At 39.6% G+C, this 144,179-nt stretch overlaps 2 protein-coding genes across 3 annotated transcripts; one reads left to right on the forward strand and one right to left on the reverse strand.

The window, feature by feature from the left end:
- Positions 1-15,196: 15,196 nt before the first annotated feature.
- B3GLCT (beta 3-glucosyltransferase) lies at positions 15,197-78,720 on the reverse strand. Its single transcript, XM_088051297.1, has 16 exons — positions 78,241-78,720; positions 61,584-61,701; positions 54,579-54,640; positions 52,327-52,366; positions 49,417-49,526; positions 38,372-38,448; positions 34,824-34,935; positions 32,232-32,368; positions 31,327-31,390; positions 28,661-28,792; positions 27,697-27,766; positions 23,610-23,723; positions 21,836-21,935; positions 20,673-20,792; positions 19,999-20,143; positions 15,197-16,840 (listed from the first exon to the last, which is right to left on the reverse strand). Exons 1-16 carry the CDS (start codon positions 78,718-78,720, stop codon positions 16,673-16,675), a joined length of 2,049 nt encoding a protein of 682 aa, XP_087907423.1. The 3' UTR covers positions 15,197-16,672.
- On the forward strand, positions 78,596-101,954 carry HSPH1 (heat shock protein family H (Hsp110) member 1). Of its 2 annotated transcripts, XM_005516301.2 has the most exons (18): positions 78,596-78,825; positions 79,745-79,802; positions 85,411-85,551; positions 87,214-87,336; positions 88,586-88,685; positions 89,449-89,582; positions 90,064-90,308; positions 91,204-91,432; positions 92,329-92,435; positions 93,665-93,798; positions 95,808-96,013; positions 96,806-96,937; positions 97,675-97,812; positions 98,229-98,354; positions 98,894-99,001; positions 99,109-99,228; positions 100,425-100,586; positions 101,095-101,954. In XM_005516301.2, the coding sequence occupies exons 1-18, from the start codon at positions 78,719-78,721 to the stop codon at positions 101,293-101,295; spliced, it is 2,571 nt and encodes an 856-aa protein (XP_005516358.1). In that variant the 5' UTR covers positions 78,596-78,718; the 3' UTR covers positions 101,296-101,954. The 2 variants fall into 2 exon arrangements, with proteins under 2 accessions (XP_005516358.1, XP_014106831.1); XM_014251356.2 differs by lacking the exon at positions 96,806-96,937.
- Positions 101,955-144,179: the final 42,225 nt, after the last annotated feature.

The following is a 144,179-nucleotide window of genomic DNA, read 5'->3' on the forward strand; positions in this document are numbered from 1 at the left end:
GAGGAGCCACTGCGCATCTTGTTGCAGGCATGGGCATTTGAGTGTATAGCCATTTGGTTCCCTGGCTGTGGAAGCTGCTTGAGTTGATTTACAGCCCTTAATGGGGACTTTTTGGGTAATACCACAGCTTCTCACTAATGAAATTCCTGCACATGAGCTCCCGTGGGACTCTTGCAAGTAATTTTACTGCACGTATTTTACTGCTCCTCTGGCAAAGGGGCACAGTGCACACAGGCAGAGAGGTGCAGCAGCTGAATGCCAAAGCTGGTTGATGGATGGAGTCCAGGTAGGGTCCTTTCCAACCTGCCTTCAGTTTCTTTGGGACTGTGTGATGGTGATCTCCTTCTTCTCAAATGAGACCTTTGCACCTAGCCTTTGTTCTGACCACTTCCATCCTGGTGTACAGCTTGTCCTGGGTTTGCTGTGCCCCGCTGGCCCACAGTGTCTGCGTGCACCAGCAAGCACCAGCCCATACTGAGGCTGCTCTGCACTGTTTGAAGGCCTCACATGTGGCAAGAAACCCTTGTGCACTTCCCAAGGGAGGGTGCACACAGCAGTCAGTGCCCACCTTGCACATCAGTCTGTGCTCCTCTGAAGGTTTCTCTTCTTTCTTGAAACATTTCCCTGTCAGATCCATCTGCTTTGCTGATGGCTTGGGAGGGACAGGGCTTCCCCAGGCTCTGGCCTGGTTGTTGCTGCTGTTTGAGTGCCCAGGGCATAAGGCAAAACTGCTCTCTGTCTCAAGAGCAACTGGAACTAAAGACACGCTTTTACCCTTCTGACTGTCTCCTGAATCTGATCTCTGCCCTGAAAACCACCTCCTGCCCCATGGGGATCCTTCTTGAGGCACCAGGAATGGGGTGGGTCTGTGTGGGCTGCCCTGAAGCTTTGCCAAGCCTTCAGGCAGAAACAAGACTGGCATCATCTCCACTTAATCAATTCTTTTATGCATGTGCCAAGAATTACTCAAAGAATCAAACAAAACAACATTAGTTAATTAACATTAGTTAATTTGAAAGATCCTATAGCAAGTAAGTAAGAATTTAGTGAGTCCTATCCATTGATTCCTTTATAATGTGAAGGTGTAATATTATCATAAGATGAAGCCAACAAATTAAAACAATCCTGTTTTTGGTGATGTTTCCAAGCAGGGATTTTTTCAACAATTTCTACCCATCCGGGCCCTGATGAAAACCCACAAGTGCCACCGGTGCTGGTACCAGAACAGTGGGGATATAAGCAGGCTGAGAAGAGTGTTCAGCATTGCTCTGATTTGGATGAAGGACAGCACACCTTCATCAGGACTGCCTCTGCCTGGTGTTCCCTTGCTGACTCACTTTGCCTTGAGGATATAAACACTGGCTTTGCAGATCTTGGAGAGCTTTTAGAGTCTTTTCCTTGATTTTCCTCAGAGGGCAACAGAGTCAAAATCTGTTGTGCATACCTCTATTAACTGCTTTAAGAGAGATCCACATCATCAAAAGAAGTCCATAAAACATGCAGATAGACATGCATTATTTAGAGACAGCTGCTGCGGTAATGACCACTTGCAAAGAATAACAGAGCCACAAACCCTAAGCACCACATCCTCGTAGAAGTCTCTGTGGATGTAACCCTAAGAGCCTGTTAACCTAATGGCACTAAGTACATCCAATGGTTTTATTACTTTGCAGCTTGAAACTCAGGTCCCCCCCCCTTACTTCCCTGCTTGGGTCAACCCTCAGAATTTTTTCACTGAGAGACAGACTGGCTCATATTTGGATCAACAAATTTTTCTGAGTGCTTGATAAAACTCTTACCACATGGACTGAGTCCAGGCAATGGACAATGACAATTTTGGACAGCTTTGGCCTAACAATGGAAAAACATGTTATCAGTGATGACTTGTACTAATTAATTCTACCTCCCTAGAGTCAGGCCATATGTGATATCGATTCATTCAGTCACAGGGTTTCCACTGCAGATATAATGATAATGCAGAGGCAGCAAGCTGAGTGGCTCTCAGCAGCATATCAGAGCAAAATACACAGCAGACACACACCACCAAGAGGCAGAAGATTGAAAAAAAAGCACTAGGCAAAGCTCTAGAAGTGCCACTTTTGTGATCCCAATGTGAGCTCCAAAGGGGAGCTCTTCTTGTGCTGTTTTAGAAGAGCAGAAATCTTTTCAGCTTTCCATGCCTAAGGCACTGCTATTTGGGTAATTGCTCACTGAAAAGCAGTGACTATTTCGGTTGCATTTTCTGAGGGAAATTGAAGACTGAGCTGTCACTCAAGTGAGCAGGAGAAGGGCTGATCCCTGTAGGGGTCTTGAGAGAGACTATTTCTAGCATGACCATGTACAAGCTGAAGTACAGAGCCAGTGGCCCCAGGCGCAGGAGTTTATCACCCTGCCAGACACAAGGCATCGCTTCTCACCATGAAACCACAGAAGTTCCATGTTCTTCAATAAGTGAGCACTGAGAAAAGCTCAGTGACCTTTAGAGGTTTGGATTCACTCCAGTCTGCATTGCAAAGGTGAGAGAGGACGCTGCATGGACACTCTGCCATAGGCTGTTCTGCTGAACCAAACTGAGCTGAGTCCAGAAGATCCGGACTGCAGCAAATGCTGCCTTTAATCCCATGTTTCTCATCCCATTGCAGGGCAAACCTTGGGATGTATAATTTTGAGCAATATCAGAATGAACCACTTCAGCATTTGCAGAATCAGAGTAGCTGGTTTTGGCACAATGAATTGATCTTGTTGCTAACTTCATTTGATAATTTTCAGCTGAGAGTTGATGATTGCCTTATTGATCTTTGTGAGCAAAAGGATGGAACAAATTCAGGGTGCTGTGACCTCCAAACACACTCAATGGGACAAATTGTTTTCTATGAACCCTGTCCCACTGAAAGGGAAAAAAAAGGGAAAAGAAATCAGGACTCCCTGAACCCTGCAAACTCAACACAATTCACTGCAGTTCACAGAACATTGTGACTTACTCAAAATCTATAGAAAAAAAGAAAAAAAAAATTTTCCCCAGGAGAACACTGGGGGTTTCGTAATAATTATTTTTCTTTAAAATGCCTTTTCTAATCAAAGTTTACTGGTCAACTCTAATTCTGAATTAAAAAGAAGTATAATAAGAAATTTAGTTTTTCAAAATCTTCATAATGAGGCAGGAAAACTTTTTCTACAGAAACATAAGTAAATGTACGCTTATTTTCAAATTATTAATTTTATATTTAAATACAAACAGCAACTCCATTACTTCCTTTGATGAAACATCATTTACCCCCTTAGGACAAGATGAATGGACAGAAATGAGCGGGAGCTGTGAGCTGCTAATGCATCACTTAGTTTCCAGCAGGGCCTTAAACAATAATTTAACTTTGCAGGACTCTGTAGAGCTGTGCAAAGTTTTTCAGTGAAAATCACCAAAAATCCCTTGCTTTTCTTGAAACTTGCAGGAAACTCGAGGAACTGTTGTGAGATCCACTTTCTTCCCATAAAGCATAACATAAGAGGGACTGCATGACATTGCGCTTGAACAACATTCAGAGGAAAAAAAACTCCAAAGCTACCAGGCCATAGGTACACTGTGCTCTGTTACTTGATAAAAGGGTTGTTTCAAAATAATTCCAAGGTTTTCACTAATCCACTTGCAAAGACACCCATGGGCACAAAGGAGGTTTTTAGAGGGCTTCATCAAGGGGTTCTGACCCTGTGCCCATTCCCATTATCCCAGTGAGGGCAGAAGGTGGCTATACAAATACAGCATTTGCAGAAATGTCCATTTAGGCAAAAGCTTAACTTGCACGGCCTCTAAAAGATGAACTCAACAGACAGTACCTCTCCCTTTGAACCCAGATCTGAGCCCCAGGGATGGATTTGGGCTTGTTACATTTGTGGTGCATCCTCTCCCAGCATCTCCTCAAAGGAAATCATCCTGTGAGCCTGATTTTAGTTTGCCATAGGCCATGAGGCAATCAGAGCACTGGCCATGGCAAACAGCCTTAAATGAATTGTGTGAGATGGGACCATGGGCAGTTCTGCCTCACACACAGCTGAGCATGCAGCTCCCATTCATCTTCCTTTTTTCCTTGGCTTTGGAGGCAAACAATTCACCTCAGCTTTGAACCTTGAGTGTAAATTTGACTTTCCTTAGCCTTCTAAATTATTCTAGTCTAGTCCTTTCCAGCTGTGCCAGATACAGCCAGAATTGCCACTAATGGGTTGCAATACATTAAGCTTTATGACTTGGTGACTGACACTGTTTATATCACAGAGGTTTTCATTTGTGTATGTTGTTTGTCTCGATTCCCAAACCTCAAATTAACTAGATAAGAAGGGCTGCCAGAGCTGATATAGGGAGCAGTATTTAGGATACATTTGTCAGCCAAAATAAATGTGTGTTAGAAAGTGTCTCTCTGGGGGTTTCATAGAAGAAGAGTTGCCCAAAGCTTTTTTTGCAGGAGTTGTGCAATAACCCACCTCATGTATATGCATACAAATATATAGGTGTACCAAACAAGTCCAGAGGACTCATCTATCATACAGTAATAAAAAATTAATTCAACCAAATGTATAGTTTTCTGAAGGTAGAGATTATTCCAGTGCCCAGAAAAATAAGGCTAAATAAAGCGGAGACCCACATTTCACTAAAGATTATTCTGTTTCATCTGTCTAGCTCTAGGTGTTTGTGGCTTTATTTTCAGAGGTACTGCAATCCAGGACTTTCCATTGACTTATAGACATGAAACTGTGGTACCACTTGACATCTACAGCTATTCCACCTCACCAGGCACAAAGTAATTTGCCTGAGATCATGCAGGGTTTTGCAAAAAGCCCCCAGAATTTACCTGATTCAAATTCTCTCAGTCTCTGTCTTTGCCAGGAGTGCAGCACAGAGCAGTACTCTGGAAGAAGGAGATGAAATACCCCTGAGCAATAGGCAGGTGCAGGAAAATCTGCCCAGGCCTTGAAAATCAGCTGAGAAGGCATTTTATGGGATGAGCCAAAACAACAAGGATATAGACACTGTCTGGAAATCTGAAAGTGGAGAGAATAAATTTTTATGGGTGAACACACTTAGAAACCTTGACCAAAGATAAACCATTACTGTGGCCTGGTTTTGAAAGAAATTTTGCTGAGAGTCAAAATAAAATCATCACAAAATAGGGATTTCAGTGGATATGATGAAATACAGCTGAGATGCCATCAGTGTTTGAATACTTGAGCTTGTGCAAAATTTTTAAAATATTCAAGCATGATTTGGAGTAAAGATACATATTTATCTATACAGTAACATTTTGGTTTATAAATGTCAAGGAAAGCCATGCACTCCAAGACATGAAGAAAACTGGTTTTACTTTTTAAAAATTTAACAAATCGGTCCCTAGGATGTTGCATTTTTTTTTTTTTTCTAGTTAGCCCTTAAGAGGTCTTACTACAGCAACAGAGAAGCTGGTCTCACACAATATGCCTGGGTCTCCTTCCCTCTTCACTGCAAAAAGACCTCCTCCTGCCCCTAACGCAGATATTCTTTCTGTTCCCTGCTTTCCATGACCATGCAGCCCCACAAAGTCCAAGTGTGCTATTCACCCCTTCCCAAGGACACTGCCATGTCTCCTTCCAGTGAGGTCCCATCTCAACCACCTCACCCTTCCCCAGATTGTGCAGCCAAGCCTCCAGCTGGCCACAGGGCTCTCACTCTGCAGCACATTGCACCAGACAGTAACTAGGTCCTTTCAGCCTTAAAGTCTATGGCCAAATACAGTGATATCCACAGGGAGAAGACAATTGAAGACAGGAATTTCATGTGCCTTTGAGTACCCAAAGCTGCTGCTGTGGTACCAGGATAAACCAGGCTGATGCAGGCTCAAGCCTGAGCAGAATGGCCAGGGGGCTGTATAGTCCTTTTGGCACTCATGAATGAAGACAGGCACTCGGTGCACTGAGCTGAAGACAGTCATAGCAGAAAGAAAAACAGCCTCATTTCCTGGGAAAATTATGTTAAAAGGGATCATACTGGCTATGGAGAATTTTTCTTCCAGTTCTGAAGAGAAATTATACCACTTCAGTGTTCACACTTACTGGGTGCAGAGGAATTAATTAAAGACAAAATAACAACCGTGTATTGGTCTTTAACAGCCTGCAAAACTCCTCTTTTTTCTGGGTTTGTATAGCACTGAGTTCTGCCTCTTCCTGTAACGCTCTTCAGCTTTGAGTGTGCTCACCATGGGTCGATAATTCTTCCTTCACAGTATCACTTGGATGAAATCTCCTAACTGCATTCAGCATTACCTTAACCTCAGGTAAGGGACGGGTTATTCTAAACACAGGAGGCAGATTTGCCAAGGTGCTGCCAAGAGCCCAAGGTGGCTGAGCACTGGCAAGCAGGAAGATACCACATTTTGTTCTTTCAGAATATTCCTTGCAGCAGGCATCGATGGGAGCACTGACACAAGAGACCTGGGGTGTTTCTCTGCATTGACCCTGTCAACCAATGGCACCTCTGTCTTCTCTGTGGGAACAAAATGTAGTAAAATTCCCTCATATGTGAGGGCATAGACTGGCAAAAATGGCAAACAGGAGAATAAATCTGAGGTGCTCTGGGCATTTTCTACTTCACGGGTAGCCTTGGTTTAAACAAAATGGCTGTGTCCGTGTCAAGGGCACACCAGATGAGCTGGGCTGGGTGACTGAAGTCCCTTCAGTCTCCCTGCTAAATCTGTTTGAATGGTAGGTTCACTACACAAAAAGGAAAAAAAACAAACAAGCTGGGGACCAGAGATAGATAGATAGATAGATAGATAGATAGATAGATAGATAGATAGATAGATAGATAGATAGACAGATAGAAAGAGAGAGAGAAAGAGAGAAAGAGAGAAAGAGAGAAAGAGAGAAAGAGAGAAAGAGAGAAAGAGAGAAAGAGAGAAAGAGAGAAAGAGAGAAAGAGAGAAAGAGAGAAAGAGAGAAAGAGAGAAAGAGAGAAAGAGAGAAAGAGAGAAAGAGAGAAAGAGAGAAAGAGAGAAAGAGAGAAAGAGAGAAAGGAAGGAAGGAAGGAAGGAAGGAAGGAAGGAAGGAAGGAAGGAAGGAAGGAAGGAAGGAAGGAAGGAAGGAAGGAAGGAAGGAAGGAAGGAAGGAAGGAAGGAAGGAAGGAAGGAAGGAAGGAAGGAAGGAAGGAAGGAAGGAAGGAAGGAAGGAAGGAAGGAAGGAAGGAAGGAAGTAAGGAAGTGGCGGAAGGAAGGAAGGAAGGAAGGAAGGAAGGAAGGAAGGAAGGAAAGAAGGAAAGAAGAAAGGAAGGAAGGAAGGAAGGAAGGAAGAAAGAAAGAATGAAAGAAAGAGAGAAAGAAGAAAGAAAGAAAGAAAGAAAGAAAGAAGAAGAAAGAAAGAAAGAAAGAAAGAAAGAAAGAAAGAAAGAAAGAAAGAAAGAAAGAAAGAAAGAAAGAAAGAAAGAAAGAAAGAAAGAAAGAAAGAAAGAAAGAAAGAAAGAAAGAAAGAACAGAAGGGAAGTAAAATTTAAGACTGCATGAAGTTTCTAAGAGCCTTACAGGCCTTGGGATTTGTTAAGCAATAGTGGTTCTGAGAGCTGAGTGATGTGAAAGTTTAAAGTGTTTCAGGAGGAACTGACAGACTTGTAATTATCCCTGCAGGACTGATGAAATGTGTGGAGCTTTGCAGCACACCTGTGAAGAAGCCCCACCAGGTTAATCTGCCTCTGTTGCGTTTACAAAGAATTTCCCTTTGCCTGTCCTACAGGACTGATCCAAAATCCCTGACAAATAACTAGATAGCTAGTTTTGTTATGCTTTTCAACTTGTGAGTGAATCTTTTTTTATCTCACTTATTCATAAATAAAATTGAGATGCTTGCCCAGCAAAGATGATAATTTTTATTCAGTAGCTTATTGTTGAAAATTCCTTGTTCCTGCTGCTAGGAAAAACAAATTCTCATTATTTGCTATTCAATAATCTCTTCCAGCAAGTGATTTAAATGTAAGGCTTTTCCCTGGATTTGTGTGTAATCAGACCAGGGTTTTAGATGAGCTGTGGACTGGTGCTGCCTGGGCAGGATGCTGGCAGACAGACATCAGAGGCAAGAGGCTGGCTCTCAAGAGGGGTGTGGGCACCAGGACCTCAAGGTGTCAGTGGCCATTGGTGATCTCAGAGGCAGTTCTGCTCACAGAAAAGTCAACATGAGGTCATGTCTTGTTAAATAGTAAGGGATTTGGGACTAATTTTGTCCAGGGAGCTGTACATGTCTGTGAGAATAGCTTTTAGCAGTATTCAGGTTAGACATGGAAGTCTTATACTGGCTTTGAACCTATTTTGAAAATAATTAGAAGTTCACAAAGTTATTTGAAGCTACTTGTCTCTTATTTTATACATTTTTAATTTTATTTGGTAATTTCAGATGGAAGAGAACTCTTACATAACATTTGGATGTACACTTCTTGAATAATTAATTGCAACCTGAAAGGGATAATTTGGTCAACTCAAACACGATTTGTTATTTGTCTAATGTGGGATATTTCCATCTGTACAATAGTCATTGCATGAGATAAATTAGAAAGAGAGCATTTTAAAATAAATTCTAAAAATACAGAATTAAATGAAACGTCTTCAACAACAACCTGTCCACCACTGCTGCTCCAGAAGTCCAGTGGCTCAAGAGAGCATGGAGTGTTTCTGCCTAAAAGGTAGGGATGGGCACTCCAGCTCCCTCTCAGCACAGGTGGAAAGGGCACTTCAGAAAGGATTTGTCCAACCCAAACATGAGAAGCACCTGAGAAAATTACACAGGACAGTATAAATCATTACCTGTATGCTCCTCTGCATTGTACCATTATTTCCCAGCCCAGGGATAATGAGATGTAAACACAGGATTTTAATGGTGCTGACTGTGTAAAATCAGTTCCTTGGAGCTATTAACACTGAGGTTTGACAGAACCATAGGTCTTTGAAAGAGGTCTTATAAATATATATATGTATTGTAGAACACATACCTATAAATTCTCTTCAGGCATACACTCCAAAGAGATTGCTGCTGATATTTTTTTTACTATTATTTTTTATTTTTTATTAGTGGATGGGAGAAGACTATATCACGATTATCTGGAAATCTGCAATAATAACTATTTTTTCACTGATCAGGAGGACTTAATGGGGGAAATAAAACATTTTAGAGACCCAGGGATATTGCAGAAAACAGTATTTGTATCTTACCAATTTAAATAGCTTATATTTCCAAGATACTAGCCATAGGTCAGAGCCCCAAGAGCTGACTAAAAGCAGTTCTATTGCTCTGCACTCCGTGGTGGGGCTGCTGTGGAGCTAAGTGTCTGCTCCTGAAGATATAAACCTGCCTTGAAGGTATAAGCTGGCTCTTCAGTCCTACTGGGGCCTTTCTGGAGAAATGTGCTAATTTTTTCTCACCATGGAAGCAATTCCATGTGAACATTTAGGGAGACATATGCCTGCACCAATCCCTCAAATGTTTTAAACCCTCTGCTCAGCCTCAGCAGCAAACATTTTTCCTCCATTCTTTGCACTGGGAGAGAAGCTCTGGCAGGAGAAGCCTCCATCTGACCCCCAAAATACTGACACAACAAAGTATGCATTTTTAAGAGCAGACTGCATTTGTGCTGGAAAGATGAGGGCACTTCCACACTGGAGTGTCAGGGAAGGCACTGAGTACGTGGGTTTTGGAGGAAATCTCTTCCCCAGCACTTTCAGTTGTAGCAGTACAAATCCCTAGGGATTTGACACTTTATGCCAGACACTGGTAATGAACCTTGCAAGGGGGTGAAGGGTTAATGGAAAACTGACTCTCCTTCACATGCAATGATTTAAAACCTGCAGATTACAGTAACTGCTCATTGATTTTTAGTGGGATGAGGGCAGCAGGAGGAGCATGTCACATAACTCATGGCTGGTGCTGGGGGATTGGTGTGCAGAACTGGATAGCTTGGCACAGTGATGGGGTGGCTGGAGGAAAAACCAAGCAAGGAAAGGGAGGCAACAGGAGAGACGGCCTGAGCAGTGATGTAAGTGATGCAGACAGACCGGGCAGCTTCCTACAGGGCCGTGATCCGTGGACAACAAGGCTGGCAGGAAGGTGCCATGTGGGACACTGAGGACTTCACACGTCTCTCCAGCTCCCAGCGCTGCTGGCACCATGCCTGCAGGGAAGGGAATTGGGGAACTTGCTTTGAATAGCTGTGTGGGTGGGATGAACCTTGGAGTACAGGGAATCACAGAGGTTTTGTGCTGTGGCTGACCAGAATTTTAAAAAGCAGTAGCATTTTGTATAAATGTTACATTTGAATCTCTTTGACATTTTCCCCTTGGTGCTAATTATTCCCAGCAGCTTCTCACCATGCAGCAAAGGGCTGGCACCGTGACAGTTATTAAAAACCTGTAAACAGCTTCTGGTGGAAAGTGCCTGGAGTCACCTTGCCATGCTAAAGAGAAACCATCAAATAAACAAAATCAAACTGAATCTGACCCCCACTTAGGCAGCTTCAGAGAATTCTGAGAGACAGAGGCTCAGGTGGGATCCTATCAGTAAGTTCATGATGGGAAGGTGTGGATTAGATTGAACTGAAGTCTTCCAAGTGGAGCCCAGGGACAGAACAAAGAGGCAGTGGGAAAAAATGCAAATACAGAGAATTCCAACTGAACATAATAAAATCCTTCTATACTGTGAGGATGGCCAAACACTGTCACAGGTTGCCTAGAGAAGTGGTGGGGTCTGCATCCTTGGTGGTACTCAAAAGCCACCTGGACATGGTCCTGAGCAGTCAGCTATAGGCGTCCCTGTGTGAGCAGGGGGGCTGGACCAGGTGACCTCCAGAGGAGCCTGGGCTGTTCTGCAGTTCTTAGTTTCTCTGTGCAAATGTGCTGCTCCTGTTGAGAAGCAGCTCGGAGAGGCATTGCCTGAGGGGCATGAAGTATGGGGCATCTGCTCACCCAGAAGCTGGTGCAGCACTGACTCCAGTCCTCTCAGGGTCCAAGTGTGATTAATGCTGATGGGAGTCGATTAAATACTCACCTGGAGTAGGTATTTCAGCCTAGCTAGAGCTGGGCTCCATCTTCCTTTTCTCAAGCCAGGAACAATGGCATGGCTCAGTTCACAGGTCCAGCGTTAGACAGATTTTGCAGGATGTACGGAGTACAAGAGAAAATTGTAGACAAGAAACTTCGCTGCTCGGAGCTTCAGCTTTCAAGCACCAAGTCTCTAGGGGCAGGGTTTGGACAATGGTGGTAGGACAATTATGAGCTTCTAAAGCAAGGATTTTTTACATGTTAATCATAGCACTTAATTAGGGGCAAGCCATGGTAGAGGTTAGTCAGCTCTTACGAAACAAAGTAATATCTTTTTCAGACATTCCAACTGCACTTGACAGAGTTTCTCACAAGAATATAATAACCTGGTGACTACAGTATGATTATCCACATTTTATTTTGTTAAAAATGTATTTAATTGTTTATTAAGTGTAAAGTCATTTCAGAACTTGCATTTGTAGGATCAGATGTTTTAGTTAACATAAAATCCACCAACTGGAAAATTCTAGCCTGAAGAAACAGCAACAGAAAGAGGAACAACCAGTTAGTAACTTGGTTTGTCAGGACAAGAGATAGACTGAGAACTTTCCAGCAGAGATTCATGACAGGGCAGAATGAGGCCATGGGACCACAACATAGGCTGCATCAAAGCACTGCACCTGGAGCACAGCTCCCACTCTGCTCTGTGTAAAGGGCTCCTTCAAGGAGCTTGCAAACGGAATCTAAAGCAACACAAGAAGTCTGAAGAAGTCTCTGGAAAAAAAGGTGAATTAGCCAACATCACCCATCAGCACATGTGACTGACTGTCCTTTGAGCTACCAGTGCCTCTGGAGCTACAGCTGAGCTTGACCTGCTCCAGGCTATTACTTCATATTTGTGTTTACTAAAGGTTACACCCCACATCATTTCTGCTGCCTTGCTAGCCAGGGAGTAGCTACTTTGAAGGAGGACCAGTGAGAGCTCTCCATAAGACAACTGAGGAACTCACAGGTCTTCAGTCCTACAGTTTCTCTCCTTCCTGAGGAATATGTGCTGTATTTCTTGCCATTCCCCCAGGCTTTTGGGGAGCAGGTACCAGACAGTGTCACACAGCACCCCTGTGAAGATGGGGTGCAGTGCCTGTAGAACTAGGGCAACACGTGAGCTCCTGCTATGAGGATCTCGATGGGGTACATCATAAACTGTCTGATTAGACCTTCATCTGGAGGATGTCCCAGCTGGAAATACATAAATGAGAAGTGGGCAAAAATCAGTTGATGATGCAGAATAATCTTCACAGCAGATAATTTTCTTTATTGGCTTTTTATTAATTAACAATCTGCTTACACTATTTTTTTTTAAAGTTGATTCTGTAAAATATTAACAGCCTAGTGCTTTCAACTTTTTTGGAGTTGTTCTGTTTAACAGTCAGGCTCTTAAGCCTTCAGACTTACAAAAGCATTGCTTTAAAATTTTATTTCTCACAGGAATAGCTCAGCATTGTTTTTTAGCTTATAAAAGCAGCATGCCTATAGATTTTCCATAAAGAATGTTTTATTAAACTCCATTGATGCAATTTCCTATCACTCCTCTCCATAGCTTGTTTTCCAAACCAGTTCTCCCTTTCTTTGACAGTGAGTCCTTTAGGCCTCTGTATGCATTTGCATAATGCCTACTTACCTTTTCATCTTTAAATAAATGATTTCTACTGTGTCTCTCCCCTTTGTGTTCAGAACTAACCAGTGCACACACACTCCACCAAAGCTGTTTCATTCTTGCCATGCAAATGCAGGTCCTAGCAGAAGAAATCTCATGAAATTATTTCAGTGGAGGTATTTCTGCCTCCTGGTTGACAAAGGCACAAATAAACAAGTCAAGGGAATCTGTAAAAGCAGGTACATATAAACAGATTGTCCACCTCTCTCTGCTTCCTCTAGTCCACAGGTCTCTTCCTGTAAACCATGGGCTGAGATCTGAAAAGCATGAGGACTTTTTTTCTCAGGACAGAATTTAAATCAAGTAGTTACACAATAGCTACTGCTATCAGACTGTGTATTAAAAAAGCTATTTTTTTAAACATGCACACTGTGCATCACAAACTGAAACAGATAAATTAGTTACCTACGAATCAATATTGAATCAATTTCTTTGCTGAATAAAACGATTACTTAAAGATAAAACCCTCAGTGTGACTGGGGAGGTGAATTTGTTCTATACTGACACAGTAGATGCGTGTACAGGGGTAGTACAGAGGGTGAAGCCATGAAGTTGATGCGAGCTGGGACCTCACAGCCAGAGCTACAACAGAGCAGAGTCAAGTGCTCTAGATTCCAAAGAATGTATGATGAGGTGTCACCCGCAGGGAGCATCCTGCTCAGAATTCTAAATTTCTCCTTTAGTTTCATATCAACAAGAAGAAGATACAATTGCTTTGGAGCAAATTCAAATATATTTATTATCATGGTGTCCAAGGCACAAAAGCATTCAGAGTCTTACGGTGTTGCAAAAAGAAAATCTCTTACTACTTCTCCATGTTTCTTGGCAATGCACCAGCACTGTTGGCTTTGGAAGTGTTCACAGTAGGTAATTCTTACAGTGTTGATCTCACCTTCCTGGAATCTCACTGAATGGTGTCTCAGGCCTCTGGCTGAGACATTCTAGTTCCAGCCATGATAATAAAATCCATGAGAAATTAAAGAATTGAAAATAAGGTAATTTGGACTCCTCCCTCCAGTTAGCAGCCATCAGAGCTGGTGTCAGGGCAGAGTGTTCCTGCATGAAAAGGAAGTTACCCAGCTTATAAACTGCCTCAAGACTCTTGCCCATTTTCCTAATCACAGAGGACGAGACAAAGGTCAGATCCTTTTAGGTCTCTCCATGCCTGGGCCATCTGCAGATGTAGGGAAATAAAAATAGATTCACAACCTAAATTCTTGCTCATGATCAAATGTGGGCCTCAAATACTTCATCACTCTTTGTTTACTTATCTGCTCTATTGAAGGCACAAGGGGTTTTTTGGCTTCTGGCAGATGAACCAGCCAAACCAAATTATCAAAATAAGTTTGTGAAAAAAGGATCTTAATACATGGAATTTTTTAATGCTATAAACATTAAAAACAAATAGTCAGTAATGATTCCCAGATTTTCTTTTCCATGCCACAACCCTGCAATGCCCCAGAAAAGGAAACTTCAAGCTTTGTTGATCAGCTTTGCAGCCCTGGCTTAATCTGCCTGTTACCAAGTGAGTTGTGAATGCCTCTTCTATTGATTTGCTTTAACATTACACCATTTATAACCCACTTGATTTTCATTAGAAACATTAGTACTGTTCAGGCTCATTAACACACAGTTTTGTCCTTAGGTTTCAGCTAGTAACAGTCATCCTCAGTCTTTTAAAACTAAAGTTCACATAGAAGGCTTCACATCTTGTTTATAGAAACTCTTTGTGATCCTTTGCTTGAAAAGATCTTATTTAGGTGGTGGGCTAAAAGATAATTTGTGTCATGCTCCTACAGTGTCTCAAAAGTCAGAGGTTTGGGGGCAAAATACTTGAGCAAATTATGGCTTTGTTGCCTTCAAAACTATGGAGACTAAAATCAGAATTCTGATGGTTACTAATACCAGAAATCTTGCAGTAGAACCCAGAGCTAACAGCAAGGGAAAAGAAGGACTTTAGGACAGCTACTGCTGCTACATTTGCCAAACCAGAAATAAAAGTCAAGCAAGCAATCAACCAATGAGTCAATGATTTCCCCCTAAATAAGCAGTTTAGAGGTACAACACAGCCTGTACTCAAATCTAATCATCTTTTGTTGATCTAGTCTACCTCCACAGGGCCCAAGGCAAGATTAAGTATCACCAGCTGGAAGTTGGACCTGACTGGACTGCACTGCAAGACCTTTGGAGAATCTGACAGAGAAATATCTTTTGTGATAGCATCAAGACTTCCAATCACAAAATGTCCATTGAAACAGCATTTTCCATTTGCACAAAACCAGAGGCTGAAAACTGACCTAATATGGAGGTCAGGACCAAACATGAAAAAAAACCCAAAGATTAAGCTGCCTTTTAATAAAACTGACAGTAAATACAATTAAGGTGATAAACTTATTTCACTGGTGCTTAAAGAATCCTGTACTTGGTATGCAAAGAGGAAGACGGCACAAAAGGTTAAAGAATGCTTTTATTCAGCTTTCACAGTTCTAAACAGTAAACATAATTAACAATACACCAATGGTATCAGAGAACATAGTCCTGGTATCAGTAAAACATCTACTGTTTAAGGCACTGGTAGTGGGAAGAAAGAAAGACATAACATGGATTGTTCTTTCTTAATCAGAATTTGAATCTATTATGAATATGTGCTTGCTATTCAATGCTTAGAAACCCACAAGCTACATTCAGAAACAAATGTTTATACAACTTCCATAATTAGAGAGACAGGAATCAATGGCTCCCCTACTTTGACTCTAGAGCAAGTATTGCTTTTCTTTGGAGTGGAATAAATTTTAAGCCTACTAAAAGAAACCAAAACACAAATTACTTCAGCAGCATGGCTTTAAGACCCTGTGTTTGGTTACAATATAGCAAGTCAAGTTAAATAACAGCATACAAGTGCCATATACTGTCATTTTAAAAGAAGCAGTTTTGTAATATAAAAATTAGTTTAGAACATACTAAACCCAGTTTTTGTACAAACATTTTTACAAAACTGAATTGCTAAAAAAACATTCAAGAACATTTTAAATATGAATCACACTTTACATGTATGCATAAAATTACTTATCTTGATGATATAAATTAGGGATACTACAAAATTTTTAAAGCTGGCATTCATAGGCTATTGAAATGTACGCATCAGAAATACTGAAATGTTCTGCAGAAATCTTTAAGAGAAAGAGTCACTTTTATATTTGCCAAATTGACGTACGGTGACATCGGTTTCTAAAGGAGCCACAGTGACCTCCCGTGGCCACCTAAGAAATCCCCATCCTTAAGCTGCTTTTCCATTTTGTACGTGACATTCCACATAAATGCCAATAAACTCAAAAGGTACAACAGTGATTTCATGCCTGGTCCAGCTACTCCAGAAAACTACAGTATTTCTATCTGAAAGGAGCAAAAAGGAGCACAGCCTTCACACAATCTAGCTCCTGGTCACAGAAAAAAAGTCAAGTGTCCTCTATGATTTATCAAGAAACTGTTCCAGAACCTTTTAGAGAACTGTTTTCTGTAAGTCATTGAGAGGTGATGTTAAACAGATGTTCAACACTTACTATATATCAGGCTCCCAAATACATAAATTCAGCTTTTGGGAGAGCAAAGGAAGGGAATGTAAACTGATGCTGTCTGAACCAAGAGCAAAGCAGAACACAGGTAAAGTTGTACAAGACTCTTAAATGTGAGCCAAGTTCATTGGTATACAAAGCCCAAAAACATTCTAAAAAGAAACCAAGTGGAGGAAAATAATCCAAAAGTCATTTAAGTGCCTTCTTCCATTGTTCTGAAGGGATGCAACCAACAGGAACAAAACACTTTCTTCTTATGTCATGAACAGATGAACCATATGAAAACAAAACAAAAATCACAGTAGTGACTGTCTCTCAGCTGCAGAATAGTAATTAACACATTCTTCTACTGCTTATAAATCCTCTCTGTTATATCCAACTTTTTTTCCATTACGTGACTCTTCAGTGTTTGGTGCCAGCCATGTGAAATACACCTTCACTGGATCAATATTCCAATGCTTGTGAAATGATACTGGAATTTGGTGAGAAAGGTAGTCTTTTGGGTAGTCCATTGGCCTTGCCTAAGATGGAAAAATAAAGCAAAAGGACCAGTACTTAATGATCAATAATAATTTTTAAAAAGTATCACTGCTCAATGGCCCTTGTAAGACAACAATGTGGCACTAACAAAATATACAAGATGGAAACAAAGGGGTTTTTACATCATTCTATTAAATGAATTTACAAGGCATTAGTTTAAATCTTCAACTCACACTGCAGTCATCATGCTAGGAATGAAGTACACTGATACTAAATATGCCCTGTTTCTCAGGATGAAATGGCCACCATCTCAGAAGCCAAGCAATAAACAGTGTGGTTGTATGAAATATTTTTAAATATGCAGTTTTGGCTCAATAATGACAAAATTATTTTAAACTATACTCTCTTCCTCCACCAATAAGACTTGTCAGCACTGCCACTGTGATTGCTGGATTCTAATAAGGCCATTTACAGCCAAAATGTATAGAGTTTATGATAGGTAAAGGTGATACATTGCTGTCCCAGGAAGCTGCATTGTTATCCTTTATCAGACTACATCAAACCTGACAAAATTACAACACAGCTACAAGATACAGCTTCTATCTTAATGCTTCACATGTATTTAATTTTCTCTGGCAGTTCAATGGCACTAAGCGCATCACTACGTAAAAAGTTCCCACCTGTAGTGGTCCCTGATAAAACAACTATATTTTGCCATTATGATTTTTGTAAGAAAAATGTACCAAAGGCAAACATTTGTGTTTTGCATCCAGGGGAGAAAAGCCCCAAACAAGGAGAAAATGAAATTATTTGGATAACAAATAATTGATTTGATGCCTAGGCTGGTAACTGATTCAATACTGCACGCTTCACCTACTTATGGTGGTATTTATGAATTCTTCATGCAGTTCTGTATACATTACAGCCATAAAATTAGGCAACAGAATTTGACATTATGAAATCTGAGTATGTGTTTTTGGTGCTTTGGGTTTTTTTATTCTGATATTTAAGACATACAGTGCTTATTTTTAAAAATTCCACTGGAGAGATCAAGAGGGAAACTGTATCCCTCATGACTTTGAAAAGCACATTTAGGTTTCAAGAACCTGAAGAATTTATTTTGGATAGAGACAGTTTTTACACACCTGAGACCAAAGATTTTTGCTGTGTGAAAATCAATCAGCTTTTTATTAAGCTGCAGACAAAATTCTGGTGTTTTGATAATTCTAAAATAATGATACCTACTCTAGTAACTGTGATTGTTGGAATTTTTTGCTAAAATTTGTATTTGATGTTCTAGAAAAGCCAAATATATTGCTTTAGCCCAGATTTTATATTTAAGATCACAATTCTGGCTGCTAATCAATATGGGAAGGTTCCTGTTCTCTTTAAGAGTCCCATCATGTCAAAAACCTCTGGAACAGGTTACAGAATATGTACATATCTACCTCAGCAAGTAGGCAGCAGGAAACCAGTAAGAGTGAGCAAACACATTACAGACACTCCAAGAATGAAGATATCTTTGCTTCTGTTTCATAATCTATATCTCAGTACAATTTTAGATTCAAATAGTTCAAGGAACATCATGCATCATAATATTTCAGTCAAGTCCTTAAGAAGTTATTTTCTGGTTGACAGAAAATCCAAAATTGCTTTTCTCATTTTTAAAATATTTTTTGCACAATAGTGGATTTTGTAGAATAAGCACATTCAATTTTTATCCAGTGGCTTTCCCCCATGGGTTAATTTTTGTTTGAGGGATGTTAAATTAGAATTTGTTATAAGCAACAGTGAAGATGAATTTGAAGTCAAGTGCAATTTTCTATGTGGAAAATCAAACTGCTTGGATTTCACTTTCAAAGTGATTCAGTATCAAATATACACTATTAAGGATTACAAGGAGGTCCTTTTTTATTTAATAAGGATCATTCTTACAAATTTGGAAAATTAGCTCTGCTCCGACTCTCCTTTAATTAGGCTGGTTTGTTGCTATGGTTTAACACCTGTGCAAGCAAAATTATTCAGTAACTATTGATTTTATAACATGCATGACTTGTTTTGCTTCTTTATTGAAAGGAGTAAGCAATGACAAACAAAACATTTTAGTAAACAGATATGATTTTTTTATATGGACAAGAAATTAAAATATTGAAAAGTATGTTCTCAGTCTTCCCATTTCTCTATATAGTAAATGTAATCAGAAATGGATTCTTAACGTAGGAAAAGCTGATAATTTAAATAAGAAACTCCCCCTCTCCACTGACAGCTCCTTTGAACTACAGGGTAATTTACTAATTCTCAAATAGCTTATTATCTTATCTTAGCTCATATTCAGATATGATTCAGATTCAGGTCTTCCCAGATTTTCAACTAGATTGACACCTGAAAAACATCAAATGCTACACTGATTTAAATGTGGACTTTTTAAAAAGTTAGGTGCTGTTTGGGAAAAAAAACAAACCTCTAGTGCTTCTTGTTCATACCATGGAATGATTTGATACTTGGCTTACAAGGAAGAAAATCTCTGTAGGCCTCAATGCATCATGTTTTCCATTGTGACAATAGTTGGCTTATTAAATACTGTGGAAGACAGAAGCAAGATTCAAATCTACTCCAGTCCTTTTCTCCCAAATTCACATGAAAATTATGTTTTGTAAGCCCTCTTTCCCATGTGCTAGCACAGAGCAATTTATCGCACTTATACCATTCTTCAGAATCCACCATAAAAGCAATGATTTCATATTTTGTATCTTCACTAATGAGGCATTTCAGAATAGTAAATACTGAATAAATAGAAAAATCAGGTAAGCAGAGCAGGCAGATTTATTGAAAAATTTTACAGCCAGTTCTCCATTACCTGAAGGAAAAAGTATTGTGTTGTAGGTTTTTTCCCTTAGAGGACACATGGCTATTATTCAAAGCACGTGGCTCCTAATTCTATTTTTTTTCAAAATCCTAACCTCTGACTGCATTTCTAAGAAAATGTAGTTATAGGTTAGCTAAAATATCAAATAAACTAGCAAAGCATTTTAGTAATCCATGGTATGAAAATGTTCTTATTTGATCAGTCTTGTTCTGTTGAGAATCAAGGTAAAGAAGCAGCAGCATCTTGGTTAGTGTTATTACATATTTGTGACTGTTTTATGTGTATATTTAAAAAGTGAAATACATTTTTAATACTCAAAAATAGCTCTCTGACCTGATGAAAAAGCGGACTGTGTGTTATAGGGATTCCTAAGCCACTGAAACACATCCCAAGGACCATATCATCAGGTGCATCCATGCTGTAACACCGGCATTTGCTAGCAAGTAGTTTCTGAACAGCTGTTCTGCTGAAAACCATCCTGAATTTAAAAAAAAAAAAAAAGCATGAATATATACATGAAACATATAAAAACTTCTAAAGACACCAAATAACTATAATTAATATATATTGCTGAATTATTTAAATCTGCAAGATCAAATATAGCCCTCTGATACAACACATTTGAAATTCAAAATTTAAGGGGTCAGAACTGACAAATAGTGCAAGAGCCATTTTCTGAAAGATAATTACTTTTTATACTGAAAACTAATTACAACAATTATACCCATTGTTGTTATTCCAACAATAAGTTAGGTACCAACCATTTTTACTACAGCTGATAAATCCTCCTAAATTTGACCTGGACTCCCCTCAGTCTTACTCAAATGTAAGGGAGAAGAGCTGGTGACTTGAGACCAGCATGTGTCACTACGCAGGTGTGAGGTAAATTGCACACATTTGGGGAAAACATCACTGCTTCTGTTGAAACTGATTTGTGTTGTAATTCAAAACATTTACATTCAGAACAGGAACTAATGTAGATCTCAGTAGGAACTCAAAAATCTTACCCTCCTCCACCAGTGATATAACTGTATCCTCCTGTTCCCAAGCCGTAGCCATAACGCTCTCCAAGGAATACTGGTTCGTTTGGGTCATAGCAGCTGAGCAATTTTCGGAGTCTGAATATACTATAATATGAAAAGCCATTAAAAAAAAAACAAACCTTGTAAAGATTCGTTTTGGAACAGACATTGCTACCCTCAACAGCATTCTATTAAATAGCACAAAGATGACAGGAGAAATTCAGAAATTCTACCCAGAAAAACTCCCCCCAGAGATACAAACTGCTAAACAGAGTTTTATGATGGATTTTTTACTGTGAGATATGACTGCACAATTTGGTTAAATGATGAACAAATTAACTTAAATTATTTTCTGAAGTAGGCAGTTTGTCAGCAAAACTGCATCTCACCTCAGAAAACATGAAATGACACTCTCCAAGCAACGGTAAGATCTTTGCAAATGATCTGTGAGCATTTACAGATTGAAAACTAAGAAGGTAGATTTAGTTATATGAATGCTGAATTTTCCACAGTTACATCCTCTCACTATTTCTTGTCTGTCACATGATTTAAGGTATTGTTCATAACCATGTGGTCCTGCACATTGCTCTCTGTGCCTTTTTTTGCTTATATTGCAGTGTCAGATTTTATGAGAATGGGATCTAATTTTCCAACAAACACAAGTTCCAATACACCATTCTGGGTAGCTCAGACAACTGACCCAAAATTATGGAACTTTTCTCCTGACACATTTGTCTGAGGAACACTTCTTAGAAAGGTTATTAGCAAATGACTAAACAGCTCAAACATACCTACACTGAGGAATCACAAAATGTGGTGTATTCAGACAACGTGACTACATGCACTGATATGCACAGTTTTAACCAACGTTAATAAATGTCAGTTAAAATTAAATTCAATTATTAAATTTAATTAAAAATTAAATTTCTTAAATTAATAAATAAGCAAATAATTGTTTAACCAACAAATAAACATTGTTTATAATAGCTGTCAAAAGAATACTGATGGGAAGTGATATTCTTCAAGTAATATAAAGCCACAGGACCAATAAAATAGCTCTATCTCTTAAATAAAGGAAGGTGGGTGAATATTGTTAAATCTCTTATTGACATAAACAGTGGTAGCTCCTGAAGTAATGCAATATATACCTTATCAGTGTGTCATCATCCACTACAACTAACCAAGGGGTCTTGGGAGAAGTACGATTTAAAAACCTTTCCAAAATGGCAAAAGTTTTCCCACAGTGACCTAAAAAGAAAAGAAATTAACAGAATACACACTTAAATAAAATAGGAATTAAATTAAAAGCAAGCTTTATTCCAGTCATCTGTCAAGCTGTTGAACAATACTAGACAAATTGCTACTCTTACTTTAAAGAGCTGTAAAAATGAGGAGTCTATGATAGAAGCATGTTCAGCAAAATACTCCAAGATACTGTCATAGCATTTCATGATGCATCAGGCAGATCCATTGCCTTTATAGAAATATTTAAATCTATTTTAATCTATTGTACTCCTCACTGGCAACCCAGGTCCTGATCACTGCCTCCACAGAGAGGTCTGAACATTTACCACAAAATTATAATGAGGTTCAGAGGTAAGACACCCTTTGCTAGGTGTGAGAAGTGAAACACCCTTGTTCAGAATAAGCAGGACATGAGAAACAAAAAGTTTCAGAGTTCTACTGAGTCTTTTTCAGATCTTGGTCAAACCTCATTTCAGTCAGTCTATTTGTTACAGTTGATTGTCTAAAGTAATTACCGCTATCAATATTACATTTAGTAAACTACCACTCAAAACAACAATATTAGATTTGAAGCCACTTTCAGTTAAAATATTCTTTGAGAAAATGCAGTAATTCTATGCTAAAGGAATGAAGGGAGGCCTCACTGGTGATTTTGTGAGACTGTTCACTTAATGTAGACCGATATATGAACATTTAAAATTAAACCAAAGATTTCTATATTATATTCTATCACGAAATGTGGAAGCTCCCTGGCATGACTACAACTACTGGGCATGGCTTGTACCATTGATCCACGTGTGCCCAGCAGGTTTGCTGCCTCCTGAAAACACTCACTGCTTGCTCACGTCCTCCTCCACCTGTGCACACAGAAATCCCTGCCTATTCTCTCTCTGCCTCTAACAGACAACAAAAAAAAAAGGGGCAGAAATAAACCAAAATAAACCAGAGGTCAGAACAATTGACCTAGTGGGCCAGATAAGGCTAACAAGCCACTGCCTGGACACCTCTAATTCAGAAGGTAATAGATAAAAAATATCAGCCTAAGAACAATATATCACATGAAAGAAAAAATCAAAATTGATAAACTCAAGAAAGCCATCATACCCATGGCCTTTTTTCCTATTCAAACACAAAGTAAGTTAATTTAAATGCCTGCTGTTTGCTATAAAAAGATGTTTCAATCTTAACATTTAGTTTTTATGCTTAAATCAAGACATGCAAGGCACATAGATATAATATCTGAATACCATATGGCAAGCACTTTATGCTTCGTAACCAGTTGGCACCGCCTGAGGTCTTCTGAAATAAATTTATGACTTCTTCACTGCTGATGATCCTACTGAAAGTCACAAATAACTGCAGAGTTATTACTCTTACCCCAAGTAATAATGCCATTTATTTTTTTTCACTTGGAGTATATCAGTACACCATGCTTTCATAATCTCAGGATTCAGGCTTCTGCTAAAAAGAACGTGTTATCTACACAGGGGGACTCTGAATGTACTCTCCATCCATTTCCTGTGTGAAGAGCATCCTTTTAGTTTAGGCTGCACATATGTGCTAGAGAAAAACAGAATTTCTAGATGACATGCTTGACATGAAAGACAAATATCATCCATAAAGCTTCACTTCGTCAGTCAGACATTTGTATAAAACTGACAACAGTCAATAGCTCACCTCTGTCAGTGTTAGGTATGCCTAAATCTATAGTAGGAATGGAGATGTCTGCATAATCACTGTAGTATTCAATAAGGGCAGCTTCTCTTTCCCAAGTCTGCTTTACAACTGGTACTGCAAAACAATGATTGGCATTCAAACACAAGGAACTTGATTAAAATAGATACTTGATCCAAATATTCATGTTAACTATGTTTTGTTAGCCAAATTTCTTCACATGGTAATAAAAATGATGCTTCAAATACAGAATCATGATTCTAAATGTTCACACTTTCTTTCCTATAATATTTAGAGAGAAAAAATGTTAGAATTTTATGAAAGCCAGTCAGGACACTTTTATTTAAATGATAAAAAAAGATTCTATTAAAATATGACTATAGTTTCATGATACTATTATTTATAATAATAATTGAAAAATATGATATTTACATTTTGGCTAACCAAAGCATGCAATTCCACTTTTACACTTGCTATTGTACAATTCATAGGACACATCAGCACAAACACTATCAAAGATTAGTCCTTCCTCCAGTATTGAAATGGCACATTTTAATCCAACTGTACAGTCTGTAACATATTCTGAATCAGAAACAGCCAAAATGTACCTTTTGAAATACTATACTGGTATTATATACAATCTATCTGACAGCAATACCATATTAATGCTCCAAAGCACCTGTCTCTGGAGACACAGGACATTTTATAACCACTCCTGTTATAAACATATAAATATTTATTGGTTCATTTCTAAATAAGAAGCATTTGTATAGTATATAGTTTATAAATATCATACAATCAATTTTGATCCCATGGAGGTTCTATTCAAAGGAGGATTGCTTAATGCTTCTCTAGAAAAACAACCTTTTCCTTACTAGTTTGCCAGTTCACATCAGCACTTAAAATCAATCTCACATAATTCTAACAACGATGCCATAAGTGTTTACATAACATCCAGAAGTGAATAAATTATGGGTAACACAACAAAAAAATCCAACCATCTGCAGGGTGTTCAGAAGAAAACCATCAGACTAAAATAATGATCTCTCTTCCATCTTAAAAATGAGGAGGTCAGGCCTGAGATGAGCAAGTACTCTGCATTCTGCTGCTACTGCTTCTCTGCTTTATGCTCCCTGACACCACCCAGGAGCTCTCATGGGTAGCAGACAGTGCTTTAAATGGAGGAAGTCTTTATAATATTATAATATTTATTTATAACTTCCCTTTGCTGCTAAACAACCCTGATGCTTGTGAACAACTCACTTTAGACCCTTGCTAGAATCATCCATCACTTAATCTGATGTTTGTTGCCTGCCTAGTTGCTCACTTCCCTCTACTCTGAACACACAGGATTTATTACTCTTGACTGATCATCAATCAGCTTGACAACAGTTATCCTTCAGTTCATTTTAGTGTTAAGACAGAGTAATAAGAACTCAATGCACTAATGGTAAGGATTTAATATTTTGAAAAGAAAAAAATCACTTTTGTAGCATTCTGCAATGGTCCATATTACTTTTTAAAGTTCTTAAAGAAATGTAGAAGTGTTCTCATTTTTTCATAAAAAATCCAAAAGGAATTATTTACAAAAAAAATGTACAGGCAGGAAAATACTTTCTTATTTTGTTGAAATGTTTTACTTAGAAATGTTTCTCAGCAGAATAAAACCAGAAAGGTTTCAGAAAATAAGGCTGCAGAACAGAAGAATCGCAGATACACAAGAGCATCCAAACTTCCCCTGGCAGAAGAGATGCACCTGTGAAGGTTGTTTCACCTTTCTCCAGATAAGGGCCTGAAACTCAGCAGGGTCCTTTAACACACAGAAGTATTTGCAATTACAGACTAAGCCTCTCAATTCCCTTGGTGTAGCCCCCCTTCTTTCTATAAATGAAGAAAAGTTTACTGAAGCAAGGACTTGAGTCTCGTCTCAGTTAGAAGGTCTAGCAAGGGGGCTGTTAGCTAAAGTGTCTTTCTCTTTCCCTGCTTGTCTTGATGGAAGTGTCACCATGCAGACTAATGTCAGTTGTAAATTGAATTCCACAATACTTTGTAATTGCTGGCAAATTGTGTCTTCCAAAGAAAACTACTGGGAATTTTGGATTAGATGACGATGCAAATATTCATCAATATGTATTAACACTTGTGATCACGCTGAAGTTTTAATACCACTAGAGATATTTAAAGGTCAGCTATAAGCTCTTAAAGACATTTTATTTCTGCTGTTTCTAGAACCCTGATGCATGTTTGCAGTCTTGAAAACTTCTTTTATAACTACAGATGGTATGTGTAAGAAGGAGAGTTGCATTAAAGTAAATTCTGAGGTAAAATTTAGCTGCTTTAAAAAGCACAGCAATTTCCAAGCCTTATGCTGCATTAATGTAGTTTTTGGCATACAATAAAGAATGACTTACCAGGTAAAAAGAGCTCTCTGAAGCTGGCATCCACTAATCTTTCAAAATCTGGAGTAAGATTATCCTCTATTGCATAAAACTGGAAGCTGTGAGGAAAGTTCAAGAATTTTCCTCAGTCTTCAACAGGTGTTTCTTGAAGAATGTTTAAGCTATCTTTTTGAGGCCTTATGTTTTTTTCTGGCTTCCTAGGTTATTTTTTTTCCTTTTTCTTCTTTTTTTTAAAATTTTGATGTTAAAAAATTAACATGGATCCAGGAAGGAGAACTCTTCAGTGAACTCCAATTACAGGACAGTCATTTTTGTTTTGTCAAAAGCTACTTTAAAAATAACCTAATAATTATATAATCAAAATACTACAGATGTGCCTTCATCAGGTGCAGTAACATTAAGAAAAAAATTCCATAAGTCTTATTATGAAAAAAAACCTGCCTGTTTCTAACCAGACTTAGTTAAGAAATGAGCTCTTACTTTCATCCTGTCCTCTGACAACAGGTGTGGCAAAACCCTCTCAAAATCTGGTACAACTACTAACCAATTACTTAATTTTCAATTTTTTTGCCAATTATAATTAAATTATGCTTATAAACAAACTAAGCCTAACGGAGAGAGTTTTATGTACCTGGAGTATTAAAGAGCACACAAAATTCAAGCAAATTCCTGGAAACAAATCTCTTCCTTATTAACAAAATGTCTAGAAGCAAACTAGAACAGACCAGTGGGTGGCATCAAGTAGGTAAAGCATCTTCCGTTAAATTGGTGGATTTAGAATTTTTCCTTCCAAGCTTTGTTGAGACTTGATCTCCCTCAACTTAGCCAGGCATTACTATCTGTTAGTGGAAGCTGAGAGTCTCTCTGTGTGTATTTTCGGTGCCCCTGAGGAGGATGTTAATGCTTGCTGTGTGTATCTTTCTGGGCTGTCCTAAGGTCTTTTTGTTTGCTGTTTTTAGCATGGTGACTGTCACTGCTTGTGTAACTCTACAATTTTCAGATGAACTTTCAGATGAAACAGGCTATAGTGTTTCACAAACTCTTGATCTGGGGCACTGGCTGGACAAAGTACTACATATGCCCAGATTTCCAGAAGGGACAAATTTTCCTATTCCAAGCATTACAAAATTCACACGCACATCGAACGGCTAGAAGCAACATGACAACATAAACTGCTCAATCTTTTACTGGAGAGGAGGGCATGACAAAAGGAAGGAGGAGATGAGGGACCTCAGTTTGTTCAAATTTCTAAGTCAGTCACCAAAAAGCTGCACAATTGTCACTGCTGGTACAAAGAAAAGTAGTGAAGCAATTATCTAGGGGAAACTCACCGAAGGACATTAACAGCTGCTGTATTAATTCATATTGCAACAACTTACAACAATATCAGCTGACCCTATGCAGGTTTTAATTTATGTATTCAATTACAAGTTTTTTGCCAACAGTGACTAATAATGAAACAATTTTTTATCTTAAACATTTCACAGCACTCCTGAGGACTCTGAACAGCAAAAAGATTCCACCTGAAGGATAAGCTGTTTATAATTCCAAAACTTTCCTGTTTCCCAGTCAGTTTCGCAAACATTTAGTCCCAAGAGCTACAGAGAGCGCATGTATCAGCTTGCTTTTTAAATATTCATTTTGTGAAGTATATTGCATAGAACTACTACCTTGACCAGCCAACAACTTACTTCTGTCACCATGAAATTTTCGACACGTTTTTACAGCAACAAAAACATCTTCCTTATTCACTGGCTCTCCCTATATGAACAAAACAAAAATTAATCTTTTAAGTCCAGGCTGTGCCTGTAGTATTTTATAGGATATGTATGCCCATACATATAATAAAACAAAAAATATCTTTTCATTGTATAGCCTACCAAGCAGAAGAGTGTTCCTCATGATACACCAGGAAGTAAATTTTTATCTCTTGAAAAAAAAGGCATTGGTTGTATAAAATTCCTGAAATAACATTATTGGAAAGTTTTTTTCCATTGATATGGTACTCTAACAAGAACTAAAACTCCTATCACTGGGGAAAGACCATGAGTAGAAAAACTTGTTGAACTAACAATGATTCATCCAAAAAAGAATGTTTTCATAATTTCTTTGAAATCAGTCAGTATGAGAACACAAATTGTATCACACTTGGAAGAAACAGCTGAAATGCTACACACTAGAAATCTTTCAATCTCCTCAACTGTAATAAACCATTTGACCACTTTGATTTGTTATCCTTTTCCGCACCTAGAATTTTGCTCTCCTGGAAGCATGGAACACTTTTTGACCTCTAACTACACTTAACTCATAATATCATAAATGTATTCTCCTAGAGGTAGAAGAGATGGGTTGTACTTTAAGGCACCAAATACTATATTACATTTTGCCTTTAGCCTCAACAAGTTTGATATTCCCATCTGTAGGGAAAGAAAAAGATCATCTATACTTCAGTATCTCCCTGTGTAAGGAGTGTAAGGATAAATAATTTATAGATCATACACCAACCAGACATTGTGGTAGAAAGACTCATTAAAGCATAAGCAATATTAGTTGCCAGGAAATATTCTGTGCCACAGAAGCACGAAAGCATATCCAAAATGCATCCTAGATAAATGCCAGAACAAACTATTTATTTATTTAAAATATTGTACTTACACAAAGTGGCAGAAAATTACTGAATGTTGTTGCACAGTGATCAGCCTTATATGAATTCACATCATCTGTGCAGAACTCAGGCACTGGAGTAAGATGTGGTCCTTCCCCTTTCTGCCAAATGTACAGGGCGATCTATCAAAATTGGAAACATTTATATCAGTAATTAAACTAGATAAAAATTTTCAGGGCATATAAAGAAATCATATTAACAAGAAAAGTGAAAGATATGGGATGGCGTAGCAGATTTGTCCCCGAGTTATTAACTGAATTAACTAATTTCTCCATATTCTGCCAGTGGCACCATGCTCAGAGCCAAGAATTGGTTGCTGGTTCTTCCTGTTTCCTCTCTCATCACTCCCTGCAACTGCAAGGATAGAGAACAGTACTTGTGCTCCTGGGTGCTTTAACCAATTGACCCTGTGTTAATTCAGAATTCAGCTATTCAGAATTAATGTCTATCACATGAACCAACAAAGAGGCAATGCTCCTAGACAACAAAGAATTTGACAATTGTAACTTATCATTAATTATTTATGAAAATTCACAATGTGCTACAATTTTGCAATGAAAAATGAAATTTCAATAGAAAGCCTTAGAATGGTGTGAAGCTATTTTATTTCAGAAGTGAGGTTAGAGTGCCATTTTGGGTTGTAGCACAGGATGACACAAGGTTACTAAGACAGTTACTGGAAACAGATTTACAATTAAAAGATAAAAATAGTCTTAATCCTAGTTCAGATCTAATGTTAGATGTACAAAAAATTCTGTTATTCAATTCCAGCTGTGAATAGGCATCAGGGAATATGCCATATATTGTGCAGCTACAAAAAGCCTAAGCAACAACCTACAAGTGAGCAGCAGCACGACAAAAACATTTTACCACATCTGCAAGATATGAAAGTGATATAAATGTTACGGATATAAGAAATAGGGACTTGGAAAGTAATAAGGTAACACAAACAAAAAAGAAATAATAAAAAGGATGCAGAGCACAATAATATACCAAAGACTAGAGGCATATGTTATTAGGAGTCTGTCAAACTAAAACATTTCTTATAAACTTAAACATTATACACAATCATTAAAAACGACAGATTATATCCTTTGATTTGTTGTCAATCTTGATTCACACAAGAAGAGCGTAGACATAAAAATGATTTAAGACAGGGAAGATGGTGATTTATTAAATAAATGAGAGGGAATGAAACTGTCTCTAGGGAGACATGAGACTGTGCAGAAAGAATAACTACAGGCCTGAAGTAGGTTATCGATGGCAATAAATTTGAAATGAAACATGTGCAAAGACCTGCTAACAGAATAATAAGTGGATGGAAGTCATTTTGTTGGTCGAGTGATCAATTGTTTTTTACTAAGCAATCTGTGGCACATAAAAGGAGTGGCTCTTAATGATCTTTTTTTATGACAATATGTTTAGAGACTTTGTTAGTGCTGAGGTAGAGTGGAATACTGGGAACGATTTTGTCTTAAAATAAAGTTAAAATAAAATGACATTGTGAAGCTCAAGGTCTTGCATTGAGAAAAATTAATGAGAGGAGAAAAACAGCTTCTTGTCTTGTTTCTCACAGCAAAATGAAAGCTGAGAGGGATTCAATTGTTTTTGAGAAATTCATCAGTCAATGCGGGGAAACTATGTAAAAGAATGGTTTTGCATAAAACTAAATTTATTTAAATATGCTACATATTTATATGCTACTCTATAAATACAGCATAGATTTATGTTGTAAATGAGGAGGTTTATAACAAGATCATTACAAGATCTGAAAAAGCAGAGTAGTTTTATGTAAATGGTTTTTTTTTCTGGACAAGAACAACAATTTATAGATGCTTTTCAGGAGTGTTAAAATAATTAAAACTGCTTCACTATCACTCATAATTTCAGACCAAAATATTAATCCTTCTTCCTTCTTCTTCCTTCCTTCTTCTTCCTTCCTTCTTCTTCACATTCCTTATTCCTAATCTTAATCATATTCTTATTTCAGGTCAGAAGCTTATTCCAGATTCATGCCCCTCTTCCAACCCTGATTCAGAAGTTCACTTTGGTGACTACAAAACCCTGGATGGCACAAATATTTTAAATACAGAAAAAATAAAAAAGCCTCCAAAAAAGTAACACAGATACTCTTTCAGAGCCTCCTTCTCATGCCCCTTTCAGTCAGTTCACTCACTGTCTGAAATACCTTCTGCCAACCTTTTGAAAGTGTTGCATACCAGAGACAAAGTAAAAGTCTTCCACGCTGCAAGTTGCAGCGCTCCTTGTTCACACAAAGGTAGATTCTGCAGAGTATTTAATGCAAACCCCATCATATTTAGCTCAGAGAGTCTGATTCAGAAAGTGACTGAGGCTGGCTAGAATTGAGATACTACCCACTTCAGTTTATGGTTCATGAATTGGAAGTCTCTCTCCTTCCCTACAGAGCAATCCTTAGAAGATTTATATATGAATGCAAGCTCATTTAATGAATTTTTCTATGCTTAAAATATAGTTCTAAAGTATTACAATATTCTAAAGGAAGGAAAAGAAACCTAACATTCCATTGCAATCAACCTTTTTAGTAACGTTTAAGAATAATCTCTTATTTCCATTATGATTTAACACCATTCAAATACATAACTTTGAGGCAATTTTTCTTTCATCATCTGCTTACCTCATGCTTTAAATCTATCGTAAAGTCTGATTTGAGTGGTTCGCTCTTCAACTTCTTTGCAAGCCTATGTAATTAGAGATGAAGAAATTTAATGAAACATGTTAAAAAAACCAATCACTAGTGCATGCAGGAAAGTGAGGCCGGTACTACTGACCATCTTACAAGGGGAAAAATAATGATAAATCACATTTCTATACTTACTGCCTCAAGAAGCAACTTATATTTATCATATAAACCCTTTTTTAAAAAAAATCTGAAAAGTGCCATGATGTTAATATTAATATTCAGCATACACACTTTGATAAATTCTTCCTGCACAAGAAGAAAGTTCTCATCTGGAGAAGGCAGAGAGTCTGGCATAAAACTTTGAGCAGATTAAAAGCAGCAGTGCATTTGAAGCTCAGGATTGATCAGCATCTCAAACTACAGAAAATATTCTCTCTCTGTGTATTTCAAAGCACAGAATTTAGGAACTTTCAATTCAGGAGAACTTCGATACTTGCTATGGTAAGATACATTCAACTTCTGAAATCTATGAACTTTACAAATCTCATTTGAAAGCACCTAAGTATCTAAGCTGAAATAAATACATAATTTGTCTGCACAGCATAAGAAATGTTTCTAGAGGGCAATGCAGCCACTCTACAACCCAAGAATAAAACCAATGTCTGGGGGAGAATACATTCTTAAAATTACAATATGGGATTGAACTAGTTAATTAGTACTGGACAACTATTAGCTAGGTGACGTAGGCACAGTGAAGCAAAATAAACCACATGCACAGCAATGAAAGAGAAATCTATTTCTGCACTCTTGTTTCATTTTGAAGTGTTTATAATAATTATACTTGGAATGTGGAGAATAATGGAGAATAAACAGGAAGTGACTTAAAATTCAATTCTTACTTGTTAACAAGTGGAATGCTAAGTGCCCAACCAGCAGCAAAATCTGGAAATTTAAAGACTGTAGGATTTTCAGCAAAGGCATAATGGTGAATTATTGTAGATTCTTCATCATATAATGCTTTACCTAAAAACCACTCCTGTAAAGGAATATAGGAAACAATTTTGTTCATCTACAGCATCCTTTTAGTGAAGATGACGACTGCATTCATGCTGAATAAAGCAAACCTGAAAACAAAAACAAGGGAAGCATATTGTTCACAATAAATAATCTGGACAAAAAACTGTACTTGGTAAGAAATCAAACTAAAGATTGTTCTCTGAAATCAAATACAGTCTGCATTTTCAAACTCCAGGATATGCCTTGGCTTCTACCTGTTCAAAGAACACTGAATCCCAGAGTCATAGAATGGCTGAGGTTGGAACAGGCCTCTTGAGATCATCTAGACCAATTGCTCTGCTCAAGGAGGATCACCCAATGCAGGCTGCCCAGGACTCTGTCCAGTCATGTTTTCAACACATTCCACAACCTCTTCGGACAACCTGCTCCAGTATTTGAATTCCCAAACTGACTGCTCTCTAGACAAGACACTCAAAAGCACTGTGTTCAGGATCTTCACACATATCAGTTTTGAATTTCTGGCCTCTTCTACACTAGGGAACTTAGAAAGATATTTCAACTGTCATTCCCTCACTGTCTTGCTACAACATTTTATGAGTTCTTAGGATTCTCAAAGACAAACTGTTCTTAAGACATTTTATACACTTTACAGGTATCAACAGCTACTAAGTCATTGCTGCCCATCCACTTGGGTTATCCATTCCAGCCATCTCTGGGGCTGCAGTCTGTCACCCTGTTAGGAGGACTGGAAGAGGAGTGGCACATACAATTTAGTTTAACCTTGCTGCCATCTTCCACTGTGAATCAATCTACTGTTGAAACACAGAATCACAGAGGGGCTGAGATTGGAAGGGACCTCTGGGGATCACCTGGCCTAACTTCCCCTGCTCAGACAGGTCCAGCTGCAAACCAGGATGCCCAAGACCATGTCCTAATGGCCCGTGAGTTATATCCAAGGACTGAGACTTCACAACATCTTTGGGCCAGTGCTCATTCATCTGTACAATAAAAAAGTGTTGCCTGATGGTCAGTTATAATCCAGCATCTGAGTGCTTTCCTTGAGGTCTCTATCTAAAGCTATTCCTCACTGATTTTCACTTTTACTGCAGTCAGTAATGCCCTTGGTTATCAATGCAGGACATTCTCTTAACATTTCTCCACAGTCTCCTTCAATGCTTTGAAACATCTGTTTTCACTCATCATTACATTCAATTCTACACTTGTATCAGTCTCAATATTTCTGTTACTAATTTCTACATATCCACATTGAAAAGCTGCAGATTCATCAACAATTCACAGGCCCATTGCAGACCTCTTAATGAGACAAGCGTATACCAACCTTTTATTATGCAGACTGCTGAGACTTTAAAATGAATATTTAATGAGCTCTGATATAAATCACCTTAAATTTTGTATCTGATGGACTACTACCATATATAAGGAATCAGGGATGGACTGCTACACTAGGATGACAATTTCTATGTACAAAAGCAATGTTTTTAATTTTCCTTTTATTGCAGGTTGGAATGTAATTTGTTATTTTATTAGAACCCATATGTAATGCAAAGCAGAGAGTAAAACTGGCAGAAGGGCAGCAGCTAGAACAAAAATGTTCATGTTTCTATTCTGAGAATATCAATTATAAGTAGGTGTTTCTGAAACAGAAAAAAAAAAAAGATAAAGGTCTGAATATATTCAGTCCTCCATTTTGAAGACCAAGTGTTTTAAAAGGTAAGACCTCTGAATTTTTATTATTATTACCATTTTAGAAAAGAACTGTGAGAAAACACCACAAGGCCATGTGCCTGAAAAAGAAGTAAAAGTGAGTCCTGAAACAGAACTATGATAAAGAAGCAAAATATATTTCACACAGTAGATTTTTGGCTTCTTTTATTACAGGCTGACACCACAGTGGGGTTTTTTTTCTGAACATTGAAACTTCTAAATATTGACACCTTTCATGTCAGTTGCATTGCCAAATTTGCTTTGCTCCTTGGTGATTGTACTTCTAATTTGTTTTTTCCCAAGTCTTTGGTGTTGTTTTTTTTTTCCAACAGGTACAGAAGACTTATCACCAAGACAGATCAGAAACAGAATGCAAGTTAAACACCCTACTATTTTATATCAGAGACAAACTAGCATCAGTCATTCAGTCTGATGATAATCAGAGTTGATAGCAGACAGGAAAATGGGGATAAGGGACCACAAAACAGACTATATTCATATTTTTGTTTATGGTACATAATTTTCAGACTATTCACAGAAGAAAATGGTTTTTCTGCTTCACTTTAACAGTTCTTCAACAGCTATACAGGTGCTTGTACTGTTTCATGTTAAATACCTTGTTCTCAGCCTCAGCAACAGAAATCTGTGCCCCTCTTTCAAGGTGTGTGAACACATCTTTTCCAACATTTGGCAAAACACACTCAATCACACTCAAAAAAAAATGTCAAATCTCTAAATGTTTATTTCACCTTAGACTTGTCAAATCTTCTGAGTGTTTCTAGTAGTTTTAAGACTTGTATTCGTGTATCTTCTTCACAGAAGAAAATCCATGAGGTGTTCCAACCATAGGTAACAGAGAAGCTAAAAAAAAGAAATAAACATTTTACTAAAAAGGTGGCTTATGAATAAAATTGGCAAATTCAAGGCACATTCCCCAAATATAAATAATTTACCATCAATTCTTCATTTATACAGAAGCGGAAAATTTTACTACCGATTTAGAATTACACATCAAAGGACTACTGTGAATGGATAAAGATACTGCCTCTGCTGCTATCTATTTATAAAGCACCAGTTATTACAGAGAAAAAGGGAACAGAGATACATAAAGGATTTCCGTTCAGAAATGTATCTAATAGCCACCTAAGAATTCAGATGTCCACAGATAGCAGTTTAAGTTACCTTCCCCTTCTTCCAAGGGGCCCCACCATTGGCTGTCTAAAATCTAACAGCACTGCAACCATCATCAAAATGCCTAATGGCAGGTTTTGTCACTGCTGTTGGACACTGAACATTCCCAATCTAAAAACTTCATTAGCTTTTCCAGTACAGTGAAACTACACACTGAAGGGGTTCCTCAAAGATAACAATAATCTCAACGCAGGATCCCTGAATCCTTCAGAAAAATGTCATTCCTTGTTTCTCTGTTCCTCTAGCCTTAATTCTTCCACTACTCATCAAAAATGAGCTGTATTAATTAATATCATCCTAATGGAAAAAACCTGCACTCTTTATTTTCCCAGTTTCCTTTGCATGACTTTTACATTGATTCAATTTAACAAATCATCTGAGGAGAGGGAAAAGTAAACCAGTATCTGTGAACATCACAGTCTGCTTTTTCCGAAGCACTTTCTACTGATAAAATCAGCAATGAAAACAAACAGCAGAAACATAAGTCAGCAGAAGTAAGCTAAAAAGGTTGATTGGATCATTTATGTTTTAGGGAATCATGTTTGCCTAAAAAAAACCCCCAAAACCAAATACCACATGAAAACCCAAACCCATCATCTGAGAAATACTTAAGCTAGAAAATGTTACCTGCCTCTGCAGGTATTGCAGTAACATGCTAGAAGCACCAGATGGTTGCCAGGTGTTAGATTAGTTCAGTCTTTTTTCACCTGGGACCAAGTATTGTGCTGGTTTGGGCTGGGGTAGAAATAATTTTCTCTACAGTATCATGAGAGTCATCTTCCTGTTAAGCTACCTTTCCTCTGTGTCTTGCAACAGTATTTGACCATTCACTGCTTTCTTCTTAACACACTTAAGCAGAAATCTTATCTGCTAAACTCCAGTAGCCAGAAGAACTCATCACTCATCCTTTCATAATGTCATATAATTGGTGCATAGTCAACACTGAAATCCAGGCAACCCTCTGCCATTCAGCCAAGCAAGCAAGACAAAGTTAAGTGGGAAAAACACTTCCTACTGCCCCTCTAAAACCTAACAAACAAGTACAGAAAGGGTATCAGACACATCTCATGTTTTTTAATATGTACAGTAATTAACACCCTGTGAAGACTGCAGGCTTTTCTCTCACACCTTAGTGCTCAGCTAGAACTTCAAGACAGAAATGTCTGGATTTACATAAAAGCAGGTGGGTGAAGGGCAAGGGGAAAACACAAGAATGACCCCTACAAAAAGAATTTCTGCATCTTGCGAATATAGCGCACATAAGTTCACAAAAATAATGAGCAGCTCCCCTAGCTATTGATAGACAGACAGAATGATTCTCAAGGCTAAGTACTTAAGGTCTTCAAGAGAGTCTTATGGAGACCTCAGAGCACAAAAGTTTAGAGTTGAGACTGCAAGGAGACACTGGAGATACCCAGATAAGATCCTGTTTTGGATAATTTTTTAAAAATGGATTTCTTCTCTGCTGAATGAGCATGGTTACTGAGAAGAAACATAGCAGCCTTCTGGGCACCGCAAGGATATTGTATCATAAGCCATCCACTAATTGTATCTTCTGAAATTAATTATCTTGTCCAATTTAACCTGTGCCCAAGAACTAAAAATTAAGAATTTTCACAACTGCTTAGAGACCTCCTTAAAAATGCTGATAACTACAGGACTGAGAAATCTATTATTTTCACAGCAGTTTTCAGATACAGACGCATCTTACATCACAATTAAAAGCATCATCAGCTGCAGCAGGATGGGCTGAACTCCCTTCCTTCTCTTTTGTCCATTGAGAAAACAAAACAATAAAAGCTTCAAAACACCAACATACTTCTCAACTACTCCATGTCTTCATTTGCCAAAAGTACTAAGTGAAATAGTATACACAAGGAAACTCATATTCCAGAAATCTCAAAATGTAAATCCTCTACTTAAGATTCTTCTTCTATTTCTAAAGAATTTTCTTCTGCTTTCTCACACAAATGAGCATTTGTGTTTTTGGTTTTTTTTACTTTTGCTATCTTGTAAGAGCTGTATCTGTAAGCCCTGTCACCAAGACATAAATAATTCAGAGGAGGAGTCACAAGGTCATTGAAACGGGAGTAAGCAGGGAAAAAAACAAAGATGATTGATAGTTTGAACATCATCTTCCAGTTTTTCAATTTACTTCCAATCTCTTTTGCTATTTTTCACAGTTTACATATATCTCAAAGACAGCCGCTATACAAGGACTAATTTCATTTTTCTACACACAAAGCAATGGAAAGCACAAGGAAAAGTATCCTGGCCTGCAACCACTCTGACATAAAAACCTCACCCTGAATATGTCTAATAAATTATATTAACTAAATTAAACCTCAGGAGGCTGCATATTTCAAATGCAAGCTCCAGGCAAAAGATAGCCTTCAGTACCATGGAGCTTGAGGATTTCCGAAACAAAATAATTTTCTCCTGACAGATTGCAAGATACTACCATGTAAATGCAGCATGTCCTCCTTGGAGCCATCTGCATAAGCTAAGAAGAAAAAATACTTGAGACTACCTGTCTTTTCTGATCATACTAATATGAAAACTTGCCATATAAGCATCCAAAAAGATGCTGAAACCTACATTTTCTCACTACAGAGACATACTACCTCTTACAAACACTATAAGCAATAAAAACTCCAAGCAAGTATTATGATCTGTTTTAGTTTAATTTATTCAACTTCATTCAGTCAAGTAATCTGAAAGATCAAAATTTATGTAATACCTCACACCTTACACTGTAAGAACTGGGCACCAAATAGAAAAATCCACACTTAAAAATGCTGTTTCTTTAGACTAGTTTGCTTCCCTAATAATTTTTAAATGCACAGTGCTTCGAAGAAGGCTGTTGCTCAGTTAAATTCTATTATCGTTGTTTTATTTTAAATAGGCTTCTCTGACTTAATTAACTTTATCAGAAAATTGCTTTGTAAAACAAAAAAAAAGGAAATACAGTAAGAAAGTTAAAATACAAGGTTGCAACTCATATTTATTAAAAAATCATGCTTCTGAAAAAAGAGGTCTGAGTAACTAATACATATATTCTTGGTTACAAAGACTTCTGAAAATAACTGGCATTAATTACACTTACTCTTTCATTAATGGCAATATTGTCCATGAACCTTCATGCCTGTCAATCTGATGAATAAGCAAAACCGTAGGCAATTCCTTTAAGAAAAATAAAAATATTCCCATTAAACTTGAATTACATGTACTTTTTCCTAAACATCAATTAATCTTTAAAATTTTTTTCTGGAACAACTACTCAGTTTTCATTGGTTTTGACTGGCAAGTAGCCCTGAAGAATAGATGAATTAGGATGGTATGAAACAAGGTGAACTGCAAGTCAGGGATAGTGCTTCTTCCAACTCAATTTCTTACCTGTCTTTTACTTATAAAGCTAACAGACTTCAAGTTAAATGCTGTGCATAAGAACCCATGTGATCAATACAGCATAGTTATCTCCTTGCCATACCATAAAGTCCCATACTGTAAAGAAATACTTATAAATAATGTAGGGTATTCTACAAAGGCTTCCATTGGACAATCTTGTCACATACAGCTTAAATGAGAGTTCTAACACTACTTTGAGCTGAGCTTCGACCTGTCACACTAACATCGTGACAAAAACCCATGGATTTACACAAAAATCAAAATGAGGAGTTAGCATTTTTTTCTTTCTGAAAGATGAAAGAAGCTTCCCTACAAAGGAAAATATTTCTCGTAAGTTCCTTTGCTCTTTTGTTATTTGAAACCTTTAATGTGGCAGATCCCAATGCCTGTCATTCTGGGGTAGTTTCCAAGAAAAGACCATTTTAACCACAGCCTTCTGATAAACCAAACTGCACAATTTGTAATACATGTGAAAAGCTGGATACAGGTACATCCCTTAACACACACACAGTAACTTACTCCATCACCCAGTCCAATCCCCCACTGCAGCACCATTCTCTCGGGGTGTGACACCAGCTAAAGAGAAGGGAGAGGCTCCCTGCTCACCTCACAGTCTGGCAGGGGGCCACTGCCCACAGGAGCATGGCACTCACCACAGCATTCAGGGGAACAGCACTTTGGCTTGGCACAAAACTTCACATGAAACACTTAGGAAAGAGCAAAAGGTTAGCAAAAGAGGTGGGTTGAGATCAGCAAATCATGGTAGGTTGAGGAGTGGTTTAAGCCCAGCTGGAAATTAGGCCCACTCAACCCCTCTCTTCCCCTATCCTAGCTAAAACCAGGACAAAGAGGAAAAATCATCAGTAAGTACAGGGGGGAAAGGGAGTTGGTCACTTGTAACAAATTGCTGGTCAGGACACTTGTCTGGCCATGCCCTGCTCTGATCACTGCAGTCTGTCTTGTCTTCTCCTTAAATTTCACTTCTAACTCCTGGGCAGGAGGCTTTGTGTGTCTGTATTTGGAGGTCTGTGTTCCCACAACCAGAGAGAGGTCCAAGCCCTAATCCTTTTCTGCTTACAGCTTGCATGTGCCAAACATTCCTGCTTGATGAATGCTTTTTGAGAACTATGACATTAACATAAAAATCACACTTAAACACAAAAAATAATTTATTTTCTAAGAAAAGCTCTAAAATAAATTTTACACTATTTGCTGACTGTCAAGTTTAAATCCTTTTTAATAGCAGGTAAGCACAGCACCTAGAAATACATAAAAACTACAAATTTCATACAGTAAACATCTCTACCACTCTAAGGAATAACTGTGTCTCTCAGGAATGCATTACAATCTTATACAAAGTAAGAATTTATGCTATTGGAATGACCCAAATTGAAAAGAAACAATGCCAAAACTCTAATTTGGAACAGGATATTCAGCTGCATCTCACAAATCAGTATTTCTGATTTAAAGTTCCAGTTCAAGCCAACCTAACAAATATACTGGCTTTCAGTTTACTGAAAAACCAAAAGTTCAGAGTTTTTTTGTGGAAGTGGCAAATCTTAGTCATAGTATTCTCAACATCTTGTATTTCACTAAAATGTGAAAATGGTAAAATTTACTTTGGTATAGTTTTATCTTTATTGATTTTATTTACTTAGATTTATTTACTTTAATTTATTTTTGGTTTAACTTTATGGTAAAACTATAAAATTATGCTTACTTATGGGACTGCAGAGAGGAAGACAAAAGGGCAGACCTCTGTCTTTACAAGAACATTTATTTTTACAAACAAAAGCAGTTACGCTAGTATTTGTAGGCAGCCATGTATTTTATGAACAATAGGATCCGGAAAAGAAAAAATTAGTTAATAATAATAATAATAATATACTCTGTCTCTATCACACTGAAGGCTGAAACTGGAGTCATTTTAGATACAAACAGCATTTACCCATGGAAAAGGTACAAAGTAAATTACATAATCTAAGTAGCTAAGTACCATATACTCAGTTATCTCCTCTTTAACAAAAAAGCCCAGCCATTTCCTTTGTGCAGAGCAAAGATGATAAAGAAAAAACACTCTCATCTTGAATTAATCCAATACTTTTACAAGGTATCTTTTCCCTTTGACATTATCATAAACCTGCTCTCTTTCTCTACCCAGCTTCCTCTAAAACTTGAAAATACATGTCCTGCATGATCCTTTCCTTCCATTCATCCATAACCACGCATCAATTCTAATAAAGGAGATGCTTAAAGCACACTGTAAAGGTAAAACAGCCTCTTTCAAAAATACAGGACGGTTTCTGTTGCTTTTTCTTTCTCATTTTATGTATTTTCACTCTGAACCTAGTGGAACTGGGCTGACCTACTCATTTTATTTATTCTGTCTTCAGTACAAGGACAGAACAAAAAAGCCAAACGTACTTGGTGTCAGTTTTGAGGAGTGGAAGGGCACGTGCAGTCAAGGTAATGAAATGTAACTTGCACACTGTGCTTGTCTATCTCATAAAACTCTCCCACAAATGCATCCATGGCCTGTAATGCATTCACTGGTTATTCTAGCTTGGAACTATTTTTTTCCACAGTTACAAAGCACATCTGTTTTCACACATACCAACCATTTCACATAAGACACAAGTAAAGTATCTTATAATCTAAATAAAATAATTTAATCACTTTTTGAAGACTGAGAAACTATCCCCACTCTCACAACTGAGCTGACTTTAAAGGGCAAAACCAAGAAATTGCTTGTGGTTGGAAATACAATGTGAGAGTACATACTCCATGTATGAATATGAGACATTTTTACTCCAAATACCACCTACTCTATCAGCACAGTGATACACAGAATACAATTGCAAACTATATGTAAAGAAAAAACTAAGTGTGAATAAAGGGGTTAGATCCACATTTTCAAACCAATTCTAAAAGGACACAGACTGACAGAGCCTCATTTGTACCTTAGAACCATCTAGTATTTTTTATGTAAGTTTAAGTATGAAGATGCTAATGACACAACCAATTTCACACCATGTCATCGAGAGACCTCTGGTTCTTGAATCTAAATATCGATAGTTCTCTTCATTAACATGCAAAAACTTGGGTGGAATAGCATATCCAGTAAAGAAAAGGTAATTCAGAATGAAAGAATTAAGAACTGAGTAAAGGAATCATTAACCTGAAACAAGTATCTGTATTCTTTCTGCATTACATGCAATTTCATATTAATCTACCAAATCCTTTCTGAGAAATGTGCAATTTATAGAGAACAAAACTGTACAATGTAAAAACAAAGAAAAATGTTAACATTTCACAGACTACAAGGTCAAAATGGGCTTCTGTATGCACCCAGGATGGCAGAGATCAACCCCAGCTAAAATGGGATTTCCAGGCTAGGTCACATCCTGTATAATCCTGTAGCAGAACTGCGTTTGCTTTGTTTTTCTACAAAAGATTTCACTGAATTTCATCTAAGCATAACCAAACCTTGCCCTAAGTGTATTCTTTTGTGAGAACACACTTTATTAGAACACAACTCAAACTAGATCTTGCTCAGCACTATTAATTATATGTCCTGTGTGACATGATTTTGCAAGTATGACATGGATACGGAATTGCAGTGAAATACAAAACACGACAGTAATGTGTTCATTGTTTTATTACTGAGTCACCTGAGCAGAGCAAAAAGCCATGTTGGAATACACCAGAGAAAAATGAAGTAGTGTATGGGAATTTGCTGCTAATGAGTCCAGTTTGCTGATATTTGAAGGTGTCTTGCATAGATCATCTCTGTGCTTTGTGCTTATTAAACTGCCCCATGAAGGCCAGAGCCAAGGGGCAGGAGTGGGGATCTTAAACCCTGAGCACTGGTGCTCAACTGCACAGCTCCAGAATCAGAAATGCTTTCCTATCTCTCCAAACCCTACAAGCACATAAGAACATTTTCCCAACTCTCTTTATCTTCTTTTCAGCAATCAATCCTAAGACACAGAGTTAGCCTACCTTCTCAGCCTTCCCTTGGGAGGTTAAATAAGCCAAGCTCTTACAGTCGTCTATTATGACTGTTATGACAAAGTAGAGCTGTTGAATACATACTGAAGTCTCCCTACAGCTTTACTTTCAAAAACATGACAATTCTGTAGACATCCTGAAGGATTTCCAAAGGAAGTAATACCAATAGCAATAGTTAAAAGAGTAATAGCAAACCTCCTACCCCTAAACCCAGCGGGTTAGACAATTTAATGGAAACTGCCAGCTTCAAACATCATACCAAACACTACATCTTCTCTACATTCTAGCAATTTTCTTAAATATTGAAAATTACCATGCACATTTCAAATATTTTTCATGTTTTAAAGACATAAGCATCAATTCTATCAGAACCTCATTTCCAAGAACTCAGGACAAAATATTATTTCAGTAATCCCATTCAAATAAAATTCATGGGTGATTTAAAGTACTATTTTACAATGCCACTGTAAAATAACTTTGCTTCTGTTTAACACATCAGTTATTTAAGAGCTTCTCCAAAGTTGTCCAGTCAATTTAATTCCTTGCTCTGTTTCTCCATTTAGGCTTCATTCATAGAATTGTAGAACAGTTTTGAGTTGGAAGGAACCTTTAAAGCTCTAATTCAAGCCCCTCCAGTGAGCAAGGACACCTTCAGCTACCTCAGATGGCTCAGAGCCCCCACCAAAATGATCTTAAATGTTTCCAGGGATGGGATATCTACCACCTCTCTGGCAAACTGTCAGTGTTTCATCATCACTGTAAAAAATTTCCTCCTTATGTTGAGTCTGCAACTACTCTCCTTCAGTTTACAAACTTTACCCTTTTTCTTATAATTACAGGCCCTCTAAAAAGTCTGTTCCCATCTTTCTTTATAAACCCCCATTAAGTACTGAAAGGCCACAATAAGGTGCAAAAACCTTATTTTTTTTTTTATATTATAATCCACAACAACAAAACCCATGTTTCTAATAAGGAATGGTTTCCAATAATCTTTTGCTCCTCAGGACGCCTAAAGTAATACAGTATAATGTACTACTTTCCATTAGAGATAATTTCTACTTCTGTTCTACTCTCACATGCCCAGTTATTTTAAAAAAGAATTGAGTTTTCATAATATATTACATTTCATTTGAGAGAGTTCAGTGAAAGGCCATAGCATCACCCTGCTTTCACAAATCAAGAGCAAGTACTGCATGCAAATTAACAAATTAGACCTTATTTTGTAAAAAGACAAATAAAAAGACGTGGAAAAAAAATCTGGAAAAGTTTTGAGTGCTTATAAATGCTACCACAGATGTGTATAATAAGACAGTAGCCTAGGATGACAACAATATATTGCAGTAAAATGCCATTTGTTTGCTGTTCACTTGAGTGAATAAAAGGCAGCAAGGAATAGTTTCTCCACAGCTCACAGTTTACAAGAATTCTAAATAAATGCAATCATACAAAAGACAGATGTGGTATACAGTACATAGCTATTATTCATGAAAGCCAAAATTAAAGATGAACTACTATAATTATGTTATCAACTGGTCTGAGTAAGATCTTTGTTTAGAATGTGTTTAAGATAAGATTTTAGTATTTTAGTTGATAATATTAGCATGTAAAGTGAGTTTTTGCTTAAAAGCAAAATCTTTGTCAATCCCAACTAGTGCATAAAAACACTTCAGGTTGGATATCAGGACAAGTTCATTCACTGAAAGAGTGATTAAGCATTGGAACAAGCTTCCCAGGGCAGCAGTGGGGTCACCATCCCTGGAAGTGTTCAAACAACTGAGCAGATGTGGCACTTCCTGATATGCTTTAATGGGTGTGGTGGCATTCAGTCAAAGACTTGATGATTTGGAGATCTTTTCAACCTTAATGATTCTATGATTCAAGCAATGAAATTAAGAAATGTACAGGGTTCAGCTGCTTCTTTTAATACCAATAAGATTAGCAGTGTAAGTAGATTTTTATATTCATGGAAAGCCTGAAGCATCTTTCACTGACAGCAAGATGGAGACAGTTGTCTCCCAAACAAAATCACTGTGATATATGGGGGAGCAGGTCCCTTCCCCACAACAGGCTCTGGCCAAGTAAATCTAATGTACCTTTTTTAACTAAGGCAGAAGAGAAGGAAGAGCAGAGCAGAAAGAAGCTTCCGCAAGGCAAGAAATTTGGTGAATGTATTTCAAGTACCAGTACAGATGCTCAGAAGAATTTACAAGAATAAAACAACTGTCACCAGGTAATGATTTTAATCTGATGATTTAGTAATTCTACTCTCATGTATACTTGAGCACTCTATTCAAAGATAACTGAGCAATTTTAATATAGCCAACAGCAGTGGAGGAGGAAGCTTTATAGCAATCTCTTATTCTTTACTAAGAAAACAAATATCTTAGTAAAACGGGTTTGTTCAAATCTTATTAAGTATGCAGAGATTGCTGCTGGAGAGGCTGAGAGATACTTAGCCTAAAGCACTTTAAACTTCTGAATTTCTTGTATATATTTTGCCCTAACGTGACAGGACATCTCTGTGAGGTGACAGGTCCTATTTTCTGCATTAAAAAAAGCGAAGGACGTTACCACATATTTGACTGGTAAAAGCAGCTATATAAAAATGGTGTATGATGTGTAAGGCAGGGCTGAGGGGAGCCCATTCACCACTACTAAAACATTTAAAAGAGCTCATTAGTGCAGAATTATCCGACTTCTACAAATTCCTTCAAATCTGCTGAGCATCCATTAGAGGAAAAAGATCCTGTTCACCTTCCAGCACTGAGAGTAGGTAACTTTTACAGTTTCAACAGTTAATGAGCTAGACATCAATTCTGCTGATACCAAAGCCAGCAATTGTCAAAAGGATGCCAGTACCTTTGCAGAATGAGAATCAAGGGTGTAGTAGAAAGTCAAAGATCAAACAATTAAAACAAAAAAGCTAGAATAGCTGGAGGAAAGCAAAGATAAAACAAAAGTCACTCAAATGTGTAAAGCCCTGTAAGTTGACCTTGAAGAGATTTAAGAGAACTCCAAAATACATTTTCAAAACTAAACAGTACCTTTTGTACACTTTTCCTGGAACAGTTTCAAAAGATTTTATTTTGATTGCACCTCATCTTTCAAAACAACAGTTTAGAAGCATTTCACAACTTGAGCACCCAAATATTGAAGCCTCAGAATGAGCAGTTGCACTTGAAAATGTAAATCCTAAAGGAATGAAGCATTATGAAGAAAAACAAAGAAAAATGGCCAAGTCCATACTGATACTAGGCAATGTGTGCAAGCAAAATAAGTAGCACAACATAAAACAAACACAGGTGCTAACATGGATAACCAAGTAGAAATAGGAACTTCATATACTGACCACTTATTAGGGTTTTATACTGCAAGTTCTCCCCACATAATATAAGTGTACTTTTATGGACAGATTAGGAAAATAAACGTAAATATTGAAGTTGTGGATGATGTTGCAAACACAAGAATGAATAAATCCTTGTAAAAAAAAAAAAAGCAAGCTGTCGCTAGGAAGTAAACGAAGGGCACACTATTATTTTACACAAAAAACCAAAGAGAACCGATCTAGTAATACTGAGAAATCAAAAAGTTTAAAGCTTTTGAAGTTAAAACATACCTGTTTTAATTTAAAAAATAGAGTTGATCATGATATGGTGGAAAACCTTGCCATAAAGACAAACTATTGCAGCCACAGAGATGGAGGGGCAGGTCAGAATGGAGCCCAACACTTCACTTAAATATAATCTGTTAAACCTTGTTAAAACTGCAGGATCAAAAAATGTATTGCCTGATCAGTCTCAGATGGAAAGCGGCTTCCAGGAAATGGGAAGTCATTACAGGAGGGAGAGAAGAAAACAGGGTTTTCATACTAGAATCCTGAATTTGAGCAAGTAACTGAAGATTGAAGCAATAGGTATATTACAGATTGCATTGAATTTATGACATTAATTCTGAACAGTCTCAAGCAAATTATGTCAGAACTCATACTTCACATCATCTATTACTCACATGGAAGTATGTGATACTCCTTTTCATTTTCCAATACTACATGGTATCCATTTTAAATTATTCTTACTTTATTGGCTTTTTGTTTCAGTGTTTTGGTTTTTTATTGTATAGTTTGCTTTTTTTATTGTAACTCCATAATGAACAGTATTAATTTGCTTTAGTTCTTCTGGTTAATAAACATAGGACCCCATTTGATCTCTACACTTTTAAGGAAAAACTTTAGTTTTTTGAATTGGTCAAGGGTGTTCAATGTAAGAATCCTCAAGGACCCAAAGCAAAAAAATCTCCCACTCTACTAGACCAGCTTTCATAGGGAAATATACAGACTTCTGTCTTCTAAACAGCATCACAATCACAGGCAACTAAAAAAACACTGCATCTAAACCGGTAATTTTTCAAAAGATTTATTTTACCTGTTTTCTCATTTAACTGCAATAGCCAAAAAGTAATCCTGATTTTGACTTTTTTAAGACAGAAAGGGCATAGTCCCAAGTATTACCATTTTACACTCCCAAAAGCTTCTTTATTCTTATTTGGTGCTTCTTACAGAGGTCTAATTTACAGAGGTAAAATGTTCAGGAATCTCAGAAAACTAAGAAGATTGGTAGAAACTGTTGTGAATTTTTGCCATTGCTAAATTCTAACTGAAGCGTTTTGCTAATATTCAATAAATCGCTTTGGAACATGTTTCTATGCAAGAACAAAATTCTGATATCTACTGGTGACCAGAATTACAGATTGGTTTCACATTACAAAAATGTTTTAAGTACGTAATAACAGAAAATAAATGGACAAATTACTTGTAAAGATTAATGTCAGTAACTTAATCCATTTTGAAATGAAACATATATGCTGGTCTAATGAAATCTAGCAGTTGGATTCCATTTCTCATTTTAAACTAGCAGAAAATAACTAATGAGACCTTATGGAATAAACATCTATTGCCCGGGCCTGTAACAATGGAGGAGTGAACCTGATGACTCGGTCTTTTGTTTTCATGCAGCAGAAGGATTTAACTTTTCATTGCCTGAAACTAATAATTTCATATGTCTTCTTTGCAGTGAAAAATGCCAACTTCAAATGTTGGTTTGTAGGATTGCAGAGATCTCCACAATCAGCATTACTGGGTAGTGTCTCACAGTGGCATTGTCAGTTGACCAAAATAATCAAGATGTACCAAGAACCTGCTGGTTATGCCTGTTTATTTTTTTTTTTTTGCTATACACTGATGGAGTTCCCCTTATCCCAAGTTTCAGATATGAGATTATTGGTGGGATTTCCATCACTGCTTCTCTTAAGACACCATGACTGCTGTTGAAGAGGTAACCTTTAATACTTGAAAAGCATCACCATTTCAGCATTTCAATAAAGGCATCTCCTTAATTAGGCAATAAAGGTTCTTAAAAGCCAGGTCAGCTTCAGGTACAACTCTGATTATAAAAAGATTTCACCTCTCTCCCACAAAACATGCTTATATTTCAGCCTCACTGAAACCATTTGTACTTCTGCTTACTGGACTTTTCATTACTCATATTCTGCAACATCAGTTTCAGAACTCAACTAAAATCCTTGGGTTTAAGGACTGGCACCATAATCTTCTCTGCACACATTGTATCTGAATACTTGTCTCAATTCTGAAGAGGACTCTGAAAGAGGAGAACTCTGGAGAACAAATGCTGTTCACATGACTGTGATCATTAAGGGATTAAAAATTGCATTTAGAATGGATTTAATTACAACAGGTTTGATAAGCTTGGATAAATGAAGACTAAAACATCCAGCAATCTGATTTAGGCACTACAAGACTAATATACATAAGACAATTTACAAAAGATTCCTTTTTCCTTTACAACAAAGAGCGTGGAAATGAAAAATAGGTCAAATAACCTCACAGCAAGCTATTTCATATCAGGGGATGTATGCCACTCTTAAATTTTTCTTAATTTTATGAAAGACAAAGAAAATAAAGCATTGTTTATGCATACTGAATTTCCATTGTAAGTTTCTTAAAAACCTCTTCTCTCTAGGCTTAAGCTTGACAAATCAAATTTCATGTTAGAATGTAAAGTACAACATGCAGCTCTCAGGTCAGTGTGAGCCACCAGCACCAGGCAGAGTGCTCAGTGTGCAGAGGGGTGGCAGAGGAACAAGGAAGAGTTAGGGGAGGCACTGCATCACAGAGGGATGGGGCAAGAGGTGTGTGGAGGGCTGCTGCTGCAGGAAGGGAGGAATTAATGCCCACACACGCATTTCTGTTCTAATGCCACAATGTCAACTGTGCAATGGAATTCTGACAAAATCTACATTACAGCACATTCACTGGCTCTATTAAAATACTCACCTAAAATTATTCTAACTAATAATTAAATTGTTATGTTTTTCACTTCATAAAGAATGCATCTTTTTTTTTTTTACTTTTTTTTTTTTGCAAACACACTAAAGTCATATTGGAAAAATGCCTTTTCCATATCTTTCTTGCCACTTTTGCATCAAATGGCATCCAAACAATAACAGCCATTACACATCAAGTTGAAATTAAAAGTAGTGATAAATCATAGAATACGATCAGTAAATAACCATTGAAATAGTTTTTTATAAGCACACAGAAAGATTACCATAAGAAATAAAATGGAATTGAAAAAAGGCACAACAAACCGCAATATTTTTAGTAAAATGGAGTAATAGCATATATAGCAAGGTGCACTTAATATTATCTCAACATACCTTTCCAAGATCTACAGCCTGTTTCAAAATATCTCTTTTTAGATCTTCTGCTCTCTTGGAATGAAATGAATTACTTTGACTCTGTATGACAAATACTATTCCTTTTAATTCTGTAAACAAGAAAATGAGAAGATTTAAAATAAAAGAAATAATTTTCTGATTTGCTCCAAAGCTAGTGAGGACCCAGGTGTATGTGGGAATCTATTACACAGTAAGCTATTCCTTTAATTATACAAACAATTCATGAAATAGTAAAAAGGCATTATTTAACGCACACACACACAAATCCAAACCAGCCCTTTTCAAGATTCATTTAAAAATCATCTCACTCGTGTCTTCACAGTGTTTAAAGGCATCTTAACCAAAAACTTTAAGCAGGAGAGAAGATTGTGGGAAATCTAAAAGAAAAGAGTGAAGTAGCATTGCAAATGTTTGTGGATTACAAAAGTGCCTATTAAAATACAAGTAAATTATGAAGCAGGTAGCCAAATTTTCTTGATGATAGGAGACAGAATAATCCCTCAATAGTTGGAAATCTTAGAAAAACAGGGAGATATGATCCCATTCAGAAGCAGAGCACAGCAGACAACAAAGGATGAGAAGACAAAAGGAAAAGGACAGATGCCTTTTCAAGGCATCGACTCTTCACAAGCTTGATCTATGCTGTTTAACCCACTCAAACCTGTGAACTAAGTATCAATCAGTGAGGAGTAACACATGATACTGCGACTTCTGTTTGTGTGGCCACAAAAAGCTGAACTCTACAGATACTATGTAGACAATGTACCAGGAAACTCAGAATATAACAATTTAAGGCAGCACCACAAGGAAGGAAATTAATACCAAAGAGATCTGTACAAAATGTTGAAAATTGTGGAGAAGGAACAAAGTTCACACCAAAAATAAAAAAGCTAATTTGAAAAATGGAGTAAAATGAATGATGGACAATGGAACAAAGATGGAGAAAAACTGAAGGAAGAAGGGAAGAAGGAAAGTCTGAAGAAGGAAAGAAGTAATAAGGAAAAAGAGTGAAACTGAGCCCATGAAGAAGGATCACAAGGAAAACATTGTGAACAGAAAGAGCATCAACCACAAATACCTGCACTAAAGTTATGAGAAGACTGCTATGTCTAACACCTGAGGATCGATTACATTGCTTTGCTCCTCTGAACAGTTATTTGTTAATTTAAGCTTATGACAGCTCAAAACCGCAGTTACGTGTTTTTCTACTTTTCCCTCAATAGCATTTCCCCTCAATTTATTAGCTTATTCATCAAGCCATTGTCAAATTGTGTGAGATTTCTGATGATATATTATGGAGATTGAATAAGCATTGGTTTAGATATCAGTACTCATTTCACATTTTTCCCACAGAGTATAGGAATCAACAGTGTTCATGTTCATCAACCACCAAACAAACTGCTTAAAAATCTCATGCATAATAAAAACTTCTGAATAGCAACTAATTGCTACCTAGCAAGAACTTTGCTAGATTTCCTGTGCAAAAATTAAAATCAGTGTGAGAACTGAAACTACACTTCATTGATGCTAATGAGAGTCAAAGGGCTAAATCTACATGCACAACACCAAAAACACCCACAGAGACAAAAAGCAAACACTGCCTTGTTTTTATGTAATTGCTGTTTTAGTACCAGTATATTTACAGATATGGAAGCATTGGAATTACACTTACTTTCACTTATGGTACATTTAACAACACCTGTGATATCCCACAATAGCATACTTTCTAGGGGTGAGATAACATCTACTTTGATGATTAAATCAAATGAAAATAGTTTCCTTGGCTGTACGTAGTTTAAAATAGTTAATAAAAGACATATTTAGAGTATGAAAATGTCAACAAAAAATAGTTACAATATTGAACACCTCAATTGTTTCTCAAGCTGAGAAACACCCAATGAAGCAAGAGAAAGCACAGTCTTTTGAAAGATTAATATTCAAATGTGCTACTAATCTGTATATAACAGTTCAAAAGAGGAGAATGAAGTATCAGAAGAACTAAGAACCATCAAGAACTACATCCTGTTTCAAGCCCTTACATTTTACTTATAGAAATGGGTTAAAAGACCTAAAAAAAACCCCTCAAACCAAAATAATTTAGCAAGAGGCAAAAAAATGATGTACTGCATCAACCCAGCAGTCAATCTAGTCCAGTATATTTTTTAAACAGTAGTACTAGGAAAGAGTACTTGGGGACACCACAAAACTTTCATTTTCTCCAGTGCTCCTCATACCCTCACAGCATTGATAAATATTATATTAAGGAAATGCCAGAAGACAGACATAATTAAGCTGGGTCCTTTTAGAAAAAGCAGAGCCAAGTCCTGAGGGCTTAGCAGAGCGAGAAGTCCACGGTTACAGTGCAGAGAATGCAAGTCAGGTTCGTTAACTTTTTGCCAGAAGGACATCAGGCTTGTCTTCAGAAAAGGCAGAATCTTGCTGGATTTTTATTCTCATTATTTATCAAGTGTCCAGCAACAAAAAGTTGTTTTACTGCTATTTTACCTATTATTGCTTGACAGGCTTCTTAAATATTTGCTTTGAGTTATTATAATTTATTATATTACGAAGTTATTATCAGTTGTTACAAGCAAGTTATTAACTGTTATTACAATTAGTGGCTACCAAAATGGTAAAATTCAGTTTCCTCTTAAATTGTTATAAGAACAGCTACTGTCATTAAATTTTATATTAAACTATAGTGCACTACAAAGAGCAATTCATCCTTTTCAAAGTGCAAGTGCACATGTTCACAAAAAAACTTAACTACAAGAACTGCAAGTACAATCAAAGATTTTGAATTTTCTGTTTGATGAGGCTACATGAACCAAGAAAAGGAAAAATACAAACCAACAAAGTATTTGTGAAACAGCACTATACTCTACTTACCTCTGCCTATTTTACTAATTGTTCTACTTTTTTCAGATTTCTAGAAGAAAGAAAGAAAAAAACCAATAAGAATATACACAAGGCCTCAAATATTTCTACAGAAACACACTATGAGTCAAAGTACTCATCAGTTTATAATGTATACATTGAGGTTTTAACTCAAAAACTAATATGAAAAATAAAGTAAAATGTTATTCATCATCATGATTTGCAAGAGACATCCTATATGCTTGCATACTAGTGCTCAGAAAATAGAGTAAGAAAAAAAAAAAAAGAGGAAGTGTTTTTCCATAACTCAGTTTATACCAGAGCTCTTTAGATTATTACTAACAATGTCTGGTTTTTTTTTTATTATGTATCTCCTGAGCAGTAAGTTTGGAATGCGGAGCTCCACAATAAAAACACACCTGTTCAGTATGGAAAAAACCCCAACATACTCTATTCATTTAATCTACTAGCAAGCTTCTATCAAAACACAATTCTTAAAGGAAGATTCAAATGCAATTTATATCAAGACAAATATCAAAAGATTGCTGCACATAACGTGACTCCACTAGAATTTACTCATCTATCACAAACATCAGGTATCTGCACTGCCTAGAAAATTGTAGGAAGGAAAACAGAGCCTTCATTGGTTACACAATTTATCCCAGGTGAAAGCACCCCAGTGCTTTGGTTTGTCCACATGAAAAAACAAACTCATCTTTACTAATTGTATAAGAATGTTGTAGGATTTACCTTGGTTCCTGTGTTTTAAGATTTTCAGATAGAAAAGCCATACATATCATCGTTAATAAGCTCATACATTGTTTTCCTACCCTTGAGACAAGTTCTATTTTTAAATACTTAACCCTCTCCCTTTTTTTAAATATCAGATCTATGTAATCCTTTTAGCTCTACTTGCATCAGATGATCTTTCCTCTGACTATTACACTGAAATGAGTAAGCTCCAACTTCCCTGGTAGCCATCTGTAAAACCTCTTCAAAAAATACTGCAACTACATCCATTCTTATGACCCTTTTCCTGCTGCCTGGGTCAATAGAATTTAAAAGATTTCTTATAAGATTAATTTATTTTGATATCTATACACAACACTGTTATTATATAGCACAGTAAGTTAACATTCTAAGCTAACCTGTATCAGAAAAAAACATAGGAAGGTTGATTTTCCATGCAAACAAAAACCTATGTGTTTTGTGCTACACTGTGTGAATAACAAGTCATATTTAAAATTACTTCTATTAAAACACAAAACAATTGTTGCCTGTTATATTCCTGTTAATGTTATTTAAAAAAAAAAAAAAAAAAGAAAAGGAAAAAAAAAAGATATTTTGGCCTGAAGAGTTCTAGGAAGCACCTCTGACTTGATCTGATGGAAGGTTTTGAAACTCTAAAATAGTAGGAGAGCCTTCATAAATTATATCTTATATAAGAAGGGTAACAGCTGGATTGAGACAGTAATGGAATTCAACAAACAGCAACCTATTAGTAATGACAACAGAATGACATGACCAAGTTTCCCAGATGCTGCAGCTGATCAGCAGTTTGCAATAGGGATATTTTTCACTTAGAAAAATTACTGTAGTTACAGCAATCATCATCAAAACCAAAAATTATTTAGAAATATGTACTTCTGACTATACTTTTATTGTATTTGATGTCAGATCACTAGATCTAAATGGCAGCTACAAATTCTAGATATTGATTCATTCCAGTCTTTTATTTTCCTTCCTTGAATTTCTTTTATACTTAGACAAATATCTGTTACAAATAGGTACTCATATAAAAATAGTAATCAGAGGTCTGTCAAAGGACATGCATGCATACACACCTAACACTCAGTATGCAATTTAAAGCTAGGACTGGCTCTGACCATTAGTTCTCCTAATCTGGTTAATTTGAAATTTCATGTGTGAGCTTTGCTTGAGCCGTGACTTGAGTGGTAATATGTAATAATGCTAATTTGGCAGAGAGGCAGCCATTTCCCTCTCAATATATTATATATTTAACAAAACCAAGAAGAAAAGAAAACCTGTCTTTGAATAATAAAGGTTATATACTCAAAAACTTTTCTCAACAGGGATAGCACTAAGAACTGATATGACACAGAACAGAAAGACAAATTTGGTACTACTGAAGTCAATAATTAAATAATCAATGCCACAGATATTAGGCTTTCTGCTCAGGTCTATTCTAGCTTATTTTATAATGTCTGTAAAATGTTCCTGCTCTAGCAATTAAAATTTATTACCTGCAGCACTGGTAGTTCAGTCTCATCTTCTGCACCTTCAGCAACTACACTTACAGCAAAAGCTGAAAGAAAAAAACAGACTTTTTTCATATTACAGGAGCTCACTTTCACAACTGATGAAGTTCTGCAGCAAAAAATACCTCTATTTTCCCCCTCCCCCCACGAATTAGGTAGATTTGTCACATTAAATGATACTGTATTTGGAGTAATCTTTGTGAACATGAGTCTCTTCACAGAGAATCTATACATTTGCTGCCTGACAATTCCCACACCATCACTGAAAAAAATCACTCTGATATGAAGCCAATTCTTTTTTGGCTTCAAGGCAAATAAATCCCTTAAAAAAAAAAAAAAAAAAAATCTGCTCAGTCCAGTAGCTCACTTGATAACAGCCTACCACATGAGAGACCTGCAGTCCACTGTCTTTGGGTTAAAGTTTGTATTTCCAAACATGTATTTCTCTTGGAGCCACAGAAACTGACAGTGGCTGATAGAAATTTCTATCAAAAATGAAGGTGACTATCATAGGCTTTGAATGCCATCTTTGAACAGGAGTCAAACTTTTAAATGTCTGAGACCCAAATAAATGTTTACAAAAAGAACAGAGACCCCCACAGAGCTAACCTGCACAAAAGTAATATTACCTTAATCTATTCAGAGTGACACCACCCTTTGCATACACTTCTGGCTTGTGTTAGAAAACATAATCATAAAATGGGTTCTGGTATCACTTTTTTTGTTGTTGATGTAGACACTTGATTTGTCTCAGCCTGCTCATTTGTAAAAGTACTTCCATTTAACATATGAAAGTCTTGCTAATATTCTTCTTAAAAATCTTTTTCTTAAAAGTACTAAAGAGATGTAAATGAAAGCAAATTGTTACAATTTGAAAGGAATTCAAAATACTATTCATCATGGTCAAATTGATGGTTTTCTTAAAAACTGGGGCAGAAAACAGATTCAAGTGGATTATCTCACTGCAAATTTAAATTATTTATTGCTTGAAATTGATTTCAGAGTGAATTGTTAGCCATTATCATTTCTGTGATTCACTAGAAACCTACAATATAGGACAGCAGGACAAGATTGTTCTAGGTCTAGGGTGCCCCATGTCCGAACCCCTACATCCTTATGCTCTTCCAACTGGAGATCAAATTTCATCAAGTGTCCAAGAGCTGAGGTTCATAGTGACATCTCAGGTCCTGATGAACCTGCATCTCAAATCACATGACTAGATCCAGATATCCCAAATATTATTCTAACACAGGAGACGCATGGTGGCCATTAATCAGAATCACAGAACATTCTGAGTTGGAAGGGACCCATAACTCTTAATTGAGTAGCCAGTACAGGGATTGAACTCATGTTATGAGCACCAGGTTCTAACCAACAGGGAAAATCTCAAGGTCATTTCCCTCCTTTTCTCCCAATATCAATCTCTAATCAGCTCTAGAGAGTATTTAGAGATTCAAACAAGGAACAGCGTTCCCTACACAAGCCAGATCCACACCTTCTTGACACAGTCCTAATTACAAGATCAACACAAAACATTCTTATTCCAGGAAATGTATTAATTACATAGTATTAACCTGAAGAAGTGTCACCACATAAATTCAGCTTATTCACAAGCCTAATTTCAGTTTTTAATATGCACCCAAGGAATGACAAATGAAACCTAAGATAACTGTGACTGACAAGAGATGCTACCTCTGTCACCACAGTGCATTCAATAATCCACGCCACACTGCTCCTAAGCTTTATAAAATAATAACACACATGATCCTTGAAACAAATCAAACAATAATCAGATCACCTATTTCACACCACGTCTTTGAGAACACAGATAAAGCTCTTCAGAGAATTAATCAAACAACCTACTCATCCTGGTATTACTAAACCACAGATTTGTTGAGGTTGGAAAGGATTCCTAATGGTCATTTAGTCCAACCCCCCAGAACTGGATTCTAGTTAGATTTTTAGATTATTTCCTAGAACAGACTCCATAAACTCTCTGAGCAACCTCTTCCAGTGTTCATTCTTAGATTCAAAAAACACAAAAACAAACAACAAGATAAACAAAAACCAAAGAAAAAAGTAATTATGTTCAAACAGAATCTCCTGTATTTCAGTTTGTATAAACTGATTCGTGTCCTGTTAAGTACCAGAGTTTGGCTCTGTCTCCTTTATCGCATCCCATCAGGCATTTACATGTTGGACATCCTCCCTGAACCTTCTTTTCTCCAGGCTAAACAGCCCCAGCTCCTTCAGCCTCTCCTTGTCTGTCAGGGATTTATGATAGTTTATTATTATTTTTCTATCCACCTCACCATTCACCGACATAGCCCATACTTCCATCAGTTTGTTATGACATTAAAGGAGACAGGATTGAACTCAAACTCCTTGCTGAAGTTGAAATGAACAGCATCCACTGCTTCCCCACATTCATGAAGGCAGTCATGCCACCAAAGAAGTCTTTTGGGTTGGTTAAGCATGACTGCCTGTTCACAAAAACATGGTGACTTCTCTCAGTCACCCTCTTGTCCTTCATATGTTTGTCTTGTCCTACCTTGTGGCAGTGATACTGTGGATTATTTGCTCCACCACCTTCCCAGGGATTGAGGTACCTCTAGCCAACTTATCCTTGCCCTCCTTGAAGACCTGGGTGATATTCTTCCAGTCTTGAGGAATCTCCCCCAGTCACCATCACCTTTCAAGGATTATCAAGTCTCGTGTTGACATTGTCAAACTCCGCCAGCACTTGTATGTGCCTGCCATCAGGTCCTGTGGACTTCTGTATGTCCAGTTTGTTTAAATGTTCCCTAAACCAGTCCTCCTCCAGTGAAATTTACTCTTCTTTGCTCCAGACTTTCTCATGAGTTTCAGAGGCCTGGGATTTCTGAAGGTGAGTTTTAATAATATTGATCAGGGCAAAGAAGGTTCCAAGTTCCTTGCCCTCTTTCATGTCCTTCTTTTAACCCTGTCTTCCATTCATAAGAAGGCCTAATATTATTTTCCCTAGTCTCCCTTTTGCTGATACACCTGCAAAGCCCTTTTTCTTATCTCTCATAAGTTGAATCCCACACCATATTCAACTCCAGGTGGGCCCTGGCTTTCCTAATGGCATACCTGCAGACTCAGACTGTGTCTCCGTGTCTTGGGGTGACCTGACTGTGTTTTTCCATCTCTGGCGTGCTTCCTTTTTTATGTTTGAGCTTTGCCAGGAGCTCCTGTTTGTGCATGTGGGCCTCCTGCCATCTTTGCCTGCCTTCTTGTGTGTGGGGATGGATCATTATTGTAGGAGATGAACCTTGAAAATCAACCAGCTCTGACCCTGTCACACAGTGCAGTTTCAACACTCACACATATAATTTATTCAACAAACCAGTACATGCAATGAATGCTAAAGCCTCTCGCTGTATCATTATTCTTACTCCCTGTGATTTCAGAAAGGTACCTTCCCCTCCTTTTCCAACAATTAAACACATTAAAATGACCTGGTATCTTTTACATTAAGTGTATCAGGAAGACTTTTTCCAGCTAATACATTTTAATAAGACAAGATCTGTTCAGTCTGTTTTTAAACTACTGAAGAACCATTCACAAAACAGACAAACAGACCCCTGAAGACACCACCAAAAAAAGCCTCAAGAATCTTCACCCAACAGTAATGAAGTTTTTCACACACAGAGGCTGTATAAATTTATCTTAGCAACACTCTTCTACCTGATTAGCAAATCTGTTATGCACATCTAATTTGATAAAGCAGTCTTCAGAAGTCAGCTGTGGCCAAGACTCTTCTGGCTAAGCAACCTGATCTCTCAGCATGGAAATAAATATCCTCTTCTCAGGATTTACTGGGAAAAAGGCAGCAGGAAAAGAACATGGTAAATTTAGCTGGTACACGGTAAATTCAATGTACCAACAAAGGGACCATAGGGTAGGCGGAAAATACAGTGCCTTGGCACAAGTGGACAACTCCAAGATTAATTCATCCACACGCAATTCACTTCCAAGAGGTTTCTGAAAAAGATGTTCCCAGGAGTGGACCACTGATAGAAAAATTGTAACTCCAGCTCATGGCCAGGTCACTCATACAGCACAGGCAGAAACTATAAATTGTCTGTGTGAAGGATATTTTTTTGCTGTGTGCAAGGCATACATGCACAAAGAAGGATGACCTACGTCTAGGAGCTATCATTTGCTACTGTAACAAAACAGTAACTTTTCGTGCTCAAACATTATTATTATTTCAGACAACCGCAACACATTTCTTTCTAAAACACACATCAATGTCTGGAGCTAGAGGCACCTTTGGTAAATCCAGAATTTCTTCTAGTCCTTTTCTGTGTGCTAATATAATGTAACAATACCTCAGCTGGACCGCTGACTTGCCATAGAGCACAGAGAAAATACATTGCAAGAAGAAACACTAGCTCGTAAAAGTTGAAGCCCAGTAAGGTACCACGGTAACTAAAAGACCAGAGTGATTAACTGTACTGTTTCGAACAGTACAAAGCAGAAAAAAACCCAGCAAGGCACCATCTTAAATGCAACCTGTAATCTTGTATTTGTCACTTCATTATTTAATGCATTGTGTGCTCTGAAGGTTGTTAACACACGTTGTGCATTAACATCATGTCATCTGGCAGGAGCAGACAGAAGCAGAACGTGTCAATCGCTAGTGCTCCCCTCCTTTTGCTAAATGGCCAAGATTTAGGATTGAGGATAAGAAAAGGAAAGAAATCTTAGAAAGACTTTTAAGTTTTATATTATCATCAATCTTATCTTTATGTCTTTTGAGAGCATGACTAAATTCCACCGGAAAAGCTAGACAACGTTTTTGGATCCATTCAAAATCTGGACATGTAATATGAGAATTCCTATTCAATTCAATTCTTTCAATTCCTATTTATTTTTGTCAAGTATTCTATTATTTCCATAAAAACCTTCTTATGTACACAGACTTGCTTATAACACTAGAAAGTAAAACTCAGTAATTAGTTTCATTGCTCAGCAACCGAACTGCAGGAACATGTGCAGGATAGAAAAATGGATGTAAACACTGCAGCATTAAAATACAATAAACTGTACAAATATCTACAATTATATAATATCACATTTTATATGTAGAAGCAAACCTTTCTTTGGCAATACTCTCTCATGCATAAAAAACTTCCAAACGTTTACAATTATATGTCCTTGAAGTGCAATGGATGTTAAAAACTGAGGAGTTAACTCTTTGCTTTCACAGATTAATCCACCTCTGACAGAAAAGCAACACTTGTTACATTTCTCTTTCAGAGCCTGATTCAAGGTTGACTGACCCAAGCCGTTCCAACCACCTCACTGAGCTGAGGCTCAGTTGCTACAAAAAAGTAACAATTCTGTGACTTAATGTATGGCAAAACTGTGACTGATAATAACCACTTCAAATAAAGAGAGCCAGGGATTATGTAGTATGCAGTAGAGAAAACACTTAAAATAGAATGTCTTAATACTTCTAATAATAATTTAATGAAAGGCCTGATTTTTGTTTTGGTTGGGTTTCTTCCCCCTTACAAGTTTTCAAAGAACATAAGATTCTATGGATTGACATGATTCCAGAGAAAATCTGCACTGATGCTGTCAGTCAAAGAGATGGGATCTTCCATTATGAGACAGCACTATAAATTAGTTTTGTGTATTTATATGCAAGCTTTTATAATATTTCTTCACTGCTGCCACCCTATCAGAGTCAAAGACTCTGGTCTAGCCGGATAAGAATGTATAACAGATTCATCAACACAAAATGCAGAGAGAGCAGGGGGAGGAGGAAGAGGAGAGGCTGATGCAAGCAAATTTACAGCATCTGAAGCTTTTCATAAAATAGAAGCAACTACTTGTATTTCTTTACACAAATGGCATGTATGGGAAGAAGCCAGCTGAAATCACCACTCTGAACTACTGGAGTGTCTAAATGAGCGCTGTGTACACCACTATCTTTAGAAAAGGCAAGCAAAGAAAACCAGTAGAAGAAAAAGCATCATCATGATCCCTTCTGATTGCCTAGAAGTTACACCATACAAAATCATCTGATTACATTTTCCCATTCTGTAAGCTGCCACTTGCAAGCCAGCATTTATGGAATAACCGAACTACCAACAGATAAGCTGTTTGCTTCTGTGGAAGGCAATCCAAATTATTTCTGTTTTCAAAGAAAAAACTCACTATCCAGGCCATCTCAAAAGCATGGGTTATTTGGGAAAGGATGGACTCTGTAACATAAAAAGATATTAAAAAAACAAAAGAAAACCACAATACTGCAGGAAGCTTCTGGTGAATAAATTCCACACAAGCATTAATCAAGAGCTACTAAACATGAACACGAGTGTTTCCATTTCTGCTTTATGTCTGCATGTATGTAGGTATGTATGCATGCACAATAAATACAGATATGGGAAAAACTGAATCTGCTATTCTTTGACTGTGATTACAATCTGTTTGCAATCACAGTGCTATAGTACCTTACTGGTAGTATCCCGGAAATAATGAAATGCAGCTTTAGGAAGAGCTGCAGAGTAGTAGGACTCCTCCAAAAACCAAGCAGTGTCAGTGAAAGGAAAAGTGTTTAGCAGAAGAAAAACCAAAATATCAGTTTTACTTTGCTGAAAACGTGATTTATTAGTACCAGTTTTCCCCTGCATGATTTTGATGAACAAGCCATAGCAGTGGAAGAGAATCAAATCCAAAGGCTCACAACAACCTGACAAGCCTATGCTGACAGAGATGGAAATATTCAGGACTAGAAATAATGAGAAACAGAACAGATGTAAACATTTACTTCTGTCTCTTACACTCACGCCAACAGCTCCCAACTCCAGGAGCCTGTAGCAACCCAATCGCTGACATACTACTAACCCTTCTCCTTTCATCTTCTCCCACCTGACTAGACACATGGAAAACATCTCTAAAACACAGCAATGCATTTCTTTCCTCTCGGCTGGCATTTTCGGCGGGCGCTTTTACCTCGCCCTGAGCAGAACACGCCGTCAGACACCCGCACGAGTGCTCCGCGCTGTGCTCGGCTGTTCCACGGAGCTGTTCCCGACCCCAGGGCGGATTTCCCCGGCCGTGCCCGCACCCCCTGGCCCCGCACCCCTCAGCGGGGCCAAGCAGGGACCCCGCTCCGCCCGGCCGCGCTCCAGCTCGGATCGCCAACAAACTTCGGCAACAGGGGCACCTCGGCTTCCCCGCCCGCTTCCCCGCCCGGGGCGGGACAGAGCGGGCAGGAAGCGGCGCCACTCCGAGCTCTCCGTGCCCTCCTCCCTGCCACCACCTCCCGGGCCGAGCGTCCCGGCTCTCCTCCCTTCACCTCGCCATGGCGTCCCGGCCCGGCCCCCGCCACTCACCCCCGGGGCGGAGCGGCGGGGGGAGGGAAGCGGGGGGGGCGCGGGCAGCGAAGGGGAGCCGGCGGCGGCAGCCGGGCTCCCGAGACATCTTGGCGGGGGCCGCCGAGCCGCACGGCGCGGGGAGGGGGGGAGGGGCACGGTGCGCCCGGCTGCCCGCCTCTGCCGCAGGAGCGCGGGCGAGCGGCCTCCGGCTGGTGGCGGTGCCGCGGTCGCCGCCTGCCCGCCCTCGCCCTCCTCCTCCTCCTCCTCCTCCTCCTCCTGCCGCTGCCTTCCCCTTCCCTCCTCCCGGCAGGACCGGCCGCCGGCAGCAGGGGGAGGCGCTCGGCGGCCGCGGCGCCCTCTGGTGGCAGCAGCGGGAGAGGCAGCGCCCCTCGGCTCCCCGCGGTCCCGGGGCGCTCGTCACGGGACACCCGCCGCCCCCGGGGACCGGGAGTGAGCATCCTGCCCCAAATAATCCCAGTCGGCACAGCTTTTCTTAGACATTAACTCTGCTTAGCCATGCGTTGGAACGGGCTGCCAGGGAGGTGGTGGAGTCACCGACTTTGGAGGTGCTTGAGGAAAGACTGGCTGCGGCACCCAGTGCCCTGGTGTGGTTGACATGGTGGTGTTCGGTCATGGGTTGGACTGGATGATCTCAGAGGTCTTTTCGAACAGAATTGGTTCTGTTATTCTCTGAAATGTTGCCCAGCACTCCAACAGGAACCTTATCCACCAAAGCAAGGGATGTCCTAATTCATCTCTAAAATGGGCCCTTACAATCCCTTACCCAAGAGAGCACATGGCTTCAGACAGCCTTTCCTAAACTATCTGTGTGACCAGGAGTGGGAACACAGGCTGCAGCAGAGTACAGGCATGTGAACTGCAGCACAGCCTTGGCACTGGAGACTCCACAGCTGAAATGACTCACCCTTTTTGGCTAAAGAAATGCAGACCTGGAGCTACACAAAACTGGTTTTAGGGGTAACACAGAGGACAAAGTAAATTCTAACCTGCATATATGTCACAACACAGACAGTAAATTTGGATATAACAGATCCACAGACCAAAGAAGAAAAATCAAGAGTGTGAAACCTTGCTAGCAAAGAAGAAATGACCCCAAATGAATCCTGGCACAAGGAAGAGGAAACCACCCACAGCAGTGTCAGATTTGTCCTAGTGAAGCACTCCACATGTTAACAACTTGCTCTAAGTCCCCCCACATACACCCAAGAATTAAACTGCTGTCCATCAGACCCATGGAAGCCACAGAAAGGCAAGTAGTGATAGTATTAGAAACTCAGCAGTATGTAGAAAATTTTCAGTGCAGTGTTATTCTTTCTTTTTTCTGTAACAATTAGATCTGTATTAATAATTATTAGAATTTCACATTTCAACTATAGTAGCAAGAAACAAAAAAATTTTGTCATATAGCATATAAGGTGTGCTTCCTCTTTGCTCTTAAACATGATTTTGAGTGTAACACCTGGTGCCCCTACATTACAACTCCTTTCGTGCTGGCCACATATAAACATGAATTCTAGCCAGGTCTGTTTCTACACATTTTCCAATCAAATAATTTCCACACAGACCCCTCCCAGCAACCCAACCATTCAGTATGCATTGGCCTCACTGGAGAAAAATGGTGCAGAATCCAAGTCAGCCATAAACTATTTTTAATCCAGTAAGGCCAAACAGCATGCAAACCAACTTGGATCTTTCTTCAAAACACTGCAACCTTTAGATCCATGGCATTCTTTTCCTGACAGGTCAAGTGGTTACAATAGGATACCTTAAATATTCCAGAGAAATGATTGTGAAGATGAATGGAAACCTTTTCACAGTGATAAATGTTTACTCCCACTGCAAGCTCAGGGAAGCACATCTATATCACAGTAACTTGGTAGCAGACCTCACACTTCCTTTAGAACTATTGCAAATTTCTATTGCATATTTCTATAAGAAATATGTTAGCCAGATTTCTTTGGAGTACTCAACCTGCGTTATGTATTTTCTAAACACACACCCCCTGATATCACAATAGAAGGGAAAATGAGGCACAAGTGTGAACAACAACAGCTTGTTATTTGCCTTACAGAACAACTGCTTGTTGCTGACATTCCGATTCACTAAATAAGTTACTGGCCTCAAGAATAATAATTCTAATGCTAACTAAGTAGAAACTTACATACTATTTCTCTGTCTGATTTTATGTGCATGCTCGTCATTACCAAGAAAAAAATATTAAAAAGAAAGAAGAAAGTGTTCCTTCCATTTCTAGAACTATAACAATATAAATACATAAACCTCCTGCTTAACATGTATTCTGCATTTGCTTGGTTTTCTTTATAAGTTTCAGCAGTGTTTCCCACCCTTTCTTCCATTTCTCTGTTTTGTGCTGATTTTTTTAAGAATTCACATCACAAGAATCATGCCCACAACATCTGGGATAAACATAAGACTTTTCACTTTCAAAATGGTTAAGATATACACATGTTCCAATGTTTCCCTATGCACCAAATCTGTAAGAAAAAAAAAAGTCTTTTGCTGAGATGTAATAAGTGTTTTGGCTTGTCACAAATATAAGAAAAATTATATTGTAACAACCTCCAAGAAATATGGAATTCTCTCATGAAACACAGTGCTCTCCAACTGTTAAAAAATAGCACTTAAGTGTTTTAAATCTTATATTTAGGCCTGTGAGGAGGAACTAGGAAATAAAGCTTTTTTTGAATTCTACTCTACTTATACACTCATATTTTGTTTGTTATTCTAAGCACCCTACTGAGAATTTCCGTCTTAGGAAGGCTGAAAATAATGAACTTTCTGTTAAGGAACACAGAGGTTTAGACCACCAAGCCTCCTTTCTTTATAGTTTTATATATATTTTAGATTCCTAAATAATACAAATGTAGCACTCATGCTGTCCCACCTTCGAGATTAGAAAGGGGAGGGCTGCAAATACAAATAAATGCTGCCATATACATATATATATATATATATTTATATATATAAAATTATGCATATCAAATGCAAAGGCTGGCATGTGATTCAAAGGCAGCTTGCTCTTTGTGCAGGCCCTGTAGCAGTGCCTCCGGATACCCTGGTGGCTCTGTCATCTCTTTCTCTAAAAGGATTATAATACAGGGAAACAGAGAAATTATGAATTAGACACAACAGCAATTACTGAGCTAGAGAACTTGACTGCAATTACTTTGTGCTTTTAGTCATTTGAGAAAGGTTTCATCCAGGAATGACAGAGTTTCCATAGTTTCTTTCAATAGGTGGGGCAGAAAGACCTCTCTGTCAGAGACAGCCCTGCAAATCACATGAGTTAAGTTCTGTTCCAGCTCTTCCTCAGGCTTCTGCAATTGGACCTCTCTGTCCTACTCAGGAAATTACGTAAGGAGAGGCATAACTTTAAGTGATGACTAATCCTGGGGAAATGAGCAAAACCAATCCAAATGAGTTCACAATCACACAATTACTTTTTAAATTACAGCATGCATTTGGAAACAGAGTTTCTCAGCTTTCAGCTACTCAAGGCAGTTATTAAATGCCAGTTCCAGTCCATTATTATATACCCTAAAATACTGATACCCCGGGAATACACCTGCATTTGTCAAACACTAGGCAGTGGGCTTGAGCAGGGGAGTTCTGATTCTCTGCAGCGCTCAGATCTGAGCTCCATTTGCTTGTCCCCTTTGGACCACTCTAAACAGCTGTCCCTGGGAGAAACCTGCAGTAGCAGGGAAAGCCTCCCACACTCTAAACATGACCCAGTCAGTAACACTTGGTCTAGGCCTTGTCCATCTTGCTCAGGAGAACTGATAATGTTGCAGTAGCAGCACATGCATGCTGTAAATCTGACAACCAAATCACTGAGGGAACTTGGTGCTCCAGCCAGCCCCTGTGGCAGCCCACAGTGTAGTCTGAGTTTAGTCTCTCTTCTTCCTGAGTTAACCTGGGAAGTGCTCATTCTTAATTAAAATTTGAGGACTCCATTTGAGATAAGTCTTAGAGCCTTCAGTCAAAGCTTTATAGAGAACTGGTGTGCAGCTATAGCAAAGAATCCCCGGAACAGAGTTCAACCAAGCACTTTTTCATGATAGAGACTGCTGTTATTAGATCACACACTCTCTAGAAAGGACTTGTAAAAACACTGGGTGTGAAGCAATCAGTCACAGGTTCTTATGATTGTTATGATGGATCAAAGACAATTCATTTCCTGTGGGGCAGTAATGAGTGTTTAACTGTCTCTGCCAGTCATCTCCTCTGTCTTCTGGCCAAGAAACAGCGAAAATACCATCTGCAGCATATCTTCTGGTGCTCATTTAGGATTGCCCAAGAGGCAGAATATATGCACTCAGGGGAGGGGGCAGGATACAGGAATTTCAACATCTTTGAACTATTACAGACCAAGCTACAGATAAGAAACAGATCTATCAAGCTGTGAAATTTAACACAGATCTCCAAAATTCAGGTGATGAGATTTTGAGATGCTCCTGTCTACTCTACTGTGCACAGTCAAGGAGAAAATTCTATAGGCAGATGTAGAAGACTGAAACTTTTCAGTCTTGGTTAAGCCAAGGGCATGTTGTCCACTCCCTTGGTCAAATGAACAGCCTGCCTAAAGAACTGTCAGACTTGCTGCTCTCTCCTGTTTGGTGTCCTGCTGCTTCCATCTGACACAGAACTGCCTCTACCAAGCACATCTGAGCTCTCTATATTTCCCCTGCTGAAATGTAGCTATTTAAAAATATGAAACATTCATCCTAAACTGCCTGATCCTGTCTTTTAATAAATTAGTGAAAATATTACCTTGTCCACTGAAAGTCAAAGTATAGATAAACAATAAGGGATTTAACTGAGCAAAATAATGTGTGAACAAAATGCTTCCATAAGTTCTAAAGATCTTAGTGGCTACATTAACTACTTTCCCCAGCTTCTAATTCTTACAAGAAAATAAACAGTGGTGTAAAGAATCACCTACTTTACCCAGCTGTCTACTAAGTCATAGTGGCAGGGGAAAAGAATGAGGAAAACTGTTCAAGAAATACTGAAGTGGGTGGTTAAATGAATTTGTCTTGATGATTTGGTTTGATGAGCTGTAAATATCATGATCATTCAAGCATTGATTAACCTGCATCAGCTCCTGCGATTTGTGCCTCAAGATGTCCCATGCCTCACAAATAACTTCCAACAGTCACAGTAACGGTAATATCCAGAGATGTTCAGCCAGCATGGAACATCTTAACAAGGCTTTAGACTCTGGAAAAATCCATTCTATAAAATGGTGACACCAAAGACTTTGGGGCATGTCTGTCTTTTATGCTTTTAATGCCAGTAATCTCAAGAAGCAAAGGGGCTGTGTATTTAGATGTGAACACCCTAAACAGTGGCAGGTACATAACAGCTAGCTTATTCTAGCTAGAAAAAGTAGTTTTCTTTTGAACCAGCCCAGGTATTCACAGTAATCATGCCATTGAACAAGCAGAGTTGGAAAATTGTGCCACTTCAGAAATAGCTTTGAGCTGGATGTTGGACCAGATGACCTCAAAATTTCTTTCCCAGCTTAATTATTCTCTTATTCAGAGATGGTAGGGAGAAGAATAGAAAAAAACATGACACCTACCTGACACAAACCTGCAGACAAAATCAGTCAACTTTGGATATGTAAACTCACTCTCACTACCAACAACAGAGGTCGGTATTTGCTGCCTGTTGAGGCCTCCCACTTAGGCAAAACAGCAGTTTAAAGTCATTATATCAGTCATTATTGAAGGTAAAATGATTCAGTTCTGAGCTTGCCAACCATCCTTGCTTATGAATAAGTCACCTCACAACCATCCCTTGATATGAACAAGCCACATTAAATATCTTCCATGCAATAAAAACAGATTTAGTTGTCTAAAAAGGACTTGTGCATCCTTCTGTGCATGTCTTCACTCAAAGGTGGATATCTGCCTTGTCCTTCTCAGTGACAAGGGCTGGCATAGCTTACTGATCAAAAGTGACAGTAGGAACCAGAGCACTCCTCACTGAGAAGTTTTCAGTTATGAAGTGGCCCTCAGGAGCCATTACAGCCTGATGTCACTTCAGAGCAACTGCACTCATGGCAGCCTGTATTAGCCTCAAAGCAGTTCTAGATTATGGTCACCCACAATTGCTCCCTTAGGACTCTTTCATTCTGGTTTTGATATGGGAAGTCAAACAGAACTGGATAAAAAAACCCCACAGAATGACACACATGATATTGAACCATTCAAGTACAGCAACATCAAGTCAACATGACACAGGGAAACTACAAAAGCCAAAAGAAGTTTGAGGGTTCTGTGGCAACATTGTCTAGGAAAACATTGCCCAAACCTTCAAAATACACAGTCCTAAATCAAAACCTCTCAGTTAAGAGTCTGGAAAAACTGCTTTTTGACCAAGCAGTATGACACACTGGGGATAACAGCAGTACCAAGTTTTTACACAGCTCAACAGAAAACACAACCAATCCTAAGAAAATGACCATGACATGCACAGTAAACCTCAATAACAAGCTTTGTGTAGACAGCATGGAAAACAACTATCTTGTTGATTTTTACCTAAAAAGCTGTAAAAACTTGATGTACTGGTTCAGGCCAGGATGGAATTAATATCCTTCAGAAGAGCCCATATGGTGCTATCCTTGCCCCCCAAGCTGAGCAGGAGGTTGGGAGAAGACCCAAACTGGCCAAGGGCATATTCCATATTATATAAAGATATGCTACCAAATAGAAGCTGGGTTAGAAGGTGTGTGTGGCCTTCAAGGTGGCTGATGTCTGGAGCTTAGCTAGACACTGCCCTAAGAGGTTGTGAACAATTGCCTTGGCATCACTTGGGTCTCTCCCCCCTTTTTTCCTTCATTTAGTAAAGTGCCTCCATCTCAGCCCACAGCCTTTGCTCTCCTTTTATCCACTGTCATGCTGGGGGAGCAGGAAGTGTGAGGAAGCAGCTGTGGGGGTGCTCAGCTCTTGGCCAAAACCCTTGGTAACAATATCTTCTAAATCTATGACATTCTGGTCTTTTCATCACCTTTATTTGGAAGTGCAACACACTGTGGTCTGAATAGTAAGTTTGAAAGACAAATTACTGTTTCCAGCAGATTTATCTACTACAGAATGCACAGTGTTAATACCATGGGGTGGGATTGAACAGGATTTAGAAAGAAACAGAAGAGGTCTTTTCTTTCTTTCCTGCTCACAGCAGGACCCAGGCCACTTCTCAAATCATGGAGACACCGGAAATCAAAAGTATCCTTCATTTGTGCAAGGCTTTGGCTCCCAGTTCCTGGCTGACACTGGGCTTCACACTTTGTTGGAACCAAAGGGTACTTCCTTGTTATAATTTTAGGACATTATTTCTCATCATATACTTAATGGGCCTATAGAAAGTCCTCACATAATTTTTCAATACTTGATAAATAGTCGCATGTCTTCTCAATTTCTGTTCCCATAAAAAGAATAAAAAAGGAGAATGCTTCCAATGTTGGATCACTGGTCCTCACCCGTTCTCATAGTGTATATTTAAAGCTCCTGTCTCACTTTTCAGCTCTGAAACTGAGTTATCTGTTACTTCAAGTTTGTGAGGCTCTAAAAGAAGAATAAAAGGTCTTGAACTTAAAGAACTGCACTGTGATGAGTTCTAGAGGAATATAAACATAGAGCTGGCCAGACTATGCACTACAAAGAGATAATCCAAGAAATGTATTTTAATGATCTTCTCTTTAATTCTGCAGTTGGCTCAGATTCAAGTGAACACACTCCTTACAAGGCTTAACAATTAAACTTTGATAAGTAGCAGGTTCATAAATTGTTTATAGCACATGCTAATGATAATTTGATTATCTGATATTGTTTCTGAAAATGCAACTGGTTGGCAACATTCTCAAAGAATAAGAAATACTTCCATGCAGATTTCTATTTATGCTGAACTTCTATCTTTATGTTGAACAGCCAACATACATGAAAGCAGAATTGTTTTTTTTTTTAATTCAAAGTTAAAAAAAAATATTCTTCCAGCTTTCATCCAGCCTGGGAGAATGCCTTCTCCCAAGTAAGTTAGTACTGACACTGATCTACATAACTCTGACTGTGCTCTTTCATGAGACTCTCTGAAATAATGTCAAAGCATCACTCTGCACTTTTGCCTCAAATACAGCCATAAAGTAAAAATTAATGGGAAAAGTGCATTTCCTTTTACTGGCTCATTCACCTCCACAGTAGTCACTGCTGTGTAACTGGTCAGAAAATTTTCAAAATGCAGTCTCTGATGTTTTAATTAATCTGAAGATTAATTAAAATTAATCTTAGTTATCTACTGGGTATTTTGTAAAATAAATTTAATGAACCCTGAGGAAAAAAGTCATACTAGTGTGAGGAAAAGTGTATTTGTTGTATGTTTTTGTATCAGTCTCCTGATGTGGAGCAAAGCTTTTGTACCTGCAGGAAGGAGATTAAGGTCCAATTAAAAAGATCTAAATACAACTTAAAAGTAAACCTAGAGGAACCTTGACCTTAAGAACCACATAGTGGTAGCTGATATATCAGTCTGGCTACAGACACAATCAGCTCTGAATGAAAACACTGTTTTAAATTAAAAATGTTTTAAACTGAATTTCATTAAAGACAATAAAACACACAGGTGCTATTCCTTCTTTTTTGCATTAGTGTACAGCTTCATCACAGGCTAGCTGGTGCACATGCACATGAAAACAGTTTGGCTGTACAGAATATCTTTCCATTTCAGCACTTGAAATCAAAACACCACTTCCCTAAACAGAGCCACATCAGTTCTTGGTTAAAAATCCATTACTATTTAAAGCAAGATGATTACTTAAAATCAAACTAAAAAAAGAAAAAAAAAAAAAAAGAGAGAGAAGAGAGAAGGCAACTAGATCTGCATTCTGACTTGCCTTATATAGTTATGCTAAAGGAAAAAAGGAACAGAGCCAACACTGTGAAGGCTTACGTGAGGCAATGGTGCCACCCAATGTCCAGAAGTTACACATAAATTTGTTTATTGATCCAAGAACAAAAAAAAACCAAACTCAACGAATTGTGTATAATTATGTTATTAGTAATCATAACTGCATGCAAAAGCTTGGCTCAGGCATAAGATTAACAGATGTGGTGAATTTCCAAGCAGGCAAATATTTTTTTAGTTTCAGCAAGAATTCTCTGCAAAAATTAATATTAGCATAGCCAGGTAAATCCATTCAAGCTGTCAAAATATTTCTACCAACGTTTTGCTAAGGTCCTTGTTATTTTAGTTTCTCACTTTTTGAGCCCTCTCAGCTGGGAGAGTCAGCTCTCACAGGGATCAGTGCTCAGCATGTTTCGAGCAGTGCAGGGACTTTACTATTACACTACTAAAATGAAAATTCTTGCACAATAATTCAGTTTTTATAAATGGATGAATCTAGCCTGTATTCAAAGGACAGCTTTTTAGAAAGGCACCTGTAACTATAAATAAAGAGTTTATAACATTGGAAAACTTCAGCAGGAAATCATTAATGACAATTACTGTTAAAAGTGCATATCTCACTTTTGTTTGAAATTTTTCCCTAGAGGAAACATTGTGTGACTGCTTCTGAAATAAAAAAAAAAAAACTGTAATGAGAATATACCTCTTAGTATATGGTCTCTTTTAGAATTTCTTGTGTAATTCTAAATCCATAAATGTTTATTTATACCACTTTGCATGTGTTCTATACTATAAAGCATTCTGCCAGCTCTTTGGGCTATCTTCAACTGTTCCAAATCACCAACAAATGTAAATACAAAACTATGCATGGCAAGTCATTCATATTTAGTAAAGCACCCACATCACAAAAAGTATTATTGTGCTAAGATCTATTTCTAATATTCTAATATTTTATTAGAATGTTCTGATATTTTTTCAAACATTACTTCTTTCTTTGTACTTGCTAGTTTATTGTACAAGTATGGGTTTGTGCTGCCTTATTTCCACCATATTCATAACCAAGGCTTATGTTCACATGACAAATAAACAAGCTCCCTTCAGAGGCCTTTACTTTTCAGAATGCACATAATATTTCTTTTTCAAGCATATTGGTTTTTTTCCTTAAAAAGAAAATAATTCTGTAATTTTAAATACACCACCTTTGAGGTATTCCTTGAAAAGGAAGACATTTCACCTATTAATCCCTCAGCCTGTTGATTTTTAACCCTCAGTATTTCATCTTCCATCCAATAGATTTTTATAGCTTTCATATAAAAACAGTGTGAAGTTTTCAACTGTGGGAATACATTTTATTAACCGGCTTATGTTGCAGCATATTTAAGATAAAGATATATTTATAATAGTTTATATGTTCTAAATATAGCTATAGAGGTAGTATACACTACCTCTAAAGGACAATTTTATAGTCCTCAATTTGTAGCAATTGTTGACTTTATGAGAATGAAAGTGGGGAAATTACATACCTGCATTTCTTTTTAGAAAAAAAATTGTTTGATTTGTGTATGTATAGACACAGTGCAACACACACTTTTAAAAGATGCTTTATTACTTGATATTTTTAAGCATGTTTGCTGTAACCTATAGTGTATATACATTTATATACTCAGTTAACTTTTCATGCTGTCCAGGCCTAACCACTCAGCGAGTAGATTTTCTGAAAATTACTGGAAAAGCAAAAGAAATTAATTTCTTAGTGTCTGAACAGAAGATCCTGATATTATATTAGGGTTTTTTGTTTTGTTTCTTTTTTTTAAGAAGTCAAAATCTGAACAGTCTTTGAAGTGCTTTGGATACTTTCTAGTGAAAAAATGGCTTGGATTACTGTCAGAAATTCATAACAAGTACATGTCATACTAATAATGTAAGTGATATTTTTAAAACATTCTACCAATGTTGAAAGCACAAAAAGTCTGCATAATCCGTGCACATCTAATTAGCACTGAGTCATATAAATGATACATAATGATTTGGCAGCATATTGCCAGATGGTTTGCTATCAGATCAAGTAGTAATAACTCAGCTTATTTATCTCCATTCCCCTCATCCCTTATTTTCTTCTTCATCCCTTTTCATTTCCTTACTTAAAAATAACGTTCAGTTCCTTTCATTTCATATAAAAAAACCAGTCCAAGCCACACTGATTTTTTTTTTTTTAATCCAGACTGTCTAAAGAGGCTTTGCAATCTTTCTGCTTTTACAAGTACATTTATTTTATTAATTGCACTTAGGCATCAGAGAATTTATACAGTCTAGTTCCATATTTACTTAAAAACATCCAACTCTCCCCTTCTTCCAATTAGTGATGTTCAGCTGGTCACCTATATTGTCTGATTTTCTTGTTTAAAACGTGTTTTGTGTCTAAGCAACAGAAGAAAAGTTTATGAGGGAATTATAAACATGTAATTACTCAAATTAGAGTATTTTGAGATTCATGAACACTCTGCGTTTAGTACTATTTGAATGTGCCCCCAATCTCCATAATTTTGGATCTTAAAGCATTTATGGCATACTTGCCTTGCTGTGTTAAGTTTATTAAATACAAAGTAAATAAAGTGTGCATGTTCTTTTCCCTTAAATCTTAACATTTTCCAGTGGGACAATCCAGTTGTTTAAGTGAAGGATGAAAATATCTGTACATCCAAGGGAATAAAACAAAGAATTTCATAATAACTTTGGCACCGTAACTTTTAACTTACCTTCTCCACCTTTGCATTAGTTTCAGTCTTAATTTGTGCTTTTCTAAATACAAATAATGCTTAATTAGCATCAGAGAGTAACAGAAGTTTCCCAGCCATCAAAGCAAACATTCACAGCTGCAGGTTTTGAGGAAATCATATTAACCTCAAAAATAAAGTCTGCTCCACTTTAACTCATATTTTATAAGAACACAGATCTATTAATAGGCATGAAAATGAAAAAAGTCACAGGAAAAGGACATCCTTGTATTCAGATTAAGAAGGCTTTTTTGGGTTAAGAGTCTTATTCAGAGTGTGAGGAAGATAAAGCCATCACCCTGTTGGTTACTCTGGGATTTGGATCCATGCTATGCTGCGTGTCCAAGTGCTGATACATGGCCAGAGCCACAAACAGCCTCATTAGAATTTGCCAAGTGCTGAGGTTTTTATCAGGAAGCATGCAAAAATCTATCAAGTTAAGTTTATCTGCCTTACCCAAGAGCCTGTGCATTTTGTACAAAGTGGTTATTCCCCGCCGTAAGGATGTTTTGAACAGCTCAGCTCAGATTTCAAACATTCAGAAAGCAGTGCCCATTGATTGCTATGCTTCAGGCTACTTACACTACCACATTGGTGACGTATCTTCTTCAATTTCCCTCTCTTTCTCCAGGATAAGAATCTGAAAGGAGGTATTAGAAAAGATAATACTATAGAAATTATCATTGACACTTCCTATACAGAAGAGACCAAAAAAAAATTCAAGTGAAAATACAAGCATGATGTATCAGTCTCACATAGTTTGTCAATCTCAAAAGTTGGATAAACTTTTGGCAACTCATATTATTTTCCTTGACACAATCCTCTTTTTCACTTTATTTACAAAATATTTATATACATGAAAATAAATATCATACAGTGATAGTGGTATGAAAATCAGTGTAAAGCAAGAGCTGAAGTACAGCATTGTACCACAAGGGTGAGACTGCTGGAGCTACTGGACTGAATTAATTCATATTTCCAGAGGACCACAGCTTGATAGGAATGTCAGTCCTTCTTTGGAATAAGCAATGACCTGAAATGCTCTTTAGCCTTTTAAAGGCTCTTCCTAGCCTTTTGCTAGGAACCCAAGAACAAATGAACCCTAATCTCATTAGGTTGCATTAAAGACCTTCTCAAATGATGAGAGGCAGAAACTGCAGAAGCTTAGATTGACCAGCATGTGCCATCATAAGAGCCAACTGCTCACATTTACAGAACAGCAGCTGCAGCAAAGCTGGCACAAGCAACTCCCAAGCAGATTAGAACAATAGCATGGGCTGGAATGCAGCTCAACCCCCAAATGGAAAGTGAGAACATATATAAAGTCCCCAGATAAATGACAGGGACCTATTTACTTGGAATGCAACGTTTAGATGTTGCCTGCCTATACTGGGATGGGTTTTATTGTTTTCTGTTTCAATTAAAATATAAGGATTATGTACAAAGAATGCTGCCTCTACTGTCCCAGCAGAGCTCCTGTAGATCCCTGTTTAGGCCTCTAATAACTCAGCAGAAATTTCAAGTACTCAATTGATTCCTATGTTATTTTCTGTGACGCTTGGCCTTCCACAGGGACATTAGCCCATCCTCTAGTTGTCTGAGGTCATGTTTTATAATGGTAACATTCCCAGTATAGACACTAATGTCATTCTATCTCTGCTCCCCATGGCAGTTTACCAACATTAGGACTGGTTTAACAGATGAGATAACTCCTGTTCCCATGTTAAATTCAGCTTCTGAACACCCTTATTAGTGCTCTGGTAGAGGCCACAGTATCAAATATGAAAATAATTTTTAAAGACCTGATCAGCTACCATTTTAAAGCATTGCTTGCACAGGAGAAGGTCAGATTGCTCTTTTCTCCAGGTCAGAATGTGGGCATGTTTACAGAAGCCCTTAACTGTCACAGTAAGAGCACTTACCGAACTAAACTCCCTGCTCATACTGAGGGTGAAGAAAAATCCACCAGAGATACCATTTTGTCTCCAAACTCTCTCTTCATTTATCATAAATTAAACACCGAAGTAGAGAGAATAATTGGGTAAACTGAGCAAAGCTCATCCTAAATATGCAAGGCAACCTTAAAAATTTGACAAAACGTGGCTCAGTCATTATATCCTGGTAACAAGCTGCAATAGTTGGTGCATTGCAAAATCACAAAGGTTAAAATAGAGCACCTATGTGTAAGAACCAAATACCTCACTGAACAATAAGAAAGCAGGAATAGCAGAGCTCTGCTCTCCCCTTCCCAACAGCATTAAGATCACAGGCTACATGACCAAGGAGAACATTAACATAAATTTCACATCAGGACAGCATTACTGTCCACATACATATCAAGTAAAGGCTGATGTGACACCCAAAAAGAAGGGCAGCACACTGGTTAGCGTTGGTTCCGAAACTCACAAGCTTTCCAACACTAACAAAGAGCAGCAGAGTGTTTCCCCCACCCCTACGAGAAGATTGACTGTCCATATATAACCCTTCTTGTCTCTAGAAGGAAAAGACACGCAGTCTCCACACTGCTGGAAGAAAGAACCAAGACTTTTCAGAATCTTCTCCTAGACTTTTAAAATAAAGTTTATCATGCCATTTCTACAGCCCTTGGGAAATCATGGTTTGAAGGATTGCAATCCTGCTAGCTTTATCCAGAGCATCGGTCTAGGCAGACAGATGTAAGTGTTCTCACTGCCAGGCCTCACCAGCGTGTTAACCTCAGCCAGCCAATGTCATCTCCTTTCTTGACGCCTCTTTGATCTTGTATTTCTTGGCTCTCATCAGTGATGGAAAACAAGGGGTTCTTATTCAGGACATTCAGACTTGTTCCTTCACAAAGCACTTCCTGGTGGCAGCGGGCTGTGCCCACAGCCACAGGGTTTCCATCCTGCAGATTTGCTGGCAGCATGCAACACTGGCCTATCCCTTCAGAACAGCCCCCACCACTGTGTCAGCTGCCCCAGGCCCAGATATAGGAACCATCTCTAGCAAGCACCTTACCAATATTACCTCCCTCAGCAGTTCTTATCTCACCTCTCCTCCTCCTCAACACCATTTACAGTTCCATAGTGCGACGGCATAGCAAGTCACTACCAGTATGTGTTCCTGCTCTAGGCTGAGTAAAAATAAGCTTTATTCCTATACTGGGATTTCAGTTCATTGAAGCCATAATTCAACCACTGCACTGCACCATCAGAGATGGTGCCAGTAGAGTAACTTCCAAATTCGCTGCTGATCTTTTCCTCCCTTTAGAGAGCAGCTGCAAATCTGGGCAAACAGTCAAGTTTTCTTCTTTTTCTGCTCAAGGATGAACAGTTTATAACGAAAGAGAAAAAGCAGAAAGAGTATCTGGTATCTGCTTTTATCATCTATGGCAACACTTAAACCACCAGGTATGCTGCGTGTCCATAGTTTGCCACAATAGAACTTTCTAAACCACGTTAAATGCTAGGTACCCCACTTCTTGTCAAATAGGGTGGCAGCTGACACACAGGTGAATTGATAAATGAAAAAATTGGCTTTTCACCTACATGTTCTACAGAAATATTATCCAGGATGCAAGGACTTTGGATGCTCATGAAGGCTGCTTAAGTACTTTAAGCATTTCACTATCAGGATATTTAAGCAGCTAAATACTTTGATGAAGTCTGTCTCCTCATTCAAAACTGGAAATACATTATCATGAATATTTACCATGTCAAGTCAGGACACAAAACCTCATCAGCTCACACACACATCTATTAGGCCAACCAGTCAGCTCATTCTGAAGTTAGAAGTGGCATCCTTAGCTGGTCATGCTGGTCTCATGAATTTTTCAGCCCTGTGTCTCCTCTGAAACAGGCAAGCACTATTACAGGAGATCAAATCCTCCCCATACACACTCAAAATCCAGGGGTCAAAATCCAGCAGAGCTGAATGTTACTCAGCTCTAAAGCAAAGCTTTATCAGAAATTGCTGAACCACAGTGCCTAGAGAGGGGGTGTGGGGGTGGAAATATCTTGCCTCTTCCATGCAGGGACACTCAGGACACTGGATGCTATCACCTCTCCCTGCCTTTTGTAACATCCAGGACCTGAAAGGCAGCACCTAACATTCTGAGAGGACTTAAGCTGTGCCAGGGGAGTGTGAGGCTGGACACTAGGAGGAATTTCTTCACAGAAAGGGCGATTAGACATTGGAATGGGCTGCCCAGGGAGGTGGTGGAGTCACTGTCCCTGCAGGTGTTTAAGGAAAGATTGGATGTGGCACTCAGTGGTCTGGTGGCCGTGGTTCGGTCACAGCTTGGACTCAGCGATCTCAGAAGTCTTTTCCAGCCGGATTGATTCTGTGATGGATGTACTGCTGGCAACCAAAATCAGGATCTGTGTACCCACCATACCTCCATAGGGAATACGGAAGGTTAAGGCTTCTTCTAAGGAGGGATGGGGTCCTGCACAGAAAAGCTATAGCTAGACAGATAGGAGGCAATAGGGCATTTATGTTATGGTGGATTGCCGAGACAAAAGCCCTCAGCAGAGAGCAAGTGATGTGTAGTATTAACATATTTAGCCCGCCAGCACAGGAGGGAAATACAACAACGTGACAATGAGCTTTAGAGAGGTTTCCCAGTGTATTAAAGTAGGGGCATTGCCAAGGAGAGCGGCGCTTCTCCGGCTCTCCCGCACATTCCAGGCTACCGGAGCCTCCGCCTTTCCCGGCCCCCGCCACCTCCTCCGCTCGGCCCCGCCCCTCCCGCCTGGCCCCGCCCCGCGCGGGGCTGGCGGCGTCCGCGGTCGCCATGGGAACGATGCGCGTCACCGCGCCCGGCGCCGCCGATTGGCGAGAATTGTTCGAGAAGGCGGCCGAGGGCGGAAGCGGAAGCCGCACGTGGAGCCGGTGAGTGGCTGCCGCAGTTTCTGGAAACTTCGCCTCATTGTCATATTTAAAGCGGCGGAGGCGCCGCTGGGTCCCCTCCCCGTCCGCCCGCCCGCGCACGCTACGGGGACCGGCGGCCTCAGCAGCACCGGGAGCGAGCCGGGCAGAGCAGGGGCCTCCCTCTGGCGCTGGGGCCATGGCTGTGGTGGGCTTTGATTTGGGCTTCCAGAGCTGCTACATCGCCGTGGCGCGGGCCGGCGGCATCGAGACCGTCGCCAACGAGTTCAGCGACCGCTGCACGCCGTGAGTGAGGGGCGCGGGGGCGGGCGGGGGCCGGTCTGCGTCCGGCGGAGCGCCCGCCGTGGAGAAGGTGCTGGAAGTTTCGCGCTGCTGGATTCCCGCTGCGTGGGGCCAGCGCGTTCCCCGGCACTCGCCGCCTCCGTACGGGCTCCCGAGGGCTGCTGGGGGGCAAGTACAGGGTGGCGGGGCCGGGCGGCAGCCCAGTGTGTGTCCCTCCGACCCACTGTGTGCCCCTCTACTCCTCTTCCCACCCCAACCCGCTATGTGCCGCTATCCCCTCACCCGCTGTGCTCCTGTTCTGCCCCCCAGGTCCCCACCCGCTCCGTGCCACCTGCCGCTCCCCACCCCCGTGTCCCGGTCCCGACCCACTGGGTGCCCCTGTGCCCCGGAGCCGGAGCGCGTCCCGCGGGCACTGCCCGGGGCACGGAGCTCTGCGCGGGTCGTGGTGCGGCGGGCTGGCAGCGCCGGGAGAATCCCGTGGGGGCAGCCCGGGTTAAGTGGGACACGGGGGGAACACGCTCCCGCTCATGCTGCGTAGGATGGGCTCTGTCAGCTGCTCCAGGGCAGCTGTCCTGTAGTCAGAGGTCAGGTATAGAAAGGCTCTGGCTCGAAGCAGGAGTTGAGTTGAGAAGTTAGAAGCAGCCATGCACAGACGGGTGGGGTGTAGTCCGGCTGTGAGCTCTGAATCGCGATCATCCCGTTTTGCCGTGTGGATAAGCCGTTGTGAAAAGTCCTGGATTCGAGCCAGGGCTTTAAGATGGATAAAAGACTTCCTGTAGTTTTTTATTGCGAACTGGCCAGAATGGCACTTTGACGGAAAGACTTGGATGTTTTATCTGCGTTAGTAGAAAATGAATCTGTGACAGTTCTCAGTCGTGTTTGTTGTCCAGGACCGAGTTAATTGGCCGGTTGTTCTTTCCAGGTCGGTGGTTTCATTTGGATCCAAAAGCAGAGCTATTGGTGTTGCGGCTAAAAACCAGGTGGGTCATTTCCTGCTGCAAACTGTTGAAGTAGCGGTGGGTATAAAGAGAGTTGGCTGGCTGCAGTTGAAACCAGACAGCTTCAGTTTCTTGTTGAGCCTTTTATTTTAGAAATGCTGCACTATGCTGCCATGCTTTCTTCAGAGAAATGTGGGATGTTTTTGCTAGAACGCTGCTGCTCCCTCTTTCATTAATGTAATGCTTTCCAGTTGAATATGTTCCTATTCTGACAAGTTAAGGTCACTGGTATGTTTTCCTAATGATTCTATACAGGATTTTCCTTGTACTCGAGTGAAAACATTTTAAATGCTGTATATAGTTTCTTAAAATTAGATGCAAGGGGAGAGGATTGGCTCAGATTCTTGAAGCTATTTAGGGTCCCTTGCTACTTTTGGATTTGCTGTGAATTAAATGCCTCTGTTTTTGAAGGTGCAAGTCCTTATTTTGGGGTTGTTTATTTTTTTTTTTTTTTTGATTGAGGTGCTCTGAAAGATTGAATGTTTTCTTTGTTAAAGTAGCATTTTTCAGTTTAGAAGGAGAACTCAATTCCAACAAGTCTCAGAATAACGAAATGTAATGGTTAAATATATCCTTAGGTATTGTATGTTGTTACATAACTGCTGCCGGGAGATCAAGCATGCAGCCTCTGCTGGCCTGTGCATCTCTCTCATGTAGTAGAAGGACTGCAGTGGGTTTCCATGGAGAGAGCACTGAAGGAGACTTGATTCCACTGTAATAACACTCCTCTTAATTTTGAGTAGCCAAGGCAATACAAATACTTTAAATGTTAACAAGCACATGCACATTCAGTTACAGGTTAACATTTGGAGTAATGAAGTAAATACACATGTTTGGTTTTTTTTCTCTTAAATTTAGTTTTAGCATTGCTGAGTTGACTGCTGATATTGTTACAAGCTGGAAACTAGTCTGATTTGTTAGTGAGCAAAAATGAGTTATTACTCAAAATGGGAAATTATCTGGATCCTGTGTACGCTTGAGCATGTTTCAGTTTTGTTAGATTGTTCCAGTAGATGCTGTGGAAAACATGAAGTAAGCTGAGAGTGAGGCAGATTCTCTCTCAGATTGCATTTACAACTGTGTATTTGCAGTGATGAACACCTGTGACTTTAGTTACCCTCAGACTAACATGTATGATGCTGCTATATTGGGTGTTTCATGCTTGGCTCTCCTAGCAGTTGAAACTAAATATTTTTGCCAGGAAAAAAGAATGTGATACTTAAAATTATAAAAGATGATATATCGTTTATTTCTCTAGCTGTAAGTGGTCCAGTTTGTCTGATGACCTGAGATGTGAATTGTGTTTCTTTTATAAATATGGAAGTTTCCTGACATGGACTACTCAGAGTTACATTTTTGGTGTCCTGGGGTGTAGTAGCTACTTAAATCCAGGAGTACAACAATTATTTTCATTTGAAAAAAAACAAACAAAAAAATCCCACAAAATAAAAAAAAAAGACATTTTGACTGGTGACCTCTACATTGTGATTTTGTGGGAGAGCTCAAATTATTCAAAGGTGCTCTCTAACATTTGAGAAACATTTGCTGCTGGAGCAAATTTTCAGAGAATTTCTGTTACCTTAGGTAAGTGTGGTAGCACTGGAGATGAGAACAGTACATCAGTTAAGACCATAATTCTCAACTTTCTTAATTGTGACTAAGCAGGAAGATATTAAAACATGCTACAGACCTAATGGCATACAATTACTCTAAAAATATCTGAAGATTGTTCTCTTAGAAAAGGCTTTGAGGTTAATTCTAAATTAGGCTATAAAAGCTGCCAGAGTGTTTGCGCTTCTCTGCCCACTACATGGTAATAATTCCTGCTGCTACGTTCTTCAGCCATACAGCTGTGAAATACATAGCATTCAAGTACTCTGAAGTTGTGACTATACAAATAAATGAAACCATGCTGGGAAACAATCTTGGACACATGAACCTAACTACTCAATCACATCAAAGTACTGGAATAGTTCCTGGCGTGATTTTTGGCCTGTGCTAACTTGTGCTAGTACCATTACTTGCTGAGCACTGTTTGGTGACTAGAATAAACCAAGGATGACTCTCAGCAGGGAGTCCAAGTGTGACATCTTTCTACACACACAGCTGTCTGAAAGTTACCGTTTGTTAGTGGGAATATGGCCTCCTTTTTTGTCAGGGAGCTTTTCTGTAGGAGAGCTGTCCTAGTTGAGTAGTTTTCTAATACAAGATGTAGCTCAAATTCTGCCATTTCATGGTGGAAAATTTTACATGCAACAAAGAATTGATGCTTTTCTTTGATGCTAGTGAATGCTAGAAATACTTCTTGGTATGCTCAGCATTTGAGTTACCATGCTGTCTCTTGGTGCCTGCCTAAATCTCTATCCTGTAGATAATAACACACTTTTATTTCTCTCAAGTAAAATAGTATTAGTTCTACTCAGAGATACTTACATTATCTCTTACGCTGCTCTAGTTGTCTGTTTTCTGTTGTGCTTTGCATTCCTGATAACGAATGTTTCTCTATGTCACTTCCTTATACTGGGGAGCATGCATTGTAGTTTAGTATATACTTCAAGCTGATGTTAGCAAAAAAAGTTCCAAGCTATCTGTGCAGTGTATTCTTCTTTGGTCTAGTGCAAGAATTTGAGTTGCTGCTAGATGAATGTGAACAAGGAAATGATGTGATTTCAGAGTAGCTCAGGGAGGAAAAAAGTAAGTATTGAAATGTATGTGGACGCTCAAACTTTACATTTAGTAACCTGGAAAGCCCTTGTTTGCTCTGGTTTGGAGGGCCAGCTTACAAACAGAAACCAGCTTCATATGTAGTTGCAGTCTTTAAACATTTGAATTATGTCTAAGTTCTGTCACCCAGTTGCAAGGTGAGTGGCTCAGGTTGCCAGCACAATCAGCAGCAGAGTGCCCCAGTGCAGTGCACAGGGGAGTTTCCCGAGCTGGGGGAATGTCACGGGGAGACAAGAGCTGCCAGAAGCCTGCAGCTCGAGTGGCAGTGGCTGATGAGACCTGGGTGGGGCCAGGAGCAACAGCAGCAGTTTCCCCCAAATATAACATAAGCCCTTAGGGTGCGCTGGTGACCAGGGTGTGGCACAGCAATGTGCAGGGGGGATGCCGAGGCAGTGCCAGCCCAACCAGGGAGCAGTGCTATCCCCTGGCAGAAAGCCACGGCCTCGCTCAGCTCCACACCCAGCACGGCTGGCACAGCTGCCCCGACAGCTTTGGCAGGAGCACGCTGCCACCCAGGTGCTACCTGCAGGGTGAGCCCTGCTCTCAGTGCCACTTCTGGGTGGCACCTGTGAGCACAGCTCTGGGAGGGTGCCCAGGTATTCTTCCATGTAGTGACAGAACTCTGGCAGGATGTGAGTAGGCTGAGGACTATCAGGGGAGTGTGAGAGATTATATAGTGGAATTGCACTCTGCCTTCAGGACATGCCTGTGAGGCAGACAGGACACACAGAGGATTCCTTTCTCTCCTCTCCACCTGCTGGAAAACAGTGACTTGAAGGGATAGGGAGCTATCTGTCACCAAGGTTAAATAGTCTATATCAAAACTGCTTCCCTGAAGAGGAAAAGACAGGTCATTGCCATAGGAAACTCCTTTTGGAAGGGAGCAGAAGGCCCAGTATGCTGGCTGGAACTACTTCTTAGGGAAGTCTGCTGTCTCTCTGGGGTATAAGTTCCTACCCTGGTAGGGCCATCAGATCCATTATTGGTTTCTCAGAGTGAGGCAGTGAGGAGGTTGCACCAGGAAGTCCATGGGCAGTCAGGAGAGAGAAATTGTGTTCTGTATCCTTCCAATTGCAGGAAGTGAAGGAGGAAACGGGAAGAGCCAGCAGACCAATATCTGACCCTGATGCCACTGGCAGAATTTGGGGGCTTTGATCATGGGTCAGTTTACCTGACGGCAAGGACTGCTAGCAACAGGCAGGGTACACCTGTCTCAGAGGGGGAAAAGGATCTTTGCACAGGAACTAGCAGGGATCATTGAGAGCTTTAAACTGGATTTGGAGGAGGAAAAACATACAAGCAAGTTTGCTAGAGATGAGCCTGGAGGGGTACCACAGCAGTGTTGGAGAGGGTGTTCTAGTGAGGTCCTTCACTCGGCTGCCCTGGTGGAGATGAATGGTCACATAGGCATTGGGGCTTCTCCTCTGCAAAAAAGTGGCAGGATCAATAGCCCAGCTGACGTGCATGTACATCAATGCCTGCAGCACAGGCAATGAAGGGGAGGAGCTGGGCACCATTGTGCAGCAGTAAAACTCTGATGCAGTTGCCATTGTAGAGATGTGGGGGGATGACTGGCACAACTGGGGTCCTACTCCTAACTGGTTAAAACCTGGCTGGGTAGCCAGACCCAGAGCATGATGGTGAATGGAATTAAATCCCACTGGCAGCTTATCACCAGTGGTGTTCCCCAAGGCTCAGTATTGGGGGCCAGCCCTATTTGATATTTCAATCAATGATCTGGAAGAGGGGATCAGGTACACCCTCAGTCAGTTTGGAGGTTAGGCCAGCTTGGACAGGAGTGTTGATCTGCTGGAGGGCAGGATGGCTCTACAGAAGGATCTGGACAGGCTGGATTGAAGGGTTGATGCCAATTGTGTGAGGTTCAATGAGTCCTGCCTTTGAGTCACAACAACCTCATGTAACACTACAGGCTGAGGGCAGAGTGGCTGGGAATCTGCCTGGTGGAAAAGCACTTGGGGGTGCCATTCAACAGTGGCTGAACATGATCTGGAGTGTCCCTAGGTGGCCAAAAGGCCAATCCTGGCCTTTATCAGCAATAGTGTGGCCAGCAGGAGCAGGGCAGGAATTGTCCCCCATTACTTGGCACTGGTGAGGTTGCACCTCAAGTCCTGTTTGGTTTTGTGCCACTCACTACAAGAAAGACACCGAGATGCTGGAGTGTGTCCAGAGAACGGCGAAGGAGCTGGGAAAGGGTCTGGAGCACAAGTCTGATGAGGAGCAGCTGAGGGAGCTGGGGGTGTTTAGACTGGAGAAGAGTGTCAGGTGTGCCCTCATCACTATGTACAATAACCCAAAAGGAGCACAAGTTGCACCAGGGGAAGTTTAGATTGGCTATTAGGAACAATTTTTTTTCACCAGAATGTTTGTAAAGGTTTGTACAGGGCGTCCTGGGGAAGCGGTGGAGTCACTGTCCTTGGAGATATTTAAAAAGTGTGTGGATGTGGCTTTTGGGGACATTGGTGGACTTGGCTGTGTTAGGTAAATAACTGGTAAATAACTTGATCTGAAAGGCCTTTTCCAACTTAAATGATTCAATGATTGTAAATTAGTTGACTAAAAAATAAGTGGGCTCTGTTGATCATGTTATTGTTCACCCAGTTGTGATGAGGTTTCAGAGATAGTTTCATAATCCTTAATAAGTAACAGTCTGGAAGTCTGTGTCTAACTTATTAATGAGCTGATAAAAAGTACCAGACAGTAATTACCGGTGTTAAATAAAACAGCTGTGACAAGGGAGAGAACGGTTGTCTAAAAACCTGACCTGTGCTTGGTGGCATACAGAACACCACTGAACATTTCAGGCTGATTAAGAGTGGATTTCTAACTATCCTGTATTTCTTTACAGCAAATTACTCATGCCCACAACACTGTATCCAACTTCAAGAGATTCCATGGCCGTGCATTTAATGATCCTTTTGTTCAGAAGGAAAAAGAAAAGCTGAGCTATGATCTGGTTCCCATGAAGAATGGTGGAGTAGGAGTAAAGGTAAATCTGCAGTGTATCTTTCTGGGTTGTATAGCTAAATCTGAAGTCTTACGTTTCAGCACCTAGTCATGAAAATATGAGTTTCTTATAATTACCCTAAAGGTAGGTTGTTTTAATCTTTCTGTTAAGGAAGATCTCTTCTATGAATAGAAAGCTTCATCTTTAAATAGTGGATGTTAACCTTCAAATTAAGGTTCATTTACAAATAATTGCTGAAATGCAAGTTTCCCTGTTGGCAAATTGCACATCTAGCTCAAACACACTGGCAGAAAAATTGCTAAGATAATTACAAGGTCATATGGTTTTACTTCAAAGTATGACTTCCTGTCACTTTTGTGTGGAATGCATTGCAGCAGTCTTACTAGGTGGTTTACAAATGCTTTAGAAAGTAGTTGGAACTCTTTAGAATAATTGCCATGAATGAGTGGCAAGTGTGTCTGTAGTGGACTACCTGGAGTCAGTTACTTGCAAAAAGGTCTTCAAACACAGCTCCTACCACACTGCAGGTGTGGTTCTTCCTTGCATTTCAAGGACTTCACTGATGCAATGTCAGCTTTTCCTAGAATAGGTGCAGTTAATAACATTGTGTCCATTTACAGAAATATGTACAATTACTGATAATGAAGCCTTACTGGCATAACAGACAGTGTTGCCCTTAGGTTGAACTGGTCCCTCAAAACTTCAGTGTAGATCCGTCCTGTACAATGAATAGATCACAGAATTACATACATTATGAGGAATCCTGGAAAAGTAGCTAAGCTTTACAAAAGAGATGCTTTTTCTTTTGCTATTTGTGACTTCTGAGGTTAACAGAAAAATTCAGACAGAAATTACTGGTTTCCTTTAATCAGTGTGTGTAGGAGTCTTGTACTATATGAGAGTCTAGTGTTGGGAGAACACTACTACTTGGTATTTCTCCTATTTTTCTTAGGTTGCTTGGAGAAGAAGTTAGTATTTATTTCTATTTAACTGTGGTTAAAAAGTTTTAATAATTGATTCAATAACACTCAGTAAGACTGGGAGGTTCGGGGAACAATTTTTATGTTAAAACTGAAATGCCCGATTTTTCCCCAAATCGTACTGGCTGAATAAAAGAAGTGCTACTTTCAGTTATCAGTTGTAACATGTTACTTTGCTTTATCATGGTCATGTATTCTATTGCATGATAAAAGTGGTGATTCAAGAATAACTTTTGCTAAGAGAACAATGAGTAAACTTTTTGCTGAGCCTTAAGTTTTTAGTTGTTTTATTGGTGAACTGCTGTTGTACAGTTCTTCCTTTCCTTTCCTCAGGTGTTTGAGCAGAAAGATAATGCCAAGGGAAAGCAGGCAGCAAATAGTTCTGCACATTTTTTATATTTGGCATCAGTTTGAAATGGCAATTTTGCTTAATGGTGTGCCACGTTTTAAACTTGTGTCACTTCTGGCCATTTCCTTCATCTATGGGGTTGATACACTTCTTGATGTTTTAAGACAGTGAGAATGGAATTATTGCTTCTATAAACTCAAGTGGGAAATTAAATTGTAAACTGAAGTTCTGCAATGGAATAATGAAGCATGTCATTATTTGTAGAGTATTAGCCAGCAGTGTATCAAAAAACATTAAATGTATGTAATTTTCCTCCAGCTAAACTAATGGAGTTATTTTACCTATTCTATCCAGGTCATGTACATGGATGAGGAGCACATCTTCAGTGTGGAACAGATTTCAGCTATGCTATTGACTAAATTAAAGGAGACTGCAGAGAGTAACCTGAAAAAGCCAGTAACAGACTGTGTTATTTCTGTAAGTAATTGTAGTGCACAGGAACATTGTCTTTTAACTTCAGCTATCGAGGGCATTTTGTTTCTATTCAGGCAGAGTGAAAAAGAGCTCTTCTAAGCACTTACAAAGGGATTAATCCTAACTAGCTTTAGCGCTTTTGACTTAAAGAAATCCCAGGGCTGCTGCCATATTCCAGACACTGACTGTCTTCATGAACTCATTCGTTCTCTTGGAAATGTCTGAACCTTTGGACCCAAAATGTTTCTGTATCCAGGTATATACCCTTCTGGAGCAGCTTGTTTTCATGACTAAGCATATTAATTACTCATGAAAGTAAATACATATGTTTGTGTTTTTTCTGGAGTTTAAAACAATTTGATAACGACTCTGATAAACAATTTCCTTCGTTGATCAAAATTTGCCCTCTGGCAGCTGAAAATTTTAGTTTCTGTCCTGTTTTATCTTCAGCAAATTTTGTTTTGTTTTTTTCAATATTAAGACGGCACAGAAAATAACCTCAGATCAAGAACAGTCATTCCATTGCAAAGCCCCGAGTATAAAATAACACCTGCCTCTCTGTTCTCAATGACTCTGAACAAGTCTGTCTCATGTTGCATCTAGGAATATTTAGCTCTGTTATTATTAGAAATGTTGATTCTCCAGTTGAAACCTGGAAAGGTAGTTCTTCATTTGTCCCTGGTGGAGGGGGGGACATCAGAAGGCACTATCCAATGCCGGTGCTAGAGATCTGTAGAAGATTTTCAACAACATATTCCTTCAGAATTTCTTAGCACTTCTTGCCCAAAGTAAAACTATTTTTCTGCCAAAATAGATTCTCTTTATTTGTTATCCCTTATTTCTTTGCATCTCTGACATCTGTAGTATTGCTGTATGTTTTTAGTTCACTCTTTCCTGTTTTGGACAGGAGTATACCTGCTAGTTCTGATGAAAGTATTTCATGTCACTGTCTTCATAATATCCAGTTTCATATTTTGGGCCAGCATAATGTTATTAGCATTTGTATACAAATAACTCACTTGTTTCTTGCTAGTGTGTACTCATGTAAGCTAGCTAATGCTGGTTTAATTCCATCTCTGAATAGAATATTTAACATGTCAATTAAGTATGGTAGCTGCATTTTAGAGGCTTACAGTATGTGTCTTCCTCAAAGAGGAGGAAAAGATAAGATTTTTTAATGAATACTTTTAAATAAATAGTGTAATGTCTCATTTTCTGGAAATAACTGTGTATTCTCGCCTACTTTCTTCAGGTTCCATCATTTTTCACAGATGCTGAAAGAAGGTCCCTTCTAGATGCAGCTCAGATTGTTGGTCTAAATTGTCTTAGATTAATGAATGACATGACAGCAGGTAAGTAGGATTAAATAACAGTTCCTTCAAGTGGCAGATGGGATAGAGGGTGCATTTAATTACTGTAAGAAAAATGACTGACTTGAAAAGGCAAATATTAGACATAAATATTTGAAAAACTTGCTGTTCTTTCCTTCGTTTAAGGCCTTCTGTGTGAAGGGGTAGATGAGATCAAGCTCCATTGATCTCCCTGAGCACTTATTTAGGAGTCACTGTGTGTGCCTGGTATACTTGTTCATTTAGTGTACTGCCCAGATGCACAGTTGCAGGATTTAGACACTTTTAAAGGAAGTTCCTCGATTAAACATCAACATCTCATAACTTCCAAAGCTTTTTTTTCAATATAGTCTGGGTTTTAAACAGACACATGGCACTGCTGACCATTTATACAATTCTCAGACAAAACTTCCCAGCTTGGGAGATACTCACTATAAATGCAAAACTGTGTTTGGGCTTTATTGTTAAGATGTTCTATGTTTTTGATTACTTTGTAAGTAAAAAAAAAAAAAACCAAAACAAAACCCAAAACACCCAAACAAATGCTTAGGGACCATTTACATGAGTAAGGCAGTATGTTATACTTTTCAGGTCCTACATCTTAGATCAATGGAATAAAGCTTCCATGAAGATAGCGTATCTTGCACAGGTGTATGTCTGGATTTGTCTTGATGCTTTTGATTGTACAGCATAATATTCACAGGGGTGTGATGGTATGCCACTGGAAACTAGGGATTGTGTGGATAATATCTGACACTTTTTGCAGTGGCTCTGAATTACGGAATTTATAAACAAGACCTTCCAGCTCCTGAAGAGAAGCCACGGATAGTTGTGTTTGTTGATATGGGACATTCTGCATTTCAAGTATCAGCCTGTGCATTCAACAAGAGTAAACTGAAGGTAGTAAGATTAAATGGAGATAAAAGGGTTTATAAACAATTAGAATCAAATAGCCTGCCAATATTCCTTTTTTTTTTTTTAAATTCTGAAATAATTTAATGCATGGAAAGTGGCAGCTAGTCAAAAGGTGAAGGTTTTCATCAGTGTCCTTCATTTCGTTAGAATTGCTTCAAACGGGTTGTGAATTTCTTGCAATATACAAATATAAGATATATAATACAAGTGCTATAATTTATTTAGTTTTATCTAAATGTGTGTGTAAGGATTAAAATTTTGAATACTTAAGATTGTCACTTTGTTACTTTTTTTTTTACATTTCCTCTGTGAAAGATCAATTTTTGGCTGATGTGGTTGTGCATTGGAAGATAGGCTGACCTGTCCCCAACATTTTTTTTGAAGCAAGGACTTGCTGATACTGGAAGACTGCTATTCTGTTTGATTTTATTAGTGTAAAACTAAATAATTGTGTTTTTCAAACCAGGTACTTGGCACAGCATTTGACCCTTTCCTTGGTGGGAGAAACTTTGATGGAAAGCTGGTAGATTACTTTTGTGCAGAAATAAAATCAAAGTATAAACTAGATCCAAAAACCAAAGTTCGGGCTCTTCTTCGTCTGTATCAGGAATGTGAGAAACTGAAGAAACTCATGAGTTCAAATAGCACAGACATTCCCCTAAATATTGAGTGTTTCATGAATGATACTGATGTATCTGGAAAAATGAACAGGTGAGTTCTGTACAAGACAGTCATTTGCTTTGGTGGCCAATTTTTTTAAACAAGTGTTTCTTTCCACATTTGAAAGAAACTTAACATACTAAAATTAAGTCTAAGTGCCAAATAGCTGTGGCATTTTTGTAAAGCCAGAAGAGCTAAGGCTGGGAAATGTGATATTCAGCTATTTGAGTAATGTTTCAGTGCAATAAAGCATGCATGAGAAGATTGGGTTCTTTTTGTAGAATACATTCTTAAAACCATGGATTGATGCATGCAAACCAGAGAGTTGGCTGCATATTTAGACCTTCTGCATTGCGTATTTTAGGTAACCTGAATCCCATACTGCTGTTAAGTCAGCAACAATTTAAGCTTTGTTTCTTCTCTTCTCAGTGTACTGGGTATATTGGTAGAGAAAAGGAGGGCAGAAACATTGCTTATGGGTGATGACTTGATTATGGTCCAAGTGCAGATGAAGTGTGTCTCTCTGTCTCTTGCACATGGTCATAGGCATGGCTTCATTTATTAGTTTATTAGTTCTGTAGCTACTGCTAAGAGTGGTGGGTTCTTTTTCTTTCAGTATTTAGGCAACAGTTTTTCATTTTAAAGGAAGTGTCAGTGTTTTTTTGATTTCTTATCTGTAACCTCTGCTCTGAGGCAAATATATAGCAGCTGCCCAAACAAAACCTTTATCTTATTTAACTACATTGGTAGTGGCTTAGGAAAATTTGTAAGCAGCTGCTTATTTACTGCCTTGTCTATGGTTGCCACTTTGGCCTACTCACAGGAGTTTAGCTTTAAGTCTCTTTGCAGTGTAGTTAACTAACCTAGTCAGCATCAGTTTGGAAACAAATACCAGGCAAGGTTCCTGTGGGGCATTCTTTAGTTAATTCTGTTTTTTTTTCCTTAGGTCACAATTTGAAGAATTGTGTGCTGATCTGCTGCAAAGGATAGAGATGCCTCTGCTTTCATTAATGGAACAAACACAACTGAAAGTGGAAGACGTAAATGCTGTAGAGATTGTGGGAGGAGCAACCCGTATTCCTGCTGTCAAAGAGAGGATTGCTAAATTCTTTGGCAAGGATGTCAGTACAACACTGAATGCAGATGAAGCCATAGCTAGGGGCTGTGCTCTGCAGGTATAGTACTGGCAATACTTGATGAAATTAAAAGATGTATTTCTCAGTAGCATTTCTGTAAAGATCTAGTCAGGCAGTTATGAAAAATTGTAGAAGTAATCTATTTGAAGTTCTCAAGGAAATATACCTGTTTGCTAGGTTTTTTCATGGGACTGCTATTTAAATAGTCCAGAGTACTCCTCTCTGGTGCAGTACTCTATTGAAGTACCTTATTGCAGGGTGTATTCTGTAAGCAACCCACTCTCTTCTTCAGAAGAACACAATCTAGAGATCTTAAATGCAAAAAAATTTAAGTTGTTGTCAAGCTGAAAGATACTTTTATTCAACAAGGTATGAGGAGTATGTATGGAGAGCCCCAGCTACTGCAAGTTTGACTTTCCTGGTATCCAACTTGCCATCAATGTGAAACAGGCTTTATTCTGTCTCCCTCCCATTTTTACTGTTTCCAACTATATCTTACAAACAAGCCACTCACTCTGTGTTCTTCCTTTTCCCCTTTAACTTGTCTTATTTCACCCTCTTCTCTTTGACAGTTGCTTTACTCCATCTTACTAACAGCTTCCCATTGCCAGCATTCAGTTGTGTTCCAGGAAAGAAGCAGGACCCTTTAGATAATCACTTCTTTTAGGGCTAAGCAGTGCAGCATTTCCATTTTTTACAGTCTTGCTATTTTCTTAAAGTGTTAGCTTTATACTCACAAGCTACAAAAGGCCTGCTAACACAACACATAAACACTTGTGTGTGAGATTTCTCATACTGCATTGAAATTGGGTATTGAAATAGTTCTGCCTAATAAAATCAATACCACTCTCACTTTTTTTGCTGTCTTGGCTAGTGGAGTAGAAGAGTAAACCAGCTTTAATGCAAGTGTTTTTGTTGTTTTTTTGTTTTTTTAGTGTGCCATTCTTTCTCCAGCGTTTAAAGTGAGAGAATTTTCTGTGACAGATGCTACACCTTTTCCAATATCTCTGCTGTGGAATACAGAAGCAGAGGACACTGAAGGGTATGTAGCTCAGACTACCATTCTATGAAGCTTTTGACCTTCATAATTCAGGGGTAATGTTCTTGCTTGCATTTAAATTAGAATCTTGGCATTCTCATATAGAAGACTCACAGGCCATGTTCCAGAGGTGGTTGAGAGGGTAGATTGTAAAGACATAGGTTGAAATTTTAACTGTAATTCCTCATTGGTAAAAATATAAGGATTAAAAAAAAGTGAGAGAAAGAGCTGCCAACTATTTTCTTGTCTTGCACTACTTTTATTTGGTTGTCAGGATTAGGAATATAAAACTAACAAGATTGGTGCCTGGGTTCTGATTCCACTTTGCCTTCTGGCTTTTTTTTTTTTACTCAAGGTGCTCCCTAAACCTGTTTGAGATTCTTGATTTATTAGTAATGTTATATACTATGGAAATATTGTGAGCTTATATGGATGCTATTTATCTGACTGAAGCAAGAATTTAACACGTAGCAAAAATTTAACATTTGTAAGAGTAAGTCTCTTACGACTGACATCTGTTACTAACTGTGCTGTGCCTGTGGGAAATGCAATTGCTTTCTAAGATGTAAAGAGCTCCAAGTTCAACTTGTGGAAAAATCATAATTCTAGAGGGATCTGTTCATACCTTTTTTGTTCTTTGTAGTTCAGCCTTTATTTCCTGTCTGTTTTCTGTGGAGGTGCAGGGCCTAATTGTTCTGTCACTTGTGAGAGCAGCCTGTGGGTTCATGTTCTAGGTTAAAGCTCTCACTTTCTCTCATCTAGGTTTTTAGAGGAGATCTTCCACAGTTAGGAGACAAAACTTAGTTGGAAATTAGAATCAGATTGGCATAATGGCGGACATGCTGTAGAACACGAAGTAAAGCTGGTTGTTTTTCTGTCATGTTGAGGAATGAATAATAATCCAGTGTCAGGCTTCTCAACTGAGCCATGGAACGTAAATGAGCAAGGAATTAACAGGGCTATAATTATCCCTTTGACACTAAGGAAGGGTGCAAATTATGATTCAAAATATACTATTCCAAGCTCAAATAGTGGAATATGGCAAGTTCTCATTACAGTAGAGAACAGTAAATCCTTTTCCCATGCAGTACAGTAGTGAAATATCTTTATTGGAATTGTTCAGAAGGGCAAATGTGTCAAAACATGATGTTCCTCTAAAGAGTTCTGACCCTATATCAAAACCTTTCAGCTCAAATACACTGCTAAAAGTGATATTTTTCCCTTAATTACAGAGTTCATGAGGTCTTCAGCAGAAATCATGCAGCACCCTTCTCTAAGGTACTTACATTCTATAGGAAAGGTCCATTTGAGCTAGAAGCTTTTTATTCTGATCCTAATGGAGTCCCATATCCTGAATCAAGAATTGGTAAGTAATTGTCCTGGAAATGGTGTTGTCTCCAATAGAATGATTTGACATCAAACAATAATTGTTTTGCAGTATGGTTATGATGTTTAGATTCAGGTTTTTGTCTCTGAAGGACTCAGAATTTTCCCATTCCTGAGGCTACTGGATTGGTATTTTTTTATTTTTCTTGCTTATAATGTTACTTTGGCTAAACAAAGAAATGAGGGGAAATAAATGAATGCCTACAACTAAAATGTGGTTATCACTACAAAAGATAACTTTGTAACTTCTTAAATCTTCTTTTCTGCTTATCACTGAAGCAAGCTAGGAACAATTGAAAAATATGTCCTGTATATTAAAAAAAAGCATGTCTTGAATAACTGCTTGTTGTTTTTACCTATACCTCCTGGAACTGACATAATGTTGAATAGCTTTTAATCAAAGCAGTCTGAAACAGTGGCAGCTACAAGACTGCAGTATTGATTTGTCTGTGTAACATTTCTAAGCAGCTCTTTCATACTTTCTGACAAATTGCAGCACTTGACAGTGTTGATGCTTATAAAGAGCTTACAACATGGCTAGTTAGAAGAAGATTGTGATGGTAAAGACATGCCAATTAAGTAATTGTTCTTGAGTTCTAAACATGCAATTAAATGTTGCATGTTTGCATACCATATATTTTGAAAAACCAGCACAATGGAGAGGGACTTATTACAAGCACAAGTAGTGACAGTACAAGGGGGGATAGCTTTAAAAACTGCAAGAGAGCAGGTTTAGATCAGACATTAGGAGCAAATTTTTTGCTGTGAGGGTGGTGAGGCACTGGAATAGGTTTCCCTAACAAGTTGTGAATGCCCCATCCTTGGAGGTATTCAAGGCCATGTTGGATGAGGCCCTGAACAACCTGGTTTAATGAGAGACAGGAGGTTTCAAACTCGATCTTTAAGGTTGCTTCCAACCCAGGCCATTCTATGATTCTCTGATGGTATTCTGTAGTTACAGAAACATCAGACTTCCTTTTGTGGTTAACTCTTACCATGAAGACTGATGATGGGTTTGTCTGTTCAATTTAAAGTGGCTTTTACGAATGAGAAGCTATGTAACTGCTGTTCTGGTAAGAACAGAACTGAAGATCAGATTTGTTTCAACTCAGTTGCCAATTAATTCTTTGATCAGAACAGTTATTAGTATGACTAATGGGTGAAGTAGTAGTTCTAATGAGACTGGCAAAAGGGAGAACAGGTCATACAACTCCAGTATTATTGGTTGTAAAAAACAGAGGATTACATTCTACAGGCAGGTAAAAGCTTGTGTGCTTTTGATCTAGATCTGTGGCTGAAGGAATGGTGTGTGCAAATGTGTATATTTGGTCTTGGGGAACTTGTACTTTGCAGCTAAGTGAGCAATCTGGTCTCCAGGTCACTCTTTTGATGACGGAAATAAGGGAAAATGTCTGCTGTTAATATCAAGGACATTGGATTCTTCATTTACTGTTGAACTAATTGTCTGTCTATAAGTTTCCCAACATTTGTTTAAAATATTACAGTAGTTACAGAACAATTAGGTTCTGCCCTGGAATAAAAGGTAATGACAGACTTGCATGGATGTTAGAAGCTGTAAGGAAAGCCTCTAGAAATATTGTTTCTGTGTTGGGCAGTAACTTACGTTAGAACGGCACCATTTAATATTGGCATTAGACTAAGCCCTTCAGTAGGTTCTTCCAGCTTACTTTCCAGCTTACTAGTAACACAGATAGCACCAGTTTTGTATTTACTCTGTATTAGTGGTGTCAGGAGAACCTACTGTTTTATTTATAAGGTGAAGTTGCCTGAAAAGCAGTGTACTTTGGTTTTGCTGGGTTTTTTTTTTCCTGGTAGCACTGATTTAATTTGAGGGACTGTGAGGTTAGCACAGAGGTGTCATCAAATATTTAGAAAACAGATTGTCTTTGAAAAAGGGAGATGTCTTTCTGGCTCTGTAATATTGCCTACTTAATTCCACTGTCTGAGTTTTGATTCTTTTGGTTTTAGGTAGGTATGTTATCCAGAACGTGGCAGCCCAGAAAGATGGAGAGAAGTCTAAAGTCAAAGTGAAAGTCCGTGTCAATACTCATGGCATTTTCAGTGTGTCCACTGCATCTATGGTAGAACCAGTTAAAAGTGAAGAGTGTGAAGATGTCAGTGTTGAGACTGAAGTGGAAGCTCAGGACCAGAGGCCTATTGAAAACTTCAGTGATGTAAGTTGACCTTTCTTGTGTGTGAATGTCCTTCCTGATTGATGAGTGTTCTGCTGTTCCATACTCTGGAAGAAAAATACCTTCCTCTAAGGAAGCAAAAGAAGATTAATGTTAAGATGTGTGTAGCTGTCAGGAAATGCCTTTACAAGAACAGGAGACATTTGTGGTATCTTGGAAGTGTGGATTTCAAAATCAGTTATTGTGTGAAGTGCCAAACAGCAGCAGGTCGGTGTTTGAGGGTGGGGTTGCTTACAGCTGCCGTAGTTATCCAACTGTTCCAAGCAGGAAAACTAGATTTGGATTGTTAATCATCCATATACTTTGTGTTGAAAGGATTTGTATGTAATCCTTTGTATCAGTAAAGTTTTTTGAAACTTTTTGTGAAAGGGAAAGCTGAGTTGTTTTTGACAGCACTGAAGGAGAGGGGAACACTGGGGAATAGTGCACATTGTTATAGTCCACTTCATGTTTTAATAGTTTTCTGAGGGGGAAAAACTTAAACATTATGACTCAATAAATTAAAAGCCCCTTTTTGTAAGACAAAGTGGTAGCATGTGCACACACGCACACAAGTATTGTGCAGTAAGCCTGGCACTGGTAACATTTTCATGAAGTCCTTCTGAACTTGCACCTAGTCTGTATCTCCATAGCTGAAGCGTGTGTTTTTCTGCGTGTGCACAAAATGATTTGTAGGGCACTTTGTACCGTATGTGCGTCAGAAGTGAAGTGCCCTATACTTAAATGCAAGTGCACATGCCTTCTACATCCTTTGTGCCTGGGCTTTCATTTCAGAAAAATATCCAGCAAGAGAACAGTGAGGCTGGAACACAGTCCCAGGTACAAACTGATGGTCAGCAAACGTCACAGTCTCCCCCTTCATCAGAACCTCCCTCTGAAGAAAACAAAATCCCAGATGTCAAGAAAGTGAGTGACCCTTTAACTCTGTTGAAAATGTTATGCTATATGATGGCTTTTAAAATGGTAACATATTTCAGGAAAAGTAAGGAGCTTGGTGTTGGAGCCTTTTCCATTTTCACATCTTTACTGCAGTGAAAAGTAATGTCTGTATCTTGTAATGGTTTTTGTACAGAGTTTGCAAAAGGATTCCTGCAAGAAGCCTTTCTTTACCACTTCCCTGTCTTCTTGCAGTGTTGTGCAACTAGTTTATTTGGGTTGCAGACATTTCAATTTAAGCAGCAATTAGAGGCCAAGCTTATTAGGCCTGCTGAGGGAAGCTGGGATCAGGAATTAATAAACCTAAAAGGAAATATTCTGTGTGAAACATTTGTTTGCATGTTATTGCTAGTGATTTGGTTTTTTCATCTGTATGAGATGAAAAATACTTTGGATTAAAATCTTAACTACTATCAGCATCATTAGTTACAGATGGACACTTCTGGAAAATCTGCAAACACACCATGTATCTGACCAATGTCCTTGTTGTAGCTCCGTGCTTACTGTCTGGGAAACAGACTGTAAGGACACTAGGATAGGAGATGGAATCCCCAAAAAGAAAGTGCCTCATGAGTATATTTTGAAGATTTTAAAAGAACATGGAAAAGCCTTTGTGTGTTCTTCCTCTGAATGTATCTTTCATTATAGCAGTACTATATCAGAAAGAAGTCAGGAAAATTATCTTATTTTTCTTCTTTCTAACTCAGACAAATGAGAAGAAAGGTGATCAGCCCCCAGAAGCTAAAAAACCCAAGATAAAAGTGAAGAATGTGGAACTACCCATTGAAGCTAACTTGGTTTGGCAGTTAGGAAAAGATCTCCTCAATATGTATATTGAAACAGAGGTGAGTTAGTGTGGTTTAGACTGCTTTCTTGTGTGCAGTTGTTAACCATTCACCTGCTTCTCAAGGCAACCTCTGTTCTTGTACTGTCACCCTGGAGCTCAATTAACAATGAGCTAACATACTGTGTGCCTTCTAACACATAATTGACAAATATTTATCAGAAAGATTGAAGTGTTCTTTATAGCAATTAGTATCAGAGCACTGATCCATGGAATGACATCACAGATTCATTTAAACTGTTGTAATCCAGAGAAGTGCAACCCATTTCTTCAGATGAGCCCACTGCATAATAATGAGAATTTCAACAGTCAGATGAGCCAAGGCCTCTGGGAGATTTTACAGGAGCTGTGCTTCATAGAATGAATGCTGTTTGGACATTGTTATTTTTTAATTAAAATATTTTCTGTGGTATACAGGGAAAGATGATTATGCAAGATAAACTGGAGAAAGAAAGAAATGATGCAAAGAATGCCGTGGAGGAATATGTATATGAGTTCAGGGACAAGTTGTCTGGACCATATGAAAAGTTTGTTTGTGAAAAGGTAGGTTATGGTTTCAGGAACTTTTCTGAAAGTGCTGATACCAAATACCTGTTTTGTATACCTTGGTTAAGCTTTCCCAAAGCCACCCTGGATATAACTGCAAAACCAGAACTTCATTTGAATGATGGCAGTGACTAATCCAGAATTAGGTTTAGGCATATCAAATACACATCTCTGGAAACAGGCTTTGTCACAAATGGAGTAAAGTTTTGCTTCCAATTGAAGCTGGTGACTGGAAGGGGTAGCTGTATTGCTTTATGTGTAACCAAAACCGTGAATTAGAGTTGTATCCCAAGCATTGGCCTAATCAAGGACAAAAGTCTATAAATGCTGCCTTTGTTGTAGATACAGATTCTCAGTCCTGAAGCTGTCATGGTTTAAGTAACTTAATTAGGCAAAAGCTGTGGTGGAAATCAAATTTTTGTTCAGGAGGCTAAGGATTAATTTGTACATTTACCTCTGTTGTGTTACTTCAAGGCAAACATGGTTGATGGGTGTGTATTTCGATGTTTGATGTGTTGAATTATATTGGCATGCAGGATCTGCAGGGGTTCTCTGCTCTCCTAGCAGAGACAGAAGGCTGGCTGTATGAAGAGGGTGAGGATGAAGCAAAGCAGGTGTATGTAGAAAAATTGGAGGATTTAAAGGTAGGCCTGTTAATATGCCCAAAAAGCAAGATTTCCAAAACATTGTGCTGACCAGCAGTAATGAATGTTAATGAATCACATAAACACGTAGAAATTGCTTTTTCTAGAAATTAGGTACTCCAATTGAAATGCGTTATCAAGAAGCAGAGGAACGACCAAGGCTATTACAAGAATTGGGACACAGGCTCCAATACTATGCTACAATAGCTGGGGAATTCAGGAATAAAGTAAGTGGCCTTTTTTTTTTAACCACAGTGCTTCAGTGAGGCTCGTTGGCTGGAGGGGCTTCAAATGCACTTTCAGATGAGCTGTGATCTACTTTATATAGGTCACAAATTTAACACCACAAATGTTTCCCAGTACTCAAAAAATCTCACACAGTGTGTCATATCTTCAGTTGCTTGATACTTCTGGATGTTTTCAGGCTGAAGAGGGTGTTCTGATAAAGAGTTTAGACTTGTGATCTGATTCTCGACCTTTAAAAAACTGATCTGACTGTTTTTTAGAAATGTGCTCCTCTTCCAGCTCTTTCAGGGACAAGAATTATTGTATGGTGAGAAGCATTAGTGTAAAACGGTGAGAAGCATTAGTGTAAAACGTAGCTGCAGATAAAGTAAAAACCACAATTTTATTATATGTGGGTATTTGGTGCTTGGTTTTTTGTGTGCTTTTTGTTGTTGGGTTTTTTTCCCCCATTGGTATTTGTAGACTTTATTCTTGACAAGCATTCCTGTCTGAAAATTTGCTCCTTGGATTTCAACTTGAAGAATTTTAACAGGACAGCTCACTCAGACTAATTCAATCTGAGACTTAGCATCAAAAACAATTATGTCCTCACAGCTATACATTACAAAATTAAATGAAATCATTAGTAGTGTTATACATGAAATAACTAGCATCATTGTAAGTAGTATATTTAAAACTTGGTTTTATATAAGAATTCTAAATATGGATTCATTGGTTGTGTTGCTGGGCAGGTCCTTCTCCTGATAGTAGTTAATTGTGTAACTGTGGCATTGTAGGGAATGCTAAAGTTGAAAACTCTGTTCCTTCTGTACATCAGAATATCAATGTCTAAACTGCATTGGGCACAGGTAGCCCTTCCAGAATGGGAAGGAATTTTTTTTTTGTATCAGCTATGTTAAGAATGTTACATTTTATTGCATGACCTTTTTGTGAAGCCTCTATGCCCTCTGTGAACCAGATTTCTTGTTCATTTGGGTAAAGGAAGCTTTATACTGCCATCTGTATGTCCTTTGTCTCTTGCTATAATGGATCTCCCTTGTGGCTACCCTCTATTTATTTTGACCATTGGAAGATATTTACAAGTTATAAATCATCGAGAGAGACTTGTTGGCATAACTTGATTACATTGCTAACATTTGACATTATTAACTAATACAACATGTTTGTATTTGGACAGGATGAGAAGTACATCCATATTGATGAGATGGAAATGATGAAAGTAGAGAAGTGTGTTAGTGAAGTGGTAGAGTGGATGAATAATGCTGTAAGTGCACAGGCTAAGAAGAGCTTAGATCAGGATCCAGCTGTGCATTCAAGTGAAATTAAGGCAAAGCTACAGGTAAGTACCATAAGAAACTATCTTTAGAGGTTGATGCTAAAAGTAGACTGGTACCTGTGCCTTTTGTCTTCCCCAGTTTGATCTTGCTGCTATAGTGTTCTTGAAAGCTACGGAGTGTGGAAAGGAGGCAATCCAGTAGAAAGCAGAGGAGCTCCTATGCACAGTATACAACCTGTGGAGCACACTGATATTTTGTCTTTCAGTCACCTTGAAAACTCAGGTTGTTTACCAGTGTTTTCCTGAGAGACAAAGTAGTATTGAAAAAAAAAATGTAAAATCCAAAATACCTAGTTGTACTTTGCCCACAGAATGCAGAAAGTATACCAATTAACTTATTTTAGGGTACAAATAAGTACTTGTCAGTTTGGACTCAGGGAAATGAATGCAGAAGCCAATTTCAAGCAGTCTTTTGGACACAGGACTTTTCACACTGATGAAGCTGGTGGCTCCTTTAATATATATATTATATATATATATAATCTGCCCACATTTTTTCCATTTTTTTTAGGAGTTAAACAATGTCTGTGAGCCCGTTGTGACACAACCAAAACCAAAAGTTGACTCTCCTAAGGAGGAAAACCCATTAAGTGAACAGAGTGATTATAAAACTGAAGACATGGGAGAAGATGACAAAAATTCTGAAATGCCTCAGCAAAATGGTGAATGTCATCCAAGTGATCAAAACACCATTAACATGGACCTGGACTAAGCCACTGCACTTGCAGCAATTTCATCCCATGACAGAAGATGTTTTGGCTGTCATATGTGATGGGGGTGGGAATGCATTGTTTTGGAAACTATTTATATTTTTTTTTCTTAAGACTTGTCTGGGATGTGTTATGTTGTGGGAGGAAGAATAGTAATAGTGTTGGTCATGACTATCCTAAAAGGAAAATTGCCTTGGTAACTTTCAGATTCCTGTGGAATTGTGAGTTCATACTAAGCTTCTGTGCAGTATTTAACCATTTGCATCACTAAAGATGAAAAGAAGCTCTTGCTTTGAAATGTACTGCTCCTTTAAAAGGTTGTAATCGAAACACTCGTAGGCATTTGTAGATGCCAAGGTAGTTTTCTTTTGTCTGGACATCTAATTGGGTATGTCAGAAAAAGCCAGTGTCTGTCCCCTTCATAAGGACTTCGCAGAAGAAATACTTCTGTCCTGAGGTTTTTGATTGTTGCAGTCCAAAGTACTTATCAGGTAATGAGATGGTGAAATGTGTTAGTAGCATGCAGAAACGCTTACGTTTCATCTCTTGCGAAACAATACATTTTTCATGTGGGGTACATAAAATGAAGGAAATGCTAATTCTGTTAGTGTTATTGTGAAGCTTTTTAATGAGCTTTGAAATAAAGTTCATTTTACTGGTATCTCCTGACCCTCTTGAGTTGAACTGTTTTCAGTATTTCTGCTCCAAGTGTTGCCCTCCTCACAGCTTGGCAGGCCATTGCTTTGCGTTCCTGTGCAGGAGTCATGAACACACTTAAAACTCACACTTTGCACAGATCCAGTTGTACAGTGAGATAAATGTAATTCAGCCCCTTAATGAGTTATGCCTTTCTTTTCTTTGGCTCAAGGGTTGTACACACCTGAAAGAACCTGGAAACTTCACAGATGGTAGAGCATAGGACAGTGTTTGTAACTGATGCCTATATAATTTGGATTACAAGGTGCTCATGTGGCTTGAGTTACAAGATAGTATAACCCGGTATATCTATATAACCTGATAACAATATAAGCTGAATCATAGCTTTTTGTACCTATATAACCTGAATAATAATTTTTATACCTATATAACCTGATATTAATAGCTTTCTATACCATGTAATGGCTAGTGTATGGTTAACTAGTTGCTTAATGCTGAATAGAAAAAAAAGAAGAAAAAAAACTCTCCAGATAGATAGCTTTAGAGGTAGATAAGTGTAGTACTAATGAGAAATTGGCAAATGTAAAGCCAATTAGCAGCAAAACAGAATTTAGGCCGGTTAAGACCAGACAGACCAAGGAACACTGTAACTGTGCATACTCCAAAGACAAAGTTGAAAAGTTCAGCTGTGAAGAAGACTTGGAAGACTTCATCAAAGACCCCTGAATTGGGGAGGCACAAATGCAGTGCGAAAGAACTATCTAATAACCATGAGATCACACTACGTCAATTAGTTCTGGCACTTAATGTGATGATGTTGCAGTGACACGGTGATACTAAGCAGTACTTAGTGTATAGATATAACACAGCACTTCACAAAGTGAAGTGGGTGAGTCAGGTGGAGACATCCCCCTCACCACCAGCTCTGCAAGAAACAATACCAGCTCTATAAACACCAGTCTGTGGGGATTTATTTCCAGCCTAGCTTTCAGGCATTAGAGCACAGAACCCTATAACTTAGAAATTGTAATCCATGGTTCAGAGTCAGATGTTAAAACTTGGTTGCGTAGTTAGGTCAGGCTCTGCATTTTTATTACAGACCAAGCTGAAATAATGATATTTTCAGCCCATTCAAGTCGCTCTGGTTAGACCTTGGTAAAGGTTTTAAAAACTAAGAATTCCTATCAAGTAAATCTCTGTAGTCTATTGGAGAAGATTTTTTTGCATGCTTGGTGCATGGGAGGATGCTCTGTGTTAAATATAAAATTACTGGGGAATATTAGGCACCTGAGATGCTGTGGGAAGAATTTTTCTTGGAAGCATAATCTGAAGGGTGTTAACTCTGCTGATGCATGGAAGCACAGATCCTATATATAAATATGTGGCACCAGATGCTTAAAGAGCAGTGTTACGAAATGAATGTGTCTTGGTATGTTTTTTTAATAAGTGTTTATCGTGGCTACAGCAGTATTTTGTCTAGAACAACGGAACCTAATGGAGAAAAGAAATTGGTGCCACTGGAGCTACTAAAGAGGGAGTACAGATGAGAGGACTGGTGCTTTCTAGGGCCAGCTAATCCTATCCAAGGCAAGTATTTTTCTTCTAGTTGGTGTATTTATCATCACCCTTCCATGAGTCTTCTCATAGGCGGGGGCAGGAGCTCTAATACAATGTGTGTAGCTTCCCACTGTAGTGCCCCGTTTTCTATATTGACTATATAAAACTCATTTGATAACTGGGTTATCAAAATACAAATCATTGTTACTAGCTGCTTTGAGCTGCCTGTTCTTTGCTTCTGCTGATCCATTAGACAATAGTGTACAGCTAACAGCAACAGGAATATTTTGAGTTTTCTTTTTCCTAGCGCTAAGGGATAGGAAATCAGACCAAACTTCAAAACCACGTCTAAGGTTGTCTACGGAGAAGTATTTCTGTGTTGGTACCAGTAGAGTGGTTTCATCAAGGGTCAACTTTGATGAACAGACTACTGCTTGCTTATGTTATTGCTGAAATAGTAATAGGTTTATATTGCAAAATCAGTAAAGATGCCTTAGGAGAATGCTTAGCTTAATCAGTGGAAAAATTTGTAGAGTCATTTGAAGTACAATTCTGTCAGAAGAACTAGTCTTGAATCTACAAAAAGCAGCTTTTCTGGTCCTGATGGATTGCCATGTATTCAGTTACCTTTATAGAAGGTACTGAATTTTCTCTCTAATCTTCCTCTAATGAATCTTCATAAGAAGTCTGCGCTGGGAACAGATGAATCTTGGCTGGATTTTTTTTTTTTTCACAGACTTCTGCAATGTTAACTATTTCATACCAGTTAATGGTGTGGCAAGTGATGAATGCCTTATGATTAAGCAGCTTACTTAAATCTTTACAGTGCTTATGCTTTACCCTGAGGGGGTGAGAAGGAAAACAGGAATAGATCAGTGATACAACTTCACCTTCTCTCCATTTTCCCCAGTTTAATGACTTTGCTTTCTAATTTTCCTTTTACCAGACACATGTGGAAGTCCTCTGTGCCAGTTTCACTTTGATCGCACTATCAGTGACAGGGAGGTGAGGAGGTTGAGGAGGGCAGTTCTCTTTGTGCTGCAACACACCACAAAAACACACAGCACCACAAGACAGAGATTAGTGGCCAGTTTAATCTCACTGGTATAAGGGTGTGGATGGCCTTAGTGTTTCACTGACTAAACACTGCACAAAGGTTTGACTCACTCTCCTTTTGGAAGGGAGAAAAAGATAACTTGATGCCTCCAAAGCAAGCTTTTGCAATTCTTCATAAAGGATTTTTGATGCTGTGTATTGTTGCATTCCCATATAATGTGTTTCTCAAAATTCCCACTTCCACCCAAGTCTTTACAACTGTTTTGCTATAGTGGCATTACTAATAGGGGAGAATTTATATCAGTATTCAATGTGGTTTTATTTTTGAGGCACAACTTTTCTCAAGCTGTATCCTTAGATTCTTGAAAGTCCTTTGACATATCATAGAAAAGTGTCTTATAAATACATTTATTTATTATTCAGAAAATCTGTGAAGTATACAAAAAACTCAAATGCCCCACTAAAAGTGTTTAAGGTCATATTAAGGGAAAACACTCAAAATGGACTTAATCAGGTTGCCTTTTTGGATCATTATTAACCTTACTTACATATGTAAGTATTCCTTAACTACATTTATCTTCCCAAAATAATAGACTTGTGAGTTAACTCCGTCTTTAAAGTAAAATTTATAAACTCACAACACACATCAGATTGCGTAAAATTCACTCCATCCAATTCTGAGTCTAAGGCCTTACTAAAAATTATGCAAAATACATGGGACTTGTCATAGCTGTTGTATTTTCCTTTGCCGTTTTTTTTTCAAAAAGCTTTAGTGGAACAAAGAATTGTGACATGCACAGAGAAACTATTTTTACATTAAATTTTGATGTATTTTAAGCCACGAAAAGCTTAGAACCACAAAAATGATATGGACAAAACAAGGACTAAAAAAGGGTAAAATCCTAAAATTTATGTATTTTATAACCTCTTTCACACAGGTTTGATGTAGCATGTTTTGGCAAACTACCTCTACATAGACTGGCTACTTCTGAAGTCTAAATGATACATTTTAATTCTTGGTCAGGTACCTTTCCACTCAGTGAAATACTCCTTTTCTTATTTACTGCTCCCATTTTGTAATAGGTTTGACTTTCCTGAGGGTGTGTGTATTGCAAATGATGGAGCCCAAATAAGATAATTTCTCTGGAATACCAAATATACTTGTATCATTTATAATGAAGTTCTCATTTATCAGGTTGGCTCTTCATTCATGTGAATTAGGAGTACTGGTAAACTCTGCAGGTGAAGTTACTGAACTGGCAGGTGAGTTGATAAATTTGAGTGGAGTTTTTAATTTTCTTGTTACAGCTGAGTATCTGATTGTCAGGGTCTCTACTGCTCTGGTACAGATAACGTTTGTGTTCCATGCATATATTTATGCTTTGTGTCTCCCTGTGATTAAGCCACAGCAGAGCTCCTTGAAATATATTCCAAAAAGAGAGATGTGTTCATTTATTCCATGAACCTTGATCAATTCCCCCAAACTGGTATTGATTTCAACGAATGTTAATTTGGAAAGCTTTCAGCTGACTTTCAAAAGTGGTGAAGGAGACAAAACTGAATGGAACAAAACAGAACTTTAGCATAAAATTTCCATGTTTTGTTATCGTTAAAAAGGCACAGCAGGCATAATAAAGCCTCTTAACACTTTAGATTTTGGGTTGTCTTATAAACTAGCCTATAGTTATCCTAGATAAAGCAAGCAAAAAATTTTGACCTTGTATTTCCTCAGAATGGAAATGCATAGAGAAATAGAAAAAACCCAAAGGCACCCCCCTGGGGAATGAAGAAACCTCATCCTGTCACCTGTAGGCCCTAGTGATTTAAAATACAGATGAAGACTAAAGCAGAAGAGACATGAGAAAAGTATAGGGCTAAACACTAAGTGCAGTCCATGAATCTAAGCCGTATGGGCTCACGCACCCATGGCTCCTGCAGGAGGGTGGTTGGGAAAGGCCACGCTGGCTTCCTGCAGATTTTCCTTCCCTGTGCACCTGCTATGTGCCACTTGCTTAGCCCTTAGCATTACTTACCCGTGTTCTCCGGGCAGACTCCAGAGATGAGCTGTGCCATCCAAAGTCAGGGACAGCAGCACTCTGTCTTTGCACATCAACTCAGATCTAACAAAGCAGAGGCAGAGTGGCACAGAGAGATCCACAGGTGCCTACAAGGAGCCCTGTGACAGTATCACTGCCTTGTGCTGCCTGCTGTTAGGTCAGGGCTGAGATTCCCCTGCTGCCAGGGAAGTGGTAGTTAAATAACCTAATCATATTGTCATTGAAAAGCAGCTGTCTACAGGCCTGTGTGTTTTTGGATATTTCCAGCCCAAACAGAGCTATGGAAGACCATACCTACACAGTAACTGTTCACATGTGCTTGCCTGAGATTCCTATCTACAGCAAAATAGGGAATGAATTTGTAACACCCCCTACAATTCCCAGCCATACACAAATAGAGGTCAGTAGAGAAGAGTGTGTCGATGAATGGCATCTCAAAGAGGCCACACTTTGTGCAGGGCCAAGCCCAAGGCCTGACAAGTGAAAACTGAGTAAGGGCTTCAGTAATGCTGTTTCAATGCAACAAAATGTTAAAATGGTTTTCATGCAGTGCATGAAGCAGCCCCACATGGGCAAACAGCTCCCACTAAACTGCAAGGATGTGAGTGTCATGGGATGCTATGCCAAATTCCTTGCTGAGTTTATGCTCAGTCCTTACCTCCCACTGCATTCAAAGTAGGTTAGTCAGCATTTAGCCAATGGACCATTAAATTGCTTTACTTGAAATGCTACACAGGGGCAAATTTTGCTATGCTGTAAACAAGCCACTGCAGTAGCAAGGACAGATTTGTGAGAATGAACAAGAGGAGAAAAGAGATTAATGTGGGGGACAAGAAGGGATTTTGATTTGTTTGGTTTATTGTTATACAGGGCAGGACGTTGCTCATTTAAATCCTTATTTTCTCTTACCGGGTTTGCTCAAATGTGCACACATACATACAACCCCTCAAAGAGTTTATCTGCACTGGATCAAGATGCACCACATACATTGTGGTGGCTGCTGCTCTGAATTCCCAAGGATGTGATACTTGGTGCTGTCGGCATGCTCACATCCGTGGCCATCAGTCACACAGAGAGGCTGAGCTCAGACTGAGATAGACATCCAGGCTGGTTGTGTGATTAATCAGCAATTGACAGTCTGTGGTAGCACAGCACGGGCTGTTTAATGGACATACACTGCATCATGTGGAAGCCTGTATCGAAACCCAGAACGGCTGGATGCATGTCAGCAGCAATTTTTCAGAGAGAAAATGCTTTTCCTCCTTCCTTTCACGTGTGGTTTGTCTGGAGTTGTACACATGGTGCCAAGCTTGGCTCTACGTGGTGTACACACACTGAGAGATGTGAAGCCAAGCAGACTCCAGAAATAGAAGAAAGCTGCAGGAGAACAAATGATGATGGCAAAACCATTTCTCAGTAATGGCAGGATGTGAGTCTGTTGGAAGGGGAGCACACAGGGCCTGAAATTAGAGTTAGAAGCAGTGATTCCAAACCTTCCTTCACTGATCATCATGCTTACAAGGTGCTTATTTACTAGAGCTCCCTAGAACACTGCCTTTATCAGTTTTACCATTCACCTCAAGTATTCTCTGGGTGTCTTCTAAGAAATTACTATTTTCCTTCAAAACCTTAATAAAAATTTTAAAAAAGGAAGAGATTGATAAAATATCCATATTTAATGAAAAAGCCCTCAACCTTAAAACAGCTAAAAAAGGTTAGAGCAAGTCTGGTTATCAGGGAAAAATCAGAACTCTCTTGGATCACTGTGTCATGGGAGGGCCAGAGGTACTGCGATTTTGCCCCACAGGAGAGGTGTGTTGCACTGCCATGAAATGAGGAGATTTGTTTTAAGATGATGCAAAATCAATAATCTGCGTCTACATGTTCATGCATTGAAAGCAGAGGGAGAGAGAAGAATAGTTATCACTGCAAACTGAGAAACAACTCAGTTTTCAAGAAATACATAAGCACAGTCATTTAAAAAAAACAACAAACCACCACATACAGCACAGAGCTGTAACACATGCTGGGATATGGGCAACATCCCAGTATTAATTCCTACCTTGAGGCCCACTGGAAATGCGACTCGCTGCTCCAAACCCCAGCCCAGCCATGGAAGCCTGTAAAAATAATGCTTGGGTACCACTTGTGACTGCAGCTTGTAGAGCAATAGGAATTAAAAAACCTGTTGTCCACTGCAAGCCTGATTAAGTGTGAAAAGAGTTCAGAATTACTCGACTTGCAGAATTCAGAATTACTTTTCTTTAACAAATGATGTTAAATGAATAAAACACATCATGTTGACACAGCAAGATGTCCCCATTACTGTGTTGAAGGTAAAGTAATAAATCTTTTTCTGTAGCAAGTGGTAATGCACCGATAAGCACTTCTGAGAGCTCCCTTCACAGCCTCACAAGGCCACTGCTGGCATCAAGTATCACCACTAACAGCTTTCAATAAGGCTAATCAAAGAAAACTGGAAAGATTTTACGCCAGTAAACCTGAGTCCACTGAAATGCAAAACAGTCTTCTGAATGATGGGTTTTACTAAGATTTCACTTCAGGGAAAAACCTCTGTGAAGTCCAGCAAGCCTTTAAGAGAGTCTGGTTTTCAGAACAAAGACAGGTTTGTTTTCCTTTAGAAATACACTGCAGAATTGCTTTGTAAGATAAATATGGGGCAGAAGCAACCCCATAAAAATCAAACCCAACCATTTCGATCTATCTTAAATACTTTTCTCAATGTTTGTTTTGCAGAGATTGTTGGAAGCTGGGTGTAATTTATTGTTTTTCCAGGCAGCACTTGCCTTTTCCACCAGCACAATCAGTGGGAAGAGCAGCATGAATTTCGTGGCCATTGCAGCTGGAAGTCAAGATCCAAACCACAGCAACAAAGTGAAGCAAGGAGAGTGAGTGGACAGTGGCTATCAAACAGGATATCGCCTTTCTTGCTGGATGGAAGCAGAGAAGAACAAAAAAGAAATGATGTTGGTCCTACTGTTTCATTGTTTGGCAGGTTCTTGGCCTTGGTCAGACCATACGCATAAACCTGACCCTGCCCCAAGCTTGGTGGCACCTGATTTTCTCCTCCCATCTCAGTTCACAATCATACAGTTTTAACTGCCTGGCCCTTCCCAAGTTTTAATTATTTCTGTCTCTTAATTATTTTCCTCCTAGACCTTACGAAAGGCAGTGACTGAGGATCATGCAATGCTAAGATTAAATTAACATCTTAACATGAAAATCCCATTTGCCTGAATTAAATAAAAACCAAGGTTTTATCTGTTGTGCCATGCTGCCTTACCCTATGCAATAACTTTCTTCTCTAAATAAAACACTTGAAATACTGACCCATTTGTTCTGCCAAAGAGCTGAGATTTCTGAGCATGAATAGACCTCATCTGCCAAATCCTGGCCCAAAGAGACCAACAAGGAAGAGGCTGGTTTGGCCTCCACCAGAAGAGTTTTGTCCTCCTTGGCCTCTGATACATGCTCCTTGCTTGGGGAACAGGAAGGTCCACCCTATGCAGGCAACGTGGCCCTAACAACAAAAGGAGATGGGCAGAAAATGTGAAATCCACTTCAGAGATGATAATTTTCTGCTATCTCTCCCCCTGTTTTGGATAAAATAGTCTGCTTTTGCTTTTAAGAGAGAGTGGGCGAGAATATCCCAGAATAGCCGGTAACTTACTACAAGATCCCCTCCCCTTCAGTCCCATTTCCGACATTGCCCAATTTGTTGAAGCCAACATATTTGGTTTCAACAAGTGACCAAACAGTCAAAACCTCTTTTGTGGTCAGTGGCTGCTGATGCCTCCCTGGGAGCTCCTCAAGGAATCCTGGACCTCGTTAGGAAAGAGCAGACCCTTCATATCAGCACAAGTAACAAATGTTTCCTCTCTGCCTCCTAAACCTGTTGCCATCAGTTTGGCTACCCAACAAAAGGTAGCTGGATGCTTCTCTCACCACTGGCAAATGCAGTTTTGCACAGGTTTAATTTCTTAATGAATGGTCCACGATTCTGCATTCAGAGGACAATAAAACCTCATGGTGTTTCTGCAAAGATGTACAGACACACCCAGATCTCTGGGCTGATTAATCAAGCTGACATCAACAAAATTGCTTCCATGTTCCAAAGCCCACAGCCAAGCAACTGGGTGGCTTCTCAGTGGGGCAGAGAGGGCAGATGGACAGTGTAACGCCACTTACCCTGGGGAAAGATCCCTGAGGCTTTGTCTGTCTTGGGCACAGTTTTGCTTTCCAGCCCAAAAAGCCAGTTCTACTGGCAGTAGTGATTTTTGGTCTATTTTATTTTTCATTGGGTTTTCATTTAAAACAATTTCACATTATTTCATGCTAATAGATCATGTCTTTCTTCCTATTTGGAAAGCACACATTTATTCCCACCCAACAGCCACAATACACCCAGGAAAATATTCAGGACATGGCTCTGGATGTCTTTGATTTATCAACGTACTTTTCTGAAATTAGAAAGGGATGTGGTATTTACATATTGTTGATTCAAGCACTCAAACATGAGGACATTTACCCACTGGTCTCTAAAGGGATGGAATAGTAAATAGTAAATAGTGATACCACTCTGGGCTATGCAAGACTAAATAGCGCCAGTTTACTTGTCTTTACCTGTCTTTAAAGGAAAACAGAAAAAAGAAACAAAGAAAGTTTGAATTTTGAAAAGTAGCACAAACTTTCCACTTAAATTTATAGAAACATAGAAATGTTAAGGTTGGAAGAGACCTCTAAGATCATTGAGTCCAACTGTTAGCCCAGCAACACCGCTGTGTTCAGTGCTAACCACTGAAATATATCCCCAAATGCCACATCTACCCATTTTTTGAACACTTTCAGGGATGGTGGTTCCACCACTTCCCTGGGCAGCCTGTTCCAATGCCTGACCACTCTTTCAGTGAAGAAATGTTTCCTGATATCCAACCTGAAACTCCCCATGTGCAATTTGAGGGCATTTCCTCTTGTCCTGTCACTTCTTATGTGGGAGAAGAGGCTGACTCCCACCAGCCCACACCCTCCTTTCAGGCAGTTGCAGAGAGTAGTAAGGTCTTCCTTGAGCCTCCTTTTCTCCAAGCTAAACACCCCCAGCTCCCTCAGGAGGTCCCCATAAGCCTTGTGCTCCAGACCCTTCCCCAGCTGTGTTGCCTTTTCTTGGATGTACTCCAGCACCTCAATGTCCTTCTTATAGTGAGGGGGCCAGAACAGAACACAACAATTGAGGTGTGGATCCACTGTGCCAAGCGTAGAGGGACCATCCCTGCCCTGCTTCTGCTGGCCACACTACTGTTGATCCAGGCCAGGATGCCATTGGCCTTCTCAGCCACCTGGGCACAGCTGGCTCATGTCCAGCTGATGTTGACCATCATCCCCAGGTCCTTTTCCACCAGGCAGATTCTGAGCCACTGCCCCCAACCTGTACCACTGTCTGGGGTTGCTGTGAACCAAGCACAGGACCTGGCACTTGGTCTCACTGAATGTCACACAATTGGCCTCAGCCCTTTGATCCAGCCTGTCCAGATCCCTTTGCAGAGCCTTCCTACCCCTTAGCTGATCAACACTCCTGCCCAGCTTGGTGTTGTCTGCAAACTTACTTCCCACCCTGGTCCCCATCTTTGAGCCCTGTTTTGTTTTCTGTTGAACAGCAGAGACAATTTAGTTTTTTAGAGCTGTGTCTGACTTGCACACACTCTGTGGGTGGGCAGAGCCAGCCACGGACAGCCTCAGCCTGCTCGGCCAGGCTGGGCAGCTCCCTCTGCTTGCACCACAGCTCTGCTTGGGTGTACTTCTTTTCTTTCCAGAAGCCATAGTACACGTTTCTTTCTGAGGCATATAAATCTGACTAATCCCTCAGGAATGTCTCAGGGGAGGAACCTCCCACAGAAAGGCACAGTTACTTACAGTACAAACTCCCACCAGATGCATCTGACCCTGGGACAAGACTTACACAATGTCAGGGAAAACTTTACTTACTCCTGTTCACCTCTTCATAGGTGCAGTCACAGATCTAATCACACTTTCCTTCTGCAAGAAAAAGCAAAGCCCAAACCACTCTCATTTATGTCCTTCGAATGATTTTGAGTTTTCCAGAAATTCGCAAGCTGCTTGCCCCTCTTTAGAGCACTCAGAGGGTGCCAGTTGTTGTAACCCCCTCTCTTCAGGCCTCCATCTCTACCTCCTGCAGCCAGCATAGCACAGGACTCAAACACAGCCTTCTCTGCTGCAGGCACCAGCAACAGTGCTGACAGAAGTGCAACCAATATAAAAAGAAATGTAGCTTCACCCGCTGCTATCAAGTCAAACAGGTGATTCCTGCCTCTCTATGAGCATCAGGGAGCTCAAATAACTGCTTTCTTATTTCAAAATCCCACACTTCAGATGTCTTTAAATAAAATTTAAAAATAAATTAAAGAAAGTTTGGACTTTGAAAGGTAGTTCAAAGCTTCTGCTGAAATTCTCACTCCTTGTCCCCACTTCCCTACCATGGCTTTCTTTTCTGTTGAACATCATGGAAAAGGCGTGTCCTTATGTCACCTTTGCTCAGATCTCTGGTCCCTAACCAATACTACAGTGCTGGCCAGAGGGTGAGTAGGAACTTGGATCTCTTTGTCTAGAGGCTACATTTAAGCAGGCACTGCTGGGTGGACAGCTGCCCAGACCCTGGCTGCATCTCCCTGGACACTGGTGGCTGTCACAGGAGAGGACAACCTTCACATAATTTGCAAGACCTGCTCTGTGACTGTGCTCAGTGGTGTTGCTAGTTCTAACTCCAAGTCCAGTGATTTTCCACAGTCCCTCCTACAGAAACTGCTCCTATTTTTGTGGGAGCTGCTCAGATGCTTCAGAGGAAGGCTGGGAGTCAAGTCATCTGAGGCCACCTTGCAGGGATGTGAGAGCCTAGCGAGCAGCATGCCAAACCCTCTATCTTACTGGCAGTCCTCCAGAGCTAATCCAGTGGAAACCACTGTGGCAGTATCCAGCACAGCTGCTTATTGCCACTTGAGTCATTCCCCCCAGGGAATACCCACAGCAGGCTCTGGACCCACACAGCACGGTGGGAGTGGGAGCAGCATAAATAACAAAGTCATGTTCCTGGGGGCAGCTGCTGAGAAGATGCCTGGGATGTGCAGCGAGAGAGCGGGTGTTAAAAAAGCACAGCCTGTGCCCCCCACGCTCCCGAGGGAGGTGGGGAGAGAAGCAGAGAGGGAGGGAGGGACTGCAGGCCATGCTGTACGTGCCCCAAGGAAGACAGGAACATGTGTAGCTGCTCAGCATCAGTTTCCTAATACATTAAGCAAACAGGAGAAAGAAAGAACAGGTTTTCAGTGGCTCTGAAAACCGAGATAAGGGCAATGAGGCTTTTAGTCCTTGCAAGCGATGTGGTTCTTATCTGCCCCTGATATGGCACTCCTGCTGTCATTTTTGAGTTGTGCTCTCACAAGCCTCACACCCGCCCAGCTACAGGCTTAGGGGGAAAACCACAATGCAAAAACACTCTCTCCCACCCCTTGTCCCCAGCTGCCCCTTTCCCTCACTTTCAGGAAGTGAAAAGCAAATGTAACACAAAAGGGTTGCATGCCAGGTGCTTGAAAAGAAGCACAGAGCTCGTCCCTGCTTGTCCTTGTGCAAGCTGAAAAGCAGCAGCTCTGGAAGTCCACAGAGAAAAGAGAAAAGAGAAGGGAGAAAAGCTCAGCCTGCCTGGGGAGGGAGGTGGGAAGTGGAGCAAGAAACATTCTGTTCTTTGGAGCATTTACAAAATAAAACTGCAATGATAGCTTCAACTCCAGCATCTCCCAGTTCCCAAGTATGTGACTTCAGATCCATAAATGCTCATCTACTGCCAGCAATGGGCATGAGCTTACTTTTCACAGATTGTATATGAGTTACACATTCAGATATTAGACAATTTCAGAAAATCTACATAGAAAGAAACAGATTATCGTAGCTTTTTCAGTCCTCAACAGTGGACATATACAATATTTTATATGATCATTCCATAACTATATGATTTTAACATCTTCAGATGGGTGAAGGTAAAAGATGGGTGCTGTATGGCTTCTGAACATGCCTGCACATTGGCTGAAGTTTAGATAAGAACAGCTTCATGTTTGACAGTTCTTATGCAAACCTGTGAGTTTCTTACCACTCCAAGTCAAATGTAACAGTCCCAAGTCTCTCGACACCTGTGTTTCAGAGAGTGAAGTTGTGAGGCTTCCCTCAGGAAGGCTTAGCCAGTGGGAGCAGCCCTTCTGAAGGAAGGCAGAGGTACTGCAATTGTCTGCCTGAAGAAAGCAGCTCTTCCTGCTGATGAATATTGTTCCGTGGCTTCCCTGTGCCCCATCTCCCCTACAAACCCAAAATCACTCTGACTGGGACCCGGCAGATTTGTAACCAGGTTTGCAGGTGCCTTGGTAGCATGCAGCAGTGCTGCAGGACCCTGCACAGAGCTGAAAGCCCTGTGCACCTGGGGGGCACCTGTGTGGGGAAAAAAAATGCTGTGGGATTGAAAGTTTAGGGATGAAGAAGAGCTCCAGACAAGCTCTCACCGGAAAGAAATTGTGCTTCTGCAAAGCATTTTTTTATAGGAGTGGTTTTACTCGGGGGTTTGTATGAGCAAAGGAATTGCTGTGCTGAGGGCAGTGAGCTGCTGTGCTGTGCTCTGGGGTGCCTGGCCATGTCTGAAGCAGGGCAACAGAGCCCTGAGCTCACAGTGAGCACAGACACCAGCGACTCTTCCCCTGCACTCGCAGCCAGGACACCGCAGCTCTGCCCCCAGCTCTGTGCTGGCACACCACAGCCCCTGGCCCGGCAAGTCAGGCACTGCCCAGGGCCCTGTCCTGTCACAAGCATGCCTTACTGAACACAAGTGCTTCTACTTCCCATACAGCTCTCCTTGGAGGAGCTCTCTCAGCCAGCCTAAAGGCATCCCATTTCCCCTTAATCTCCTTCACCTCCAGCTCAGCGTGAGGACCACCAATGGTGCCCTGGAAAAGCCTGGAAACCTCCCTGAGCACAGCCAGGCAGCTGCAGGGACCCAAGCCCCTGCAGTACCAATCTCCTTTTGTGAATTCAGCAGTGTGATCCTGAGTCACTACACATTCCTCTTTTTTAATTTTAGAAGCAGTTAACTCCTCTCTGTTTTATTACCTCGATGTATTCCTCCTCTCATACCCACAGGATTTCAGTTACTGGATTTCCCATCAGCTGGCACAAAACGCTTTTGCTCTTCCCTAAACTCTGTGTGGCCACAGACCCAGCTTCCTGGCTCTTTTTTTACCTTTCCTTGAACTTCTTCCATTTCTTTGGTGACTCTTTTCCTAAGAAGCAAGGTGGACTGAATGCAGCTTTGCTGGTGTGTCTGCACATGCCGAACAGACACAAACTTGCCTTCTGCCAGCAACCCAGCATCTGTGGGCAAGGGGGAGCAGATGGAGACACTGTAGGGACCAAACATTTCTAGAGAAAAATTAGAAATTAAGAGAAAAACAAGCAAGTCTCTTATCTCATGCCAAAACCAAAATTGTTTTCCTACTACAGAGAAAGAGAGGAAAGAGAAGCTCAGGACAGCTGGAAAGCAGCACCACAGATGGAGCTGAGGGCCTCTCTTCCCCTGTAGCCTGGAAGTTGCACAGAGGCAGATATGGTATGTCTGCAACTTGCTGCTACCAACAGGATTCCAGAAAACACTGCCACACAGCAGAGTAATTACCTATTAATAACTTCATAACCTTGAATTAGGCACATTCTTGTGGATAGTGAACAAGTGTATTGTGCATAATTTGTTTTGCAAATAATAATAATAATAATAATAATAATAATAATAATAATAATAATAATAATAATAATAATAATAATGTTACTATTATCCCTTCCTTTCCTGTTCTCTTAATTTTTTATCACCTCAGCCCATGAATTTTACTTTTTTTCCTCACCCCTATCCCACTGGAGGGGCTGTGGGGGAGAATGTGTGAGTGGCCATATGGCATTTAGCTTCCTGCCAAGTTGAACCTTGGCATCAGGAAGATGAACTTTGAGACTGAAAGCAATGGGTGTTCATGGTCAGATCATGAAGTAAAAGTGTAGTTGTGGTTGTGTCAGCGTTCACCTCTGTAGAAAACTTTACGTGTACCTGCTGCCTGGTAAAAGGAAACCATAGACAATGTGGTATCAGCCTTGTCTCCAGTTACCACATTTAGGCTGAAAAAAACCCATAAACTTCTTGACATATATTGGTTTTGGAATGTAAATGGACCATTAACCTTGTGCACATTGTGCTGCACTAAAAAAATATTTGAGTAACTGTCTTAGTTTAGGGCAAATTAGGAAGGAAAACTCCAAATGGGGATTTCCCCAGGGAAATGCCCCTCCCCACTAACTGGTCCGGGAAAAGAAAAAAAATTCCTTAGAGAGAAGTGGAAAAAGGGTTTCTGTTTCACAGGGTTGCTGTTAAGTAACAGCTGTAGTCTGCTTTGAGTTTACTGAAGGGAAGGTGCTACTCTTGCATATTATTACAAGAAGAGATTTGGGTTATCAAAACAGCACCATTTTTTCTGTGCTGAGTGCATGGGGATGGAATGGCAGAGGGGCCTGAATTGGGAAGGGAAAGATTCCAGAGGTTTTGGGTTTACCATGCTCCTCATGAAAACCTTGATTTTTAGGAGGCGTTTCTCATGTGGTTAGTCAGCAAAGAGGGTCTCTGAGTAAATGAAACATAAGGACAGTAGCATCATCATAACTGTTGTTCTGGATGACAGTAAAGGATAGCTTAAGGGAAAAAATATAAGAAGTATTGTACCAGCAGTTAATTTGCACTATTTCCAACAATTCAGCTAAGCCTAGAGAAAATAAATATATGGGTTTAAAGATGGTTGCTATGGAAACCAGAGGAGATTTTATAGTTGCTTATGAGAGTAAAGAAGGTTCTGATTGATAAGACAATCACATTCAAATAGTTACTATGGAAACCCAAGGTGACCTGGAGGAAATGTGATTCCTTTCCTTTTGTTCCTGTGGGCAGATGAAGACAGCCTGGCTGGGGAAGCTCTGGGCTGAGTGATTAAGAACACCACAGCAAGGCAGCACCGAGCTCACCGTGGTGCTAGAGGTGCTCAATGCTTCATATTGCCAAGCTCTGTGAGCACTGACCTCTGTATCTGTGAAATAAATTTATTTACTTACCTGTAAACAGTGGATTTTTTTTCTCTCATTGAAATCAATAAGAAGTCTCCAATTGATTTCTTTGTGGACAAAGCAGATTTGAGAGACCTTTCCATGCCTCCAGTGCATCAAAGTAAAGAAGGCCATTTTCACACCTATGGAGCTCAGTGCTCAGGAGCTGCCTCTGCTTTGCTGAAGTGGGGCCACAGAGTTGCTGAGCTCTTTTTGCCTTTGCTAACAATGCCTTCTCCCAGAAGTAGGACAGGAAAAAAACCTGATTATGCAAGCCTTTTTTTTGTAGATTGTTTATTCAAGGGCCAAGGTGGGACATAAACCAAAAATTGAGAAGTAGCTTTACAGCACCTCAGTAAACACTTGTCATTTGCTTTCAATATGCATTTTTTCAGACAGTGATAGAATGTTAGATTACAGGGCAGGTGCTCAGCACTCCTGGAAAACGAAAGTTTTCCCAAAAGTTTGTTTTTGTTAATGCCATGGATATCAGTTCCAGGTATTTGAAATACACCAGTTCCTCAGTAAGGATTCACAATGAGCCAGACCCTGCCTGGTTCCTCTGCCCAAGCCTCACCACATTCTTCTCCTGTATTATTTAGAAAATTCTTGATTCACACTACCCACATTTGATCAAATCATAAAGATATTAATCATGAGAGATTTTTATCTTTTATCTTTATTATTGGCAGTGAGGCAAAAAGAACTAGCTGTCAGCCTCAGGAAAACATCAATATTTCTGTAATTTCACTAAGTTTCCAGTGCAAACATGCAGATAGGGAGGAAAAAAGTCATTTGGAGAAAACCTGAGGACTGAAAGAGTAAAGCACTGAGCAGCACAGCTTCCCTGAAGCTCTCACTCTCCTGGGTTAGCTGCCAAATCTGGTAAAATTGGTAAGGAAATTCATCCAGCCCAGCTGCCAGGTTGCTGACTTTTCTAATAAGCTTTTATGGGTTTGGAAATTGCCCTCTGATGTAGAAAGCCTAGCTGTGTTTGTACATCCGGTAATCCATAATGAAAAAGAAAATAAAAAGAGAATACCTCCTCAGCTTCCATCATCAAATGAAAAGTTTAAACCTAAGGCTGCTCCTAGAAATGCAGATGACACTGACAGACACTGTTCTGGGGCTGGATGCAGGGAGAAATTCTTGGACATACATTATCTTGAAAGAAATTCCTACTGGTTCTAAAGATAAGTAAATTTGTTACCTATTACTAAAGCTGCTGACTAGTGGCTGAAAATAGAAATTACTGCTTTAATATAGACATAATTATTCAGCTACACGGAAGAGGATGAGATTAATATTGAATAAAAGATGCTCACAGAAAGATGCAATCTGCCAGGTAAGTTCCTGTATTGATTTGTGTCCACAGAAAGGAAATACATAGGTAAACAACATGTACAAGTTAAGCTCTTTGCACAGAAGAAATGAGTGTGAATGTGCAATTGAGCCTTTTATCCTCAGCACTGCTGCTCACACTCTCCATCACCACATGACAGAGCACCTCTGGTTTTGGGGTTTTTTTAAACCATGTAACTCAATCTCTATGCACCTTTGAGCAGATTTAAGTCACACTGGGAGAGAGAGCAGCTATGACTGTTCAGAGTTATTCAGGGTGTAAAAGTCTCCCAAAGCACACATGGGAACACGACTTTCTACACCCATCAGTGAGGACAGATAGTGCTTCTTTACCAGTGCTGGGGATGGGTTGGGAAGATGCCTTTCTGGGAGCTTATTACCCTTTTTCTCTGGGCTGAAGAGGTCTCAGAGCACCCCTCCTGGAAGTACATGATGCTCAGTATTCCCTGCAAATCATCCCAACTTGAACCGGCTCCCCTGGGCTTCGGCTACTCTATACCAGAGGCATAACCTGTCCCTTATAGCCTGCTTCTGCAAGCTCCACTTTAAAACCCATCCGAGGAGATAGTTTGACTTGCTCCCTTCTTCACTCTTTCCAATTATAAAGAGAAAAACCTCACAACAACAACACAAGCCGCACCAATTATTGTGATAGCAGCAAAGCATCATTTTGAGAAAACAGTTCGTGGAAACATCCAAAATTGTAGGGAGTTGAAATTCTAAAGCTCTCAACATTGTGGGATGTGTTTTGCTTTCAGAACCCAATCCCTCATCTCTCGGAAAAGTGACAAGTAGCTGTGAGCCTTATTGCTGTTCCCTGGTAAATACCATAAACTGACAGATAAAGTAGGGTTTCTCCAAGAAATGTGCAAAGGCAGTAAGCACCATCTGCTGGCTTCAGCTTGAAAGAAAAAAACAGGAGTTTTTCATGTCTCTTCCGCTCTTCTGCCTCTAGTTTTAGGGCAAACTCAAAGAAACTGATCCAACAACATCAAAAAACCTAACCAGGGTTGGTATACCTAACCAGAGCAAGACTGCCCAGGGAACACCAGTAATGCTGCAGACAGATCAAGCTAAGATAGGATAAGGAGAAGAAAGTTCAGTTAAGTGAAAATTCACAATAACTTTGTCAGCATTCAAACTGAGCATCATTAAAGGCCTTTTCACCTGGCTTTGCATTGTATTTTAAACACAAATGCTTACCCCTGCAGAGAATATGAGCCAAATATTGACACAGCTTTAAAAAAAGAAGCAGCCAGGAAATGTTTTGCAAGAAAATCCTGTATGCAGACTCATTTTGCACCCTCAGTCCCTGATCTCAAATAAGGATGTGGGGATTTGGCACAAATAGAGTGGAGCAGCATTTTGCACATGGTTATTTCACATTGTAGATATTTGTTACCAAAGGACCAATGACTAAGACAGTAAGAGCTGAAGTTTTGCCACTGTTTTGGCAAAACTTCTCGGCAATTTGCAAATATTGAACCCAGAGCACCAATAAAAGTAAAAATATGTGAGGACTGTTGGTTTCCAAATAACCAACAGAGCCTTTTGCATTCAGAGCAAGACAGAAGATGCCACATTTCTGGTTAATTCATAGGAGGGCCAAGTCCTACAGTGCTGTGGCCCAAGACCATGGCACATCCCTGGCAGTGAGCATGCAGAATCCCGGGGCTGGACCTGAGTGGCAGTGGTGCCCCTCTGGTGTGAGGTGCCTTGTCCCCCTACCACGAGGGGTGCACGTGCCAGCCAGGCAGCAGCTCGGGAGAGATGAAGGGCATCTGTGTGTATCAGAGGGGTGTTCCCCACTCCATCCCTCCCCAGGGATTTGTGCTGGGAAGCACTGATGGAGGAAGGCTTGCTCAGGTGCACCAGACCAGGATTTCTCCCACCTTGCTCAGCCTGAGCGCTGCACATCCGGCTTGTTCTGTCAGGCAGGGGTAACAGGAGCAAGACACCTATTTTGTTGGCTCTAATAAAGGGATAATTCTTCCTTAGAAGATACTTCAATTAACATTTAAATCTGTCTCCTCAGACGACATCTGCAGTACGAAAATGTTGAGTTTCAGTTGTTTTAATTCTACTCTAGCTTTTGACTACAAGATGAAGCATGGTGAGTAATCCCATCCTGACTCGGTTTGTCCTGACATGGAAAGTGGTGGCAGTGGCTGTCCTGTGCTTGCACAGCAGGAAAATTTAGGAGATGACTTAGCTGTCTGCATTGCCGTGGTCAATTCAATGATCTCTGCAACATTGCTGCTCTCTGGTTTGATTAAAATGAATATCTCAAAGTTCCTTGTATCTACAACCTCTGACTTGTTGAGGACAATATGAGTGACAGGTGTTTGAGGTTTCTCTTAGCACAACACCCTCGAGCCTCTCACTTTAGTCTTTAATCCCCCAATTAGAGAGGTTAATGGTGAATGTTGAATATATTCATGTGACCAAAGTCCTCTGAGAATGCCTTACTGAAATCATGAGCCATTTAGTTCAGAGTTAATCCCAGAACTCAGGACATCTAATGCATCATTAAATACAGCTTAACCATACCAGTATCTTTAAGCACTATTTGTCAGCAAAATCCAGCTTCATTAAAGTCTCTGCTAAAGCATCTTCATTACTCCCTGACTGTAGCTCCACCACAATGTGTTCATGCATTGTGAGGTTTATTGCTTTATCATCCCTCTAACCCAATCTTTTGTTTGGCAAAGGTCCTACCCTTACACTTGTTTACAAATAAATAACACTAAGCTTCCCAGGAGCTTAATTGCTTCTCTTTGCAATACTACATCTTAATATGGGTGGTTATTTGTAGGTACTTATTATGTCTCCTCATAGTACCTGGTAATAAACTGTGAAACACCATGTGCAAAATTAGCTGGAACAGGGCTTGTTAATTATAAAAGGTGTCATAAAGTACATGTTTCATTTAACAAAATGATTAGTTATAAATATTTTATTGAAACAGCAGGCTGTTTGGTATACCACACAGTAGTTAACAGGGACGTTTTCTTGTATTGGGTCCAACCCTGATTTTTGTCATTTAAAAGGAAATCCACTTACCCAGTGCTCTCCTCAGGCAAATGGCCTTCAACTCCTGCTGCACAAGGCAAAATGCCTTTCTTTCAGAGAGGTAACACATTTTCCTCCATCCCCAGTGTAAAGCAGAGAATGGCTAGGCATGGGGAAACTGGTATTGTCAATCAGTGTCACCACCCATTTGTACTGAACATGTCTTGGTGCCAAATATTTTGGGGGCAGGCCCTCAAAAGACATTAGTTGCATTTCACATTCACTCACATCAAGGGCAGGATGTACCCATACGCTACCATTTATGTCTGACTTCGAGGTCAATAAACACCCAAGCACATAATGTGGGTAGAGTGATAAAATTAAGATTGTAATGAAGAGAGACAAAGTGACCTATTTAACGATACAGCTTCGTACATCCAGCAGCATGTTGTGGAGTATGGTGTATATCACATTAGGCTTGAATTGATATCAAGGCCAGGGGGATCCAGCAGTGCAAGCACGAACCACTTGCTCTCTTCCCAGAAGGAATTTGTTGTACTGTGAAACAGTGAGATTCAACACCCACTTTGGCTTCTCCTTGACAGTCTTCTAAAAAAGCACAGGAGGAGCTGCCACCCCCACGCTCCATGAGCAGACACGGTGCTGCTGCCACATCAGGTCTCTGTGTGTGGCTGTCCTCTCATGCCACCCAGGGGACACCCCGGACACCTTCCAGAGAGGGAAGGCAAACAGTATGTGACCCTCACCAGGCTGAGTGCAGCATAGCAACATCCTACTGAGTACAATGGAGAATGAAGAGACACCAAACCCACCTGGGATCAGCATCCTGCTCAGCAATTATGGCACAGACAAATCAGTTATTCTACAATCCTTCCACAAGCCCCCTTTTCTGGCACTGGGGCTGACCCTTGCCTCAGCTCTTCAAAACATATGGCTGCATTTGGGAGTGTTGTGGTAAGGCTCCTGTGGTTTTTAGAAGAGTGTCCAGCAAGTGATTATTGCTGCACAGGGAAAGGAGCAGAGACAGTGATATGGCTCCTGCCTTTGGGCCAATTTGAGCAGGATCAAGAAATTAGGATAATTTTTCACATATATTGCTCAATTTGTATAAAACACAAACAAACTCTCACCTAAAATAGAATGAAAAATTGAATATTACAGGAGAATTTTAATGTGAAATTTGAATCTCAAGTAATAGGTCCTCTCTTTAATATACTGCAAACCTTTACTAAAATCTTATTTATGAACTTCTGAGTCTGCAATTCTTATTCCTGTTTTTGCTTGAAAGATTTGTCCTCCAAGTGAGATAAAACAAATTACAAGACCCCAAAGCTGTCACACATGCACAATCACACACACTGAATTTTTCCTGTTGCAATGCAGACTTTTCCAAGAAAAGTTTTTCAGCTTGCCTACGACTCTGAAAAGTGTGTATGATACAACTTTGAGACACACATTATGTGAAGAGTAATTGAATTAAAACGCTTTATTTTCACAGCAGATTTTTACTCAGCTGGAAATAACATGGTTTCACAGTCTTTGTCTTCATGTTGATTTCTGGACAAGCAACAGAATTTTAGGAGTACTTTTTTTTTCCCCAAATATGGATCAGATTAGAGTTAATTTTACATTAAAATGTCATATCTTTCATGACAGAGCAAATATGAATGTAGCCCAATTTTCTTTAATACTGTTTGCAGAGTTATCCTATAGTTTTTACTTAAGGCAAACACCTCACCCTTCCACATTCTATAACCATTAACAAGTAGCCACTCTGGACACAGAGAGAAAATGTATGTTTAAAATATAGCTTTTCCATATTTTTAAATTGCTAATATTCTGGGTTTCAGAGTATTCTGGGAAATTCAGTGTCTACCACATTGTATGGCAGTTGAAGGATCTCCTGTCCTCAGGATTAGGTCCACAGAACAGAGCTATGCTTTATCAAAAAGCAGTTCTGTTTTCGGGCCTTTAGAAATTGTAGTTCATGGACAGTGCTATGTGGACTCATGCACTTCTTTATTATCCACTTGAACTTTTCCACAGGCTTTGACCTATTGCCTTTTTTTTCTAGCTCCTGGGAGTGGAAAACACATTTCTGAGAAAGGTTATTTTGGGTTTGCTTAAGGATCATTCATAACTGAGCGTAGTAATATGAGCTTGCACTTCTGAACAATTCCCTCTAGAAGTACAATCATTTTATTAAATCCATCATGAATTCATTATTCCAGTAGTTGATAAATTCCAGCTTTGTATTATCTTAGGATCTTGGGAAGGATCCTCTCACCTGACTCCAGCAGATCATGGCAACTGGGTCTAATTCCCTTCTTCTTTTAGCCTGAGTATATTATTAAATAAAATGAAAACACCTTTAGCTACTTTTTAGACATCTGGATACAGTGGTATCATTATTGTTTAATTATGGAGGAAAACAAAAGCCAGGAAAAAGCCCAAGGATTTTTTCTACACTACAGAAAAAATATTGGTAGTTTCAGGCTCCTTAGAAATGCATTGCTGAGAAAAGCATAGTTTGCAGCTTGTGGAAAGTCTGTGTAAGTGTGGTAAAGTGCTTTAAAGGTGTCATGGATCAGGTTAGGTAATGGATCTTGTGCGCACAAGAGTGGGACAATTTTTTCTGGAGACCCAGAAAAGCTCCTCCTGGGACTTGTGAGGTGAAGAACAGCTTTTGAGCAGTGGTTGGCAGGATAGACACGTCCCCAAGCACCTGGAAGTGCAGAGCAGTGCTCCCACTGCAGCGCCCACACCTCTTCTAGATGTGCAAACGTCCTTGCCAGGATACTCTAACCTGAAAGTGGCCACATTTTTCCACTCTTCTGCCACCTCTGAAGCTTGCTTTCTGATTTGGGCTGATTTTCTTCCTTCTTGCATATCTTGTCTGCCTTCTGACTCTTCCTCCGCCCTGGCTCCTTGGGCTTGCTCCTTTCCCTCATCTCTCTGTTCTACTTTTTCCCCTTTCAGGTCCTCATTTCCATTCTTTTCTCCTTCCTGAGGCTCAGCCTGTTGCAGAGTCCAGTCCACAGAGCAATTTTCATGGAAAAAGTGGAGAAACTGGGTGTGCACTGCATCCTTTTCCCCCAGTCTGTCCTCTGCCCAGGCTGTGTCACCTCCTCAGGCAGCCCTTGTCTCCTCCTATCTTTGCTGTCTCTCGTGGCCATCAGGACAGACTGAGCCATGACTCCATGTGCCAGTTTTGAGAGGTATGATCATGTCAGGTCATCCAGAAACCAGGGCTGTCTATTATTTAAAGGGTCACAGCACTATCCCCAGGACTCCACAGCAAGCAATTTGCCAAACTAAAACCTTGCTCTTTTAATTTTTGCCTAAAGTCCCATGCTGGATCAGCATCCTGAGCTGGGGCATAGCTGGGAGCACAGGCAGAGGCTGCAATCACCCCTGCTCGCCCCATCCCCAGCCATGTAGGAATCTCCCAGTACAGCTCCAGCTTTTCATCTCCAAACAGTAGCAGGGAAAGGGATGTATTTAGCTACCTAATTACAAACAGTTTGGAAGGTGAGAAAAGGAATAGCACTGCCTCTTTTACAGTATTGCAGCCTACTTTGTGTAGGCTGCCCAACCTACACCTGCCTTTCTAAGCAAGTGCCAGGCTTCCTCTTCCAACAGAAAGGAACTTTCCCTTTTGACAGCTGTTGTCTCCTTCCCTCCTTGGCACACTCTGGGCATTTGTTCTCATGGTCTAATAGAGAGTACTTTGTTTTGCTGGCAAACAAACCTGAAATACAGAATTCAGCCTCTGAAATTCTTCAAGAATAATTTTTTGTCCAAAGTTGCAACATAACTATTGGAGTCTGGAATACATAGTGTGTGCCCTTGTTTCTGATACTTAGTTATAAAATCTAGAAAAACACTGAATTTCATATAATATAAAATTCATGAGCATGTTTTCATGGTGATACATGAAAACAAATGTTAAAGTTAAATAAAAAAAGCTAAAAGTGTAAGTGTGTAAATTAGAAAGTTTTTTAAATCACTGGGTGAAAAAGTTAGTTTAGAGAACAGGAGACAAGATGGAGAATTTAGGGTGTTGTCCCTTGTCCCTTCTTCTTTCTTCTTCATGTTCTTCTCCTAGAGGTTTTTAGGTAATGGTAAGTGATTAGATAAAAAATACCGCAGTGCATCACAGAGGTGATGGGTCATTAGGTCATTAAGAAAAATAATACACGTGTCTATTGTTAATTGAGTAAAAATAGGTATAAAGATAAAAGAACTGCGTAGTTCGGAGCCATTTTGTGCATCAGACACGAAGTGTGCCACAAGGCCTTGTTTGTGCCATCAGAAGAAAGAAATGTGCCAAATTGCAAAGATTAACCTTGTGTAGCCAGCCTGGAGAGACCTGTTAAGTTTTGTGACCACCTGTTAATAAACACGAGAAACAAGATTCTAACGAGCTTGGGAGTTTTCTTCGAATAATAAAGACTGAAATAAATGAGTCTTCCCACGAGGGAGGATCCCAGAGGAATTCAGCCCAAAGGAGGCTGAGAGACTAGAGAAAAGTTATATCCACAGAGAATTGAGCCCAAAAGAAGCAAAGAGAGAGAAATTACAGTAACAGAAGAAAGCAAGTGTTGAAGACAAAGGTCACCCATGGTGCTGTTAGTCACACTCACAGTGACTCTGTGCAGTACATTGCCCCAGGGGTTAGTGCTTCTAGAAGGAGCAGCTCTGGATTAATCAGCAGACACTTCTTTTCCTCTCAGATTATTTTGTTAAAGAAATTTAAAAATGTAAAGAATTTTTAAAAGAAAGCAAGATCCCATTTATACATACTCCCAAAATAAGACAATGAGGATACAACACTTTGAAGGAAGCATCCTACATTTAATCTGTTGTCTTCTCATTTCAAGCTGAGTGTCTCCTGATAGCTGCTGGGAGCTCACTACACTCACAGAAACTCAGAGTGGGTCAGGCTGGAAGGGACCACAGAGGGTCATCTGGTCCAGCCTCCCTGCTCAAGCAGGCCCATCCTGGAGCACATGGCACAGGATTGCATCCAGATGGTTCTCAAATATCTCCAGTGAAGGAGAATCCACAGCCCCTCTGGGCAATCTGTTCCAGTGTTGGGTCACTCTTTAATATGTGGATAGCTCCTAGTAAAATCAAATGTGATTATAGAGAAGCAAAATATTTTCTGTACCTTTGCAGTCACACAAGGAAAGTGCTTTTGTCTATTTTCCCCTCCCTTTTTTCAGATCAGGGAGACATGGCCATTTGCTGCAATTGTTCCATGCACTGTTATTCATTCAGGAGAATGAAAAAAAAAAATTTCAAATTTCCACCTAGCTGCTTTCATCAATAATTTACTGCACAAATAGGCTCTTTGAGCAGTAATAATTAACAAGACCTGAGATGGTAAGTGATGGGGCAGAGCAGCACTTTGTTTCATTATCAGCACACACACTGCAGGTGGCATCAGCAGGGATCAATGCAGAGCCACGCTGCCACATCAGTAACCTTGTACAGAGAGCCTAGAGCCAGGATCCAATTGCTGAAGCAGGAACTGGGTAGGTCCTGCAGGAGAGGCAGCAGGATGAAAGCAGCAAAAGGGCTGTCCACAGGAGATATTTTTGTATTCTGCACAGGAAACCTTTGGGAAGGTATTTGAGGAGAGCAGGAAGTGAGAGAGGCAATACTGAAAGTGATGGAAATTTGCTCAGCTCCCTTCCCCTTCCAAAGGTAGTCCTGACAGGATTCTACAGGCATCTCCAAGTGACTGCAAAGCCCAGCCCTGACAGCTCCAGCTGCTGCTCCTGTTAGTGGTATCTCTATCTCCCCTGCAGCAGAAGGTCTCAGCCAGACTTGACTTTAACTTTCTTTTAAACCCAGGTTATATTCATCCCAGCCTTGGCTCCTTCTCTTGCTGATGCCCTGAGGTGGAGTTGCTGCCTGGCCCCTTTACCTCTCTTTCTTGCACACTCTGACTGCATCAAATCCAGTTTTTGACCAGGCAGGGCCCCCCACCAGCAGCAGCAAGGCCTATTCATGCAGCCATTGTAATAGGAGCATGCAATACTTAACGTTTATATTAAGAATTTTGCCTCACGAGTAACAGGCAGATTAAAATTCTAATTCTGCCCTCAAATACCAATGTCTGCTGCTATTCTCTCTCTCACCCCATCCTGCTTTCTTGAAAGTGAAAAAATAATTGGCTGAAGAAAGAGACGACATTTCTTTATTCAGAGAGATTTGGCTTGTAGAAATCTACTATTCGTGTCATGCATGCTCAGGTCCTGCACACAGCCTCAGCATTGCTGTTCCCCAAGAAGTAGCTCATGTCACTGTGTCCTCTCAGAAACCCTGCCTGACTCAGAAGACAAAGCAGCCAACATTCATGGACAGAAATTTAGTAGTTTCTCCTATGCCTGTCTAGTTGCATCTGCTGCCAGAGGATTCACATCCTCAGTAGCTTTTCTCTTCTTCAGACAATCCTGTAGGCTCCAGCATCCCAGCTTCTCTTTCTCAGCATTACCTCTGGCCCATCCACATTCCTTTATTTTCTCCACCATCCCTCAAGGCTGAGCTCAGCTTCACCTCAGCTCTGCACTTGGTGGGCTCCCTGTTGGCTTGTGGCCTGACTGACACAGGCAAGTGTCTGGGAATGGCTTGCCTGAGCAGCAACCCCCGTCTTGGGAAGCTCAATACTGTGAAAATGAGAGGTTTGATCCCTCTGTCAGATCAGAACTGATCATTGCAGAGCAAATACCTAGGACTATGTGGAGTTCGAATTTCAGAGCCATTTGGATGTGTTTTTGGCTTATGCTCCATCTTCCATCTGAACAGCCAACCATGTAATTCATCATGCCAAACCCATGGTTTTTTCACACATTACTAGTAATTAGGTTCTCCCAAACTGCCTGTGACAGCTCTGTGTCTGGCTGTCTGGCTCCTCTTTGCCAAGTCCTATTCACCAAGGAGACATTTAGGAGCTCAGGCATGCACAGTGCAGCATTCATCACACATTTCCTTTCCAGAAGTTCTTTTCAGGCTTGAAGTGAGGCTGAGTACTTGCACTCTCTGGTGCATTTACCATGAGAGACAATCCACAGGAGCATGTAGTAACAAGACAAAGGAGAGTGGTTTCAAACTGAAAGAGAGCAGATTCAGATCAGATATTAGGAAGAAATTATTTACTGTGGGGGTAGTGAGGCACCAGAACAGATTTCCCAGAGAAGCTGTAGATGCCCCATTCCTGGAAGTGTTTAAGGTCAGGCTGGATGGAGTTCTGAGCAATCTGATCTAGTATAAAGTGTCCCTGCCTACTACAGGGGGTTGGAACTAGATGAATTTTAAGGCCCCTCCCCAACCATTCACTAAGCTTGTTTTATTTGTATCCCCTCCTTTATCACATTACATAGATTTTCTTGTACTCATGTATTTGCTATGTACCTATTGCATACACTTCTGGTGTAGACTCCCATGGTGTAGCTTATCATTTCCTGGGTTTATGGAGTCACTAGCTCAGTGGGAATCTGCTCCACACTCAGGGCTCCCACCTGTCACAGCAGTTACTATCAACAGGAACATGTTAATAGTGAAAGCAAAAGAATGATACCCTGCTTGGTGTTTTTCCAGCATGTACTCTATCTGCATCTATGAAAAACACAGGTGGAAACTAAATTAGGGGAAGAAGAGAACTGCAATATAAAACACAATCCTGAAAAATTAATTTTCAGGTGACAGCAATGCTCATGCTGTGAGATTGCAGAAAAGAATTGGTTTTGCCAGAAGAAGAGTCTGTGATTTCTAAAATGTTCGTAATCAAACACACTGTGTAGCTGAGAACAATATGCATGTAGCTCCAATCCCTATAATCAAAAAACAGCTTGTCTCATCCAGGCTCCAGCATGCAGAAAAAGAAAACCCAAACATCCCTGATACACACTTGAGCAGAGATTACAACTAGCAGCACATTAACAATCCCTGCCTCCTGTAAATCACGCCCATGAGCATCCTTACAAAATTGTTTGATGGAGCTGTGGACCATATCTCAGGTCATATGTGAGGCCATCCTGTAGCACAATGTCACAGCTGGTCAGCACAGCTTGAATCAGTGAGGAGTGCCTGGTTCATGCATTACAGGGATTTTTTTGTTATCTTTTGCAGCCACAGAGTGAGAATTATTTCTCCTAACACACCAGCAGTGGGGGAGGAGGCGGAGGAAGGCTGTACGTGACTGCCACATTGACTTGTTAGCATGAAATTCATGCATAAGGCTACAAGCAAGCCAAAAATCCTTGAGTCCTAAGCTGTTGTCACATAGGCTGGAATTTGTGTCGTGTCCACACAGAAGCCAGGTACCTGAGACTGCTGTAAGCACAACTGAGTGGTACCAGCAGCTTTATTTCGGCTTTGACAGTCTGTATTGCTCCACTGCCTGAGGTGTGACAAAGAGCTTACGAAATAAAAACACGGCAAGACAGTAGGGACAAAGTAAGGGAGAAGAAAGCTGGTCCAATATTAAACTTGCTGGTGTTATGAAGTTAACCAAATAGCACAAAACCCCAGAAGCATCTGCTATGAACTGTATTTGTCTGCTGCTACAGTGCTTCAGCAGAAGTAATGGCATGGCAGGGTGAGGAGAACACTCCCTATCAAGTTAAGCCCTGGAGAGCAATTTCCTGTCTTGTACACATCAGAAATCCTTGCAGATTTGGGATTTTGGGGAACAGAAAAAGCTACTTGCAAAGTGTCTCCATGCTTTTCTTTTGTCCCTGTGCACCACTCTTCATTTCACAGCTCTTCAGTGTGATCACATGCAGCATAATAGTTCCATCTGAATAATTTACAAGCTAAAAGCACTTAAGAAGGGTATGACAACATTTTCAGATACAGATGTGAAGATGGTTTTCACCTGGCCAGTGCAAAGTACTTTTTTTTTGGAGCTTACTGCCACAGGAAGGTACATCTTCCAATGAATAACTGTTTTGAATGTAGATCAGCATAATGAAATATGAAGTGTATTTTATGCTTTGTTTCAATCTCCAAATCTGCCTTTCTATTTGCTTAAATCTTCAGGCCTTGGGAGAAATAGGTGGCAAAATGTAAAATAACTTCAGATCAAGCAGTCAGCATTCATGATAACTTCCAGCAATATAGCAGTAGAATTAGGGGAACTAGGGGGCACACCCTGCTGCTGCCCAAATGATCAACAAAACACACTCTTACTAGGACAGGTAGCACCAGGTGGACTATTTTGTTGTTGTTGTTTTGATGGTTTTTGTTTTGTTTTGTTTTGTTTTTGCTTTGTTGATTTTGTTTTGTTTCTGGGTTTTTTGATTGTTTTGTTTTGGGAAGGTTGTTTTTGTTTGGTTTTTGTTTGGTTTTTTGGTGGTTTGTTTTTTAATTTTTTTATTGCAACAATTTTAAATGTGAGGAGAAAATGACAGACTATGCAGTACGTATGGGTTTAGGATACTTTGTTTTTTATTTAGACTGTTTTAAAGAATACTAATGGCTGGCTTAAAATTATTTGCTCTGTAGACTTCATACCATGGGAGATGAGCAATAGAGCTCAGTTAAGCAAAACATCATCAATAGTGCTATCAGCTATTACTTTGGAACAGAACATTTTTTCTGGGTTTGAGTGTGTGTTTTTGCTTTTTTATTTTTCTTAAAGGAGTGTTTATTTTATGAAAAAGGAAGAAAAATGCAAATAAATTTCTGTTACCTAAAGCATCCCTCGGCCAAACTCATACAGAAATGAAGAGGCTTAAAAAGTCATTTAAAGTTACAAAATGATTCATTTTGTAATTCATTCACAAAATTATCAATACAAGAGCTAAATAGATGAATAAAAGACTTTTGATGAAGTTGTTTTCCAGTTTTATCCACCAGCTCTTAAAAATCTTGACAATACTGTTAATTTTTGTTTCCAGCTCTCAGGATGTTCCTCTTGTTGTGCATGTGATATATTCAACACTTACCCTTTAGGATCCAAGGAAAATGGAAACAACTCCACTTCTTCCATTAGAAAGCAAGTTCCTTGTCCTTGTACTTGGAATGAAAAACCTTAAAGCATGATCCAGATTACTTAAAAAATAAATAAATTTTCAGACTTAAGTGATTTGGAAGAAATTATCTTTGATCCAATATTATGACTTCTATTACCTAATTAATGTTGTCGAACAGCTGCCGCTGTCAATACCAAATTTATTTTTGATAATCCAATAATTCTTTACAAAAAAGATCAGCTGAACCGAGTGAAATGTAAGAAAACTTTCTCCTTGTCCCTTCTCAACAAATAAGATGCAAAAATGAATCAAATAAACAATGCTTTAGATGTAAAAGATAACAGGCAGAAGAAAAGGCTTGATGACTGAGGTAATTTAATATAATCCTAACTGTTGCTTGTAGCTTATAGTTCACTCTGAAAAAGAGGTTGTAACTATTTCTTTCTATCACTCATGCACAGACTGTTAAAGCCAAACAGAACCACAAAAAAGACTGTAAAAACCACTGAAAAAACGCCTGTAAAAATGCCAATACTCAAACAGTCTGCTGCTCTCACTTTGAAACAAATGATACCGACAATTTCATTTGCTGTATCATTTCTTCAATATTTTCACAGCAATGTGCAAGCTTGTCATTATAAGCAGTGATTTTTATAATGGTATGGTTTATGAGAAAGAGTAAAAATAAAGATTCTTGCCCATAAAATACTGATGTGGTGCTACATCTACACCTTTCACTGACAAACCTGTAAAAGCACAACTGAAAAAACACACATTTCCTGGGCAACACTTTCAGACTCTCTCATTTCCAGTAATTCCTCAATGGTTCTCTGTAAGACCAATTCCCCAAAGCAGGGAAACTTTAGTGACGAGACTAAACCCCAAAATAACCTAGATTCTTGTAAAAATCATCTAGAGAATTATATTTCTCTTAATGAGACACTTTTTAAAAAAAAATTGCTATTGAATGGTTGTAGCATATTGACTCCTTTAAGAAGAAAACCATATTAATGGGCATGGGGCTATTCAACAGAGAAACAGAACCTGTAAAAGCTGCACTAATGATGACTCGCACTTCTTGACCACTTTGCTGTGAGACTGCATCTTTCAGGAATTAAAGCATCAATTTAGGCTGTTGCCTTTGTGCCTGCAGATAAGTGGTTGCGTGTTTAGGTCTCTCCCAGGAGCACTCTAAGTTTCTTAGGATCCAGAAGTGCCTTTACGGCCTGGGTTCCCATCACAGTCACATCCTGACTCCAACCTGGAGTGGGCTGGACTGTCTGACATGTTCTGGCCAAAGGCAGAATTTCACCTGACTGCTGATGGGAGACCCAGACCCCTGCCCTCCCACTCTTCCTCCTCACTGTGGGACTTCAGGAAATGAAATCCACTTAAAAATTTATTTACAACTTGTTGTAGGTTAAAACAAGTGGCCTGACATAGCTCTGTCTTCATTAATGATGGCAGATTTAAAACACAGCCTGCCAGCTTCCCTTCTTTACCACTGCTAACAGAAGCAATTTTTCAGGACATTAAGGTGCCACTGCAGAACATGGGACATAGATGAGGAAGCTGGTATGAGTGGTGAAGCACAAATTGCATGTTGTTTGCATGAGTAGAAAATCTCTCTGACCATGCTATTTCTATCCAGCTTCCAAAGACAGGATCCAACCAAGGGAAGGCAAGGAATTATTTTTTCTGTTTGAGACTTCATGGTATCATTGCTTGCAAGGAACTGCTGCTGTGCTCATACCATACAAGACACAGATATAATGCCTTTTTATCTAAACTTGTACACCACAAATCACATCTGTGAAAAAAGCAGAGTCTGAAGAGCAAGTGAAAATAACAATTATAGGTTCAATATAAAAGCTTTTAAATATTTCATGACAGATTGAAGAAAACAATTCAACCTACCCCGCTCCAAAGAACTCTGACTCTCTAGGCACATTCCTAATGCCAAGTCTGAGTGATGAAGTACACATTTAGGGGCCGGATTTTCAGAAGTACTAAGGAGCCACAAATTCCATTAAGTCAGAGGTATGCAACAGCTCTGAAGATTAAGCTACTTGTATTTAAGTGCTTTAATGGATATTTAGCAGCCTAACTTCATGAAACAAACTTTGAAGGTTTCATTTACATACCAAGGGCAAACTATCCCAGTTTCAGGAAGCGAAAAGCCTGGGCAGCAAGATGCTAAAGGTGTTGCTCATCCTCTGACCTGAGGAGATGGCATGGCCATCAGCTGCCCCCAGGCATGGGGCTGCCTGCATGCAAGTGTGCAGCTGCAGGATGCAAGTGGGTAACCAGGAGAAGGGACAGGAGGACAGCTCATCATCAAAGAAACTGTGACAGCCCTGTATCTCTGAGCAGGTTGCAGCAGAGGTGCTCTGTTTCCCTCTACTGGTAAAATTTCAAGTGATTTTTTAAAAATTATTTCTGCAGGTTTTCTGCTGGAAGTGTCCCAGGGTCACCATGGACCGTTTTGCTTGTGGGCCCTACTCAGACTTCTGTTGTACTTCCTAAAATTCCCCTTGGCTGGTGTCCTTCACTGAGCTCTGTCTTACAACCATGCCTGTTTAATGTTGTTGGCTTCAACAGGGTTGGGCAGGAGTTTAAATTATTGAGAAATATTTCAAGGTGATTTATGGATATTTGGAAAGAGCTCATTGATTTCTTAGCTTGAAAGCCATTCCACAACACTGAAAATATTCTAGTCAACTTAACAAGACTTCTAATGAATTGCTGCTCTTTGGTTGTGTTCAGGAGCCAGAACAGAGGTTCTCTTGTTGGAAAGCCTCAAGATTACGAGGTGGTAGGAAGATGCAGTAATTGTACACTGAGTGCATTATCCAGGTACTCCAATTGCTCTGCTAAACCACATGGCCTGCAGCTGGCTTCAGTAATGCTTCATGCATGATCCCCTATTTGCAGCTGCCAGAGAAAACATCAATGCTCACATCCATTAGTGGCGTCTGGAAGTGTGCAAAATTAATTTGAGAAGGAGTTTTCTGAGCTTTCACAGAAAGCATCTTAGAGAGGTGCGGGTTTCCCATCTTACAAACTTCTGCTGCCTTGGAGACTTCCAGGATTTTTCCTTCCCTTCCACACAATCTCCCTGAAGCCAGAGGTTTGCCATGCACTACCCAAGCAAGTGCAATTTTGGTAGCAGTAGCAAGGGTGATGTTTTAAACAGAGAATATACTTCATATGTAAACTTCATTTTGTAGCAAGAACAAATGGACAATTTTAACTCCAGAAAAACTAACTTATGGCTAAGTTTACTCAGATACAGAAGTGCCAATGCTGTTCTTGAAACATCCAACCATTCATGCTGAAGCACTACAATTTAATGTGACTGATAGACTGATTGAGCTGTTGGACATATCTTGGCAGAATGTTTAACCAGCTTTGGTTTGGCAAACTGGCAGTGCCTTGAGTAGAAATGTAGCTAATGCCATATCACCTTGTGGTTCTTGTGGAGAGTAGGGATTTAAATTACAGTTGAACAAAATTATGAGAGAAGGAGGGGAAATTCAGTGCTCTGGGGAAAAAATAGTCTGCAAATGCCTAAATGCATAATTACAACTTTCCTGATCATTTATGAACATGTTTCTGTTACAGCAGCAGTTGGAGTTTTTTAGAGATACATTTATAGCTTTTGTGTGCATGCAGAAATGCTAAAAATTTATAATAGGTTTTAGATTCCACTGACTCTTCTAGTTTTCACATCAATTTTTAGTTACTTGAGCTTTTCTTTTTGATTTAATTTGGATATATAATTTAGGAGTGCAAATTACCTGCTCAGATGAAAAAGCAATTTAATCAAAAAAAGGAAAGTATTTGGTGGTGAGCAGTGTACCCTTCTCTGCTGCAGGGAAGTGCTCCTGAGGGCTGGGAGGTGCAGGCAGGTGGTGCTGGGGTGGGAAGACTGCAGTCTCCATGCTTGCACAGGCATTTTTCCTATCTGGAGTCACTTTTGGAGGTTGTCTTGCTGGACAGCAGGCTGGAGCACTGCATTCTTGCTGCCCTCATGAAGGAGCAAGGTTACATCTGGGCTACTCCCACTTCAACACCTAATTTTCCTAAAAAAAACCTGTGCCAGGACCTCACTGATTTAACTGTAAGAGCTCCAGTTTCTTGCCTTGCTCATGGGCAGTTTTGATCTGTTCAGTGATAGCTTGTATTAACCATCTTTAAACCAGGTGATTTTGCACTTCTGCACTGCTGAAGTTCAGTGCAAATGAATTTTGTCTGCTTGCATTGCTGTCAACACTCCACTTCTGAGCACACACGTGTGCACTGTCAGTACAGCCAAGAAAACGAGCACTTCAGTGAAGCACTGAATCCAGGCCGTGTTGGAAAGTTGTGAACACTGTATATTAGCCCTCCCTGCAACTACAGTACATGGTAAATATGGAAAAAATGATAGAAAATAACTGCTTAAATCAGCCTAAACTCTACTGCTGAAGATAATGGGATTCCAGTGACATTACTCTGAGATAAGCTGGAAGATCATGACTGCCTGCAATAACTGTGGGCATAATTTAGCTTCCTTCTGCACTGTTGTTAATGTGCAAGAAAGCGTGAGCTCAGACAGATGAGATGATCTCTGATTTGCAGGAGAAGCCATTAGAAGAAAAAACAATGATTTCATAGTAAACTGAGCACAATTAACAGGCATTTGGGGACAATAGACATTTTTCCAGAGACACTTCTAAAAGCAGAAAGGGCCACAATGGCAAAATCACATGATTTAGAAATTCTCTAGGGAGCACAGTGTGAGAAAGAATGGTTCATTTTGTTAACCCTCGGTAAATGGGCAATTTCAGATTTCATTGCAATTTGGAAATGAGAAAGCTGAGTGATGCTGGATCATACATCTCATTGCTCACGAATTCTCAGTATTCTATAATATATTTTGCTTGGCTGGAAGCCTCCATTTTTGTGCTTTTTCCCCACTGTGATGTTAATGAACATGAATGCTTAAATGGCAGAAGGACTGTTATCTTCTTGTCTGATTCTGCTCCTTTTGGGGGTCAAACCTTGGCACAATGTGATCAAGTCCTATATAATGAAAAGGGGGAAAGGAGACATTGAGCCTTTTCCATTTAACATCACCAGATCCCAGACATGCCTAAGTAAAGTATCCAGAGCAGCAATCCCCTATGAGAAGTGCGAGACAATGGTACTTTGAATACACATGCAGTAGTTTACAAGTTTTTCTTTTTCTCCATCCTTTTCTCTTTATTGCTTTTGTGTTTTGGTGTCTGGTGCCTCCATTAAATTATGCTGATTTCTATTGGAACAGGAAAAAGACAATTTGCAATTAAAATTTGTCACAGGACAGCAAGACTTGGTGGGTGGATATGACAAGTCATGTGGTCGTGCTCTCAGTTTTGCACTGATTTTCCATGTACCTGCTGTCTCTATTTCTGTGTCTGGAGAAAGGCAGGATTTCCTAACCCTGCCTGTGAGCTGCTTGGTGCTAATGGTAATAGGAGCTAATATTCTCCATTTGTCAGTAATAGTAGACCCATAACATGAACCAAATGAAGGAATTTTGTGCCCAAGAACTTGGAGGCCTCTTCCATCATGAAGGGTAGGGCAAAACTCTTACTCTCTTTCATGGTTTGCTATTGGACCTAAACTACTGAATGTCAAAAATAACTTCTTTAAAAATCGGCTGAAATACGATTCACTTACTTCACTCTTAACTAAGTAAAAAATGTGGGGGCCTATGTGTGAGACAGGAATCTCAGCTCTTATTACCGAAGATGGAGATTACTTGGTACCATCAGCATAGCCTAAACAGTGATTCAAATGGCCACAACTGCAACCTGCCTTTTTTGCCAGGTAGATTTGTTGGGTGAGTGTTTGGTGCTGCTGTCAATTACTAATGAAAGAACATAATGGACTTCAGTTCAGGACAGGCAGCAGATGTCCTACAGTCAAGATATCCGCTCATTTGATGATTTGATAAATCTTTTCATTTCAGCCTGGTACGTGATCTAATTATTTTTACACCTTTTAATCACAATTTCATTTAGTCCATGTTTCCCTCTCCTGACAGTGAAAGCTTCAAATAAGACAGCAGAAATCTTGCTGAATTCTAGATGTATAACTTATGTTTCTTATGTTTCTCCTTTACTCTCAAGACCTATCACACAGAAGAGATGAGGATTAATTTGAGAGATTGTCCTTGACAACTAATTTTATCTCTCATTCGTTTCCCTGTTTACAAATTGCTAATTTGTTCCAGAATTTTTTCCCCTCAGAATTCAAAGTTAAAAAACCCTATCCTATTGTGCTGACTTTAGCTGGTATTAGTTTTCTTCACAGTATCTGGTATGGAGCTGTGTTTTGGTTTTGTGCTGGAAACAGAGTTGATAACACAGGGATGTTTTAGTTGTTGCTGATCAGAGCTTACACAACATCCAGGTCTTTTCTCCTCCTCATCCCACCCCACCAGCAAGTGGGCTGGGAGCACACAACAGGTTGGGAAAGGACACAGCCAGGACCCCAGCTGACCAAAGGGATATCCCAAAACATGTGGGATAGTAGGCTTAGTATATAAATCTTGGTATATAAACCTGGAAGAAGATGAAGAAAAGGGAGGGTGTTAAGAGTCTTGGCTCTTGTCTTCCCAAGCAACTGTGATGGAGCCTGGCTTTCCTGGAGATGACTGAACACCTCCCTGACCATGGAAAGCAGTGAATTAACAACTAGTTTTGTTTTGCTTTGCTTGCATGCACAGTTTTTGCTTTGTCTAATAAACTGTCTTCATCTTAACCCACAAGATTTTATCACTTTTACCATAAAGATTCCCTCCCTCCATCCCACTGTGCTGGTGAGCGAGCAGCTGCTGGGGCTTAGGTGCTGCCTGTGGTTAAGCCATGACCCTTATAATTCTGTGGTCCTTTTCCTTACTTTTTTTTCTCTCTAAGACAAATCAGGAGCTACCATACTGAATAAGTATAAATATTCTGTTATGAAACCTGTATAAGATTAGGGGAAGCCAAGGCCATTTTCTTGGGGAACTGGCTGTCTGTCTACCCTATCATAATTACAGAAACTGAAAAAAACCTCACATGAAAAGCAATTTACTGAAAAATCATGATCTGGAATATTTTATAAGAAGCTTTAAAATAAATGAATTTGCTATTTAATGTGTTAAGAGCAACAAGAAAATGTATAAGCTCAGCTGGCTGCTATTCTACAGGGAATCCTGTAATGTTTTTAACAGGATCAATGTGAATACAGAGTGCTGGAAGAGCAAAACACAATTGGGCTTTCTTTTCCAGCTATTTTGCACTGTATAATCTTCCAATTAAAAACACACATAGTTTTATTCACACAGATTGTATGACGTACCAACAACAAGGTAACTGCTAGAATTACTTTGTTTATATAATGTAAATCGAATCTTTGCTAAAATCACAGTTCAATCCCATGCTGTTTTTGAAACTGATCATTCCAAGATGGTGCAAAGTACAAGAGGCTGGGTGTTTTTTCACCCTAACTTTGATGGATTTGATGTCTTTTACAATTTTCTGTGATTCAAGAAAAACACCTCAAAGTCTGTCACTAGGAATGTGAGGCCTTGGGGACAAATGTTCCATTTCCTCCTTTGCAAGAGAACTTCTGAGTGTTGCTGTCATCATAGTGGGGGGAAAAGCCTGGCCCCCTTCAAGGGGATTCCCTCTGCTCTGCTTGATCAGAGCAGCCTCATAGGCATCACTCCCCAGGGTGTATAAACACACAGAATGCTGTGTGTTTTCATCTTGGTAGGATTTACGAGAGAGATGCTCCTGTGTTAATTTTTCATAAGGGAAGGCTAAGAAAACAACATTCTCCAGCTCTGGAACTCTTGTGTGGGTGAGACTGCAGCAGTTTTTGCTCACATATCCCTCCTGCAGAGTTCTCACTACATAGCAGATGATGATAACTTTTCGCAGGTGTAGGTAAGAGAGGACAGATTCTTTGAACATTCAAGAAGATTGTGTTTATACTGAATATTACTTTATATGTTTATCATTGTTAACTCAACTTGGGGGGGGAAAAAAATCACAAAATAAAAATATAAGAATATAAAGAAAATATTGTCATCTTTCTTCAGACCACAGGAGTTTGTCGCCATGGAGACCCTCCTGTTTTCTTCAAGAGTGATTCAAATCTTACAGATGGAGCATATGTGACAGAAGCAAAACAACATCACCAAGAATTCACATTCAATATTTCAGAAAGAGGATTTTGAACACTAACCAAAATCCACAGACTGTTCATGGAGAAAAAATTGTGCTTCCAATTTTTTTCTTTCTAATGTTAACTAACTGAAAATTCTCTTTCTAATGTTAAATAACTGAAAATCTTATTTCTAAACATAGCTGGATTTGTGATACATGAGCTGAAGGCTGGACTACTTCACTATTATGTTGTAGTTTTATACAAAGAACTACTCTTTCTAAGAGCTAAAGAATCTTAAGGACATAATGAAGCTAAAACTCCTTGAAAAGCTTGGTTTTGGTATTATTTATGTAAGCAGAGTTTTTAACTGAAGGCAACCAGATCATGCAGGAGATGGGGCCAAGAGCAGGACAAGATGGTTTGTCAGCGAGCCCCTGGCTGCCCCTGCAGCAGCTGGGGGCACCGAGCACAGGGAAGCCGGAGTGGGCTCTGCTCCAAAGCACTGGCAGCTCTGGAGTCATGTTCTGATGGCCAAGAGCAAATCTGCAACTCCAGGAGCACCTCTGGGAAAGAAGAAAAACTGGATATGTTCCTATTGTCCTGCCTCCTGCGGCGTATCAGACTGTGCTGTTCCACTTTAGTCACTGCTCAGCCTGCAGAAATGTATTTTTAAATGAGCGTGGAAGGCATTGCAATGATAACCAAGGACAAACTAAATTAGTCTGAAAATGCATGACAGACTTTCTCCCTGGCCTGCCTTTCTGCTATGCTGCCCACCTGACTTTCTGGTCTGTGGCTGAGGTAGAGCTAAGCCCTCTCTTCCTCAACCACTGTTGCTGTGACGCCCAGCTGGGGTTTAGTTCTGGGACTGCCAGTAGTGCCACAGGGCAATGAGGGGAGCACAGGGAAAGTACTGCTCAATTCAGGGCAGAAGAGGGCCCTTCCATGTCAGAACTGCTGTTCTTAATCAGATTCCTAAAGAGAGGAACATCCTTCCAGTCAAACATCATGATGTGTTGGTGGAGAGGGGGAGAAAACACAGTCACACAATGTTAATTAGAGCAGTGCTGCAGCTCTAAGAGACATAAATCTGGGTTTAAATGGCCCAATAATGAATCAAAACTCCTGCAGCCGTGTAACACAAGGAACAGAGGCACTGTCTACCCATCCTAGTGAGAGTGCACACTTCACACCTGATGGGGTTTGCTGTCAGCCACTGTAATTTCATGCCAGAAAAGGCATTGCTTGTCCTTCCACAGCACATCAGAAGATTGTTTGAAACATAAATTCAGATCAAATATCCTGATGTGCTCAGGATAATCTAATAGAAGGGAAACTGGGTATTTAGCCTTAATCAGGATCAGATTTGTCCTGCTGGACCATGTAGCATTAATCAGTGCAGAGCTGCAAGAATAATAGCAAAATCTACTGTCCCAGTCCTAGGGGAAGCCTGGGCCAATCCATGGTCCATGGAGCTAGGCAGCCTCACAGAGAACAGAAAAGTGTAGGGCACCATTCAAGTGGGACAGGCTTTTCTCCAATGGTTTTACCCTAGGAATATCCAGGACACAGCCCAGATACTGAGATGGGGTTCTGCTTGGGTTTTTTCCCTCTTCTTCCTCAGTTATTTTGATAATAATGCAAAGGAAAGGTTCAAGATATTTCCATTACCAGTGAACAAAATAACTATTGAATAACTTTGAATTCACAGCATTGCAAATAATCTACTGAGGATAATGAAGGAAACCTGAGCTGAAAACTTAGTAACATTTGTACTTAGCATACATAAATCTTGGGAAAATGTGAACAAAAAAAATCACTGCAGTTAAGAGATTTTTAAATTAAATTCTTTAGACCAAACCAATGCTTTCTTTACCTTCAGAGATCATCTTCATGAAAGTCTGTACTGGACATGGTGAGTGAAACCACTTAACATTGCTTTCATGAATTCAAGATTTTTTTTGTGTTTTGCTCATTGGGTCGAAATACTTCAATAAAAAATGTATCAACACAATAGTTCTATCTGACACATAATGGAAGCATTTAAGAGAGAATATAGTGTTTCTTTTACTGGAGATGAGCCTCCTTACAATCAGTTTGCATAAGTTTACCTGCGTTGATGATATGATGGTCTGTTGCAGCCAGTGCTCTGCCTGTGCAGGCACCAGAAATGTGCTGTCTACAGCAATGTCACCTTCAGGAGCACTTTGAAAAGATTTGCATGAGCTAGGTTCAAAATTACTTGACCTACTTTTTCTCACTACCTTTTCTGAAAAAATTATTACAGGATCCTTCTTCTGCCCTCTGATACCCAGCCAGGATTCTTTGGCAGCCAGTTACCCATTTAGAAGAGCCCTTCGCTCTCTTTGTATTTATACCCTGCACTTGTTTCATTTCAGATGTTCACTGAAGCTGGTCTGTGGGAATATTCCAGATAGTTTCTCAACACAGGCCTATAAATGGGTGTTAGTTTTGGGTGCTATACATGGCTAGTCTCTAGTCTTTATCCTGTGCTGACTGTAAGCAGCTCCCTTTGCTCTAAGATCTTTTTGCCATATTTTTATTTTTTTGCTGCTCTGTTTCTAACTCACTTTGGTATTTGTCAATTCTTACTTCTTCCCAGTACTTCTTAACCAAGAAGAAATGGCCTGTTTTGTCATCCATGTTTTCCTTTCACTCTCAATAGGATCTTTCCTTGTTCCTGGTAGTTGTTTTTAAAATCATAACTTTTCATCCAGATGACCATGGTGATCTTTATTTTGCTTAGGACAAAAACTCATCATAGTTAATCCACACAGTTTTTGTTTCTTTAGAGTAAAACTACTGCCAGCCTTTTCCACTGTCAAGACTTTTAGTTTTTAAAAGCATTAATTAACCCCTCATTTTATTGAAACTTATCCTTCTGGGATTAACTGTTATTCCATAAACCTACTTGTGTTTGTACATCCCAAATTTTCAGATGTATCAGTTTGAAGTTATTTGCTCTGCCCAGGTATTCTGAAAGCTCCCTCCTATTTTCGAAATCTTTGTGTGGTAGGAAAAAATATGCTGACTAGCACATCTTGGAAAATAACACACCTGGGTGTTGTTAGCGTTTTCTCATTGGACTAAAACTGAGAACTGTGGGAGATGGTGCTTTCAGCTGTCCTGTTGTGGCCTGAAGTTGAGTAAGATTGCTTAGTAGCATCAAAAATTATTAAACTCTAATATCCTATTTCCACCTAAACTCTGTTCCTACTGCCTGCGTGAATATTTAAATTCTTTCTCAGAAACCTACAGCAGTCTGGGCTCTATCACTTTGCTTGTCATCCTGCAGAGAGTGCTGGGATTTCAGAGTAATATACATTTTAATGTACATTAAAGGCTTTGTTGTCATGCTGTTGCTTTTCCAGTTGCGACTGAAGGCATTGCAATGACACCGACTGACTTGTTTGCGTGGATGCCCATCTCAGGTGAGTCAGGAGTGACCCTTCTCTGAAACATCCTAATGGGAGCTGTTTATAGATGACTACACTAAGGGGAGTGTTTCCCCTGCTGGCTTTTCCCTCCCCTGCCTTCTTGTTTCTAGGGCCCTAAAATCCTCAGCACTCTCTTGCCCAGTAGCCATGCCATTTCCCAGTTTTCCATTTCTGAGTGCAGCTTACCAATAAAAGGCCACAATCTTGGTGATCAACTTAGCTGCTGAACCTGATGTTGAAGATAAAACAATGGACAAGCATTTAATTAATTATTGAAATACTTTGGTTTTAGAGTTCCTTAGGGTGTGAAGAGTGTGAGGCATCTTCCGATCTCTTC

The sequence above is a fragment of the Pseudopodoces humilis genome, chromosome 2 (genome assembly GCF_049639895.1).
Source record: "Pseudopodoces humilis isolate 2021_Gansu_Grassland_sample_001 chromosome 2, ASM4963989v1, whole genome shotgun sequence".
Classification (NCBI taxonomy): Eukaryota; Metazoa; Chordata; class Aves; order Passeriformes; family Paridae; genus Pseudopodoces; species Pseudopodoces humilis.

Bases quoted from the DNA above. Each gene is read 5' to 3' on its own strand.
- HSPH1 (XM_005516301.2), top strand. From the start codon at position 78,719: ATGGCTGTGGTGGGCTTTGATTTGGGCTTCCAGAGCTGCTACATCGCC. The intron at 87,337-88,585 runs GTAAGTAATTGT...TACTTTCTTCAG, and splicing joins TAACAGACTGTGTTATTTCT to GTTCCATCATTTTTCACAGA. The intron at 99,229-100,424 runs GTAAGTGGCCTT...GTATTTGGACAG, and splicing joins CTGGGGAATTCAGGAATAAA to GATGAGAAGTACATCCATAT.
- B3GLCT (XM_088051297.1), bottom strand. From the start codon at position 78,720: ATGGCCCCAGCGCCAGAGGGAGGCCCCTGCTCTGCCCGGCTCGCTCCC. The intron at 31,391-32,231 runs GTAAGAATTGAA...CTAATTACATAG, and splicing joins AGCATTCCACTTGTTAACAA to GCTTGCAAAGAAGTTGAAGA. The intron at 27,767-28,660 runs GTAAGTACAATA...TTGTTCATATAG, and splicing joins GTAATTTTCTGCCACTTTGT to GGAGAGCCAGTGAATAAGGA.